Below are 144179 nucleotides of genomic sequence, written 5' to 3'. Positions count from 1 at the left end.
CCGTTCTCATCGCGCACAACGTTATACGAGACCTGCTTGGCCTCGTCATCTACCTCAGCCATCTTGCGTCCAATGAAGCGCTTGACGGAGAAGAAGGTGTTCTCCGGGTTGACGACGGCCTGCCTCTTGGCAATCTGGCCCACTAGCCGTTCTCCTCCCTTGGTGTACGCCACCACCGACGGCGTCGTCCGCTGGCCCTCGGCGTTGGTGATCACCGTCGGCTTACCGCCCTCCATCGCCGCGACGGCGGAGTTGGTGGTGCCCAGGTCGATTCCCACCACCTTCTCGCACGTCACCCGCATCGCCAACCCGCGCGGCCTCCCGCCACGAGCAACCCGCATCTGCAGGGGCATGACCGCCGGCCGCCGCCGGCTCACGAAGAGAGAGCACGACGGGGAGGCGCCAGCCATCGCGCTGACCTGGGAAGTGAAGGTAGCCATGGCGCGGGTTCGTTACGTAAACCCTAACCCTAGTGAAGGATTCAGGCGGCGATGGCCCGGAGGGGATGGAGAGCGAGGGGGGCGGAAGGAGGAGACGTTTCAGAGAGGAAGAGAAGATAAGACGGGGAGAGAGTTTTATACTGTAGAGGTGGGTATAGGTTGCTGACGAGTTCCTTTTTCTTTTATAAGGCGTAACCTGCTTTTCTGCGTTCGCTATGCGAACACGAAGGATAAGGGCCTCGTTTGATTTGCAGGATCTCTAGTTGCACACTTGCAACGCACCTAAATATTTAGGCAATATATTAATTACATGTGTTGCACGTTAATATTTAAACAATATATTAATTACACGTGGATATTAAGTATATTATTGTTTGTGTATTAATTTTATAATTAATGCAATATTTGATATGATATTAATTACATGTTAAACACGTTGAACGCTAGTCATTGGAGCAGTTTAGGTCGTTGGATTCATTAGTTTGATGGATGAGATCAGTTGAATCTGCTCCTTTGAATCTGCTCCTTTGGTAGTCTCCGCCGGTCAATTTTCCTCTCATCAGAGACAGTTTTTTTTCGTCCTCAATCCCACCTCCCACCAGCGCCGAACCAATAAAAAAACAATGCCCACGCGAGGTTCCTACAGGCTCGATTCCCACCTCCCGCACGGCCGATCTAGAAAAAAACCGGGGAAAAAGTCTATAAAAATAGACCTACGAAAATAAACCAACACTAGGGAATTGGTCGCACGTACTCGCACCCCACCCTACCCCACGCCATGCACGATCCCCTCACCGTCGCCCTTCTCCGGACCGCCGCCATCGCCGCTCCGGATTGCCGCCGTCTGGATCGCCACCGCCACCGCCGTCTCTCCGGATTGCTGCCCCAGCCACCGCCGTCGTTGCCGTCTCTCCGGATCGCCGTCCCCGCCGGCGCCGCCGTCTGGATCGCTGTTGCCATATCTCCGGATCGCAGCCACCGCCGACGTCTGGATCGTCGCCGCTGTCACACAGAAGACAGTGCAGGAGCTGCCGCCGCCCGCCCGCCCCCCATCTCCTCCCCTGATCCAACTAAACATCCCGTAAACTGAAAAAGTGGGTCATCGGTTAGGATGTTGCAGCAACTAACAAGGAGGGGCGGACGCGTGAACGAGATGGGAAGACAATTCACTTTGCCCCTCCTCCAAGCACATCAGCGACTCTTCTAGCGTGAATGAGATTCTTATATACCATTGTTGCATCCTGTTGCACACATGCAATTCTATTGTTTTGTGTAAGAGCCATTGACTTTTGTGGAGAAGTTCGCGTCACGGTGGAATTTTGCTGTCAAGGTCGCCATGTCGGCGAGCTCGTTGGCGTCGTACTGCCCCAACAGAAGCGCCATCGGGTCGGCGGCGCGGCTGGGGGCTGCAACCATGGATGGTGGAAATTGTGGGTCCTGCAAAATCTGTACGTGGGTTAGGATAACAGGTTGAGCCATTTGTTCCTCTACAGTCAAACGCTTGATTGGGATGTTCTATCCATGATGGGGTAGGTTTGCACTATTCAATTTCGCAATGTGTCGTTTCTGCCATATAGCTTATATTGTTTTGTACAATAATTAGTCATATTAACTCATTTTCTATAGATCAGATTCATGAAACTTGACCTGTTGAAGAAGTTTCAGTCCAGCTTCACTCACCGCCTTTCATTGTCATCGGTAAGTCTCGTGCTCCTTTTGTCCTAAATATACTCCATCTTTTCCGGTTTATAAGGCTCAATTCAAAAATCTCATCAACCAAGGTAGATGATGAGTGATGGAATATTTTTTGTAGTTTGCAAAAGCACCCAATTAATACTCTTATTTTCCTCAAAAAATTATACTACCTCCGTTTCAGTTTACAAGTCCTACGCGTATACCTAGGTTGTCAATTTTATCACCTTAATATAAACTATATAACACAAAAATTATACGGTTTGAAAATAAAACATCTGAAGTTTGCATTGATATATTTTTGTAATATAAGACTTGTATTAGGTTGGTCAAATTGACGACCTAGGGGCACGTGCACGCCTTGTAAACTAAGAGAGAGGTAGTATTTACGAATGCATTAATTGCAATGCATGCATGCATTGGTCAATTTTCTCTTAATACTTGCATGCAATGATTTAATGCACCTTGAAGTCTGAACATGTGATGGGGAACAACCAAATTGAGCCTTATAAAATGAAAAAACTGAAATTTTGAGATAACCCCTATAAACCGGAAAGGAGGGAGTACCATGCAATAAATTTCTATCAGGCAAAAAATGTCGTGTCTTGACACCTGCCAATATCCCTTTCTCATGTGCGAACCGTACACACTTTTAGTTTATCACCTGCCAATACTTCAAAAATGGATGATCTTCTGTAACAGTTCGGCTGTGGATGAAGTTCAAAAGGATTCAATAGCTATGGCCAGAAAAGATATAAAAAGGAAGTTGTTCAAAGCAGTGCATCACTTCCGATGGCAAAGAACAAATTTGACATTACAAGCCTGATTGAGACTTACAATACACTAACACTTTTAACAAGCTGCGACCACTAATATTATAGTTTAGTACAATCATATTCCTTAAGTATTATAGCCCAGAAAGCCAGATTATAGTCGTCGCCACATTAATCAAATTCTTGTCTTGAGCAATATAGATAGATAAATAACAATAGCAACTATGTTGTTTTTTGCAATTACAATATGATTAATCTGCAAAGACAACCAACATTGCTCAGAACGCCGCATCCCCGGCCTACTCTCTCTTCATCCGTCAATGCTCATGTGCTCCGACCCTCCCCGACACCTCCCAGCAAGCAGCAGAGTCTTTCTTGTTCGAGCTCCACCGAAACACTACTAACCAAGGTTTCTACTCCTTAAAACAATTCTCAATTAATACCAAATAGAAGGTAGGAAGGGCACTTTGTATGAATGACCATCCTTTGGAAAATTTGGCTAAACAACACTTTGTATGACAAAATAAGTAATAAGCAGATTGAGTGCATGCATTGAAGATGGAGACAGGATGACTACATATAGACACATACAAAACATCTAGAGGACATCAGGCATAGTATAGTTAGCTTGCTACTCCCACCCCCGCTATTTCAAATATTCTTGCCATCAGGCAATGGTCATTTAATGTCAGGGAACTGCCATTTCATAGGTGCGTATGGGGAATCAAATTGTGCTATACATGTCAAACACCATCCCAGGAGACTGAATGTGTAGCACATATGATGGGTATACATGTACCTCCAGGTATATGTTCAACTACAAATTTAGCTATACATGTCAAGCACCATCACATGAGACTGAATGTGTTGCAGAACCGATGGAAGGGACCAGTGTTGACGACTATGACCCAGCTGTTATACCCGTAGCGGACGAAGTTGACAAGATTTACCCAAGTAGTCCAAGTTTTAAGGCTGTGCAAATATACAGAGCTTATTTTTATGTGTTTTATGTGATCATTCATACCTAACAGACTTGTGACTTGTAGTTGAACATATTACTCCATCGGAACGGATCATACTTGAACAGGCTGATGGTGATAGCACATATGTTCATCAACCTTCCCATCTGATTTCGGGTGAGTATTCTTTTGCTAAAGGGTTAAGACCATATGCCTACAAATTTGCCTTATTTCGGACCAATGTTTGTTATGTTTACATGATGCAGACAACCCAACGATCTCATTCCTATATAATGGAGATTCGTTGCCGGCTCCCAGTAATCTGACACGAAATTATGCGACAGATGTACCATGAAATTATGCACACGAAATTATTAATGCTTGCTACAGAAGATGAGAACAGTCGGAAAGAATATAAAGTACTAACATTGACAAGGGAGAACATCAGCTTGTGAGAAATAAGGAAGGACAAGAGGTAAGTTCACCATCTCAGGCTTGCAAGTAATGTCATGTTGATATACGAATATCGTTAAATCTTCAGTAGGATCTGATAGTCTTTTAGGCAATAAAGTACGCATGGGCTTCTTCTGACTGCAAATTATCATCTCACAAACCGGAACGCCAACATGAAGACATGTTATTCCCTGAAAAATCAAATCGCGATCAATATATTGTTCACCCAGACAAGCAACAAGATAGCTTATAAAGTTATACTAACCAAGTTCTTTTGAATTATTCTTTTACATTCAGTACACCCTACAACTAATTTCTTCTCATAACCACACAAGTCGGTGAGCCTCTTGGCCAGGTGATCGTCAATAGCGTTATTAGCTATGTCAGTGGGGCAGGGCACCGTCTCATTTTGTATGAGTTCTTCCAGACTCTGAGAAATAAACATATAATAATGGATTTAAAAATCTTGTCAGATATGATGCAGTGTCTAAATCATGAGAAGAAGCAGGGTAATGCAATGCTAAGATACATTAATTGTAGTCACTAACTACTCGTGTTGATTATTTAAATTGAATTTTTTTTACCCTCTTTAATTGGTAGCAAGGAATATTGCCCTTAGTTTGCATGATAAACCACTTGGAGGTGCTTCGGAAAATCTTTTTAGAGCACTGGAGACAACCTTTATCAATAAATAAACATCTTTTTTGTGCTTAGGCATGAAAGAACCATTGCCAATCCTTCTACTGTAACAACACCTGTAGTAGAACCAAATCTAAGAGAAGATGGCTGGACCAACTTGTTTGTAGCATGGTTGTGGGATGCACAAACCGGGAACAGTGGGATTTATGTTAAGCTGACTAGAATTGGTGGAGTAGGTTGGTGATTAATTGGGCTTGGGCAACCAAATTACTCCAAGTTACTCATAGCACCAAGTCCTACTCCAAGAGCTTCATGTGCTAAAATACTGAAGCTTCATGTGCTATAATTTAATTATAATTATTGCAAGCATAAGCTACAAAAAACATAAGGACCAAAAAGTTGCTTCAAGTGGGTACAATTATAAACTCACTCACATAACAAGTTACTTCATGTCATCAAGTCCTACAGTACTACTGAAGGAAATATGCCCTATAGGCAATAATAAAGTTATTATTTATTTCCTTATTTTATGATAATTTTTTATTATTCATGCTAGAATTGTATTAACCGGAAACATAATACATGTGTGAATACATAGACAAACGTAGTGTCACTAGTATGCCTCTACTTGACTAGCTCGTTGAATCAGTGATGGTTATGTTTCCTAACCATAGACATGAGTTGTCATTTGATTAACGGGATCACATCATTAGAGAATGTTGTGATTGACTTGACCCATCAGTTAGCTTAGCACGATGATCGTTTAGTTTGTTGCTATTGCTTTCTTCATGACTTATACATGTTCATATGACTATGAGATTACGCAACTCCCGTTTACCAGAGGAACACTTTGTGTGCTACCAAACGTCACAACGTAACTGGGTGATTATAAAGGTGCTCTGCAAGTGTCTCCGAAGGTACTTGTTGAGTTGGTGTATTTCGAGATTAGGATTTGTCACTCCGATTGTCGGAGAGGTATCTCTGGGCCCACTCGGTAATGCACATCACTATAAGCCTTGCAAGCATTGTAACTAATGAGTTAGTTGCGGGATGATGTATTACGGAATGAGTAAAGAGACTTGCCGGTAACGAGATTGAACTAGGTATTGAGATACCGATGATCGAATCTCGGGCAAGTAACATACCGATGACAAAGGGAACAACTTATGTTGTTATGCGGTTTGACCGATAAAGATCTTCGTAGAATATGTGGGAGCCAATATGAGCATCCAGGTTCTGCTATTGGTTATTGACCGGAGACGTGTCTCGGTCATGTCTACATAGTTCTCGAACCCGTAGGGTCCGCACGCTTAAAATTTTATGACAGTTATATTATGAGTTTATGTGATTTGATGTACCGAAGGTAGTTCGGAGTCCCGGATGAGATCGGGGACATGACGAGGAGTCTCGAAATGGTCGAGACGTAAAGATCGATATATTGGAAAACTATATTCGGACATCGGAAAGGTTCGGAGTGATTCGGGTATTTTTGGAGTACCGGGGAGTTACAGGAATTTACCGGGAGAAGTATTGGGCCTTATTGGGCCATACGGGAATAGAGGAGAGAGGCCAAAAGGAAGGAGGCGCACGCCCCCCCCTCATGGTTCGAATTGGACAAGGGGTGCAGCCCCCTTTTCCTTCTCCCTCTCCCCCTCTTTCCTTCTCTCCTACTCCGGAAAGGAAAGGGGAATCCTACTAGGACTTGGGAGTCCTAGTAGGACTCCCCACACTTGGCGCGCCCCTCTAGGGCCGGCCTCTCCCTCCCTCCTTTATATACAGGGGCAGGGGGCACCTCTAGACACAACAATTGATCTCTTGGATCTCTTAGCCGTGTGCGGTGCCCCCTTCACCATAGTCCACCTCGATAATATCGTAGCGGTGCCTAGGCGAAGCCCCGCGTCGGTAGAACATTGATACGTCTCTAACGTATCTATAATTTTTGATTGCTCTATGCTATATTATTTATTGTTTTGGACATTATTGGGCTTTATTATACACTTTTATATTATTTTTGGGACCAACCTACTAACCGGAGGCCCAGCCCAGAATTGCTGTTTTTTTTGCCTATTTTAGGGTTTCGAAGAAAAGAAATATCAAACGGAGTCCAAACGGAATGAAACCTTCGGGAACATGATTTTCTCACCGAACATGATCTAGGAGACTTGGACCCTATGTCAAGCAACCAACAGGGAGGCCACGAGGTAGGGGGGCGCGCCTACCCCCCCCCCCTAAGCGCGCCCTCCACCCTCGTGGGCCCCCTGTTGCTCCACCGACGTACTTCTTCCTTCTATATATATCTACGTACCCCCAAACGATCAGAGATGGAGCCAAAACCCTAATTCCACCGCCGTAACTTTCTGTATCCACGAGACCCATCTTGGGGCATGTTCTGGAGCTTCGCCGGAGGGGGCATCGATCACGGAGGGCTTCTACATCAACACCATAGCCTCTCCGATGAAGTGTGAGTAGTTTACCTCAGACCTACGGGTCCATAGTTATTAGCTAGATGGCTTCTTCTCTCTTTTTGGATCTCAATACAAAGTTCTCTCCCTCTCTTGTGGAGATCTATTCGATATAATCTTCTTTTGCGGTGTGTTTGTTGAGACCGATGAATTGTGGGTTTATGATCAAGTTTATCTATGAACAATATTTGAATCTTCTCTGAATTCTTTTATGTATGATTGGTTATCTTTGCAAGTCTTTTCGAATTATCAGTTTGGTTTGGCCTACTAGATTGATCTTTCTTGCAATGGAAGAAGTGCTTAGCTTTGGGTTCAATCTTGTGGTGTCCTTTCCCAGCAGTGGCGGAGCCAGGAAAAATTAGGAGCTGGGGCGGACTGTAAGCTAACTAAAAAGGTAGAGAGTTGCAATCGAATAATGGGAATTACAAAGGAATAATGGGAATTACAAAGGAGCTCCTAGGTGCTCCACACCCCTATATAAATATTAAATTTTAAAAATAGCATTTTTTAGAATTTGAGGATATTAAGTCTGGGTGCCCGATCTCCTCCCGTGTGAAGTTTCATGAAAAAAATATCAGGAAGCATATCCGTGGCAAAGGAATATAGTCCAAACTAAAAGCTAACCATATAGTTTTTCCCTATACATAGGGATTTTTTGTCTTTTTTGCCACAGATACATTTCCTGGTATTTTTTATGGAATTTCACCCGAAAGTAGATTGTACACCCAAGGTTTGATATCCCAAAATTCTAGTACTGTTTTCCAAATTTCTCGGTATTTTTTTAAGCTCAATGTTCATATAGGGGGATGGACACCCCGGTGCTACAAATCATCTTCCTCGAATATTTGGTGCATATTATGTAACTATAAGCATTAAACTAGAGAACCATAGATTTCAATCGGAATAAGCTCAATGTTGTTGGCAACATAAACTAAGGTTGGTTCCGGGTATGCAACATTTGAATTCTCAATACTTGATTTAGGAATTAAAAAACTTTCTCGTATGAAATCACAATTAATATGGATCGGAGGATTAAGATTAAAATTCAATTATTTGGAATAATTGAACTAACTAACACTAATTAGGTTAGAGGAATCGAGAAGAAAATACCTAAGCAAAGCGGAGATCGATTTTTCTTCAATGAGCGTGCTTGGAACAATCAATGATGGAATCCCCAATTGCCTACATTACTGCAAGTTACAAATATTAAAAAATCCCCCAAATCCGAGGAGTGAAATCTGATGCCACAAATTGTATGCATCAATCCAGGCTAAGCAGGACCAGTCACCTGAAAAATCGAAGCATCAATCTCTGGGCACGAATGGTTGGGAGGAGGCACCGTTGACTGCCGACCTGCCACCTTTCCTGGGAGGCGCTGCACCAGTTCCTGGCGACTGCCCCTGTGAAACTGCTACTGCCGGGCAACTCGAGCCGTCGCAATAGATCGAGGTGGAGGCGACGAGCACGAAACGGGGAGACGTGGTTTGCCTTGCGACGTGCAACCTTTGGGCCTAGGATTAGGAAGTTTACTTCCTAGATGGGCTTAGAAGTAGACCTAGCAAGGCCCACGGACTATTTGCCCGGGCAGATCACGATAATTAGTACCTGACTAATAGCCTCGATTAGACGTCAGCTTGCCGGTGAGCCCGGGCAGCTGCCCCGGGTCGCCGGGTACTGCCTCCGCCACTGTTTCCCCGTGACAGTAGGGGCAGCAAGGCACATATTGTATTGTTGCCATCGAGGATAACAAGATGGGTTTTTTATCATATTGCATGAATTTATCCCTCTACATCATGTCATCTTGCTTAAGGCGTTATTCTGTTCTTATGAACTTAATACTCTAGATACATGATGGATAGCGGTCGATGTGTGGAGTAATAGTAGTAGATGCAGGCAGGAGTCAGTCTACTTGTCTTGGACGTGATGCCTATATACATGATCATACCTAGATATTCTCATAACTATGCTCAATTCTGTCAATTGCTCAATAGTAATTCGTTCACCCACCGTAAAATATCTATGCTCTTGAGAGAAGCCACTAGTGAAACCTATGCCCCCCGGGTCTATCTTCATCATATTAATCTTCCAATACTTAGTTATTTTCATTGCCTTTTATTTTACTTTGCATCTTTATCATAAAAATACCAAAAAAATTATCTTATCATATCTATCAGATCCCACTCTCGTAAGTGACCGTGTAGGGATTGACAACCCCTTATCGCGTTGATTGCGAGGATTTATTTGTTTTGTGTAGGTGCGAGGGACTCGCGCGTAGCCTCCTACTGGATTGATACATTGGTTCTCAAAAACTGAAGGAAATACTTACGGTACTCTGCTGCATCACCCTTTCCTCTTCAAGGGAAAACCAACGCAAGTGCTCAAGAGGTACCAAGAAGGATTTCTGGCGCCGTTGCTGGGGAGGTCTACGCAAAAATCAACATACCAAGTACCCATCACATACCCTTATCTCCCGCATTACATTATTTGCCATTTGCCTCTCGTTTTCCTCTCCCCCACTTCACCCTTGCCATTTTATTCGCCATCTCTCTATCCTCCCTCTCTTTCTCTATTTTCTTCTTTTTGCCCGCTCCCCGTTTGCTTGTCGTTATGGCGAGTCCTCTATCTTCTTCGTTGTCTCCCGAGAATGAAGTTCTAAATTTTAAGCAAAGGGAGGGAGAAAATCTAAAAGACGCTTGGTATAGAATTTGCAATGCTCAAAATAGATCTACCAGGAAGCAATCTACTTCCGTTCTTCTTCGCAATTTTTATGTAGGCGTTACTCCTTGGCACAGATATATCCTTGATACCATTACCGGAGGGAACTTCTTGGGTAGCCATACTTTTGATTCTTATAATGCTATGATAGATTTGTTTGGCTCACCACCTCTTTTGGTTAATGAAACTATGTTAACTTTGAAGCATGTAATGCAAAAACTTGAAATTATTGAAAATAAAGTTGCTACCGTTGAGTTAATTGAAAATTTCGATAAAAAGATCCACAACCAAATTACCCAATATGTATCTAAAGTAGGAGTAACTTTGAAAAATATTAAAGAGAAGGAACCTATAGTTAATGAAAGAATAAATCATGATTCCACTAGAATCGATAAACTTGAGGGTATCATTACCAACTTGGGAACCGCTTTTTCTTCCGTAAAGAATACTCCAAGTCCTTCAACTAAAATTGCCAAGCTTATGTATGTTCCTAAAAATAAAGGTGAATCCTCTAGCAAAGAAACTGCGGATCTCAAATATATAAGTGTTCACCCTAATCTCTTTTGCTATCATTAAGGAACCATTTGCTGCCAATGATTTTTTCGATCTTGTGCCTAAAAGTTTGATAATCAATAAAAGTAAAGAAATTCCTAAGGACGGTAGATGCCTCATTGAAGAATTACCTACTAAAGATGGCAACACCTAGATCTATCCTTGCTTTTTATGCCTAGCTAGGGGCGTTAAACGATAACGCTTGTTGGGAGGCAACCCAATTTTATTTTTATTCCTTACTTTTTGTTCATGTTTAGTAATAAATAATTTATCTAGCCTCTGTTTTGTTTGTGTTTTTTGTGTTTAATTAGTGTTTGTGCTAAGTAGAACCGTTGGGAAGACTTGGGGAAAGTCTTGTTAATCTTGCTGTAAAAACAGAAACTTTAGCGCTCGCGAGAACTGGTGCCATTTTTATTGGAAAGTGCTATTTAGTTAATTCTTTTTGCAAATGATTAATAGATAAATTCCTCATGTCCAGCAATTTATTATAGAATTTTTGGTGTTCCATATCTTGCGTTAGCTACAGATTACTACAGACTGTTTTGTTTTTGACAGATTCTGTTTTTCGTGTGTTGTTTGCTTATTTTGATGAATCTATGGCTAGTAAAATAGTTTATAAACCATATAGAAGTTGAAATACAGTATGTTTAACACCAATATAAATAAATAATGATTTCATTGCAGTACCTTGAAGTGGTCTTTTATTTTCTTTCGCTAACGGAGCTCACGAGATTTTTTTCTTTAAGTTTTGTGTTGTGAAGTTTTCAAGTTTTGGGTAAAGATTTGATGGATTATGGAACAAGGAGTGGCAAGAGCCTAAGCTTGGGGATGCCCATGCCACCCCCAAGATAATCTAAGGACACCTAAAAGCCAAAGCTTTGGGATGCCCCGGAAGGCATCCCCTCTTTTGTCTACTTCTATCGGTAACTTTACTTGGAGCTATATTTTTATTCACCACATGATATGTGTTTTGCTTGGAGCGTCTTGTATGATTTGAGTCTTTATTTGTTAGTTTACCACAATCATCTTTGCTGTACACACCTTTTGAGAGAGACACACATTATTCAGAAATTATTAGAATACTCTATGTGCTTCACTTATATCTTTTGAGTTATATAGTTTTGCTCTAGTACTTCACTTATATCTTTTAGAGCACGGTGGTGGATTTGTTTTATAGAAACTATTAATCTCTCGTGCTTCACTTAGGTTATTTTGAGAGTCTTAAATAGCATGATAATTTGCTTAAATAATCCTTATATGCTAGGTATATAAAACTAATAATAAAAATTCTTTTATGAGTGTGTTGAATACTATGAGAAGTTTGATGCTTGATAATTGTTTTGAGATATGGAGATGGTGATATTAGAGTCATGCTAGTTGAGTAGTTGTGAATTTGAGAAATAATTGTGTTAAAGTTTGTAATTCACATAGCATGCACGTATGGTGAACCGTTATGTGATGAAGTCGAAGCATGATTTATTTATTAATTGTCTTCCTTATGAGTGGCGGTCAGGGACGAGCGATGGTCTTTTCCTACCAATCTATCCCCCTAGGAGCATGCATGTAATACTTTGCTTTGATAACTTGTAGATTTTTACAATAAGTATGTGAGTTCTTTATGACTAATGTTGAGTCAATGTATTATACGCACTCTCACCTTTCCACCATTGCTAGCCTCTCTAATACCGCGCACCTTTCGCCGGTATCATACACCCACCATATACCTTCCTCAAAATATCCACCATACCTACCTATCATGGCATTTTCATAGCCATTTCGAGATATATTGCCATGTAACTTTCCACCGTTCCGTTTATCATGACACGCTCCATCATTATCATATTGCTTTACATGATTATGTAGTTGACATCGTATTTGTGGCAAAGCCACCATTCATAATTCTTTCATACATGTCACTCATGAGTCACTGCATATCCCGGTACACCACCGGAGGCATTCATATAGAGCCATATATTGTTCTAAGTATCGAGTTCTAATTCTTGAGTTGTAAGAAAATAAAAGTGTGATGATCATGAATATTAGAGCATTGTCCCAGTGAGGAAAGGATGATGGAGACTATGATCCCCCCACAAATTGGGATGAGACTCCGGACGAAAAAAGAGGCCATAAAAAAAGAGAAAAGGCCCAAATAAAAAAATGAGAGAAAAGAGAGAAGGGACAATGCTACTATCTTTTTACCACACTTGGGCTTCAAAGTAGCACCATGATCTTTATAGTAGAGAGTCTCCTTTGTTATCACCTTCATATACTAGTGGAAATTTTTCATTATAGAACTTGGCTTGTATATTCCAATGACGGGCTTCCTCAAAATGCCCTAGGTCTTCGTGAGCAAGCAAGTTGGATGCACACCCACTTAGTTTCTTTTGTTGAGCTTTCATGCATTTATAGCTCTAGTGCATCCATTGCATGGCAATCCCTACTCACTCACATTGATATCTATTGATGGGCATCTTCATAGCCCATTGATACACCTAGTTGATGTGAGATTATCTTCTTCCTTTTTGTCTTCTCCACAACCACCATTCTATTCCATCTATAGTGCTATGTCCATGGCTCACGCTCATGTATTGCGTGAAGATTGAAAAAGTTTGAGAACATTAAAAGTATGAAACAATTGCTTGGCTTGTCATCGGGGTTGTGCATGATTTGAATACTTTCTGTGGTGAAGATGGAGCATCACCAGACTATATGATTTTGTAGGGATAACTTTCTTTGACCATGTTATTTTGAGAAGACATAATTGCTTAGTTTGTATGCTTGAAGTATTATTATTTCTATGTTAATATTAAACTTTTGTCTTGAATCTTTCAGATTTGAATATTCATACCACAATTAAGAAGAATTACATTAAAATTATGCCAAATAGCATTTCACATCAAAAGTTCTGTTTTTATCATTTACCTACTCGAGGACGAGCATGAATTAAGCTTGGTAATGCTTGATACGTCTCCAACGTATCTATAATTTTTGATTGCTCCATGTTATATTATCTACTGTATTGGACATTATTGGGCTTTATTACACACTTTTATATTATTTTTGAGACTAACCTACTAACCGGAGGCCCAGCCCAGAATTGTTGTTTTTTTTGCCTATTTTAAGGTTTCGAAGAAAAGGAATATCAAATGAAGTCCAAACGGAATGAAACCTTCAGGAACGTGATTTTCTCACCGAACATGATCCAGGAGACTTGGACCCTACGTTAAGCAACCAACAGGGAGACCACGAGGTAGGGGGGCGCGCCTACCCCCCAGGCGCACCCTCCACCCTCGTGGGCCCCCTGTTGCTCCACCGACGTACTTCTTCCTCCTATATATATCTACGTACCCCCAAACGATCAGAGACGAAGCCAAAACCCTAATTCCACCGCCGTAACTTTCTGTATCCACGAGATCCCATCTTGGGACCTGTTCCGGAGCTCCGCTGGAGGGGGCATCGATCACGGAGGGCTTCTACATCAACACCATAGCCTCTCCGATGAAGTGTGAGTAGTTTACCTCAGACCTACGAGTCCATAGTTATTAGCTAGATGGCTTCTTCTCTCTTTTTGGATCTCAATACAAAGTTCTCCCCCTCTCTTGTGGAGATCTATTCGATGTAATCTTCTTTTGTGGTGTGTTTGTTGAGACCGATGAATTGTGGGTTTATGATCAAGTTTATCTATGAACAATATTTGAATCTTCTCTGAATTCTTTTATGTATGATTGGTTATCTTTGCAAGTCTCTTCGAATTATCAGTTTGGTTTGACCTACTATATTGATCTTTCTTGCAATGGGAGAAGTGCTTAACTTTGGGTTCAATTTTGCGATGTCCTTTCCCAGTGACAGTAGGGGCAGCAAGGCACGTATTGTATTGTTTCCATCGAGGATAACAAGATGGGGTTTTCATCATATTGCATGAATTTATCCCTCTACATCATGTCATCTTGCTTAAGACGTTACTCTGTTCTTATGAACTTAATACTCTAGATGCATGCTGGATAGCGGTCGATGTGTGGAGTAATAGTAGTAGATGCAGGCAGGAGTCGGTCTACTTGTCTTGGACGTGATGTCTATATACATGATCATACCTAGATATTCTCATAACTATACTCAATTCTGTCAATTGCTCAACAGTAATTCGTTCACCCACTGTAAAATATCTATGCTCTTGAGAGAAGCCACTAGTGAAACCTATGGCCACCGGGTCTATCTTCATCATATTAATCTTCCAATACTTAGTTATTTTCATTGCCTTTTATTTTACTTTGCATCTTTATCATAAAAATACCAAAAATATTATCTTATCATATCTATCAGATCTCACTCTCGTAAGTGACCGTGTAGGGATTGACAAGCCCTTATCGCGTTGGTTGCGATGATTTATTTGTTTTGTGTAGGTGCGAGGGACTCACGCGTAGCCTCCTACTGGATTGATACCTTGGTTCTCAAAAACTGAGAGAAATACTTATGCTACTCTGCTGCATCGCCCTTTCCTCTTCAAGGAAAAACCAACGCAAGTGCTCAAGAGGTAGCAAACATCATCATCGTCACCATGCCGTTGTGCTGACGGAACTCTCCCTCAAAGCTCGGCTGGATCGGAGTTCAAGGGACGTCATCGAGCTGAACGTGTGCTGAACTCGGAGGTGTTGTACATTCGGTACTTAATCGGTCGGATCGTGAAGACGTACGACTACATCAACTGTGTTGTGCAAACGCTTCGGTTTTCGGTCTACGAGGGTACGTGGACACACTCTCCCTTCTCATTGCTATGCATTACCATGATCTTGCGTGTGCGTAGGAATTTTTTTGAAATTACTACGTTCCCCAACAACTACTGCTCCACTTGCTACTCCTGCTTGGAAGAAAACAACAACAAGTAGTCCGACACTACTCCATTTTAAGCACTCCTGAACATTTTGAAACAGATTACTCCTGTTGCGTTTGCTACACTAAAACAACAGCATGTCCTGAACATTTTACTCAATTTTAAGCACTGCTGCTTGGAACAAAACAGTAGCAAGTCCTCCAAACTGAATCACTAAATCACCGAATATAATCCCACAATGTGAGTACTACAGCAGCAGCATCACCTTATGTGAATTTCAGTACTACTACAGCAACAGCATCTCATTAAGATGAAGCATACTCCAACCATGATGATACTAGGGGGCTAATTTCTGTACTACTCCAACCATGGAGTACTTGAGCAAAGATGACTGAAAGAGTACAGAGCAGGAATTGCTGAATTTTAGTACAGAGCAATACCTACTTGAGCAAAGATGACTGAAAGAACCTGATGACATTTATTCCATGGGGTGTACTCAAGAGTGGACGACTGGTACTTGAGCAGTACAGAGCAATACCTACTTCAGCAAAAATGGAGTAATTGTGGAAGAAAGCGAACTGAATTTGAGTACAGAGCAGGACGACAGATACTTGACTTGCAAGATGAAGCATACTCCGCTCGGTCTAGGATGAAGAAGAGACCAAGGCGAAGAGAACCAGCTCGTCGGGGATCTGCTCTGCTCTGCTATATCGAGAGGACCAACTTGTTTTGGTGGTGCCGACCTCCACGCCCCTGCCAGCCACCTGCACGACGCACGGGGTCGGCATCTTCTTCCGCTCGGCGCTGGCGTCCAGCAACGACGACGACATCGTGACACAGCTTGGCGGCGGTGACACCGAGTACATCGAGTCAATCGACGTCCACGCCACTTGCGGGGCCGCTACCACGATAGGCCCCGATGCCGCCCCGCTCGCTGCCTTCTTGGGGCTCTTCTCAGCGCGTAGGTTGACCTAGCGGCCTGCCGATGCTGCGGTAGGGGCAGGAGACGGCGGATCCACCCGCCGGGAAGTAAAAACTGAGATCTTGGAAGGGGCGACGGCGACGGGGCAAACGGAGAGGCAGAGGCGAAGCGTGCGAGGGAGAGGCGGCGGCGGCGAGCTATGACAACTATTTCGGAACGGAGGGAGTAGCAGATTTTCAGCACACGAGCTCACTTTTTTGATAGAAAATTCAAAGAATATAGTGTAGATAATTCAAAAAGAAGATTTGGCATGGAGATACTAGAATGAATCATGTATCATCAAGTTTTTGTTTAAACAAATTACGTTCAGTCCAATTTACAAGAATTTTTGTTGAGGATTTTTCTATACAACCAGAAAGATGTAAAGATTTTCACAAACTTGAAACCTTGACATAATAATGAGTCTAACATCCCTAGAGTCGTATTAGATTCTAGACTTTTTCTTACCATTTGAATATTGTCAACTCACTCATGATGAGAAATATATTCATCTACATTTTGAGCACAAGCTTCTCAACTATGTTTTGTATTGCTACAATTTTTTTAGAGGAATGGTACCCTTATAATGATTTCATTTTTGAGAAAATAAGAATTTAATTTGCGTCTTCCAGGAATTAACACGGGTGCCTGTTTGTTATGTCGTGTGTCACTGTATTAACATATATTATTAGATCTCTCGATTATTTTTTTCCACATCAGTGTGTAATCTAACATTAAGAAAATCGCTAACAAGAATGGAAGACAAAATGTCTTCAAAAGGCACGTGCAAGCTTACTAGGGGTCATTGGCCTGCTCAAGCGTTGGGAGGTTTCTTGGCCTATTGAAGCAGCCGAAGGCGGCCCACGACGGCGTGTGCTTCAAACTGGACGAGAGCGACGTTGTGTGGCCGGCCGACGGTAGCGGTGGGGATGTGAACGGGTGGTCGGCCACGCCGGTGGTTGAGGCAGCGGTGCCCCCGCGGCGCCTCGCTTGGCGCACGCTGTACCGTAGAGCTTCGAGCTGTCGTCGCTCCTTACGGAGGGTGGCGGCGTCGGGGTGCTGCCGTCGCCCTAGCCGTACCTGTGATAAAGGGTCACGGCGCCGCGGCACATCAGGGAAGAGGAAACACATTAGTGAAGGTAAGAAAGGAAGAAGAAGAGGTGGATGGAGGGCGGATCAAGCAAGGGGAGCGGCGTACCGGAGCTGCTGTCGTTGCAGATCGAGTCGCCCCGCTTTGGATCCACCTGCCACCTCGCCGGAGACGAGCACAACCGCAGATCTGACCGGAACGGGACCGGCTCGAGCACCCGCGCCCGGGTCAGGAAGCTCGCTGCGTCCGTCCCCGTCGATCACGCCGCACACAGCTCGTCGAGGCCCCAAGCCCCACCGATTCATGAGACTGATGCGGTGGTCGACGAGCTGAGTCGCGACGTTGCGGGCTCTTCGATGCGCGCGGCGATGCGGTGGGGGCAGGGGAGAGGGCGAGAGGTGGTGAGTGAGTGGGGAAGAGAGGAGAGAGTGCTGGTGATATGGTTGATTTTTTTTAGAATTAGTTTTTTTAGGTGGGGGTATGATAGCTCCAACGTATCTATAACTTTTGATTGCTCCATGCTATATTATCTACTATTTTAGACATTATTGGGCTTTATTTTTCACTTTTATATTATTTTTGGGACTAACCTATCCAGAATTGCTGTTTTTTTGCCTGTTTTAGGGTTTCGAAGAAAAGGAATATCAAACGGAGTCCAAACGGAATGAAACCTTCGGAAACGTGATTTTCTCATGAGATAAGATCCAGGAGACTTGGACCCTCCGTCAAGAAAGTGTAACACCCTCGATGCGACTATAGCTCCCACGTGTCGAGGCACGACTTAGAGACATAATCGCATTGAAGGCATATGTCGCAAGTTAGGCAATCTTCACAACATCCCATGTAATATAACTAATAAAGGGGAGATAACATAGTTGGCTTACACTCGCCACGTCAATCAAGTACATAAATAACATTACATCAACCAAACACTCATGGCCCGACTACGACGCCAAAATAAAAGATAACCCAACAAACGACACGGTCCCAATCACCCCCAACTGGGCACCACTACTGATCATCGGGAAAGAAAACATAGTAACGTTGAGAGTCCTCGTCGAACTCCCACTTGAGCTCATACGCGTCTCCTGGAACGGAATCATCAGGCCCTGCATCTGGTGTAATAGTAATCTGTGAGCCACAGGGACTCAGCAATCTCGCACCCTCGCGATCAAGACTATTTAAGCTTATAGGTAAGGCAAGGTAAATATGTGGAGCTGCAGCAAGCGACTAGCAAATATGGTGGCGAACTTATTCGCAAAAGAGAGCGAGAAGAGGAGGCAAAGCATGAGCGAGAAACTAGAGAGCAACCTGCGCAAACATTACTCCAACACCGTGTCCACTTCCCGGACTCCGCCGAGAAGAGGCCATCACGGTAACACACTCAGTTGATTCATTTTAATTGATTAAGGTTCAAGTTATCTACAACCGGGCATTAACAAATTCCCATCTGCCCATAACCGCGGGCACGGCTTTCGAAAGTTCAATCCCTGCAGGGGAGTCCCAACTTAGCCCATGACAAGCTCTCACGGTCAACGAAGGAATAGACCTCCTCCCAAGATGTTCCGATCAGACTCGGTATCTCGGTTCTTCAAGACACTTCGACAGGTTAAAACAAGACCAGCAACACCCGCCCGAATGTGCCGACAAATCCCGATAGGGAGCTGCACATATCTCTTTCTCAGGGCACACTCAGATTGTCTAAACTTCCGGTAGGCCAGCCCAGAGTTGCCCCTGGTAGCCACCGGCGGCTGACAGGTTTGGACCAACACTCAGAGGAGCACTGGCCCCGGGGGGGGGGGGGGTTAAAATAATGATGACCCTTGAGTCTGCAGAACCCAAGGGAAAGAAAAGGCTAGGTGGCCAATGGTAAAACCAAGGTTGGGCGTTGCTGGAAAAGCTTTAATCAAGGCGAACTATCAAGGGGTTCCCATTATAACCCAACCACGTAAGGAACGCAAAAATCCAGGAACATAACACCGATATGACGGAAACTAGGGCGGCAAGAGTGGAACAAAACACTAGGCGAGAGGCCGAGCCTTCCACCCTTTACCAAATATATAGATGCATTAAGATAACATGGCAATATAATGATATCCCAACAAGTAAATAAAGGTTCCAACAAGGAACGGCCCCCAATCTTCACCTGCAACTAGCAACGCTATAAGAGGGGCTGAGCAAAGCGGTAACATAGCCAATCAACGGTTTGCTAGGACAATGGTGGGTTAGAGGTTTGACATGGCAATTTGGGAGGCTTGAAAGCAAGTGGTAGGCATCGTAGCAATGGCATAGCAAAAGAGCGAGCAAACTAGCATAGGAAAGATAGTACTGATTTCGAGGGTATGATCATCTTGCCTGCACAGTTGTCAGAGTTGACTGGATCCTCAAAAGAAAACTCAATGGGCTCCTCGTTAGCGAACTCGTCTCCCGGCTCTACCCAAACAAGACAAACAAGCAACAAGGATACAATCAACCATGTGCAAACTCAAACAACACAATGCAAAGATGATATGCTATGCGGGATGCGATGCGGGATGCAAAATGCAAGATATGACAGGAAATGCATGAACCTGGCCTCAACTTGGAAATCCAAGTGTGCCACTGGAAAGATGAGATGAAATCGCTTGAAAACGATATAAAGAACGCCGGAATCGGAGTTACGGTTTGGAAATGGCAAGCGATTCAAAAATGACACCGGTCTGCGATTTACAGCAAGTAGCCATCTAAATGCAACGAGATGAACATGCTACAGCACCCAAACATGACAACAAAATACATGGCAGGGATGCATACAAGATGCTTAACAAAAGTCTAGCACTGAGCTACGGCCAATTCATCCATTAACAGGTTCAAACAAGCATGACAAAAATGCATATGGCAAACAGATCTCAGACTTCGTGAAATTAACACTTGTCAGAAATTTCAGATCAGGTAGCCCTCTTCGGAGCAACAAAACCACATGCTACAGGACCTGAACATGGCAAAGTAAAGCATGGCATGGAGCTACTCAAAGAGCTTAACAAAAGTCCCTTAGTGACCTTGAGCCAAAAGGGATCAGAAAATACAATTGCAAGCATGTGAACATAGCAAAAACATAATCAGTTTTCAGACTTAGTGAAAAACTGACACATGCTGAAATATAACTCAAGTAGGCATGTTTACGAGCTCAATGCACTCACTATGATACAAGTCATGGCAAGACAAGCATACATCCATCAAGAAGGAACAAAATGCAAGATATACATGGGAAGAACAATAGCATAGCATGCACGGATCAACTACAACATCACCGGCAAAATTGCAAACAAGTTGACAATCTGCCCAGATTCACGAAGTAGCAAAAGTAGAGCTCGATTGACTCAAGCTAGGGTGCTCCATAATTGCAAAGAAAGACATGGATGGATAGAGCACTACAATATTAACAAAACATTCTTACTGATCATCCTCAAAAGAGGCACGGATCACTAGGAAACAACATGAACATATGGCATCATGAGATAAACAGGTCAAGGACTTGGTGAAATTACTAAGTCCCTGAAAACAGAATTAGCAAGTGCACCACTTTGCAAGCTTGCACTAGTCACCACACACATCACAAAAATACATGCGTTGCACCTCTGGAAAGATGACAAAACCCTTAACAAAACACATGTAGAGCATCATGGCATAGCATGCACACAATAATCATGGCAAAAATGACAAAAACCTAAATGGAATAGCAGATCTGACAATTATCTCAAGTAGCCCTCTTCTAACAGCATTTCGGGCATCAAGATGAACTCAAATGAAAATGACGCAATGGAACGAAATGGTGTACTCTCTGAGATGAACATTTTGATATGCTATATGCATGAATCGGAACTACGGATGCAAAGTTACGGGGTCATGAACATGAGCACTTGGACTGAAAATATCAGGGACTTGGAAAAAAACAACCCTCAGATCTAGGGTTTGACCGGCGCGTGAACCGAGGCGGCGGCGGGCACTGTTCACGGCGGGGATGGAGCTCGCCGGAGCGGGATGACGGCGGCGAGGTGCTCCCGGGCCGGATCTCGCCGGATCCGGCCGGCAGGGAGCCGGAGAGGCGGCGGGGCGGCGGGCGCGGACGCGGCGATGGCGGCGGCCGGAGCTCGGCCTCGGGGCGGCGCGGCGAGCTCGACCGGCGAGGCAGCGGCGCGCGGCGGCCGGCGGGGTCCGGTCGCCGGGGCGGAGACGGGCGCGGGCGGCGGAGATCGGGCGCGGGCGGCGGAGGCCTTTGGGCCGCGGGGGCCGGAGGCGGGCCCGGCGGGCTGGCGGGGAAGTGGGCGCGGTGCGCGGACAGGTGGCGGCTGGCGGTTGGCGGCGGTGACGGGCGGACGTTGTCCGGCTTCCCCGGACACGTCCGGCGGCGACGGAGACGGATTTTTAGGGTTTGAGGACGAGGGGATCCAGATTTTTCGGGGAGGGGGTATAAATAGGCATAGGAGGAGCTAGGAGAGTCCAAATGAGGTGCGGTTTTCGGCCACGCGATCGTGATCGAACACTCTAGATGATGGAGCAGAGTTAGGTGGGTTTTGGGCCAAATTGGAGGGGTGTTGGGCTGCAACACACACGAGGCCTTTTCGGTCCCTCGGTTAACCGTTGGAGTATCAAACGAAGTCCAAATGATACGAAACTTGACAGGCAGTCTACCGGTAGTAAACCAAGGCCGCTTGGCAAGTCTCGGTCCAATCCGGAAATGTTTAATCCCCAGACACGAAAGAAAGCTAGAAAAGACCACCGGAGGAGAACGAAGCGCCGGAATGCAAAACGGACAACGGGGAAAATGCTCAAATGCATGAGACGAACACGTATGCAAATGCAATGCACATGATGACATGATATGAGATGCATGACAACGACAACAACACACGGAGACAAAAAACCCGAACCCGAGGAAATAAATATAACTTAACGCCGGAAATGGCAAGAGTTGGAGTACAAATTGGGAAAGTTACATCCGGGGTGTTACAACACTCCACCACTACGAAAGCATCTCGTCCCGAGATCTAGGACTGAAAGAACGCCGGGTACTCAGAACGGAGGTGATCCTCGCGTTCCCAGGTAGCTTCACGGTCGGAATGGTGTGACCACTTGACTTTGAGAAATTTGATTGACTTGTTGCGAGTCTTGCGTTCAGTCTCTTCAAGAATAGCGACTGGGTGCTCACGATAGGAGAGATCTTCTTGGAGCTCAATGTCCTCGAAGTTGACGGTGCGGTCAGGAGTCTTGAAGCACTTTCGAAGCTGAGAGACATGGAACACGTCATGAACATTTGCAAAGTTTGAAGGAAGCTCGAGTTGATAGGCGAGGTCGCCTCTCTTGCTGACAATCTTGAAAGGTCCCACGTATCTAGGGGCAAGCTTCCCTTTGATACCGAAGCGACGAGTACTTTTCATAGGAGAGACGCGGAGGTAAACATGATCTCCGATCTCGAAAGCCAAATCACGGTGCTTACTATCATAGTAGCTCTTCTGGCGGGATTGGGCTGCTTTGAGGTTATCACGAATGACTTGGCACATTTCCTCTACCTCTGTGATTAAGTCATTACCCAAAAGCTGACGTTCACCGGTTTCGGACCAGTTGAGAGGGGTACGGCACTTCCTGCCATACATAATTTCAAATGGGGCCTTGCCCGAACTTGCTTGAAAACTGTTGTTGTAGGAGAATTCAGCATAAGGAAGACAATCCTCCCATTTCATGCCGAAGGAGATCACACAAGCCCTGAGCATATCTTCAAGAATCTGGTTGACACACTCGACTTGACCGCTAGTTTGAGGATGGAAAGCTGTGCTAAAGCGGATGTTCGTGCCCATGGCCTTCTGAAAAGAATCCCAGAACTTCGAGGTAAAGATGCTACCACGGTCTGAAGAGATCACTTGAGGAATACCGTGCAGAGAGACAATTCGAGAGGTATAGAGTTCCGCCAATTGAGCTGCAGTGATCGACTCTTTGACAGGCAGAAAGTGAGCCACTTTGGTGAGTTTGTCGATGACAACAAATATAGTATCATTGCCACACTTGGACTTTGGGAACCCAGTCACGAAGTCCATTTCAATGTGGTCAAACTTCCATTCTGGAATGGCAAGAGGTTGGAGGAGACCTGCTGGCCTTTGGTGTTCTGCCTTCACTCTTCTGCAGACATCACATTCATTCACGAATTGAGCAATCTCGCGCTTCATTCGAGTCCACCAATAAGCTTGCTTGAGGTCCTGATACATCTTTGTGCTCCCAGGGTGGATGGAGAGGAGAGAATTGTGAGCCCCGTTCATGATCACTTTACGAAGTTCACCTTTGGGTACAACAATACGATCCTCGAAGAAGAGAGTGTCCTTGTCATCAAGGCAGTAGCACTTGTACTTGGACTGACTCTTGGCAATCCCAATCTTCACCTTTTTCACCATAGCATCAAGAAGCTGGGCTTGGCGAATCTGGTCTTCCAAGGTAGGAGAGACTTGAAGGTTGGCGAGGAAACCTTGAGGAACAACTTGCAGGTTAAGTTTGCGGAAAGCTTCACAAAGCTCGGGTTGATAAGGCTTGAGAATCAGACTGTTGCAGTAAGCTTTCCTGCTCAATGCGTCAGCAATCACATTGGCCTTGCCTGGAGTATACTCGATACTCGGATTATACTCTTGAATCATTTCGACCCATCGAGTTTGCCTGAGGTTGAGATTAGGCTAAGTGAAGATGTACTTGAGACTCTTGTGATCAGTGAAAATGTCCACTTTTCTTCCCAATAGAAGATGTCTCCAAGTCAAAAGAGCATGCACAACTGCCGCCAACTCGAGATCATGAGTGGGGTAGTTTTTCTCATTAGGCTTCAAATGGCGGGAGGTATAAGCAACAACTTTCTTCTCTTGCATCAATACCGCGCCAAGACCTTGGAGAGAGGCATCACAAAAGACCTCGTACGGCTTGGATTCATCAGGCAGAGTGAGAACTGGAGCAGTGATCAATTTCTCTTTCAAAGTGTTGAAAGCAATATCACACTCCGTAGACCAAACGTACTTGACGTGCTTCTGGAGAAGATTTGAGAGAGGCTTCGCGATCTTAGAAAAGTTTTCAACGAATCTTCGACAATAGCTTGCGAGGCCGAGGAAGCTGCGGAGTTGCTTCACGTTCTGAGGAGGTTCCCAATTCACAATTGCAGACACCTTCTCAGGATTCACGGCAATGCCCTTGGCAGAGATGATATGACCAAGATAAAGAACCTCATCGAGCCAAAATTCACACTTGGAGAACTTGGCGTAGAACTGATGTTCCCTGAGCTTATCAAGAACCAAACGCAAGTGCTTGGCATGATCTTCCTTGTTCTTGGAGAAAACCAGAATGTCGTCGAGATAGACCAAAACAAAGTCATTGGTGTAGGCGTTGAAGATGAAGTTCATCATGCGAGAGAACGTCGGAGGAGCGTTGACGAGGCCAAAAGACATGACAGTGTATTCATATGAACCAAAGCTTGTCCTGAAAGCCGTCTTGGGAATATCTTGCTCACGGATTCGAATCTGATGATAACCCATACGGATATCAAGCTTGGAGAATACTTGGGCACCTTTGAGTTGTTCGAACAGCTCATTGATGTTGGGAAGTGGGTATTTGTTCTTGATGGTCTTCTTGTTCACTAGACGGTAATCAACACAAAGTCGGTCCGTTCCATCCTTCTTCTTCACAAAAAGAACACCACAACCCCACGGAGAAGAACTAGGCCGGATGAGACCCATTTTCTCTTGAATATCGAGTTGCTTCTTTAGCTCTTTCAACTCTTCAGGTCCGAGCTTGTAAGGACGTTTGCACACAGGTTCCGTGCCAGGCTCAAGATCATTAACGAATTCGACTGGCCGGTGTGGAGGCATTCCTGGAAGCTCTTCTGGAAAGACGTCTTGATATTCGCAAACGACTGGAATTTGAGAGATGGCATCGAGTTCACCCTTCTCATTGAGAGAAAACAGACGGATGGTATTATCCCGAGCGACAAAAACAATTACATCCTCAGACCAATGAGTCACTTGAATTTGCCTGGCTGCACAATCAAGCTGAGCCTTGTGCTTAGAAAGCCAATCCATCCCGAGAATAAGATCAATATCCGAGTTATCAAGGATCATTGGAGAAGCTAGAAACTTGAAATCATCCATCGAGATAGAAATATCCGGAACTTCGTAGTTAGCAAGCAAGCATCTACCCGGAGAGACGACTGCTAATGGCTTATGCATAACTTGAGAGAACCACCCATGCTTAGATGCAAAATGTCTTGAGATAAAGCAATGCGATGCACCCGTGTCAAAAAGAACTTTTGCGGGAACATCATTAACAGGAAGGTTACCCATGATCACATCTGACGAGTCCTTTGCCTGAGCTGCATTCACCATATTGACCTTGGCGTACTTGGGGTTATGCTTGACCACAGCTGTACTTGCCGATCTGACAGGAGAAGGAGGAGGAAGACGCTTCTGGTTGAAACACTTGTTGGCATAGTGACCCTTCTGTTGGCACTTGTTGCACGTGACCTCTGAAAGCGGACGGTGATACGGAGCACTCGATCTTGGAGGTTGAGACAAAGTCTTGTTCTGAAAGCCAGGGTTGGGGGGGTGGGAAGAACCACTGCCACCTTTGCTCTTCTGCTGATACGGCTGACGGAACGGAGGAGGAGGAAGCCAAAACTTCTGCTGCTTGGCCACTTGAGTAGAGGAAGAAGGAGTAACATCTCTGACTCGCTTCTTGGAAGCATCACACCTCAACTGAGCAGCCTCTTGCTTCAGTGCCATGTTGTAGAACTCATCGTATCTCAAGGGCTCGAAGAGAACAAGAGCTAGCTGAATTTCTTCTCTGAGACCACCCCTGAACTGGTATATCATGCTCTTCTCATCAGGGATGTCCTGCTTGGCAAAGCGGGCGAGCTTCTGGAACAACTTGTTGTAGTCATAGATAGACAAAGAGCCTTGCTTCAGATTGCGGAATTCCTCACGCTTGCTTTCAACCACGCTCTGGGGAATATGATGAGCTCGGAAATCTCGACGGAAATCATCCCAAATGATAACACGTCCACCTCTGGAGTCCTTGTACTACTGGAACCATTCTGCAGCTTGGTCTTTGAGTTGGAAGGAAGCGAACTTGACAAAGTCCTCAGGCCCGACATTACTGCACTCGAAATGCTTGCACAGATCCACTAGCCAATCGTCAGCATCGGTTGCTTCAACACAATTGCTGAAAGTCTTTGGCCAGTTAGCAAGGAACTGGTTGAGTGAAGCAAAGTGATTCTGATTGCTGCCTTGATTCCCTTGGTTGCCTTGATTGCGCTCTTGAAGAATTTGCATGATCAACTGTGTGTTTGCATTGGTTGCGGCCATCACAGCTTGCCATGCCTCCGGAGGAGGGGGAGGTGGTGGCGGATCAGGATTCGGAGTCGTGCATGTTGGAGGAGCCATCTTGAAGAGGTTGACCACCATTAGCACATTGATATACAAATATTGAAGCTGAATCCAACAGAATGAAAAATTGCAACATATAGTCTTCACATCCGAACAAAATGAACGAATGCATCCCTCTTGAAATGGTCACATCTCCATAAATTGAGAAGCCACGCAGAATTAAGGTAGAGAAATAAATCAACAAGGTACGGATCAAGAACGAATAATCGGTAAGAAATCCCAATCTCAAACCAATATCCGTGGAAGAAGAACTAGAGCTACTAGAATTCCCACCTATGAAACTCCCAAACCTTTCCGGTTATGCAATCAGGTGTTGGGGATACAGGGGAAGCATAATATCTCACCCAAACTAGCAAATCCTACATCCAGCTGTATCCATCCTTCAACACATAACCAAGAAACCTTCGGAAACCATCTACCTCAACCTTCGAAAAGCATCCGTTATACAAGTTATGGCGATACTCCCGAACTCCCGCCCCAGTACTGGGTGGCGTCGAGGTTATCTCACCAACGAACTGCATAAAAGAGATTTTCGATGTCGGCGTACTAGACTCAGGTATTCCAGAACTGCAACGATAAAATTATGATGACAACACCTCAGAGCTCAACTCCCCGGGACACTTCCACTAAACCCCTGACAGGAGGCACCAAGACAATGTTCTCATCATAAAACCATCGGAACGATTCCAAGATACCCGCGTGATCCTAAATTTTTTTTAGTGAAATTTGAGAAGAGAATAGTCAAAACTCTACGTCAGGATGCCTTACCAGAGCGATGAGGAGACTGGGAAGTAAAAAGAATTCCTAAGCTCTCCGATATATAATTCCTAAAAGACTCAAAACATTTTTCTAGACACAACTCGGCCGCTAAAAACGATCAAGCAATGGGGCTCCTAAGGTCGGGGAAGGCTCTGATTACCAACTTGTAACACCCTCGATGCGACTATAGCTCCCACGTGTCGAGGCACAACTTAGAGACATAATCGCATTGAAGGCATATGTCGCAAGTTAGGCAATCTTCACAACATCCCATGTAATATAACTAATAAAGGGGAGATAACATAGTTGGCTTACACTCGCCACGTCAATCAAGTACATAAATAACATTACATCAACCAAACACTCATGGCCCGACTACGGCTCCAAAATAAAAGATAACCCAACAAGCGACACGGTCCCAATCACCCCCAACTGGGCACCACTACTGATCATCGGGAAAGGAAACATAGTAACGTTGAGAGTCCTCGTCGAACTCCCACTTGAGCTCATATGCGTCTCCTGGAGCGAAATCATCAGGCCCTGCATCTGGTGTAATAGTAATCTGTGAGCCACAGGGACTCAGCAATCTCGCACCCTCGCGATCAAGACTATTTAAGCTTATAGGTAAGGCAAGGTAAATATGTGGAGCTGCAGCAAGCGACTAGTAAATATGGTGGCGAACTTATTCGCAAAAGAGAGCGAGAAGAGGAGGCAAAGCATGAGCGAGAAACTAGAGAGCAACCTGCGCAAACATTACTCCAACACCGTGTCCACTTCCCGGACTCCGCCGAGAAGAGGCCATCACGGTAACACACTCAGTTGATTCATTTTAATTGATTAAGGTTCAAGTTATCTACAACCGGGCATTAACAAATTCCCATCTGCCCATAACCGCGGGCACGGCTTTCGAAAGTTCAATCCCTGCAGGGGAGTCCCAACTTAGCCCATGACAAGCTCTCACGGTCAACGAAGGAATAGACCTCCTCCCAAGATGTTCCGATCAGACTCGGTATCTCGGTTCTTCAAGACACTTCGACAGGTTAAAACAAGACCAGCAACACCGCCCGAATGTGCCGACAAATCCCGATAGGAGCTGCACATATCTCTTTCTCAGGGCACACTCAGATTGTCTAAACTTCCGGTAGGCCAGCCCAGAGTTGCCCCTGGTAGCCACCGGCGGCTGACAGTTTGGACCAACACTCAGAGGAGCACTGGCCCCGGGGGGGGGGGGGGTTAAAATAATGATGACCCTTGAGTCTGCAGAACCCAAGGGAAAGAAAAGGCTAGGTGGCCAATGGTAAAACCAAGGTTGGGCGTTGCTGGAAAAGCTTTAATCAAGGCGAACTATCAAGGGGTTCCCATTATAACCCAACCACGTAAGGAACGCAAAAATCCAGGAACATAACACCGATATGACGGAAACTAGGGCGGCAAGAGTGGAACAAAACACTAGGCGAGAGGCCGAGCCTTCCACCCTTTACCAAATATATAGATGCATTAAGATAACATGGCAATATAATGATATCCCAACAAGTAAATAAAGGTTCCAACAAGGAACGGCCCCCAATCTTCACCTGCAACTAGCAACGCTATAAGAGGGGCTGAGCAAAGCGGTAACATAGCCAATCAACGGTTTGCTAGGACAATGGTGGGTTAGAGGTTTGACATGGCAATTTGGGAGGCTTGAAAGCAAGTGGTAGGCATCGTAGCAATGGCATAGCAAAAGAGCGAGCAAACTAGCATAGGAAAGATAGTACTGATTTCGAGGGTATGATCATCTTGCCTGCACAGTTGTCAGAGTTGACTGGATCCTCAAAAGAAAACTCAATGGGCTCCTCGTTAGCGAACTCGTCTCCCGGCTCTACCCAAACAAGACAAACAAGCAACAAGGATACAATCAACCATGTGCAAACTCAAACAACACAATGCAAAGATGATATGCTATGCGGGATGCGATGCGGGATGCAAAATGCAAGATATGACAGGAATTGCATGAACCTAGCCTCAACTTGGAAATGCAAGTGTGCCACTGGAAAGATGAGATGAAATATCTTGAAAACGATATAAAGAACGCCGGAATCGGAGTTACGGTTTGGAAATGGCAAGCGATTCAAAAATGACACCGGTCTACGATTTACAGCAAGTAGCCATCTAAATGCAACGAGATGAACATGCTACAGCACCCAAACATGACAACAAAATACATGGCAGGGATGCACACAAGATGATTAACAAAATTCTAGCACTGAGTTACGGCAAATTCATCCATTAACAGGGTCAACCAAGCATGGCAAAAATGCATATGACAAACAGATCTCAGACTTTGTGAAATTAACACTTGTCTGGAATTTCAGATCAGGTAGCACTCTTCGGAGCAACAAAACTACATGCTACAGGACCTGATCATGGCAAAGTAAAGCATGACATGGAGCTACTCAAAGAGCTTAACAAAAGTCCCTTAGTGGCATTGAGCCAAAAGGGATCAGAAAATACAATTGCAAGCATGTGAACATAGCAAAAACATAATCAGTTTTCAGACTTAGTGAAAAACTGACACATGCTGAAATATAACTCAAGTAGGCATGTTTACGAGCTCGATGCACTCACTACGGTGCAAGTCATGGCAAGAAAAGCATACATCCATCAAGAAGGCACAAAATGCAAGCTAGACATGGCAAGAACAATAGCATAGCATGCACGGATCAACTACAACATCACCGGCAAAATTGCAAACAAGTTGACAATCTGCCCAGATTCACGAAGTAGCAAAAGTAGAGCTCGATTGACTCAAGCTAGGGTGCTCCATAATTGCAAACAAAGACATGGATGGATATAGCACTACAATATTAACAAAACATCCTTACAGATCATCCTCAAAAGAGGCACGGATCACTAGGAAACAACATGAACATATGGCATCATGACATAAACTGGTCAAGGACTTAGTGAAATTACTAAGTCCCTGAAAACAGAATTAGCAAGTGCACCACTTTGCAAGCTTGCACTAGTCACCACACACATCACAAAAATACATGCGTTGCACCTCTGGAAAGATGACAAAACCCTTAACAAAACACATGTAGAGCATCAGGGCATAGCATGCACATAATAATCATGGCAAAAATGACAAAAACCTAAATGGAATAGCAGATCTGACAATTATCTCAAGTAGCCCTCTTCTAACAGCATTTCGGCATCAAGATGAACTCAAATGAAAATGAAGCAATGGAACGTAATGATGTACTCTCTGAGATGAACATTTTGATATGCTATATTCATGAAACGGAGCTACGGATGCAAAGTTACGGGGTCATGAACATGAGCACTTGGACTGAAAATATCAGGGACTTAGAAAAAAAACAACCCTCAGATCTAGGGTTTGACCGGCGCGCGAACCGAGGCGGCGGCGGGCATTGTTCACGGCGGGGATGGAGCTCGCTGGAGCAGGATGACGGCGGCGAGGTGCTCCCGGGCCGGATCTCGCCGGATCCGGCTGGCGGGGAGCCGGAGAGGCGGCGGCCGCTGCGCGGCGGTGGCGGTTGGTGTTGGCGGGCGCGGACGCGGCGGCGGCGGCGGCCGGAGCTCGGCCTGGGGGCGGCGCGGCGAGCTCGACCGGCGAGGCGGCGGCGCGCGGCGGCCGGCGGGGTCCGGTCGCTGGGGCGTAGACGGGCGCGGGCGGTGGAGATCGGGCGCGGGCGGCGGAGGCCTTTGGGCCGCGGGGGCCGGAGGCGGGCCCGGCGGGCCGGTGGGGAAGTGGGCGCGGGGCGCGGACAGGTGGCGGCTGGCGGTTGGCGGCGGTGACGGGCGGACGTTGTCCGGCTCCCCCGGACACGTCCGGCGGCGACGGAGACGGATTTTTAGGGTTTGAGGACGAGGGGATCCGGATTTTTCGGGGAGGGGGTATAAATAGGCATAGGAGGAGCTAGGAGAGTCCAAATGAGGTGCGGTTTTCGGCCACGCGATTGTGATCGAACACTCTAGATGATGGGGCAGAGTTAGGTGGGTTTTGGGCCAAATTGGAGGGGTGTTGGGCTGCAACACACACGAGGCCTTTTCGGTCCCTCGGTTAACTGTTGGAGTATCAAACGAAGTCCAAATGATACGAAACTTGACAGGCGGTCTACCGGTAGTAAACCAAGGCCGCTTGGCAAGTCTTGGTCCAATCCGGAAATTTTTAATCCCCACACACGAAAGAAAGCTAGAAAAGACCACCGGAGGAGAACGAAGCACCGGAATGCAAAACGGACAACGGGGAAAATGTTCGAATGCATGAGACGAACACGTATGCAAATGCAATGCACATGATGACATGATATGAGATGCATGACAACGACAACAACACATGGAGACAAAGAACCCGATCCCGAGGAAATAAATATAACTTAACGCCGGAAACGGCAAGAGTTGGAGTACAAATTGGGAAAGTTACATCCGGGGTGTTACAGAAAGCCACGAGGTGCTCACGAGGGTAGGGGGCGCCCCCCTAGGGCGCGCCCCCTGCCTCGTGGGCCCCTCGAAGCTCCACCGACGTACTTCTTCCTCCTATATATATCCACGTACCCCCAAACGATCGGGGACGGAGCCAAAAACCTAATTCCACCGCCGCAACTTTCTGTATCCACGAGATCCCATCTTGGGGCCTGTTCCGGAGCTCCGTCGGAGGGGGCATCGATCACGGAGGGCTTCTACATCATCATCCAAGCCCCTCCGATGACGTGTGAGTAGTTTACTTCAAACCTACGGGTCCATAGCTAGTAGCTAGATGGCTTCTTCTCTCTTTTTGGATCTCAATACAATGTTCTCCCCCTCTCTTGTGGAGATCTATTCGATGTAATCTTCTTTTTGCGGTGTGTTTGTTGAGACCGATGAATTGTGGGTTTATGATCCAGTCTATCTATGAATAATATTTGAATCTTCTCTGAATTATTTTATGTATGATTGGTTATCTTTGCAAGTCTCTTCGAATTATCAGTTTGGTTTGGCCTACTAGATTGGTTGTTCTTGCCATGGGAGAAGTGCTTAGCTTTGGGTTCAATCTTGCGGTGTTCTTTCCCAGTGAGAGAAGAGGCAGCAAGGCACGTATTGTATTATTGCCATCGAGGGTAACAAGATGGTTTTTTATCATATTGCATGAAATTATCCCTCTACATCATGTCATCTTGCTTAAGGCGTTACTCTGTTTTTAACTTAATACTCTAGATGCATGCTGGATAGCGGTCGATGAGTGGAGTAATAGTAGTAGATGCAGAATCGTTTCGGTCTACTTGTCTCGGACGTGATGCCTATATACATGATCATACCTAGATATTCTCATTACTATGCTCAATTCTATCAATTGCTCAACAGTAATTTGTTCACCCACCGTAGAATACTTATGCTCTTGAGAGAAGCCACTAGTGAAACCTATGGCCCCCGGGTCTCTTTCTCATCATATCAATCTCCATTACTTTATTATTGCTTTTCTTTTACTTTGCTTTTACTTTATTTACTTTGCATCTTTATACCAAAAATATCAAAAATATTATTTATCATCTCTATCATATCTCACTTTCGTAAGTGACTGTGAAGGGATTGACAACCCCTAAGCGCGTTGGTTGCGTTGAGCTATTGTTTTTGTGTAGGTACGAGGGACTCGAGCATAGCCTCCTACTGGATTAATACCTTGGTTCTCAAAAACTGAGGGAAATACTTACGCTACTTTGCTGCATCATCCCTTCCTCTTCGGGGAAATCCAACGCAGTGCTCAAGAGGTAGCAAGAAGAATTTCTGGCGCCGTTGCCGGGGAGTCTGCGCAAAAGTCAACATACCAAGTACCCATCACAATCCCTATCCCCCGCATTACATTATTTGTCATTTGCCTCTCGTTTTCCTCTCCCCCCAATTCACCCTTGCCGTTTTATTCGCCCTCTCTCTCTATCCTCCCTCTCTTTCTCCGTTTGCTCTTTGTTTGCTCGTGTGTTAGTTTGCTTGCTTGTCGTTATGGCTAGTTCTTTACCTTCTGCCTCTATGTCTGAAATTGGGGATACTATTGTCGATAATAATTTTGATGGTCCTACTAAAGAACCCACTATCTCACATATAAAAAGATTTCGTGTTGGTAGTGACAATATTATTGGAAAAGGAGTTATTCAAGATTTCTTTACTTGTGCCGGTGCTTTACCTTCTATGGGTAGTTCTATTCTTCATAGAACTAGTAGTCTTGCGGACGCTATTGCCATGCTTGTAGTTGAACTTGAGAGGCAATTCATGCACTTGCATCCTTCTATACAAAGGATTTTCCTAGAATTTTCTAATATTGAGCATTCTTCTATTAAGCGTGCCGTTACTATCTTCTTGGCTCATGAGTTTTGATTCATAATTAAAGAGGCCAAAGAAATCTTTGCGCATTATAGGGTGTATGCTTGTCGTACTCCCATAGAGACTATCCTCTTTGATCAAGAAGAAATAATGCATTTTCAATCTCTAGACTATGTTGCTTTCAATGAAAATCTTAGAAAAAGGGTTCCTACCAATGTTTTAGTTGATAGAATTTCTGAACTTAATGATGATTTAGCTATTCGATATAATGAATTGGGATATTCTCTTGAATATAGGCTCACAAAGTTCTGTCAAAAGAATGCTTATAATGATGAATTAGTTGTGCAATATGAAGGACCAAAGGAGGAACCTATACCTCCCAAGGTTGATCTTGGAGACTTTTGTCCCAACAAATTTAGCCCTTTTGATTACTTTTGCTTGCCTCAAAGAAAACTTTCTGCTGAACATAGAGAATATGAAATGAGTTTTAACAATCTATCTTATTATTATGGCAATACCTAGATCTATTCTTGCTTGTTATGCCTAGCTAGGGGCGTTAAACGATAGCGCTTGTTGGGAGGCAACCCAATTTTATTTTTATTCCTTGTTTTTTGCTCCTATTTAGTAATATATAAATTATTTAGCCTCTGTTTTGGTTGTGTTTTTTGTGTTTAATTAGTGTTTGTGCCAAGTAGAACCGTTGGGAAGACTTGGGGAAAGTCTTGTTGAACTTGCTGTAAAAAAGAGAAACTTTAGCGCTTACAAGAACTGCTGTCATTTTTATTTGGAAAGTGATATTTAGTTAATTATTTTTGCAGATGATTAATAGATAAATTCCTCATGTCAAGCAATTTATTTTAGAATTTTTGGGGTTCCAGATCTTGTGCTAGATACAGATTACTACAGACTGTTCTGTTTTTGACAGATTCTGTTTTTCGTGTGTTGTTTGCTTATTTTGATGAATCTATGGCTAGTAAAATAGTTTATAATCCATAGAGAAGTTGGAATACAGTAGGTATAACACCCATATAAATAAATAATGAGTTCATTACAGTACCTTGAAGTGGTCTTTTGTTTTCTTTCGCTAACGGAGCTCACGAGTTTTCTACTTTAAGTTTTGTGTTGTGAAGTTTTCAAGTTTTGGGTAAAGATTTGATGGATTATGGAACAAGAAGTGGCAAGAACCTAAGCTTGGGGATGCCCATGGCACTCCCAAGATAATATAAGGACACCTAAAAACCAAAGCTTGGGGATGCCCCGGAAGGCATCCCCTCTGTCGTCTACTTCTATCGGTAACTTTACTTGGAGCTATATTTTTATTCACCACATGATATGTGTTTTGCTTGGAGCGTCTTTTATGATTTAAGTCTTTGCTTGTTAGTCTACCACAATCATCCTTGCTGTACTGTAACACCCCGTATGTAACCTGCCATATTTGTATTCCAACTCTTGCCATTTCCGGCACTAAGTTATGATATTTCCTCGTTGTCGGGTTTTTGTCTTCATGTGATTTTGTCTTTATCATGCATCTCATATCATGTCATCATGTGCATTGCATTTGCATACGTGTTCGTCTCATGCATCCAAGCATTTTCCCCATTGTCCGTTTTGCATTCCGGCGCTCCTATGTCCTTCGGTGTCCCTTTCTACCTCTTTTCATGTGCGGGTGTTAAACGTTCTCGGATTGGACCAAGACTTGCCAAGCGCCATTGGTTTACTACCGGTAGACCGCCTCTCAAGTTTTGTGCCATTTGGACTTCGTTTGATACTCCAACGGTTAACCGAGGGACCGTAAAGGCCTCGTGTGTGTTGCAGCCCAACACCTCTCCAAAGTGGACCAAAACCCACCTAAACCCCCTCCATCATATCGGTCGTTCGATCACGATCACGTGGCCGCAAACCGTGCTTAATTTGGAGCCTCCTAGCTCCCTCTACCTATAAAAAGGCATCTCCCCGAGAAATTTTTGAATCAAACCCTAGTCTCTCCCTCTCCTCGCGCCGCCGGACACGTCCGTCCGGGTCGGACGCGTCCGCGCCACCGCCACTGACGAATCGCGCTCCGCCACCTCAGCGCCGCCGTCCCGCACCCGCCGTGGCCCGCCAGTCCCGCGTCCGGCCCCCGCGGGCCCAGCGCCGTCGCCCGCTGCCCGGTCGCGCGTGCCACCGCCCGAGGCCGCCGCCTCGCCGAGACCGCCCGGCCGCCGCACCTCTCACCGCCCGGCGCCACCGCCGCCATCGCTGACCACCGCGGCGCCATCGCCGCTCGTCGCCTCGCCGCCACCGCGGCCGGATCCGCCGCGGGAGACGCCGCCTCCGCCGTCCGGTGCCCTCCTCCTCGCCTCCCCCTCGCCGGAGCAAGCTCCTGCCTCGCCGGAGCTCCTTGGTTCGCGCGCCCGCGAAGAACCCTAGATCTGAAAGGGTTGACTTTTTCCTAAGTCCCAGTAATTTTTAGCATTCTTCTTCATGCCATATCTTTGCACCCGTGGCTCCGTTTTGGGCGTGTAGCATATCAAATTGTTCGTTTCGACGAGTACTTCATTTCATCCCATTGCACCATGTTCATTTGAGTTCATCTTGATGCCCTAAATGCTGTTGCAAGAGTGCTATGCAATGTTAGTTTCAGATTCTTAGCAGAGTTTGGACATTTGTCATTTTTGCCATGTTTAATGTGTGCCTCCTATGAACTTGAGCCCTACATGTGTTTTGAAGTATGCCATGCCATCTTTACAGGGGTGTATGCCATGTATTTTTGTGACCTCTATGGTGACTAGCACAAGCCTGCAAAGTAGCCCTCATAATGTTGCTGATTTCAGGGACTTAGAAATCTTCTAAGTCTTTGCTCTGTTAATATTTTTATGCCATGTATTCATGTTGCTGCAGAGTGATCCATGCGTCTTTTGAGCATGTTCAGTAAGGATGTTTTGGAGATAATGTTATGCTCTATCCATCCATGTCTTTTTTTTGCAATTATGGAGCAACCTAGCTTGACTCAATCAAGCTCTACTTTTGCTATAAAATGTTCCTGGCAGAATGTTTACGTGTTAAGCATTTTTGCCGAGGTTGTTGTAGTTGATCCATGCATGCTATGAGGTTGTTCTTGCCATGTTTAGCTTCTATGCCATGTCTACTTGATGGGTGTATGCTTAGTTTGTCATGCAATGTCTTGTGGTGAGTGCATCGAGCTCGTAAACATGCCAACATGAATCTGTTTTGCCATGTTCCAGTTTTATGCTAAGTCTGAATCTGTTAACGAAAGTTGCTATGTTCACCTGGTTGCCATTGTATTTTCTGATCCCTTTTGGCTTATGGTCAGTAAGGGACTTTTGTTGTATGCTTTGAGTAGCTTCATGCGATGCTTTTCTTTGCCATGTTATGTTCCTGTAGCATGTTGTTACTTTGCTCTAAACATTGTTTCCTGATGTGAAATTCCTGACATGTTATTTTCACCATGTCTGTAACCTGATATCTTTTGCACTTTTGCCATGCTTGTTTGAACCTGCTATTGAGTGAATTAGCCGTAGCTCAGTGTTCATCTTTTCTCAAGCATCTTGAGTGGATCCCTGCCATGTGATTTGTTGCTATGTTAGAGTGCAGTACCTTGTTGTTCTTGATGCATTTAGATGGCCTCGTGCTGTTAATCGCAGATCGGTGCCATATTTGTTTTGCTTGTCATTTGCAAACCGTGCATCCGTTTCTGGTGATCTTTATATCGATTTCGACCGAAATCAACTCATCTTTCTAGTGGCACTCTTGGTTTTCCAAGTTGAGGCCAGGTTCAATCTCTCCTTTTTGAAGCATGCATATGCATTGCATTTCACATCCCGCATATCATGCCATGTTTTGCATCGTGTTGCTTGTGCATTGCACCGTGGTTGATTATGTCTCCCTTTGCTTGTGTTCTTGCTTTGGGTAGAGCCGGGAGACGAGTACGTGATCGAGGAACCCGTTGAGTACGCTTACGAGGATCAAGTTAACATCATCTCGGAGAACTTTGTAGGCAAGATGACCATACCCTCGAAATCACTTCTATCTTTGCTTGCTAGATGCTCGCTCTATTGCTATGCCTATGCTACGATACCTACCACTTGCTTATCATGCCTCCCATATTGCCATGTCAAACCTCTAACCCACCTTGTCCTAGCAAACCGTTGTTTGGCTATGTTACCACTTTGCTCAGCCCCTCTTATAGCGTTGTTAGTTGCAGGTGAAGATTGGAGTTTGTTCCTTATTGGAACATGTTTATTGTTGGGATATCATTATTATATCTTGTCTACTTTAAATGCATCTATATACTTGGTAAAGGGTGGAAGGCTCGGCCTTATGCCTGGTGTTTTGTTCCACTCTTGCCGCCCTAGTTTCCGTCATACCGGTGTTATGTTCCTTGATTTTTGTGTTCCTTAAATGGTTGGGTTATAATGGGAACCCCTTGACAGTTCGCCTTGAATAAAACTCCTCCAGCAAGGCCCAACCTTGGTTTTACCATTTTCCACCTAGCCCTTTTTCCCTTGGGTTTCGCAGACTCAAGGGTCATCTTTATTTTAACCCCCCTCCGGGCCAGTGCTCCTCTGAGTGTTGGTCCGAAATGGGCAGCCTGCGGGGCCACCTCGGGGCAACTTGAGGGTTGGTTTTACTCGTAGCTTGTACTATCCAGTGTGCCCTGAGAACGAGATATGTGCAGCTCCTATCGGGATTTGTCGGCACATTCGGGCGGCTTTGCTGGTTTAGTTTTACCATTGTTGAGATGTCTTGTAACCGGGATTCCGAGTCTGATCGGGTTGTCTTGGGAGAAGGAATATCCTTCGTTGACCGTGAGAGCTTGTGATGGGCTAAGTTGGGACACCCCCGCAGGGATTTGAACTTTCGAAAGCCATGCCCGCGGTTATGGGCAGATGGGAATTTGTTAATGTCCGGTTGTAGAAAACCTGAATCTAACTTAATTAAAATGAATCAACAGAATTTGTGGCCGTGATGGTCTCTTTTTGGCGGAGTCCGGGAAGAGAACACGGTCTCGTGTTATGCTTGAGCGTAGGTTGTTGTAGGATCACTTCTTGATCATAGTTTCTCGACCGTGCCTTGCCTTCTCTTCTCGCTCTCATTTGCGTATGTTAGCCAACATATATGCTAGTGCTTGCTGCAACTCCACCTCATACCTTTTACCTACCTATAAGCTTAAATAGTCTTGATCGCGAGGGTGTGAGATTGCTGAGTCCCCGTGACTCACAGATTACTTCAAAACCAGATGCAGGGACCGATGATACCACTCCAGGAGATTCGACTAAGCTCAAGTGGGAGTTCGATGAGGACTCAGGACGATACTACATTTCCTTTCTAGACGATCAGTAGTGGAGCCCAGTTGGGTCGATCGGGAACATTATGCATTTGGGGTTGTCTTTATTTTGGTTCTGTAGTCAGACCTTGATTGTATCTGGATGAATGTAATGATATTTATGCTATTGTGTGACGTGGTGAGTGTAAGACAACTATGTACCTCTTTTCCTTATTCATTACATGGGTTGTGTGAAGATTACCCCACTTGCGACATTGCTTACAATGCGGTTATGCCTGTAAGTCGTGCTTCGACACGTGGGAGATATAGTCGCATCGTGGGCGTTACAAGTTGGTATTCAGAGCCTTCCCCGACTTAGGAGCCCCTGCTTGATCGAATCGCTGGCGTTGTTGAGTCTAGAAAAATGTTTTGAGTCATTTAGGATTATATATATTGGAGAGTAGGATTATTTTTACTCCTCAGTCCCTTCGTCGCTCTGGTGAGGCATCCTGACGTAGAGTTTTGTCTCTTCTCTTCTCAAATTTCACTATTTTTTTTAGGATCACGCAGGTATCTTGGAATCATTCCGATGGTTTTGTGACGAGAACATTGTTCTTGGTTCCTCTTGACATTTAGGGGTTGTGGCAGTGTCCCGGGGAGTTGAGCTCCGAGGTGTTGTCGTCACAATTTTATCGTTGCAATTCTGGAATACCTGAGTTTCGCCGACATCGAAAATATCTTTTATGCATTTGTTGGTGAGATAACCTCGACGCCACCCAGTACTGGGGTGGGAGTTCGGGAGTATTGCCATAACTCGTATAACGGATGCTTTTCGAAGGTTGAGGTAAATGATTTCCGAAGGTTTCTTGGTTATGTGTTGAAGGATGGATACAACTGGATGTAGGATTTGCTAGCTTTGGGTGAGATATTATGCTTCCCCTGTATCCCCAACACCTGATTGCATAACTGGGAGAATTTCGGAAGTTTCATAGGTGGGAATTCATGTAGCTCTAGTATTTCTTCCGCAAATATTTGGTTTGTGATTGGGTAATCCTCACCAAGTATTTGTTCTTCTCCGCACCTTGTTGTTTTATTCTTCTACCTCTATCTAAGTGGCTTCTCAATTTATGGAAGTGTGACCATTTCAATTGGAATTCATTCGTTCATTTTGTTCGAATGTTAAGACTATATGTTGCAATTTCAATCCATTTGATTCAGCGTGAATATATTTCTGTCAAGATGCTAACGAATGTCACCCTCTTCAGGATGGCTCCTCCAACGCGTCAGAATCCTGATCCGCCACCACCACCTCCACCTCCGGAGGCATGGCAAGCTGTGATGGCCGCTACCAATGCAAACACGCAGATGCTTATGCAACTCTTGCAAGAGCGCAACCAAGGAAATCTAGGCCATGGCAACTTTCAGAATCAGTTTGCTACACTCAACCAGTTCCTCGCAAACCAGCCAAAGACCTTCAGTAACTGTGTCGAAGCAACAGACGCTGATGATTGGCTCGTGGATATCTGCAAGCATTTCGAGTGCAGCAACGTCAGGGCTGAGGACTTTGTCAAGTTTTCTTCGTTCCAACTCAAAGACCAAGCTGCTGAGTGGTATCAACAATACAAAGATTCGAGAGGAGGTCATGTGATTACCTGGGATGAATTCCGTCAAGACTTCAAAGCTCACCTCATTCCTCAGAGTGTTGTTGAGAGTAAGCGTGAGGAGTTCTGCAATCTGAAGCAAGGCAGCTTTTCTGTTTACCAGTACAACATCATGTTCCAGAAGCTCGCTCGTTTCGCTAAGCAAGACGTCCCTGACGAGAAGAGCATGATTTATCAGTTCAGAGGTGGCCTCAGAGAAGATCTCCAACTAGCTCTCGTGCTTTTTGAGCCAAAGAAGTATGATGAGTTTTACAACATGGCGCTGAAACAAGAGATTGCTCAGCTCAAGTGCGATGCTTCCAAGAAACGAGTCAGGGATGCAACTCCTTCTTCCTCAACTCAAGTGGCAACTAAGCAGCAAAAGTATTGGTTGCCTCCTCCTCCTCCGTTCCGTCAGCCTTATCAGGAGAAGAGCAAAGGTGGCAATGGATCTTCCCACCCACCCAACCCAGGCTTTCAGAACAAGACTTCATCTCATGCTCCAAGATCAAGTGCTTCGTATCACCGTCCGCTCTCGGAGGTCACATGCAACAAGTGTCAGCAGAAGGGTCACTATGCAAACAAATGCTTCAATCAGAGGCGTCTTCCTCCTCCTCCTCCTCCTGTGAGATCTGCCAGTACCGCAGTGGTCAAGCATAATCCCAAGCACGCCAAGGTCAACTTGTTGAACGCAGCTCAGGCAGAGTACTCGTCAGATGTGATCATGGGTAACCTTCCTGTTAACGATATTCCTGAAAAAATCCTTTTTGATACTAGTGCATCGCATTGTTTCATGTCAAAGCCATTTTTTGCCAAGAATGAATTCGCTTCTTCTCATTTGGGCAAATCAATGGATATCGTTTCTCCGGGTAAACGGTTGAGTGCCAGTTTGGTGGTTCCAGATGTTTCGATCACGTTGGGCGACTATAAGTTTCTGTCTTCTCCAATGGTCCTTGGTAACTCAGATATTGATCTTATTCTCGGAATGGACTGGCTTTCTAAGCACAAGGCTCAGCTTGATTGTGCTGCCAGGCAGATTCAATTGACACATTCGTCTGAGGATGTAATCATCTTTGCTGCTCGTGATAATACAATTCGTTTGTTTTCTCTCAATGAGAAGGGCGAGCTGGATGCCATCTCTCAGATTCCAGTCGTTTGCGAATATCAAGACGTCTTTCCCGAAGAGCTTCCAGGAATGCCTCCGCACCGGTCAGTTGAATTCGTCATGATCTTGAGCCTGGCACGGAACCTGTTTGCAAACGTCCTTACAAGCTTGGACCTGAAGAGTTGAAGGAGCTGAAGAAACAACTCGATATTCAAGAGCGTATGGGTCTCATCCGACCTAGTTCTTCTCCTTGGGGTTGTGGTGTTCTTTTCGTCAAGAAGAAGGATGGAACGGACCGACTTTGTGTCAATTACCGTCCATTGAACAAGAAGACCATAAAGAACAAGTACCCACTTCCCAACATCAATGAGCTTTTTGAATAACTCAAAGGTGCTCAAGTATTCTCCAAGCTTGACCTCCGTATGGGCTATCATCAGATTCGCATTTGTGAAGAAGATATCCCCAAGACAACATTCAGAACAAGCTATGGTTCATATGAATACACTGTTCTGAATGTTGCATAGTATTGGTGGACTCGAGTATTGGTGGACTCAAATGAAGCGCGAGATTGCTCAGTTCATGAATGAATGTGATGTCTACAGAAGAGTGAAAGCAGAACACCAACGACCAGCTGGTCTCCTCCAACCTCTTGCCATTCCAGAATGGAAGTTTGACCATATTGAGATGGACTTCGTGACTGGATTTCCAAAGTCCAAGCGTGGCAATGATGCTATCTTTGTTGTCATCGACAAGCTCACTAAAGTGGCTCATTTTCTTCCTATCAAAGAATCTATCACAGCAGCTCAGTTGGCAGAGCTATATACCTCCAGGATTGTCTCTCTGCACAGCATTCCGCAGTTGATATCTTCAGATCGTGGTAGCATCTTTACCTCTAAGTTCTGGTATTCTTTTCAGAAGGACATGGGCACCAACATTCGCTTCAGCACAACTTTTCATCCTCAAACTAGTGGCCAAGTCAAGCGAGTAAATCAGATTCTTGAAGATATGCTTTGGGCATGTGTCATTTCTTTCGGTATGAAGTGGGAAGATTGTCTTCCATATGCCGAGTTCTCCTACAACAACAGCTTCCAAGCGAGTTCGGGCAAGGCCCCATTCGAGATTCTCTATGGCAGGAAGTGCCGTACTACTCTTAACTGGTCAGAGACGGGTGAGCGCCAACTTCTTGGAAATGACTTGATCACAAAGCCTGAAGAAATGTGCAAAGTCATTCGTGAAAATCTCAAAGCCACGCAATCGTGCCAGAAGAGTTACTATGATAGCAAGCATCGTGACTTGGCTTTCGAGATCGGAGATCATGTCTACCTCCACGTCTCTCCAATGAAAGGTACTCGTCGCTTCGGTATCAAAGGGAAACTTGCCCCTAGATACGTGGGTCCTTTCAAGATCATTGGCAAAAGAGGCGATCTCACCTATCAACTTGAGCTTCCATGCAACTTTGGAAATGTGCATGACGTGTTTCATGTGTCTCAGCTTTGCAAGTGTTTCAAGACTCCTGACCGCACTGTCAACTTCGAAGAGATTGATCTCCAAGAAGACCTGTCTTATCATGAGCACCCCGTTGCTATTCTTGAAGAAATTGAGCGCAAGACTCGCAACAAGTCTATCAAATTCCTGAAAGTAAAGTGGTGACATCATTCCGACCGTGAAGCCACCTGGGAACGTGAGGACCACCTCCGTTCTGAATACCCAGAGTTTTTCCAGTCCTAGATCTCGGGACGAGATCCTTTCGTAGTGGTGGAGTGTTGTAACACCCCGTATGTATTGTAACACCCCGTATGTAACTTGCCATATTTGTATTCCAACTCTTGCCATTTTCCGGCACTAAGTTATGATATTTCCTCGTTGTCGGGTTTTTGTCTTCGTGTGCTTTTGTCTTTGTCATGCATCTCATATCATGTCATCATGTGCATCGCATTTGCATACGTGTTCATCTCATGCATCCGGGCATTTTCCCCGTTGTCCGTTTTGCATTCAGGCGCTCCTATGTCCTCCAGTGTCCCTTTCTACCTCTTTTCGTGTGCAGGTGTTAAACGTTCTCGGATTGGACCGAGACTTGCCAAGAGGCCTTGGTTTACTACCGGTAGACCGCCTATCAAGTTTCATGCCATTTGGACTTCGTTTGATACTCCAACGGTTAACCGAGGGACCGTAAAGGCCTCGTGTGTGTGTTGCAGCCCAACACCTCTCCAAAGTGGCCCAAAACCCACCTAAACCCCCTCCATCATCTCGGTCGTTCGATCACGATCGCGTGGCCGCAAACCGTGCTCAATTTGGAGCCTCCTAGCTCCCTCTACCTATAAAAAGGCATCTCCCCTGAAATTTTCGGATCAAACCCTAGTCTCTCCCTTTCCTCGCGCCGCCGGACACGTCCGTCCGGGTCGGACGCGTCCGTGCTGCCGCCACCGACGAATCGCGCGCCGCCACCTCAGCGCCGCCATCCCACACCCGCCGCGTTCCGTCAGGCCCGCGTCCGGCCCCCGCGGGCCCAGCGCCGCCGCCCGCCGCCCAGTCGCGCGCGCCACCGCCCGAGGCCGCCGCCTCGCCGAGACCGCCCGGCCGCCGTGCCTCTCACCGCCCGGCACCGCCGCCGCCATCACCGACCACCGCGGCGCCATCGCCGCTCGCCGCCTCGCCGCCACCGCGGCCGGATCCGCCACGGGAGACGCCGCCTCCGCCGTCCAGGGCCCTCCTCCGGCCTCCTCCTCGCCCCCCCCTCGCCGGAGCAAGCTCCTGCCTCGCCGGAGCTCCTCGGTTCGCGCGCCCGCAAAGAACCCTAGATCTGAGAGGGTTGACTTTTTCCTAAGTCCCAGTAATTTTTAGCATTCTTCTTCATGCCATATCTTTGCACCCGTGGCTCCGTTTTGGGCGTGTAGCATATCAAATTGTTCGTCTCGACGAGTACTTCATTTCATCCCATTGCACCATGTTCATTTGAGTTCATCTTGATGCCCTAAATGCTGTTGCAAGAGTGCTATGCAATGTTAGTTTCAGATTCTTAGCAGAGTTTGGACATTTGTCATTTTTGCCATGTTTAATGTGTGCCTCCTATGAACTTGAGCCCTACATGTGTTTTGAAGTATGCCATGCCATCTTTACAGGGGTGTATGCCATGTATTTTTGTGACCTCTGTGGTGACTAGCACAAGCCTGCGAAGTAGCCCTCGTAATGTTGCTGATTTCAGGGACTTAGAAATCTTCTAAGTCTTTGCTCTGTTAATATTTTTATGCCATGTATTCATGTTGCTGCAGAGTGATCCATGCGTCTTTTGAGCATGTTCAGTAAGGATGTTTTGGAGATAATGTTATGATTTATCCATCCATGTCTCCTTTTGCAATTATGGAGCAGCCTAGCTTGACTCAATTGAGCTCTACTTTTGCTATAAAATGTTCCTGGCAGAATGTTTACGTGTTAAGCATTTTTGCCGAGGTTGTTGTAGTTGATCCATGCATGCTATGAGGTTGTTCTTGCCATGTTTAGCTTCTATGCCATGTCTACTTGCTGGGTGTATGCTTAGTTTGTCATGCAATGTCTTGTGGAGAGTGCATCGAGCTCGTAAACATGCCTACATGAATCTATTTTGCCATGTTCCAGTTTTCTGCTAAGTCTGAATCTGTTAACGAAAGTTGCTATGTTCACCTGGTTGCCATTGTATTTTCTGATCCCTTTTGGCTTATGGTCAGTAAGGGACTTTTGTTGTATGCTTTGAGTAGCTTCATGCCATGCTTTGCTTTGCCATGTTATGTTCCTGTAGCATGTTGTTACTTTGCTCTAAACATTGTTTCCTGATGTTAAATTCCTGACATGTTATTTTCACTAAGTCTGTAACCTGATATCTTTTGCACTTTTGCCATGCTTGTTTGAACCTGCTATTGAGTGAATTAGCCATAGCTCAGTGTTCATCTTTTGTCAAGCATCTTGAGTGGATCCCTGCCATGTGCTTTGTTGCTATGTTAGCGTGCAGTACCTTGTTGTTCTTGATGCATTTAGATGGCCTCGTGCTGTTAATCGCAGATCGGTGCCATATTTGTTTTGCTTGTCATTTGCAAACTGTGCATCCGTTTCCAGTGATCTTTATATCGATTTCGACCGAAATCAACTCATCTTTCCAATGGCACTCTTGGTTTTCCAAGTTGAGGCCAGGTTCAATCTCTCCTTTCTAAAGCATGCATATGCATTTCATTTCACATCCCGCATATCATGCCATGTTTTGCATCATGTTGCTTGTGCATTGCACCGTGGTTGATTGTGTATCCCTTTGCTTGTGTTCTTGCTTTGGGTAGAGCCGGGAGACGAGTACGTGATTGAGGAACCCGTTGAGTACGCTTACGGATCAAGCTTACGTCAACTCGGAGAACTTTGCAGGCAAGATGACCATACCCTCGAAATCACTTCTATCTTTGCTTGCTAGTTGCTCGCTCTATTGCTATGCCTATGCTACGATACCTACCACTTGCTTATCATGCCTCCCATATTGCCATGTCAAGCCTCTAACCCACCTTGTCCTAGCAAACCGTTGTTTGGCTATGTTACCGCTTTGCTCAGCCCCTCTTATAGCGTTGCTAGTTGCAGGTGAAGATTGAGTTTGTTCCTTGTTGGAACATGTTTATTGTTGGGATATCATTATTATATCTGTCTATTTAATGCATCTATATACTTGGTAAAGGGTGGAAGGCTCGGCCTTATGCCTGGTGTTTTGTTCCACTCTTGCCGCCCTAGTTTCCGTCATACCGGTGTTATGTTCCTTGATTTTGCGTTCCTTACACGGTTGGGTTATAATGGGAACCCCTTGACAGTTCGCCTTGAATAAAACTCCTCCAGCAAGGCCCATTGGTTTTACCATTTGCCACCTAGCCTTTTTCCCTTGGGTTCCGACTCAAGGGTCATCTTTATTTTAACCCCCCGGGCCAGTGCTCCTCTGAGTGTTGGTCCAAAATGGGCAGCCTGCGGGGCCACCTCGGGGCAACTCGAGGGTTGGTTTTACTCGTAGCTTGACCTATCCGGTGTGCCCTGAGAACGAGATATGTGCAGCTCCTATCGGGATTTGTCGGCACATTCGGGCGGCTTTGCTGTTTTTTTACCATTGTCGAGATGTCTTGTAACCGGGATTCCGAGTCTGATCGGATTGTCTTGGGAGAAGGAATATCCTTCGTTGACCGTGAGAGCTTGTGATGGGCTAAGTTGGGACACCCCTGCAGGGATTTGAACTTTCGAAAGCCGTGCCCGCGGTTATGGGCAGATGGGAATTTGTTAATGTCCGGTTGTAGAAAACCTGAATCTAACTTAATTAAAATGAATCAACAGACTGTGTGGCTGTGATGGTCTCTTTTCGGCGGAGTCTGGGAAGAGAACACGGTCTCATGTTATGCTTGAACGTAGGTTGTTGTTCTAGGATCATTTCTTGATCATAGTTTCTCGACCGTGCCTTGCCTTCTCTTCTCGCTCTCATTTGCGTATGTTAGCCACCATATATGCTAGTGCTTGTTGCAGTTCCAACTCATACCTTTTACCTACCTATAAGCTTAAATAGTCTTTATCGCCAGGGTGTGAGATTGCTGAGTCCCCGTGACTCACAGATTACTTCAAAACCAGATGCAGGGACCGATGATACCGCTCCAGGAGATTCGACTGAGCTCAAGTGGGGGTTCGATGAGGACTCAGGACGATACTACATTTCCTTTCCAGATGATCAGTAGTGGAGCCCAGTTGGGTCGATCGGGAACATTATGCATTTGGGGTTGTCTTTATTTTGGTTCCGTAGTCGGACCTTGATTGTATCTGGATGAATGTAATGATATTTATGCTATTGTGTGACGTGGAGAGTGTAAGCCAACTATGTACCTCTTTTCCTTATTCATTACATGGGTTGTGTGAAGATTACCCCACTAGCGACATTGCTTACAATGCGGTTATGCCTCTAAGTCGTCCTTCGACACGTGGGAGATGTAGCCGCATCGTGGGCGTTACATGTACACACGTTTTGAGAGAGCCATACATGATTTGGAATTTGATAGAATACTCTATGTGCTTCACTTATATCTTTTGAGCTCTATAGTTTTACTCTATGTGCTTCACTTATATCTTTTGAGTTTTATAGTTTTGCTCTAGTGCTTCACTTATATCTTTTAGAGCATGGTGGTGGATTTGTTTTATAGAAACTATTGATCTCTCATGCTTCACTTAGATTATATTGAGAGTCTTAATAGCATGGTAATTTGCTTAAAATCCTAATATGCTTGGTATGCAAGATTAATAATGAAACTTTCTTATGAGTGTGTTGAATACTAAGAAAAGTTTGATGCTTGATGATTGTTTTGAGATATGGAGGTAATAATATCAAAGTCGTGCTAGTTGAGTAGTTGTGAAATTGAGAAATACTTGTGTTGAGGTTTGCAAGTCCCGTAGCATGCACGTATGGTAAACGTTATGCAACAAATTCGAAACATGAGGTGTTATTTGATTGTCGTCCTTATGAGTGGTGGTCGGGGACGAGCGATGGTCTTTTCCTACCAATCTATCCCCCTAGGAGCATGCGCGTAGTGCCAAGGTTTTTGATGACTTGTAGATTTTTGCAATAAGTATGTGAGTTCTTTATGACTAATGTTGAGTCCATGGATTATACGCACTCTCACCCTTCCATCCTTGCTAGCCTCTTCGGTACCGTGCATTGCCCTTTCTCACATTGAGAGTTGGCGCAAACTTCGCCGGTGCATCCAAACCCCGTAATATGATACGCTCTTTCACACATAAACCTCCTCATATCTTCCACAAAACAGCCACCATACCTACCTATTATGGCATTTCCATAGCCATTCCGAGATATATTGCCATGTAACTTTCCATCATTCCGTTCATCATGACACATTCATCATTGTCATATTGCTTAGCATGATAATGTAGTTGACATAGTATTTGTGGCAAATCCACCGTTCATAATTCTTTCATACATGTCACTCTTGGTTCATTGCATATCCCAGTACACCGCCGGAGGCATTCACATAGAGTCATCTTTGTTCTAGTATCGAGTTGTAATCATTGAGTTGTAAATAAATAGAAGTGTGATGATCATCATTATTAGAGCATTGTCCCAAGTGAGGTATAAAAAAAGAAGGGCCATAAAAAGAGAAGGCCAAAAAAAGAGAAAGGCCATAAAAAAGGAGAAGGCCCAAAAAAATGAGAGAAAAAGAGAGAAGGGACAATGTTACTATCCTTTTACCACACTTGTGCTTCAAAATAGCACCATGATCTTCATAGTAGAGAGTCTCTCATGTTATTACTTTCCTATACTAGTGGGAATTTTTTATTATAGAACTTGGCTTGTATATTCCAACAATGGGCCTCCTCAAGTGCCCTAGGTCTTCGTGAGCAAGCAAGTTGGATGCACACCCACTAGTTTCTTTTGTTGAGCCTTCATACATTTATAGCTCTAGTGCATCCATTGCGTGCCAATCCATACTCCTTGCATTAACATCAATCGGTGGGCATCTCCATAGCCCATTGATTAGCCTCGTTGATGTGAGATTTCCTCCTTTTTGTCTTCTCCACATAACCCCCCTCATTATATTCTATTCCACCCATAGTGCTATGTCCATGGCTCGCGCTCATATATTGCGTGAAAGTTTATAGGTTTGAGATTACTAAAGTATGAAACAATTGCTTGGCTTGTCATCGGGGTTGTGCATGATGATAGCATTCTTGTGTGACGAAAATGAAACATGACTAAACCATATGATTTTGTAGGGATGAACTTTCTTTGGCCATGTTATTTTGAGAAGACATAATTGCTTAGGTAGTATGCTTGAAGTATTATCATTTTTATGTCAATATGAACTTTTGTCTTGAATCTTTAGGATATGAATATTAATACCACAATTAAGAAGAATTACATTAAAAATATGCCAAGTAGCACTTCGCATCAAAAATTCTGTTTTTATCATTTACCTACTCGAGGACGAGCAGGAATTAAGCTTGGGGATGCTTGATACGTATCCAACGTATCTATAATTTTTGATTGCTCCATGCTATACTATCTACTGTTTTAGACATTATTGGGCTTTATTTTCCACTTTTATATTATTTTTGGGACTAACCTATTAACCGGAGGCCCAGCCCAAGAATTGCTGTTTTTTTGCCTGTTTTAGGGTTTCGAAGAAAAGGAATATCAAACGGAGTCCAAACGGAATGAAACCTTCGGAAACGTGATTTTCTCATCAGATAAGATCCAGGAGACTTGGACCCTCCGTCAAGAAAGCCACGAGGTGCTCACGAGGGTAGGGGGCGCGCCCCCTGCCTCGTGGGCCCCTTGAAGCTCCACCGACGTACTTCTTCCTCCTATATATATCCACATACCCCCAAACGGTCGGGGATGGAGCCAAAAACCTAATTCCACCGCCGCAACTTTTTGTATCCACGAGATCCCATCTTGGGGCCTGTTCTGGAGCTCCGCCGGAGGGAGCATCGATCACGGAGGGCTTCTACATCATCATCCAAGCCCCTCCGATGAAGTGTGAGTAGTTTACTTCAGACCTACGGGTCCATAGCTAGTAGCTAGATGGCTTCTTCTCTCTTTTTGGATCTCAATACAATGTTCTCCCCCTCTCTTGTGGAGATCTATTCGATGTAATCTTCTTTTTGCGGTGTGTTTGTTGAGACCGATGAATTGTGGGTTTATGATCCAGTCTATCTATGAATAATATTTGAATCTTCTCTGAATTCTTTTATGTATGATTGGTTATCTTTGCAAGTCTCTTCGAATTATCAGTTTGGTTTGGCCTACTAGATTGGTTGTTCTTGCCATGGGGAAGTGCTTAGCTTTGGGTTCAATCTTGCGGTGTCCTTTCCCAGTGATAGAAGGGGCAGCAAGGCACGTATTGTATTGTTGCCATCGAGGATAACAAGATGGGTTTTTTATCATATTGCATGAAATTATCCCTCTACATCATGTCATCTTGCTTAAGGCGTTACTCAGTTTTTAACTTAATACTCTAGATGCATGCTGGATATCAGTCGATGAGTGGAGTAATAGTAGTAGATGCAGAATCGTTTCGGTCTACTTGTCTCGGACGTGATGCCTATATACATGATCATACCTAGATATTCTCATAACTATGCTCAATTCTGTGAATTGCAGAACAGTAATTTGTTCACCCACCGTAGAATACTTATGCTCTTGAGAGAAGCCACTAGTGAAACCTATGGCCCCCGAGTCTCTTTCTCATCATATCAATCTCCATTGCCTCCCTCCAAAGACGAGGCAAGCCTCGACGATGACGAATTCGTCGTGCCAGAGGATCCCGTCGAACAAGAGCGCTTCAAGCGCCGGCTTATAGCCATGACAAATAGCCTTAAGAAAAAGCAGCAGCAGCTTCAAGCTGATCAAGATTTGCTAGCTGACAGATGGACTGAGGTCCTGGCGGCCGAGGAATATAAATTTGAACGCCCCTCCAAGAGTTACCCAAAGTGCAGGTTGCTACCTCGACTGGAGGATGAAGCACCAAAACCTACATCCCCGGCGTATGACGCGGCTGATAGGCCACCTCGTGGTCGTGACAGAGAGGCATTCCAGCCAAAAGCTCAGCCCGCACCCCGACGCCATTCAAATAAAAAGGCATGGGGAAATACGCCAGACCTGCGAGACGTATTGGAGGACAAAGCAAAACACGCAAGATCGATCTACGGATCAAGAGGGCACACCACTATGCGAGACGATAACCGTCACGCCGGATACAATAAAAGTAAATCCGACCGGGCCGAACACAGCGAACAAGACTCATTTGAGCTGCGTTGCGATATAGCCCAGTACTGAGGCGCCGCACACCCCCTATGCTTCACAGACGAAGTAATGGATCACCAGATCCCAGAGGGTTTCAAACCCGTAAATATAGAATCATACGACAACACAACAGATCCTGTGGTATGGATTGAGGATTTCCTCCTGCACATCCACATGGCCCGCGGTGATGACCTACACGCCATCAAATACCTCCCACTCAAACTCAAACGACCAGCTCAGCATTGGCTCAACAGCTTGCCAGCAGAGTCCATTGGCTGTTGGGAAGATCTGGAAGCCGCATTCCTCGACAACTTCCAGGGCACTTATGTGCGACCACCAGATGCCGATGACTTGAGCCACATAGTTCAGCAACCAGAGGAATCTGCCAGGCAATTATGGACACGGTTCCTAACAAAGAAAAATCAAATCGTCGACTGTCCGGGTGTAGAGGCCCTAGCAGCTTTTAAGCACAACATCCGCGATGAATGGCTCGCCCGGCACCTTGGCCAGGAAAAGCCAAAATCTATGGCAGCCCTCACGACACTCATGACCCTCTTTTGTGCGGGAGAGGACAACTGGCTGGCTCGCAACAATAACATATCAAAGAACTATAGTACTTCAAATACCAAGAACAACAACGACAGGTCACGTCGCAACAAACATAAGTGCCGCATTAACGGCGACAATACCAAGGATACGTCAGTCAATGCCAGATTCAAAGGCTCTAAACCCGGTCAGCGGAAAAAGCCATTCAAAAGAAGCACACCGGGCCCGTCCAGTTTGGACCGTACACTCGATCGCTCATGTCAAATACACGGCACCCCCGACAAGCCAGCCAAACACACCAACAGGGATTGTTGGGTGTTCAAGGAGGCCAGCAAGTTAAATGCTGAAAACAAAGATAAGGGTTCACATAGCGATGACGAGGAGGAGCCCCGACAGCCGAACACCGGAGGATAGAAGAGGTTCCCCCCACAAGTGCGGATGGTAAACATGATATACGCAACCCACATCCCCAAGACGTAGCGGAAGCGTGCGCTAAGGGATGTATATGCGTTGGAGCCAGTCGCCCCAAAGTTCAACCCATGGTCCTCTTGTCCGATCACCTTCGATCGCAGGGACCACCCCACTAGTATCCGTCATGGCGGATTCGCCGCACTGGTCCTAGACCCAATAATTGACGGATTCCACCTCACTCGAGTCCTTATGGATGGCGACAGTAACCTGAACTTGCTCTACCAGGACACAGTGTGCAAAATGGGTATAGACCCCTCAAGGATCAAACCCACAAAAATGACCTTTAAAGGCGTCATACCAGGTGCAGAGGCCCACTGCACAGGCTCAGTCACACTAGAAGTGGTCTTCGGATCCCCGGATAACTTCTGAAGCGAAGAGCTAATCTTCGATATAGTCTCGTTCTGCAGTGGCTATCATGCACTGCTCGGGCGCACCGCGTTTGCAAGATTCAATGCGGTACCGCATTATTCATACCTCAAGCTCAAGATGCCAAGACCTCGGGGGGTCATCACAGTTAATGGAAACACAGAGCGCTCTCTCCACACGGAGGAGCACACTGCGGCCCTCGCAGCAGAAGCACAAAGCAGCCTCTTAAGGCAACCCACTAGTTCAGCGATTAAGGACCCGGACACCTTCAAGCGCGCCCGGAGTAATCGGCAACAGGACCGCCTAACACGTCCCGAGCTCGCATAGCAATGTGGCCCCCACCCCGGTCCCAGCCAAACGGCGAAATCCGTGCCACGCGTACATAATTACGCATTAAAAATACCATGGGCACAGGTGGGAGGGGGCACGACTACGGCACGCCCCAAGACACGGCTTAACCTCACTAGGGGCTTCCCGCTTTGTTACTTTTTCTCTTTCAGGACTTTAATCTCTGGAAACCCTGTCCGGCAGCATGATTGCCGAACACATGATGCAGCAACCAAGGAGGCAGAAAGCTACGTCACACCACGAAACTCCCAGGTGGATTACGATTACGAGTGAAATACTTGCTTTAATACTATTCCTCATCTCGCCCTTGGAGGGGACATGTCAAATAGTCCTACTTTTTGCTTATCGCACTACTTGTATCATTTTGCTTTAACACACCTTTTTGAATAAACAATGCATAGCACTAAGACTATTATTGCATTCTTCTTTTATATATATATATATATGTTCATTCATGACATCTAGCACCCGTACACTCTGGTACGGCCAATACGCCAGGGCCTTAAACATACCCCATAATACGGCGTTAGAAGTCCGAACACTTTCGACAGTGCGGCACCCCGAACTTATAGCATTATATGCATCAGCTCCGAATCATGTCTTGGGTCAATAGTTGGGTTTGCCCGGCTCCCATGTTTTGGTACCTTACATTCCGTTATATCGGCTAAGGTAGCACTGGGAGAACTACTGCGATTGTGCCCCGGTTCTACTGGGCTAAGCACCTCAGTAGAGAAAGCTAAAACTGACTGTCATGATAAGGCGAGAGACTGGTCGCTGTTCGAGAGGTTTCGAGTCCCTAAAGACTTATGCCACTTAGAGCGAGGAGTCGGCTCTGTCCGGCTTAAGGCGTGTATAGCGCCCCGAATTCGGCCTTCCGAATACTAGGGGCTTCGCCGAAATTTAAAATTATAGAATTCTATGGCTAAGTGAGAGTGATAAAGCATTATAGTCCGATTGCCTTGTTCGTTGTGCTGAGCACCTCCCTCGAAGGACCCAAAAATGGGAACAAGAGTGCTCAGGTTTATCCCGAACACCCCAGCACTCGTGGCATGGGGGCAGAAGCCGACGACTAGTCATCTCTCAGATTTGATAAACAGCCGAACATAAGGTAATATTTTAAATTCAAACAAGTGTTGCATAGCGCATATGAACAAGTTTTCATCATACAAGATCGCACGAGCAAGTTCATTCAAATATTACATCTTTTGCACACTCGTCCGCTACAAGACGGACACCCTTCATGACACCTTCATAATACATCTCGGGGTGGCGATGCTCCTTGCCCTGCGGCGGCCCCTCCTTCACCAGCTTCACGACGTCCATCTTGGCCCAGTGCACCTTCGCACGGGCGAAAGCCTGGCGAGCACCTTCGATGCAGACGGACCGCTTGATGACTTCCAGCCGTGGGCAGGCATCCACAAGCCGCCTCACCAGGCCGAAGTAGCTGTTGGGAAGGGCGTCGCTAGGCCACATCCGGACTATAAAGCCCTTCATGGCCTGTTCGGCCGCCTTGTGTAGCTCGACCAGTTGCTTTAGCTGGTCGCTCATAGGCACCGGGTGTTCGGTCCCAGTATACTGGGCCCAGAACAACTTCTCTGTCGAGCTTCCCTCCTCGGCCCAGTAAAATTTCATGGCATCTGACACGCTGTGGGGAAAATCTGCGAATGCTCCTGGAGAGCTCCGAACTTGGGTAAGTAACAAGTAATTTACTTTCACATGCTTGCTCTGCATATTGAATGCCTTACCCGCTGCTATCTTCTTCATCGCATCAATCTCCTGGAGGTCCTTTTGGGCTTCGGCCTTGGCAGTCTTTGCGCTCTTGAGGGCCGCGGCAAGCTCGGACTCTCGTGTCTTCGAGTCAAGCTCCAATGCCTCATGCTTTGTCACGAGAGCCTGGAGCTCTTGCTGCACCTCGCCCACCTGTGCCTCCTGGCTTTCCCGCTCGGTGCGCTCCTTGGCCTCTTTGTTTTCGGCCTCGGACAACGCTTGCTTCAGGGTCACCACTTCGGTCGTGGCCCCTGGTACATTCATGATGATCCTGTCATTTTTCAATCGCATCTTTTATATATATATATATATCTACAGACTAGGTATTACTTACCTTTGTTCTCCTCGAGCTGCCTCTTAGCAAGGCCGAGCTCTCTCTCGGACCCCTCGAGGTCCTGCTTCAGTGCGGCGACCTCTGCAGTCAGTACGGCAGAGGTCAGCAGCGAAGCCTGCATATGCATACAGACATACTAGTATTAGACTCCTGCAGATATTATTTGATCCTCTATTCGGCTTTTCTTTGTGAACACCAAGCAGAGCATGAGGGGCTACTGTCTATGCGGTAATATTTTTCCTATATTTTAAACACTTACCTCAAAGCCTGTTAGAAGGCTGGCATAGGCTTCAGTTAGTCCGCTCTTGGCGGACTGAACCTTCTTGATCACCGCACTCATAATAGTGCGGTGCTCTTCATCGATGGAAGCGCCGCGAAGTGCTCCCAGCAGGTTGTCCGGTGCCTCTGGATGGACAGAGGTCACCAGCACGGGCGTCTTGCCCCTTTTGGAAGGAGGCCGCCTGCCCGAATCCGGAACCACTGGAGGTTCCGGCGCGGTGTTCGGCTGAGGGCCGAACTCGGAGCCCTCGGGAGCCTTACTCCCTCTGCTCCCGCAGTCTGGAAGGTCGCCTTGAGGCGCCTCCGAGACTGTCTCCCCTTGACCCGGCGCCTCTTGAGACAATACCTCGGCATTGTCCGTAGGGCAGGGGGAGGTGGCGGTCGGAAGTGGATCGCTATCCATATCCGACGAGTCCAAGGAGCCGTCCGACGAGGATACATCGATACGGGCTCGGGGCGGTCTGCATAATCATAATTCGGCGTTAGGAGAGGCAGTGCGACAAAGGTATGCTATGAGTTACTCTGGTATCCAAATACTTACGACTTCGCCAGGGGCTTGGCCCTGAGCAGCCACTCGTCTTCGCCTTCAGCGGCGGTGGTGGAGTAGTCCGGAAGGAGAGTCCTTCCCTTCTTGGACCCTTCGCCCCCCGGTCGGGGCGGCCTTCTTTTTCTTGTATCCCCCGGCTGGAGGGGGAGCATCTTCTTCTTCCTCCTCGTCTTTGTGGGAGGAGTGCGTCACAGAGTCATCGGACGATGAGTCCGATACCACCTAGCGCCGGGAACTCTTTCGGGTTCCCTTGGCCTTCTTCTTGGTCTTCTCCGGCAGCTTGTAAGGAGCCGAAGTTAGCATCTCCATTAGGAGAGCGTCCGCAGTGTCTTTGGGCAGAGGGGCCGGACAGTCGATCTCCTCCGATGCCTTCACCCAGTCCTGTCAAAGGTATGGGAGCTCAGACCCCGCATGTGGTTAAGCTATGGGACATGAACATCCTACCAGATGTACAGAACTTACCGGATTCACAGGGCGCTTCGTGCTTAGCCCGCGGTCCTCGGTAAGAGAAGGCGGGACCTCAGCGCCCTTGAACAGCACCCTCCAGACGTCCTTGTGCGTTGTGTCGAAGAGCTCGCTCAAAGTCTGGTGCTGGGCTGGGTCGAACTCCCACAAGTTGAAATCCCGTTGTTGACACGGGAGGATCCGGCGGAAGAGCATGACCTGGACTATGTTGACAAGCTTAAGCTTCTTGCTTGCCATATTCCGGATACATTTCTGGAGTCCGTCCAGCTCCACCGATGAACCCCAGGACAGGCCCTTCTCTTTTCAGGAGGTGAGCCACGTGGGGATTCTGGATCGAAACTCGGGGGGCCGCCACCCAGTTGGCGTCACGCGGCTCGGTGATGTAGAACCATGCCGATTGCCACCCCTTTATGGTCTCCATGAAGGAGCCTTCGAGCCATATAACATTGGGCATCTTGCCCACCATGGCTCCGCCGCATTCCGCTTGTTGACCACCCACCACCTTTGGCTTGATATTGAAGGTCTTCAGCCACAGACCGAAGTGGGGCCGGATGCGGAGGGAAGCCTCGCACACGACGATGAACGCCGGGATGTTGATGATGAAATTCAGGGCCCGATCATGAAAATCCAGACCGTAGTAGAACATAAGACCGCGGACGAATGGATGGAGGGGAAACCCCAGTCCGTGGAGGAAGTGGTGGAGGAAAACTACACTCTCGTGAGGTTCTGGGGTAGGGACGATCTGCCCCGCAGCGGGCAGCCGATGCACGATATCCGCGGCTAGGTATCCGGCTCCGCGCAGCTTTTTGATGTGTCCCTCCATGACGGAGGAAGCCATCCACTTGCCTCCTGCTCCGAACATGTTTGGAGAAGGTTGAGGAGAAGGATGTGGACTTGGGCGTCGGAGCTCGAGTGCGCAAGAATGGATGAGCAAGGAGGAAGAAGGCGTGGGTAGGAAAAGGTTAAACCTCATCCCTTTATAAGGGCAGCCGAAACTATGCGCCCCCACTAGCCTGGTAAAACTTGCTTATCCCCCAAGCGCCGTAATTGATGGCGCGGTTGGGTTACCCACACCCATATTGATGAGAATCCCGTAATAAGGGGGACACGATCTCTGCTTTGACAAGACGTGTCAAGAAACTGCCTCGCGTTATGTTTGGGGCTGGTTAAAGAAAAACGGTTCGAATAATCACCGAGCCATGGCATGATGTCATGTGGCCAAAACGTGTCAGCAGATTAGATTTGTGGAAATATTATTCTCTCTATGGTGGTATGTGGAACTTATTTTGCAGGGTCGGACACTATCCTTTTATTCAAACTCTTCTGTGGTGTATCCGGAGGAGGAACCCGCCTTGCAATGCCGAAGACAACACTACGCGCCGGACTCATCGTCATTGAAGCCTGGTTTAGGGGCTACTGAGGGAGTCCTAGATTAGGGGGTCTCCGGACAGCCGGACTGTTGGACTATGAAGATACAATATTGAAAACTTCGTCTCGTGTCCGGATGGGACTCTACTTGGCGTGGAAGGCAAGCTAGGCAATACGGATATGTATATCTCCTCCTTTGTAACCGACCTTGTGTAACCCTAGCCCCCTCTGGTGTCTATATAAACCGGAGGGTTTTAGTCCATAGGACAACATACAATCATACCATAGGCTATCTTCTAGGGTTTAGCCTTTCCGATCTCGTGGTAGATCAACTCTTGTAATACTCATATCATCAAGAATAAATCAAGCAGGACGTAGGGTTTTACCTCCATCAAGAGGGCCCGAACCTGGGTAAAACATCGTGTCCCCTGCCTCCTATTACCATCCGCCTTAGACGCACAGTTCGGGACCCCCTACCCGAGATCCGCCGGTTTTGACACCGACAGGCCCACTATGGGCACAGGCCTACCAGAAAAATATGAAAGCTTATGTTGATTTAGGCCCATATATTTTTAGTGGGCTACATGCCAATTTCGGCCCGTAATCATTTTTAGCCCAATTAGAATGGGCCCGACGAATGTTGGCATGTTGGGCTCCTACGAAGCTTTCGGCCGAATACATTACTAAGATAAACCTACACTATACCAAAATAGCGTCGTAATTACTGCATCCCGAGGCAGCATCATAAATGTTGTATCACAACAAAATAAATTCCATCCATACAACAAAAGGCCTGTTGGCATAAAGTTTACAGTCCTTCCAGATAAAAGCACCATCAGATGTATAGAAGCACAGATCATTTGACCTGAGTGCTAATGTTTCAGGCTATAGAATCTGATGGAGCAGCACGATCTCCACCTTTTTTCCGCCATTGCTCTTGAACAACGAAGCGAATGTCTGATAGTCTGGTTTCAAAACCATTCATATCTTGACGACATTTCTCAACCACTATTCTTGTTTCCGAAACAACGTCCATTAGGGATTGGACTTGTGTCTGGAGCACAGATATATCACTCTGTCTAGCAGGAAGATTTTGTTCAGTAGGCGATTTGGACGAGGTTACCTTAACAACCAACCCAGAATTACGCAGGAAGGTGCTTTTTGCAGTGTTAGTGGAGAGATACTAACGCACTACAGCAAGAGGTGACATTGTACCTATAGTAGCCTCGTCACCTTAAGGTGGTTGTGGCTGTTCAATCATTTGTTCCATAGCTTCCTGAAAGTTTGAACTTGTAGATTAGTGTACCAGATAGGTTACTAATGAGACAAAAACAAACAAAGTAGGTTAAACGTTTATACATAACTTATTTTAGTGAACTACTGTAATACATTAGCATGTATTGTAGTGCCAACTACATAATAAAATCACTTTCGGAACATATGTCCATGTAGCATGCCTACTATATTGTCTATTTCCTCACATTCGTTGTCATCTAAGGATAAAGAGACATGGTTTAAAGTAGGATGAACATAGTATGACATCATTCATATCATGGGCAAACAAATATAAAACAAACATGCTATTTTATCATTATGTGCGCACGTGAACATAACAACTAGATTACAGATCAAGACCAAAACAATATGCTTCATCTCTTTTAAACCATGTAAGGTGAAATGATATGTTAAGACAACTGTGAATAAAAGTGAACAGAGTAACTGACATTGGCTGCAAACCAAGTAGTTAAATGAACACATCACAATACCAATCAGTTCAAGGCAGGAGGAGTAAGGACTTACAACAGCGCTTGAACTAGTGTGCTCATGCCCTTCATCTTGCTGGTGTGGCAATCCTTGAATATTTGCACTGCATTCGGTTCAGGTTCTTTTTGGTTCGCACGGGATTTCCTCTGTATTTGGAACAAGTCAATATAGATACGATAATATGGCACAAAAAAGAAGGAAGTAGCAGCTATTAACAAGAGCCTCGCAGTGTGCAATATAGCTACGAGATCCTGTGGTCTGTTGGAATTTCACTTTAGAACGGTTGGTTTTGTTCTTCAAATAGTTAGCCTAGAAGAAGATACACTTGTAAGGCACATACATAAATACAAGTTCAATATGTGGTCTGATCAAATACATATAGCCTACCTGATACTTTGGATCAGACCAGTGTTTAACGAGGGCTGTCCAGTCTTCATCTGTAATATATTCCACTGCAGATGTTTGGGCGATTTCATTGTTAGCCTTGCCTTCAAAGTGAGATTTTCTAAGGTGGTACCGATACTGTCGTAGAGCAGACTGAAAAACATGAGTGCATGCTTGTCTAGTTGCATCATCTTTCGGATCCAACTTGAACCTCATCTGTTGAAAAAAGAATGTGAGTCTTATTAGGAGGAATCTAGAAAGTATGGGACAGAGCAAGACAATATTACTAATTGCGATGAATAACATTACTTACAGATAAATGGTCAAGGAAGGTGTTAAACTGGGTATTATCTTTCTCATTCCTGTACTGGATCCACGTTGGGAGGATACGTGCATGACACCTAACGACAATGGCTGCCTCTGATACTAACTTGGTTGACTCTGTAGCATCACGTGGCCTTTTTAAACCTGCCTCAAAATGGATCTCCATTCTTCCTCCTTTAGATTTTGTTAATCTGTCAAGCATTATCCCTGATGTCTGTTTCCGCTTGCGCCGTGGTGCTAGTTCAACAACGAATATGGAAAGTGTTAGTGTACATCAAACTGTCAGAGTACACATAAAGGAGCATGCAACTGCAACTTGACTCGGTCAGGTACCGTCTTGGTGTTGATGCTCATGAGGTTCATCTGATCTTGCCAAGTCCTGTTGTGTCAGCAGTGCTTCGGAAGTAGTGTTAGGTGTGAAGGCAGCTTGGGAACTGGCCAGTTCCGGAGCAAACGAACGAGTAACTGGTTGAGATGCTAGTACAGTTGAAGCGGATGTTGCAGCTGGTGGAGCAGGTGATACTGTGTTTGTAGATTTAGCCGGTGGACTTGGACCTTCTACTGCACTATAAGTACCAGCAGAATCTCGACGACAGAACCTTTTCCGTTTCACCCGACGAGTAACAACACTCCCTACTATATTATTTTCCTTGCTCTTTTTTGACTTTGCCATGTCAAGCTGTACCCACAACACAAAAGAATAAAATCACTCTTCAGAACTCATTGATGCATGATACAGACAAGCAATACTTTGATGTAAGACAACCGTATGAGGATGGAATATGTAAGAAAAACAGGACGGCATGACATATTGATAGCTACGTTGTGCAAACTAAGCAGAAGGATTTTCAAGAAAATAGAAGTAATGCAAGCTAAACACCATATGAAAGATGCAACCAATATTACTCTGCCAAGTTAAAAGTGTCTTCTCATAAGTGGCAATTCGAAAAATTAGAAGAAGTACAACGTAGAAATCAATGCAAGATGCAACCACTATCAAACTACCATGTTAAAAGCGTCCAATCATGAGTGACTGATGCGGGATACACAACAACAGTACTTTGATGTAAGAACATGGTATGATAGATAGATGCAGTGTATTCTAGACACAGAAAGCAATGTCATATGCACATGTATAATGTATAAACTCAGCAGGTGCAATTTAATCAAAATAGAAGAAATACAGTCTAGACAACATATGCAACATGAAACCAATTATCACACTGTCAACTTAGAGCAAGCACCCGCGATGGTGGAGTACGGGAGATGAAATCATCATGTAGACTTGGGACTTCAACTTCATTAGCAGTAGCAGTGGCAAATCTAGAGAGTCTCTGTTTACGTCGGTGCGGAGGACCACCAACATCCCCTAACTTACTCTTTTCCTTCCTATTTTCTGACATTGCCTTATGAAGTCAAAACCACAAGAAGATGAATAAAATTAGCTCTGCATAACTGGTTGATGCATGATACAGACGAACACTACTTTGATGTAAGGCAACCGCAGGATAGGAGGATGGAATATATACAAAAAAGACAACGTTTCATATTCACACGTACGATAGGAGGATGGAATATGTAGGAAAAAATAGTAAGCGGAAGGCATTTCAACAAAATTAGAAGAAATGAAAGCTAGGCACCATATGAACATGCAACCAATATCACTCTATTAGGTAAAAAGTGTCTCGTCGTAAGTGCCATTTCAAGAAATTAAAGCAGTACAAGCTAGAAGACAATGCAAGATGCAACCTACATCACAGTCCCAAGTTAAATGTGTCTTATGGGTAAGTGATCGTTGCAGGTATAAGTTGTAAGCTACGTAGATGCAATTCAACATAATCAGAAGCAATACAAACTAGACATCATACGGAAAACGCAACCCCGTATAACAGTTCCAAGTAAGAGCAAGCACCTGTGATGGTGGAGTAGGGGAGATGTGCTCATCATGTACACGTATGTTCTAGAAACAGGAACACGTGTCATATTCATAGGCATTATGTGTAAAGTAAGCAGATGCAATTCAAGTTGGAAGCAATACAAGCTAGACATCATACGCAACATGCAACCATATATAATAGTGTCAAGTTAGAGCAAGCAACTGTGATGGTGGAGCAGGGGAGATGTGCTCATCATCTACACAGCTAAGTTGACTGTCCAGCCTTGTGTTGTCTTGCGAATCTTGTTGGGAGGATGGCGGAGTTGAATCTGTAGAGACCCCCTATTTGAGTTGCTCTGAAGGACCACCATCATCCACTGACGGACTAATTTCCTTCAGCTGTAATGATTTTGCATTGTGAAGTCAATCCGACAAGAAAAAGGAATAAAATTCGCTCTTCAGAACTCACTCATGCATGATACAGACGAACACTACTCGGATGAAAGGCAAACACATGATGCGAGGATGGAATATGTATGAAAAAAAGGATGGTGTGACATATTCACACCTATGATGTGGTAACTAAGCAGAAGGCATTTCAACAAATTAGAAGCACTGCAAGCTAGACACCATATGAAAGATGCAACCAATATCACTCTGCCAAGTTCAAACTGTATGGCGTTTCAACAAATTAGAAGCAGTACATGCTAGAAATCATATGCAAGACACAACCAATATCACAGTGGCGACTTAAAGGTGCCTTATCATAAGATATAGTATGTACCAAAATTAGGAAAGCGTGTCATATTCACATGTATCATGTGTAAGCTAAGAAGATGCAGTTTAAACTAATTAGGAGCAATACGAGCTAGACACCATATGCAACATGTGTTGGAAATATGCCCTAGAGGCAATAATAAAATGGTTATTATTATATTTCTTTGTTCATGATAATTTTCTCTTGTTCATGCTATAATTGTGTTATTCGGAAATCGTAATACATGTGTGAATACATAGACCACAACACGTCCCTAGTGAGCCTCTAGTTGACTAGCTCGTTGATCAAAAGATAGTCATGCTTTCCTGACTATGGACATTGGATGTCATTGATAACGGGATCACATTATTAGGAGAATGATGTGATGAACAAGACCCAATCCTAAGCATAGCTCAAAAATCATGTAGTTCGTTTGCTATAGCTTTTCCGAATGTCAAGTATCATTTCCTTAGACCATGAGATTGTGCAACTCCCGGATACCGTAGGAGTGCTTTGGGTGTGCCAAACGTCACAACGTAACTGGGTGACAATAAAGGTACACTATGGGTATCTCCGAAAGTGTCTGTTGGGTTGGCACGAATCGAGACTGGGATTTGTCACTCCGTATGACGGAGAGGTATATCTGGGCCCACTCGGTAATGCATCATCATAATGAGCTCAATGTGACCAAGTGGTTGATCACGGGATCATGCATCACAGTACGAGTAAAATGACTTGCCGGTAACGAGATTGAACAAGCTATTGGGATACCGATGATCGAGTCTCGGGCAAGTAACGTACCGATTGACAAAGGGAATTGTATACGAGATTGATTGAATCCTCGACATCGTGGTTCATCCGATGAGATCATCGAGGAGCATGTGGGAGCCAACATGGGTATCCAGATCCCGCTGTTGGTTATTGACCGGAGAGTCGTCTCGGTCATGTCTGCGTGTCTCCCGAACCCGTAGGGTCTACACACTTAAGGTTCGGTGACGCTAGGGTTGTTGAGATATTAGTATACGGTAACCAGAAAGTTGTTCGGAGTCCCGGATGAGATCCCGGACGTCACGAGGAGTTCCAGAATGGTCCGGAGGTGAAGATTTATATATAGGAAGTCAAGTTTCGGCCATCGGGAAAGTTTCGGGGGTAATCGGTATTGTACCGGGACCACCGGAAGGGTCCCGGGGGTCCACCGGGTGGGGACACCTATCCTGGAGGGCCCCATGGGCTGAAGTGGGAGGGGAACCATCCCCTAGTGGGCTGGTGCGCCCCCCCATGGGCCTCCCCATGCGCCTAGGGTTGGAAACCCTAGGGGTGGGGGGCGCCCCACTTGGCTTGGGGGCACTCCACCCCCTTGGCCGCCGCCCCCCTTGGAGATTGCATCTCCTAGGGCCGGCGCCCCCCTAGGGGTCCTATATATAGTGGGGGGGGGAGGGAGGGAAGCCGCACCCTAGCCCCTGGCGCCTCCCTCTCCCTCCCGTGACACTCCTCCCTCTCCTTGAGCTTGGCGAAGCCCTGCCGAGATAACCGTTGCTTCCACCACCACGCCGTCGTGCTGCTGGATCTTCATCAACCTCTCCTTCCCCCTTGTTGGATCAAGTTGGAGGAGACGTCTTCCCAACCGTACGTGTGTTTAACGCGGAGGTGCCATCCGTTCGGCGCTAGGTCATCGGTGATTTGGATCACGGCGAGTATGACTCCATCAACCCCGTTGTCTTGAACGCTTCCGCGCACGATCTACACGGGTATGTAGATGAACTCCCCTCTCCCTCATTGCTAGATGACTCCATAGATTGATCTTGGTGATGCGTAGAAAATTTTAAAATTCTGCTACGTTCCCCAACAGTGGCATCATGAGCTAGGTCTATGCGTAGTTTCTATGCACGAGTAGAACACAAAGCAGTTGTGGGCGTCGATATTGTCAATTTACTTGCAGTTACTAGTCTTATCTTGATTCGGCGGCATCGTGGGATGAAGCGGCCCGGACCGACCTTACATGTACGCTTACGTGAGACTGGTTCCATCGATTGACATGCACTAGTTGCATAAGGTGGCTGGCGGGTGTCTGTCTCTCCCACTTTAGTCAGATTGGATTCGATGAAAAGGGTCCTTATGAAGGGTAAATAGAAATTGGCATATCACGTTGTGGTTTTGGCGTAGGTAAGAAACGTTCTTGCTAGAAACCTATAGCAGCCATGTAAAAACTTGCAACAACAGTTAGAGGACGTCTAACTTGTTTTTGCAGCATGTGCCGTGTGATGTGATATGGCCAAAAGGATGTGATGAATGATATATGTGATGTATGAGATTGATCATGTTCTTGTAATAGGAATCACGACTTGCATGTCGATGAGTATGACAACCGGCAAGAGCCATAGGAGTTGTCTTAATTTATTTATGACCTGCGTGTCAACATAAACGTCATGTAATTACTTTACTTTATTGCTAAAGCGTTAGCCATAGTAGTAGAAGTAATAGATGACGAGACAACTTCAAGAAGACATGATGATGGAGATCATGGTGTCATGCCAGTGACAATGATGATCATGGAGCCCCGAAGATGGAGATCAAAAGGAGCAAATGATATTGGCCATATCATGTCACTATTTGATTGCATGTGATGTTTATCATGTTTTACATCTTATTTGCTTAGAACGACGGTAGCTTAAATAAGATGATCCCTCCTAATAATTTCAAGAAAGTGTTCCCCCTAACTGTGCACTGTTGCGAAGGTTCGTTGTTTCGAAGCACCACGTGATGATCGGGTGTGATAGATTCTAACGTTCGAATACAACGGGTGTAAGCCAGATTTACACATGCAATACACTTAGGTTGACTTGACGAGCCTAGCATGTACAGACATGGCCTCGGAACACGGAAGACCGAAAGGTCAAGCATGAGTCGTATAGAAGGTACGATCAACATGAAGATGTTCACCGATGTTGACTAGTCCGTCTCACGTGATGATCGGGCATGGCCTAGTTGACTCGGATCATGTTTCACTTACATGACTAGAGGAATGTCTATCTGAGTGGGATTTCAATGAATAATTTGATTATATGAACTTAATTATCATGAACTTAGTCTAAAATCTTTACACTATGTCTTGTAGATCAAATGGCCCACGCTAATGTTGCCCTCAACTTCAACGCGTCCCTAGAGAAAACCAAGCTGAAAGATGATGGTAGCAACTATACGGACTGGGTCCGGAACCTGAGGATCATCCTCATAGCTGCCAAGAAAGATTATGTCCTAGAAGCACCGCTAGGTGATGCACCCATCCCAGAGAACCAAGACGTTATGAACGCTTGGCAGTCACGTGATGATGATTACTCCCTCGTTCAGTGCGGCATGCATTATAGCTTAGAACCGGGGCTCCAAAAGCGTTTTGAGTGACACGGAGCATATGAGATGTTCGAAGAGCTGAAAATGGTTTTCCAAGCTCATGCCCGGGTCGAGAGATATGAAGTCTCCGACAAGTTCTTCAGTTGTAAGATGGAGGAAAATAGTTCTGTCAGTGAGCACATACTCAAAATGTCTGGGTTGCATAACCGCTTGACTCAGCTGGGAGTTAATCTCCCGGATGACGCGGTCATTGACATAATCCTTCATTCGCTTCCACCTAGCTACAAGAGCTTTGTGATGAACTTCAATATGCAGGGGATGGAAAAGACCATTCCTGAGGTATATTCAATGCTGAAATCAGTGGAGGTGGAAATCAAAAAGGAACATCAAGTGTTGATGGTGAATAAAACCACTAAGTTCAAGAAAGGCAAGGGTAAGAAGAACTTCAAGAAGGACGACAAGGGGGTTGCCGCGCCCGGTAAGCAAGCTGCCAGGAAGAAGTCAAAGAATGGACCCAAGCGTGAGACTGAGTGTTTTTATTGCAAGGGAAGTGGTCACTGGAAGCGGAACTGCCCGAAATACTTAGCGGACAAGAAGGAAAGCAACCCTAAAGGTATATGTGATATACATGTAATTGATGTGTACCTTACCAGTACTCGTAGTAGCTCCTGGGTATTTGATACCGGTGCGGTTGCTCACATTTGTAACTCAAAGCAGGAGCTGCGGAATAAGCGGAGACTGGCGAAGGACGAGGTGACGATGCGCGTCGGGAATGGTTCCAAGGTCGATGTGATCGCCGTCGGCACGCTACCTCTACATTTACCTACGAGATTAGTTTTAAACCTCAATAATTGTTATTTAGTGCCAGCTTTGATCATGAACATTGTATCAGGATCTCGTTTAATTCGAGATGGCTACTCATTTAAATCCGAGAATAATGGTTGTTCTATTTATATGAGAGATATGTTTTATGGTCATGCCCCGCTAGTGAATGGTTTATTCTTAATGAATCTCGAGCGTAATGTTACACATATTCATAGTGTGAATACCAAAAGATGTAAGGTTGATAATGATAGTCCCACATACTTGTGGCACTGCCGCCTTGGTCACATAGGTGTCAAACGCATGAAGAAGCTCCATGCAGATGGAATTTTGGAGTCTCTAGGTTAAGAATCATTTGACACCTGCGAACCATGCCTCATGGGTAAAATGATCAAGACTCCGTTCTCAAGAACAATGGAGCGAGCAACCAACTTATTGGAAATCATACATACTGATGTGTGCGGTCCAATGAGTGTTGAGGCTCGCGGTGGCTATCGTTATGTTCTCACCCTCACTGATGACTTGAGTAGATATGGGTATGTCTACTTAATGAAACACAAGTCTGAGACCTTTGAAAAGTTCAAGGAATTTCAGAGTGAGGTTGAGAATCAACGTGACAGGAAAATCAAGTTCTTGCAATCAGATCGTGGGGGAGAATACTTGAGTCACGAATTTGGCACGCACTTAAGAAAATGTGGAATAGTTTCACAACTCACGCCGCCTGGAACACCTCAGCGTAATGGTGTGTCCGGACGTCGTAATCGCACTCTATTGGATATGGTGCGATCTATGATGTCTCTTACCGATCTACCGCTGTCATTTTGGGGCTATGCTTTAGAGACTGCCGCATTCACTTTAAATAGGGCTCCATTGAAATCCGTTGAGACGAAACCGTATGAATTATGGTTTGGGAAGAAAACTAAGCTGTCGTATCTAAAAGTTTGGGGATGTGATGCTTATGTCAAGAAACTTCAACCTGAAAAGCTTGAACCAAAATCGAAAAAATGCGTCTTCATAGGATACCCTAAAGAAACTATTGGGTATTGTCGGCGTTCTGGGAACGGGGGTCCCCAGACTTGCCTGCCTGCGGCCTGCGGCGTGGCTCAAAGGGGGGCCCAGCACGGCCCATCTTCACCAACACAGAACCAAGACCCTCGCGATGGGCCAAGCCTCGCGGGGCGGACGACGCGGAGCTTCCTCAGGCACAGCCTCATCAGGCTGGCTCGCGAGGAGGCAGAGAGATCAAGGCGGGGTACCTCATGAGGTTCCCGTGACGCAAGCCATGACGACCAAGGGTGCCAGGCGGGTGCCATCCCGCGCAGTGTCCTCCTTTCCCCTCTTGTGCAAAGGGGGCAAGCGCAGCCGCGGAGTACCGAGGCATCAGGCAAAGGTTGCCGTTTCGGTGCAACAAGACCAAGATCAGGAGGACTGCAAGACGGAGGTCATCGTGGAGCCCAAGACGGCGTCACCACCAGAGCTTTGTGCAGGCGAAGACTACTTTTGTCAGGATAGCTGGTACTAGCTGCCCCCCTTCCAATTAGCCCGCCATTGTTGGTTCCCTTCCCGCTCGATATTTGGGAAGAGGACCAGGGCCTCTATAAATAGGACCAGCCACCCACAAGAGAGAAGAGAGAGGTTGAGGGAGGTCGAGATCAACAACCGAGAAGAGAGAGAGAGAGAAGGGTGACTGAACTCCTCCCAGTAGTTCATCGCCCCAGCCAAGAACTGACCCTCGCGAGGCCGTTCTTCCTTGTATTGTTCATCATCATCAGCCCAAGAGGAAATCTACCACACCACACACTGGAGTAGGGTATTACACCACAACGGTGGCACGAACCAGTATAAACCCTGTGTCTCTTGTGTTGTTCTTTCCATAGCTTAGATCTTAGCGAGGAGGAGGGGTGCAGGTAGGTAGGAGGCGAAATCTCCGTGCGCACCCCAGTGTTCAAACCTCAAGGGTCTGCCGGAACCCGTAATCCAACATGTGGCGCGCCAGGTAGGGGTGCGCCGGAATCCACCTTCTACCGCTTCATGTCCTGTCGCGTCGTCATCACCATGTCCGGCGACCAGGCGGGCAACCCAGATCCATGGGCGGCGTGGCCCGCCCGTGCAGAGCCGCTCGCCTCGGGCGACCCCGTGCCCCAGGCAGCTCGCGGTCCGTAGGGCGCTCCGAGATGCGGGCGACGCGGACATGCTTCGACAGCTCTCACACCGCGGCAGGCGCGGTCGGCAGCAAGGGCCTCCAATCATGCCGCGACCACGACACCGTACACCCGCCGGGAGCAGGCGAACTCGAGGGCCGCGCTCATGGTGGCCCGAGAGCTGCTATAGTGCAGGCTGCTGGAGGGCGGCCGTGATGTGCTGCTGGAGCGGGTGGCAGAGCTCCTGGGCTTCGCCGCCTCGGGGGCTCACCCCTTCTACACCTAGCTCCCATCTCAAGCCCAGGGCGGCCCGCGCGGGGGCTCCGCGCGCGCCCGCGGGCTCCAAGGCTACTCCAACGCCAGCGAAGCTGTCAGCACGGGACCAGCGGCGGCGCTGCCCCCGCTCCCGGTCCACGAAGAAGGACTCGACGCGACCCGCGGCCCCAGTGGACAGCCGCGCTACCCCCCACGGTGGGCGCGTCAAGCAGAGCTGCGTGGCTCGCGGAGCACCACGGCACGGCCTTCGGGATGACGACACCAGAAGAATACGTGCCCCTCATGATGGACCAAGGACACCCTCACGAGGGCGAACAAGACTCGCTCCTCAGCCCAAGCTGGGGGGACGAGGCGCCAGAAGCTGAGCCCTTCCAGGAGTCCCGGGACGGTCCCACTGGGCACGCTGGAGGCAACGATTATCGGGTACCGCTAATTCTTCAAGAGAAGGCATACGCTAACCATGGATCGCAGGAGGTGCAGGTCGCCACAGCGAGCAGCTGCCCCGCTCCCACAGTCTCCTACCCCTCGGGAGGAGGGCGCAGGGGGCTGCAGGAGAGGGGCCGAGATCCGACATCACCACCGCGGCGTTCGGAGTAAGGTGTTCTCAGGAGGTAGGCCCTCCGCTGGGGAGGTGCCTCAGGGCCTGCCCCTGGCGGAGGACCCGTGGTCGTCGGGGGAACCGCTGGCGACCGCTCTACCCCATCGGTGGCGTCCTGGTTTCCGGTCGTCGTTGATGGCACTAGAGTGTGGCGCAAGGCGGGGCCCTCGTCTGGCGATATGAAGCAAGGCCGGTACCTGTGAAGAAGGCCCAGTGCCTGTGAAGCTCGCCGCCCCGTGACACTCTCACGTAATAATGAGTGGGGCTGTACACGCCCTGGAGTCTCAGGGGTGCCGGCCTTAGGCCCTGGGGCTCCCTCCCACGCCCAGTGGCAGCACTTAGCTCCGCGCTTGTGAGAAGACGTCCAAGACTAGATTAGGTTCCGGACGCGGCCTTTTGTCTGCTTTCATTGCTTTTCCCTTTGGTTGTCGCTTTCCCTCGCTGGATTCAAGTTGGATTCGAATTTGAGATTTGCGTGTGTTCGGGGAAAGGGGTGCTTAGTCTCGTTCGAGAGATTTCTCGCGTTTTGGTTACCACTTCGCCTCAGCTGCCTCCCCTCGTGAGCCCCTCGCGAGCCGGGTCAGGCCTAGCTTGCGTGCAGCCCAGACTGCCGCCGCCGCGTCCTCTCAGGAGGGTGTTTTACTACAGATCCTACGGATTCAATCAGGGGACACTCAGGACACCACAGCCTCCCACGGGCTACCTCAGGGCCAGCACGGGACCAAGGTAAACTAGCCGACCAGCGCGTCGCTTAAGCCAACCACTTGGCGCGGGCGCATGGGCAATGTAGCGTCTACTGATACGATGAACACAAGTTTTACATGAGGGGCTCCCCCTCCAAAATGCTCTCACAGCCATCAGGCTAAAACCTGAGTTCTATTCATGCAGGGTAAGGAAGCAGGAACGATGCACAATCAGTCGGATAAATCCCCCAATGCGTCCTCAGGAGCACCACCCGAGCCGTTGCTGGCGTCACTGAACTCGCCATCGCTGTCCGCGTCGCCGCCAGCGGCGTTAGGGCCGTTCACCACGCCGCCCTCGTCGGCAGCCACGATCACGCCGTCGTTGTCCGAAGCGAAGGCCCTGATAAGAGCATCCACATTGTCTTCCACCCAGTGCGCCAGATCGTCTCGGACGGCCTGGGGGGCTGGGGCGATGGCGGCGTCGAAATTGAAGTGGGGATCCATGTTCCGGAGATGGCTGAAGACACGAGAAAAGGCGCGCCCGAGCAGGGCGCGGCTCCTCTCCTCCACCAACCTGGCAGCCCTGACCGACCGCGCCTCCAGCTGCGTCACCACGTCAGTGAAGAACTAAAGATTGCCGGCGTAGTTGACTGCGTGCGGCTCGCCAACAGCCGCCTCGCAGATGTTGCCCAAGGCTGCGTTGGCTCTCTCCCGGAGCGTGGTGAGCATGGGGCCGTGCTCGTGCTCCAGGATCCGCCGCTGACGTATCTCGTCCGCATTCTGGCGCGCGATGACCTCAGCCTCCTCCACCCGCTGGCGGAGAAGGAGCACCTCGGCCTGGGAGTTGGTTAACTCACCTTGCGCCACCTCAAGGGCGGCCTGGAAAGCATCGGCCCGCCGCGTCGCCTCCTCCAGCTTGGCCCTCAAGGCAGCAGTCCTGCCTTCAGCCTCGGCCCGGATCAACCCCAGCTTCTCTTCGAACTCGTGCTCGAGGTTCAAATGCGCCATCGCCACCCGACGTCCGACCTCCTCCAGGACACGGGCTTCCTGTGCAGCGACATCATCCTCTGCCTGCGTCACCAAGCGCTCCCTCGTCTCCAGACGCTCGTACTCGCGGGTACGTTCGGCGGCTTCCAGCGTCAGCGCCTCCTCCCACTTCTGGAGCTCTGCTGAGTCGCCAGAGGCCACCTTCGTCGACGCGAGGGCTGCCTCACGCAGCTCCACCTGCTCCTCCAGTGAGTGGCACCAGGCCAGGAGGTCCCGAGCCCGCTCCTCCACCGCCTTTCGCTGCCGGTCGGCTTCCCGGGCCTCCTCAGCGGCCCAAGATCGGGCCTCCCGAGAGGCCTCCAGCGACGCCTTGGCCTCTGCGTCGTCAAGATCGCGCTCACGGCGCGCAAGGGCGATGGCGCCCTCCAGCTCGCGCCTCTCTGCAGCCAGGCGCAGGCCCTCGGCCTCAAGGTGCGCGTCTTCATCAGCAAGCTCCTCACCAAGTAGGCTTACCGCGTCAGCCGCCCTTCGAAGGAATCCTTGGTGGAGAGCGCGATGCTCCCGAGCGCGCTCGAGCATGTCTTCCACACCATCATCTGCCCAAGCAAGCATCGGGGGCCACGAATCAGCCCTCCCCCTCCGGGCTGGGGGCTAGGGGCTGGCACCCTCGCGACGGCCAGGCATGTCGCACCAGAAGCCCAGCCTGGAGCCAGCCCGTCCCTAGGTGAAGAGCGTAGGGAGCGCCTCAGCCAATCGCAGTCCACGACCAGGCGAGAAGCCCACGACAGGCTGGCTATGCCACGAGAAGGCCTACGGAAGAGGATCGCAAGGTGCGCAGGGCCACGATGCGCCTCGGGACGGTCCGCCTCTTCAATCGCCCTCACCACAAGGGCTCTGCTGCTCGGGGCGCTTGAGGACGATGGAGGGGGCGAAGCCAAGGGGGACGGCACCTCAGCCGTCTCCGCAAGCTCGGCTGGAAGGGGCCTGCGAAGCAAGGGTCAGTAAAAGCAACAGAAGGATCGAGAGCTGGGAAAGGAGAAGGCTTACTCATCAGTGGTGAAGTACTTCCTACGCTTCAGCAGGAGACAAGGGTAATCGTCGCCCAGGGCCTCCCTTCTCTTCCGGAGGGCCTCAAAGTCCACACGGAAGCGGACCAAGAGTTGGGCACAGGGATCAACCTGCAACGAAGACGGAGCATCAAGGCGATCTACGTCAGGGGCGCCTGCCTGATGCGTGCTGCCAATCGCCTCGCCAAGAGAAGCAGCTGGAGCCTCAGGGACCTCAGTCGCAGGCGCTGAGGGTAGCTGCTCATCACCCTCAGCCTCAACGGCACGAGCCCCAAGAGCTGCTCCCTCATGAGCATCGCTCGGCGCTGTCACCCCGCCGGGAGCCCCCTCGGCCTCTGGCGCCTCATGCCTCCCTGCTCTGCCGCTTGAGGAAGAGTCGCCATGGCCGACTGGAAGGGCAGTCACCATCACTGGGTTCTCGCGAGGTCCCTGGAGGCCGGCGGGGCGTGGCCCCCACTCATCAAAGATAGGCATCTGCTTCACAAAATCACCCCTGCTCTGGCAGAGGTACAACAAGGCCCCTCCCTGCTGGATGCTGCCAGGGTTGGGGTCCCCAGTCAGGGTCAAGAGCGCTGTCCTCAGCACTTCAGGCGTCAGGTCCTCTTCCTGGAGCCTCATACAATCATCGCGCCCGCTGAAGGCCCACATCCGGCGAGAGTGGCGTTGGAGAGGAGCAACGCGGCGTAGCAGGAACTCCTTCACCACCTTGGGCGCTCTCACGCCAAGCGACCTCAAGAACGCGAAGCGGTGCCAAACGAAGACGAGCTGGGGGCTCTCAAGCGTCTCCTGGCCCCAGCCCGAATTGGGGACAGCAGGCGAAGTTGGCTCCGATAGCAGGGGGTTGGGCACCCCTCCATCCACATACAGCCACCGCTCGCGGAACCCAGCCACGGGCAGAGGGAGCTTGAAGTCAATCCCAGAGGCCGCTGTCTCAGACGCGGCAACGAAGCTCACGCACGCCCAGCATTGGGTAGGGTTGACAAGGCGCAGCAAGGCAACCGAAGGAAGGATGCCCATCATAGCCTCGCAAACAAAGGCGAAGACCGAAAGGAGGGTGATGATTCAGGACCCAGATGCATCATGTGGATCTGATAGTGGGAAAGCACGGCATTGAAGAAATCAGAAAAGGGAGGAACCAGACCCGCCCACAGGGCGTCGGCGAAATACGGGACCTCGGTGACTATCTTGTCGATGGAGAAGTGGGACGCGGGCTAGGCCATCGTCCTCCCGCATTCGTTGAAGATAGTGGCCAGAGCCGAGCTGACCTTGCCCAAGCCCTCGGCGGGGGCCGCCAATGGCGGCGGGCAAGGCGGAGGCACGGGTTTCTTCCCTCTTCCCTTCTTCGTCGGAGCCATGGCGATGGGAAGGGGGGGGGAGTTCGAGATTGGGTTGAAAACAGAAACTGGAGTTCAAGCGGAGGAAGGACAGAGGGCGCTCGAGCGACAGAAAGGGGAGCGGCTGTGTATAACTACGAGTCCGCCTAGCATGGCGCAAAATAAGGGGGGCGTGGGGGAACAGTGCCGCCCACGTCCAATCAACCGCCTCGCGGCGCCCAAGGCCGCAGGCTGTTAGGGCCCGCGGCGCTTCGCCCTTGCCCTTCCGCCTCCCTGCACGGCCAAGTCCGGGCGCGCCTTGGGCCCGGGGGCTACTGTCGGCGTTCTGGGAACGGGGGTCCCCAGACTTGCCTGCCTGCGGCCTGCGGCGTGGCTCAAAGGGGGGACCAGCACGGCCCATCTTCACCAACACAGACCCAAGACCCTCGCAAGGGGCCAAGCCTCGCGGGGCGGACGATGCGGAGCTTCCTCAGGCACGGCCTCATCAGGCTGGCTCGCGAGGAGGCGGAGAGATCAAGGCGGGGTACCTCACGAGGTGCCCGTGACGCAAGCCATGACGACCAAGGGCGCCAGGCGGGTGCCTGCCCGCGCAGTGTCCTCCTTTCCCCTTTTGTGCAAAGGGGGCAAGCGCAGCCGCGGAGTACCGAGGCATCAGGCAAAGGTTGCCATTTCGGTGCAACAAGACCAAGACCAGGAGGACTGCAAGACGGAGGTCATCGTGGAGTCCAAGACGGCGTCACCACCAAAGCTTTGTGCAGGCGAAGACTACTTTTGTCAGGATAGCTGGTACTAGCTGTTCCCCTTCAAATTAGCCCGCCTTGTTGGCTCCCTTCCCGCTCGATATTTGGGAAGAAGACCAGGGCCTCTATAAATAGGACCAGCCACCCACAAGAGAGAAGAGAGAGGTTGAGGGAGGTCGAGATCAACAACCGAGAAGAGAGAGAGAGAGAAGGGTGACTGAACTCCTCCCAGCAGTTCATCGCCCCAGCCAAGAACAGACCCTCGCGAGGCCGTTCTTCCTTGTATTGTTCATCATCATCAGCCCAAGAGGCAATCTACCACACCACACACTGGAGTAGGGTATTACACCACAACGGTGGCCCGAACCAGTATAAACCCCGTGTCTCTTGTGTTGTTCTTTCCATAGCTTAGATCTTAGCGAGGTGGAGGGGTGCAGGTAGGTAGGAGGCGAAATCTCCGCGCGCACCCCAGTGTTCGAACCTCAAGGGTCTGCCGGAACCCGTAATCCGACAGGTATACCTTCTACCTCAGATCCGAAGGAAAGATCTTTGTTGCCAAGAATGGGTCCTTTCTAGAGAAAGAGTTTCTCTCGAAAGAAATAAGTGGGAGGAAAGTAGAACTTGATGAAGTATTGCCTCTTGAACCGGTAAGTGACACAGCTCAAGAAAATGTTCCTGAGGTGCCAGTACCGACTAGAGAGGAAGTTGATGATGATGATCATGAAACTTCAGATCAAGTTGCTACTGAACTTCGTAGGTCCACGAGGACACGTTCCGCACCAGAATGGTACGGCAACCCTGTCTTGGAAATCATGTTGTTAGACAACGGTGAACCTTCGAACTATGAAGAAGCGATGGCGGGCCCGGATTCTGACAAATGGCTGGAAGCCATGAAATCCGAGATAGGATCCATGTATGAAAACGAAGTATGGACTTTGATTGACTTGCCCGTTGAACGGCGAGCCATAGAAAATAAATGGATCTTTAAGAAGAAGACAGACGCGGATGGTAATGTGACCATCTATAAAGCTCGGCTTGTCGCTAAGGGTTATCGAAAAGTTCAAGGGGTTGACTATGATGAGACTTTCTCACCTGTAGCGAAGCTGAAGTCCGTCCGAATCATGTTAGCAATTGCTTAATGGATGTCAAAACGGCATTGTCGCTAAGGGTTATCGAAAAGTTCAAGGGGTTGACTATGATTATGAGATATGGCAAATGGATGTCAAAACGGCATTCCTTAATGGTTTCCTTAAGGAAGAATTGTATATGATGCAGCCGGAAGGTTTTGTCGATCCTAAGAATGCTGACAAGGTGTGCAAGCTCCAACGCTCGATTTATGGGCTGATGCAAGCATCTCGGAGTTGGAACATTCGTTTTGATGAGATGATCAAAGCGTTTGGGTTTACGCAGACTTATGGAGAAGCCTGCATTTACAAGAAAGTGAGTGGGAGCTCTGTACCATTTCTCATATTGTATGTGGATGACATACTGTTGATGGGAAATGATATAGAATTCTTGGAAAGCATAAAGGCCTACTTGAACAAGTGTTTATCAATGAAGGACCTTGGAGAAGCTGCTTATATATTAGGCATCAAGATCTGTAGAGATAGATCGAGACGCCTCATTGGTCTTTCACAAAGTACGTACCTTGAAAAGATATTGAAGAAGTTCAAAATGGATCAGTCAAAGAAGGGGTTCTTGCCTGTATTGCAAGGTACGAGATTGAGCTCTGCTCAATGCCTGACCATGGCAGAAGATAGAGAAAAGATGAGTGTCGTCTCCTATGCCTCTGCCATAGGGTCTATCATGTATGCTATGCTGTGTACCAGACTTGATATAAACCTTGCCGTAAGTTTGGTAGGAAGGTACCAAAGTAATCCCGGCTTGGAACACTGGACAGCGGTCAAGAATATCCTGAAGTACCTGAAAAGCACTAAGGATATGTTTCTCGTTTACGAAGGTGGCGAAGAGCTCGTCGTAAAGGGTTACGTCGATGCTAGCTTCGACACAGATCCGGATGACTCTAAGTCACAAACCGGATACGTGTATATTTTGAATGGTGGGGCAGTAAGCTGGTGCAGTTGCAAGCAAAGCGTTGTGGCGGGATCTACATGTGAAGCGGAGTACATGGCAGCCTCGGAGGCAGCACAAGAAGCAGTCTGGGTGAAGGAGTTCATTACCGACCTAGGAGTCATACCCAATGCGTCGGGCCCGATGACTCTCTTCTGTGACAACACTAGAGCTATTGCCCTTGCCAAGGAGCCCAGGTTTCACAGGAAGACCAGGCATATCAAGCGTCGCTTCAACTCCATTCGTGAAAGTGTTCAAAATGGAGACATAGAGATTTGTAAAGTACATACGGACCTGAATGTGGCAGATCCGTTGACTAAACCTCTCCCTAGAGCAAAACATGATCAACACCAGAACTGCATGGGTGTTTGATTCATCACAATGTAACTAGACTATTGACTCTAGTGCAAGTGGGAGACTGTTGGAAATATGCCCTAGAGGCAATAATAAAATGGTTATTATTATATTTCTTTGTTCATGATAATTGTCTATTGTTCATGCTATAATTGTGTTATCCGAAAATCGTAATACATGTGTGAATACATAGACCACAACACGTCCCTAGTGAGCCTCTAGTACTAGCTCGTTGATCAAAAGATAGTCATGGTTTCCTGACTATGGACATTGGATGTCATTGATAACGGGATCACATCATTAGGAGAATGATGTGATGGACAAGACCCAATCCTAAGCTTAGCTCAAAGATCGTGTAGTTCGTTTGCAGTAGCTTTTCTGAGTGTCAAGTATCATTTCCTTAGACCATGAGATTGTGAAACTCCCGGATACCGTAGGAGTACCTTGGGTGTGCCAAACGTCACAACATAACTGGGTGACTATAAAGGTACATTACAGGTATCTCCGAAAGTGTCTGTTGGGTTGGCACGAATCGAGACTGGGATTTGTCACTCCGTATGACGGAGAGGTATCTCTGGGCCCACTCGGTAATGCATCATCATAATGAGCTCAATGTGATCAAGTGGCTGATCACGGGATCATGCATTACGGTATGAGTAAAGTGACTTGCCGGTAACGAGACTGAACAAGGTATTGGGATACCGACGATCGAGTCTCGGGCAAGTAACGTACCGATTGACAAAGGGAATTGTATACAGATTGATTGAATCCTCGACATCGTGGTTCATCCAATGAGATCATCATGGAGCATGTGGGAGCCAACATGGGTATCCATATCCCTCTGTTGGTTATTGACCGGAGAGGCTTCTCAGTCATGTCGGTATGTCTCCCGAACCCGTAGGGTCTACACACTTAAGGTTCGGTGACGCTAGGGTTGTAGAGATATTAGCACACGGTAACCCGAAAGTTGTTCGGAGTCCCGGATGAGATCCCGGACGTCACGAGGAGTTCCGGAATGGTCCGGAGGTAAAGATTTATATATAGGAAGTCAAGTTTCGGCCATCGGGAAAGTTTCGGGGGTAATCGCGTATTGTACCGGGACCACCGGAAGGGTCCCGGGGGTCCACCGGGTGGGGCCACCTATCCCGGAGGGCCCCATGGGCTGAAGTGGGAGGGGAACCAGCCCCTAGTGGGCTGGTGCGCCCCCTTGGGCCTCCTGCGCCTAGGGTTGGAAACCCTAGGGGTGGGGGGCGCCACCCTTGCCTTGGGGGGCAAGGCACCCCCTTGGCTGCCGCCACCCCAAGGGTCCCTATATATATTGGGCGGGGGGAGGGAGGGCTTCCGTACCCAAGCCCCTGGCCTCTCCCTCTCCCTCCCGTGACACTCCTCCATCTCCCTGCACTTGGCGAAGCCCTGCCGAGATCACCGTTGCTTCCACCACCACGCCGTCGTGCTACTGGATCTTCATCAACCTCTCCTTCCTCCTTGATGGATCAAGTTGGAGGAGATGTCTTCCCAACCGTACGTGTGTTGAACGCGGAGGTGCTGTCCGTTCGGCACTTGGTCATCGGTGATTTGGATCACGACGAGTACGACTCCATCAACCCCGTTCTCTTGAACGCTTCCGCGCGCAATCTACAAGGGTATGTAGATGCACTCCTCTCTCCCTCGTTGCTAGATGACTCCATAGATTGATCTTGGTGATGCGTAGAAAATTTTAAAATTCTGCTACGTTCCCCAACACTATAAAGCTCGGCTTGTCGCTAAGTGTTATCGACAAGTTCAAGGGGTTGACTACGATGAGACTTTCTCACTCGTAGCGAAGCTGAAGTCTGTCCGAATCATGTTAGCAATTGCCGCATTCTATGATTATGAGATATGGCAAATGGACGTCAAAATGGCATTCCTTAATGGTTTCCTTAAGGAAGAATTGTATATGATGCAGCCGGAAGGTTTTGTCGATCCTAAGAATGCTGACAAGGTGTGCAAGCTCCAATGCTCGATCTATGGGCTGGTGCAAGCATCTCGGAGTTGGAACATTCGTTTTGATGAGATGATCAAAGCGTTTGGGTTTACGCAGACTTATGGAGAAGCCTTCATTTACAAGAAAGTGAGTGGGAGCTCTGTAGCATTTCTGATATTGTATGTGGATGACATACTGTTGATGGGAAATGATATAGAATTCTTGGAAAGCATAAAGGCCTATTTGAACATGTGTTTTTCAATGAAGGATCTTGGAGAAGCTGCTTACATATTAGGCATCAAGTTCTATAGAGATAGATCGAGACGCCTCATTGGTCTTTCACAGAGTACGTACCTTGACAAGATATTGAAGAAGTTCAATATGGATCAGTCAAAGAAGGGGTTCTTGCCTGTATTGCAAGGTACGAGATTGAGCACGGCTCAATGCCCGACCACGGTAGAAGATAGAGAAAAGATGAGTGTCTTCGCCTATGCCTCGGCCATAGGGTCTATCATGTATGCTATGCCGTGTACCAGACCTGATGTAAACCTTGTCGTAAGTTTGGTAGGAAGGTACCAAAGTAATCCCGGCTTGGAACACTGGACAACGGTCAAGAATATCCTGAAGTACCTGAAGAGGACTAAGGATATGTTTCTCGTTTATGGAGGTGACGAAGAGCTCGTCGTAAGGGGTTACGTCGATGCTAGCTTCGACACAGATCTGGATGACTCTAAGTCACAAACCGGATACGCGTATATTTTGAATGGTGGGGCAGTCAGCTGGTGCAGTTGCAAGTAAAGCGTTGTGGCGGGATCTACATGTGAAGCGGAGTACATGGCAGCCTCGGAGGCAGCACAAGAAGCAGTCTGGGTGAAGGAGTTCATTACCGACCTAGGAGTCATACCCAATGCGTCGGGCCCGATGACTCTCTTCTGTGACAACACTAGAGCTATTGCCCTTGCCAAGGAGCCCAGGTTTCACAGGAAGACCAGGCATATCAAGCGTCACTTCAACTCCATTCGTGAAAGTGTTCAAAATGGAGACATAGATATTTGTAAAGTACACATGGACCTGAATGTGGCAGATCCGTTGACTAAACCTCTCCCTAGAGCAAAACATGATCAACACCAGAACTGCATGGGTGTTCGATTCATCACAATGTAACTAGACTATTGACTCTAGTGCAAGTGGGAGACTATTGGAAATATGCCCTAGATGCAATAATAAAATGGTTATTATTATATTTCTTTGTTCATGATAATTGTCTATTGTTCATGCTATAATTGTGTTATTCGAAAATCGTAATACATGTGTGAATACATAGACCACAACATGTCCCTAGTGAGCCTCTAGTTGACTAGCTCGTTGATCAAAAGATAGTCATGGTTTCCTGACTATGGACATTGGATGTCATTGATAACGGGATCACATCATTAGGAGAATGATGTGATGGACAAGACCCAATCCTAAGCATAGCTCAAAGATCATGTAGTTCGTTTGCTATAGCTTTTTCGAATGTCAAGTATCATTTCCTTAGACCATGAGATTGTGCATCTCCCGGATACCGTAGGAGTGCTTTGGGTGTGCCAAACGTCACAACGTAACTGTGTGACTATAAAGGTACACTACGGGTATCTCCGAAAGTGTCTGTTGGGTTGGCACGAATCGAGACTGGGATTTGTCACTCCGTATGACGGAGAGGTATCTCTGGGCCCACTCGGTAATGCATGATCATAATGAGCTCAATGTGACCAAGTGGTTGATCATGGGATCATGCATTACGGTATGTGTAAAGTGACTTGCCGGTAACGAGATTGAACAAGGTATTGGGATACCGACGATCAAGTCTCGGGCAAGTAATGTACTGATTGACAAAGGGAATTGTTTACGGGATTGATTGAATCCTCAACATCGTGGTTCATCCGATGAGATCATCGAGGAGCATGTGGGAGCCAACATGGGTATCCAGATCCCGTTGTTGGTTATTGACCGGAGAGTCGTCTCGGTCATGTCTGCGTGTCTCCCGAACCCGTAGGGTCTACATACTTAAGGTTCGGTGATGCTAGGGTTGTTGAGATATTAGTATACAGTAATCCGAAAGTTGTTCGGAGTCCCGGATGAGATCCCGTACGTCACGAGGAGTTCCGGAATGGTCCGGAGGTGAAGATTTATATATAGGAAGTCAAGTTTTGGCCATCGGGAAAGTTTTGGGGGTAATCGGTATTGTATCGGGACCACCGGAAGGGTCCCGGGGGTCCACCGGGTGGGGACACCTATCCCGGAGGGCCCCATGGGCTGAAGTGGGAGGGAAACCAGCCCCTAGTGGGCTGGTGCACCCCCCATGGGCCTCCCCCTGCGCCTAGGGTTGGAAACCCTAGGGGAGGGGGGCGCCCCACTTGGCTTGGGGGGCACTCCACCCCCTTGGCCACTGCCCCCCTTGGAGATTGCATCTCCTAGGGCCGGCGCCCCCTAGGGGTCCTATATATAGTGGGGGGGAGGGAGGGCAGCCACACCCTAGCCCCTGGCGCCTCCCTGTCCCTCCCGTGACACTCCTCCCTCTCCCTGAGCTTGGCGAAGCCCTGTTGAGATCACCGTTGCTTCCACCAGCACGCCGTCGTGCTGCTTGATCTTCATCAACCTCTCCTTCCCCCTTGCTGGATCAAGTTGGAGGAGACATCTTCCCAACCGTACGTGTGTTGAACGCGGAGGTGCCGTCCGTTCGGCGCTAGGTCATCGGTGATTTGGATCACGACGAGTACGACTCCATCAACCCCGTTCTCCTGAACGCTTCCGCGCCTGATCTACAAGGGTATGTAGATGCACTCCCCTCTCCCTCGTTGCTAGATGACTCCATAGATTGATCTTGGTGATGCGTAGAAAATTTTAAAACTCTGCTACGTTCCCCAACAACATGCAACCAGATATCACACTGCCAAGTTAGAGCAAGCACCTTGGATGGTGGAGTAGGGGAGCGGAGACTTGGACCTTGTAATGCACTATCAGTACAAGGAGAATCAGTACAGATGCTCCATTTACGTTGCTGCAGAGGACCACCATCATCGCCTTTCTTACTCTTTTCCTTCCTCTTTCTTGATTTTGCCTTGTCAAGTCAAACCCACAAGAAAAAGGAATAAAATTTACTCTTCATAACTCATTGATGCATGATACTGACGAACACTACTTTCATGTAAGACGAACACTACATATCACACTGCCAAGTAAGAGCAAGCACCTGTGATGGTGGTGTGGGGGAATTGCGGTGATCAACTAGAGAGCTACGTTGACTATCTTCATTTAGCCTTGCTCTTTCTTGAGAATCATGTGGGGAGGATGACCCTGCACTCTTTAAACGAGTATGGCGTCTCACAAAAACCCACCCGGGTGACTGTCTCATCATAAGTGATTGACGAGGGATACAAAAGAGCATTAGTTTGATGTACGAACATGGTTAATAGACATATGTAGTATGTATCAAAAACAGGAAGGCATGTCATTATCAAAGGTATAATGTGTAAAGTAAGCAGATGCAATTTAACCAAATTGGAAGCAATACAAGCTAGACACCATATGCAACATGCAACCACATTTGACAGCGCGAAGTTAAAGCAAGCACCTGGGATGGTTGTGTGTGGCAATTGAGATCATCAACTGCAGAGCTACGTTTACTGTCTCTAACTGCTGACACTGCACCCGTTAGAGCGCTGGAACGCTTAGTGCTTATCTTCGGATTACACTGGAGCGACTTCTGTCTTTTCTTTTCTGCATTCATCAACACTACGTCAGAGTCTGAAATACCCATGCATAAAAAAAATAGTGTGAGTATGGGTGAAGTGTGTGCACAATTAGTACAGTGTAAAGGTAGCAGATAGCAGGTCGGTGAGAAATAAATGACGAGAGACATATGATAGCTCTATAACATGCATGGCACACTAAATTACTATAGGATTCTATGAAAATAACAGTCGACTGAAAGCAAATAGGCCAGTCCATTTTTTCTACACCGTCCGATGTACAAAGAACGGGCAGATCGCCTTCATCTACCTCCAGCGAGTCAGTGTTGACGATCTTCCTCGAAACGCCAGCGACCACTGGCCCAGTATTCCTCCCCTGCCTGCGCCCTCCCCTCGACCTCACCGCACCGCCGTGCTTGGCATCGCCCCCCGGCCATCCATTCAAGCCCTGCCGACCTCCAGATCGGGCGCCAGAAGCTCCTGCGCCCCACACCCCTATGATAGACACCGATGCGCCGCTTCCCCGGGGAACAGGCGGACTAGGTGCTCCGCGCGCCTAAGCGGGTGCTGCTTCTTTTAATTGCGGTTCGACTGACCCTGAATTGAAATCCAGGCGGGCTACTAACCTCTAGCAAAGGTGAAATAGTAAAAGGGAGGAAACCTTGTGCATTTAGTATCACGAAGAAGATGCAGTAAGAAGCGCTCAACTAGTTTCTTTCGTGGGATGAATACGGTGTGAGCGGAGACGTAACATTTGCACGAATAAGGGAAGAGGAGTACCTCTTTCTGCTGGCAGTGCTGTGTCCTCCTTCTGTTTTTCCGACGATCTTCTTGTTGTTCGCTGGAAACCAGTAGTTGTGGAGGACGGTGCAGCCTTGGACGAACCGATGGCCAAGTTGTTGAGTGTGGTGCGGTGGCCGTCTGTCGGTGGCGGGGATGAAGATCCGAGGCGGCGAACGACGGCGTAGTGGGAACAGCTCCGGTGCGGTGGACAGTTGCGATAGTGGAGCCGCAGCAGTGAGGCGCAGGACAACGTGGTTCTGGTACGGCGCACGTCGGCTTCGGCGTCGTGGAGGCAGCTCTGCCTCGGCTTCAGCTGCTAAGTCCTTGAGGGCGTTGCGGTTGCGGTTGCGTTGGACGACGACGTCAGGGTATCGGCTCCGGCGTGATGGAGGAGGGCGGCGGTGGATTGGCCGCTATGGGGTGGAGGACGGAGGAGGCTAGGGTTTTGCGGCTGGTGGAGAGGGCGTTTTCACGCCCATGGAGTATGAATGGGGAAACGGAGGGAGGCGGGGAACTAAGGGGGAACAATGTCTCGGTTTGAGACGCGCTTTTTTGAAATTTGGGGAAAGTTACAAACTTTCCCGCCATCTAAAATTTCGGACATATTGCGGGTTGGGGGTAGGACAGTCATGTCAGGTGTCCCAAATGTGGGCGGGATAGATTTTGGCCGAGCGCATGGGTAGGCGCCCACGGCGTATGAATGCTTCTCTGACGTCTTGGTGAAGTTACAAACCTACCCCGGTTTAGACCTTTGGACATCGGGCCGATAGGCTACACAGGCCAGAGTCAGGACAATAATTTCCTACCACCAAAACATTAGTCTCGCGCGGTTTCGGGTGACCAGAGACCTATTTGGCGCTTCGTTCAATATTTGGGAGCAGAAGCATTAACGTTTTCGGTTCTCTTGAATTGAACTTTCAGGATTTGTCAAACTTCACAAATCTTTACTCTTGAAAATCCTAAAGCTACGATTATTTTGGAATGGAGGGGGTACATTTGAATATACATTGTACACGAGTATATGTTAAAAAATATGCAACTTACCTCAGTTCATGCATGGTTCCAGATATAATCTCCTTGGTTGCAAAAAAAAAGTTAGATATGCGTATGAATATATATAGCATGTTCAAACTCACAACAAAGATTGATGCCCCCTTTTACATCTGATTTACAAATGCCATTATCTCGGGTTCAAATAGATGAATGCACTTCCTATGAATTCGAATCTTTGAAACCCCCTTTATGTTGAATTCGACATGTATTCTATTTCGTAGCTAGCAATTTGGAATGTATCCATGCAAGTGACAAATGTATAAAGTGCTTCACACTAACAACATGGAGTGCACTAATTAATGTTTATATATGAATTGCAAAAGCATCCGTTGCCTGTATTTCAAACCGCTCTCACTCTATGGATCGATAATATGAAATAAACACATGCACATGCTAGAATTCAATTGCAGTTGAAGAAAGAGCCTACTCCTGGTACTGTATATTAGTGATAGGGGTGTGTACAAAGTTCACGTGAATACCAGGCATTGTGCGTGTGTGTATACTATCGACGAACTAGCCCCCAAGCTTGTATAACATACTAAGGGCCTAGGGTTACAAATCATATATAGTCGGCTTATCACCAGTGGGGATAGAGTCCTCCGCGACTCTGGTAGCTTCGTGTTGTACACCGAGTCCTCCACATGGGTCTTCGTATAACACGTCTCGGTCCAACCTATATGTGGCGCAGGATGGAACCGACCCATGAGTCTTCATGTTGACCCACCACAACTAGAAATGATGTGCCCACCACACCACACATGCAATCGGCCACTAAGAAAATAAGCATATACAATAGTACAACAGTATCTAGCTCATGATACGTCTCCATATTTTGTTGATGACACTGACGGACTTTGCATTTGATGCGTGCTCGATATTTTGTTGACGACACTTACGGTCATTGTATTTGAAGCGAAAGCATGATATGGTCACTGGACTTCAGAATAAGCTCATCATGGTCACCACATACATTTTGTCATGCTAACCAACATGTGGTTGGATGGTTAGAGGACAGTGGTTTCTCGAGCCCACCAAGGTTAAAGTCCCGGTGCTCGCATTTATCTTGTGTTAATTTCAGTATTTTCCGTCGATGTACGTTCAGTGGGAGGAGACGTTCCACTCGACTACGAGGCACCTATGGTGACTTTGTAAAATCTCAAGATCATATATGCTGGCCCACTCTCTTGAAGGTGCTCATAGGGGTAGGGTTCGCGTGTGTGCGCTTATAGCGGTGAGTGCTTGCGCGTATATATGAGCCCTTGTGTCTGTACCGTGTTAAACAAATACATATCATGATTATACGGTCACTGGCTCACCCGTACAACTCTGTATTTTGTTGATGACACAATCAATTGACTAGTCAAATGTTCCACGCGGCGCAACTAGTGTTGCACCATCGGGGCGCGTAACCGTGGGGCCCACCTGTCAGCCCGTATATGAAAGAGAGAAATGGTAGTTTGAGTCTGTACCGTGTTAATAAAATAGGAGTACATTTTAGGGTGATCATACGGTCACTGGCTCACCATACAGCTCCGTAATTTGTTGATAACACGATCAATTGACCAGTCAAACGGTCCACATTCAGCAGCGCACATTACCATAGGGCCCACCCGTCAGCGCGTATATGAAGGACAGAAATGGTAATAAATTAGTGGTCGGTGGGTATTCGAAGTCGTGAGACCTCTGGTTGGCAGTCACCGACAGTTGGGGGGCATTCATTGGGCAGTGGGGTGGGGATCCTCGGAGAAAAAGCTCAGCGGGGGGGGGCTAGAGGGATGGCTGGTGCGGCGGTAGACCGGCGGTGGGGAGTGGTTTTGGGGAGGGCGGGCCGGCCGCGGGTGGCGGGGGCTGGCGGTTCGGCCGGTGGTGGCTGGCGGCTCAGGGGGGGTGGAGTTTGATGATAAACTGGAGGCCCTTGATTTCGTATCCAATGACTGGAAAATCTAATGACCAGAGATGAAAAAGTCAGTCGACTAACGTGTAGCCTCACCCCGCACGTACACATGCACACACGCAAGACACGCGCGCATGTAGGCATGCAACACTGACACGTACACACGCACGCATGCTGGCATGCAACACTGACATGTACACATGCACTCACGAACACACGCACGTACACACCCATGCATGCAACACTGAAACGTACCCTTGCACGCACGCAACACTCGCACGCCTGCATGCACACAACACACGACGCAAGACACACGTTCAACCTATACGTGCATGCACCCTTTGTTAAGGACATGGATTGTTACGGGTATTAATCAATCTTATCTGTGATAAGCAGAACATTGATGTTTGCAGCTGTCTTTATGAATCACAACGTATCGAACAGGGTGTCAACATAGTAGGCTTATCTACATGAAAAAAGATGACGTCACACTCAATGAACAATCATCGGTTTATGAAATGCCCGCTTCTGACCGCCCTGGCCCACCAAAGGTTCCTCTGCTGTGCGCTGCCTGCGTTGGGTCACTGACATGCATGCCATGCACCCAAAGAGCCCACATGTCAATGGAAGAACGACACGGTGTCCTAGGTCAGAGTCGAGGGCGCCACTCGCGGCACGCCCGGCTGAACACACCTCCGTGCCGCATTCAAACGCCTCCATGAAACCCGCCCGTGTGGAAGCTGAGAAACCCACTCTGGACACACATTCGTTCATGACCGGGCCGGCGTTAAACGCAACGCCGGCTGAGCTCCTCCCGTCCGCCATCTATTTAATCTCCTATTTAAATGAGGCCAAACGCCGGCCAAGAATCGCACACCTTCGCCGCTCCCCTATATCCTCCACCATTTTGTCCACTCTTACAATGGCTTACGAAGAGTAGTTATTCCGCATCCAAGCCGGTTGGGTAGCCCACCGGATACGAGCTATGCAGCTCGCTGATCCACCTCCCTCCCCTCGCCCGACAGAGCCAGTTGCCGCCCGAAGCCGGCGCGCGGTTCAGCAACTCGCCACTCCAGGCCAGCTCGACGAGGAGCGGCGCACGGGCGTTGTTGCTGCCGTCCACGCCGCCGCCTCGTACCGCGTCTCCCGTTTCTGTGGCCGAGACTCCCATGCCGGCGGCCGCGCCATGCAAGAAGCGACAGAAGCCGGGTGCGCGGAGAGCGACGAGTCAGTGGCCAGCGCCTCCGCGTCCGCCGCCATCATCGAGGAGAAGTAGAACACGGGAGGCCGCCGCTGCTTGGGTCCCATGAAGGCCACCGCAGAGGCGACGCCGGCATACACATCAGGTGTCTTGCCGGATCCTTTTTTTGCGAGGACCTTCGTCGACCCCGCATGGGCTCCACGGAAGAGGGGAATGTTAGGATGAACTCGAGCCGATGCCGGCCATGGCGAAGTAGTGGCCAGTGATGAACTCGAACCGGTGTCGACCACCATCATCTTTGGCACCAGCCAATGATATCAGTTGGGCAGTGGGGAAGCGAGCTGTCCTTTGCGATGAAGCATATACCTCCGGGGCTCCCGGCAGCCCGGTGATCGTGCTGCCGGACATGAGGAACACAAATCGATCGGCGGGTGACCATTTAGGCCAGGTATTATATACCCATGCTGTCCAGAACTAGCACCGCATAGTTCATTTGAATGTAATTAAATCCGTCATGTTTGTACAAAAATCCGGTATTTTATATGATTTCTGTCGTTGTTTATATGAAATATCAGTTTGTCTACATGTTTGCGTGAATTTCGTCCGGTTGGTTGAGTTGCTGTCATAATGTGTGTGACTACGGTTGGATGGCGTAATTTGCGGGTCGCCGGTCGGTCTGCGGGCGGCTCGAGCGGCGTTGTGGGATAAAAAAACACAGCTCATGCGAGCTCGTCTCCAACGTGCGCAATGGAGGATGCATGACAGCATGAGCACCCGAGCCATTCCTCGTTCATCGGTGGCAAAGGCACCGGTGGAAAAAAGGGTCGCCAATATTTTGGCTACCCCGGGCAAGATCCAAACAGCCCCTCCCAATAGATTCAAATCCCTCGTTCGCCGTGGAATTTTTCCATGCGTTGTTTTCATGGACTAGCAAGATGCACGTGCATTGCACGGAACATCAAGATGCATTTTTTTACAAACTCCCGCATGCATGCAAGGGATAATTAATGTTCTCCTTTGCTAGTACCACGAGGCAAACACCATTAATATTGCATCGATTAGTGTTAGTGGCCTTGTATATCTACAAATTGTAATTTTTATAGTGGCCCCTTGTATATAAAAATGGAGGGAGAAAGATGAGAGATAAGGTGAGGAGGAGTGGGGCGTGGTGGTGACTGGTGGTCGGACTGGGCGGAGGCATGGGGATGGACGGCGCATTGTGTCTAGGTTTGTATCTCTCTCACACACACCCACGTAGGTGGGGGACGTGCACGAAGAGAAGAGGTGCACGCACGGGGCACGTACTTCCGTCTCTTTCCCAACCACACCCGTGCGGGTACACGGTGGAGCTCATTTTTGTATGAAAAGGCAGCCCACGTGGTAATTTGGCACGTGTACTGGTTGTCCACTTGGTGGAGGGAGGATCGTCTACCACGGGTGAACAAACAAATTGCGACTTGACGCGTTATGTTAAATTAAAAAAAGAGGCAAACCATGTGGGGCCTACCTTCGAGGCAAGGCTCTATACACTGGAGTACTTTTGATGTGTCCCGTCAACTCGCAGAACAAGGAGAAGCTTGCTTAGTACGCCGTCTCCCCCGCCCACGGGCGCGGTGGCTCGCAGGATGAGGTGAAGCTTGCTTACTACGCCTTACGCCCGCTCCCTCACCCACGCGCGCGGTGGCTCGCAGCACGAGGAGAAAATTTTACTACTCCCTCCGTTTACTCCTTGTCCCTACTACGTACTTTCGTTAGTACTCCCTCCATTTACTTATACAAGGCCACTATAAAAAAATACATTTTGCATCTATACAAGGCCACAAATAGTAATCGAGACAAAAGTTACTACTCCCTCCTTTCAAGTTTATGGCTCAATTTCAAAATCTCTCCAACCAAGGTAGACGGTGAGTGGTCGAATTAATTTCGTAGTTTGCACAAGTAATTAGTACGCTCGTTTTTCTCAAGAAGTTATGTTTACCGAGGCATTAATTAGAATGAATGCATGAATGACCACTAAATTTCCATGAACATGTACATGCATTGGTTAGTTTCCTCTTGACACTGCTTGCGTCGGGTGATCTAACGCACCTCAAAATCCAACATGTAATGGTACTACTACTAGTATAGTAGAATTGAGACTTATCAAACGGAAAAACGAATTTTTTTAGATGAGCCCTATAAACCCTAGTGGGTACGTACTCCGTAAAAACAGATTTCTCCAAAACTAAGTCGCTCCCTTTCATGAATTCTGTAGTATACTCCTCCGTCGATGCTCCCTTTCATGAATTATGTACTTCCTGTCACCGACATGTGGGACATATAGCAACCGGGTCGACGTGTCAAGCACCAAATAACAGTGCAGAATAGCAGGGGGACGCACCCCACTCGTACCGGCCCAGTAGTAGTAATGAGCAATGAGACGTCAAATCACAATGCCGCACTTTCCCAGACGGACGAAGCATCCATTATTTCACACTTCGGTTCGCCATCATCTCAAACCACGTACTAGTATTGCTTCTGCCTCAAGAGGAACACGTGCATCGCCTTGGTACATCATGACACGTGGGACCGCATGACAGGCCATGCTCCCCCGCTGATCGCTCGGTAAAATCACCTCATTTTTACTATACTTCTTCCGTATCGGTTGTTGGGGATCATAGCACAAATTTAAAATTTTCTACGCATCACCAAGATCAATCTATGGAGTCATCTAGCAATGAGAGGGAGAGGAGTGCATCTACATACCCTTGTATATCATGAGCGGAAGCGTTCAAGAGAACGGGGTTGATGGAGTCGTACTCGTCGTGATCCAAATCACCGATGACCGAGCGCCCAACGGACGGCACCTCCGTGTTCAACACACGTACGGTTGGGAGAGAGGTCTCCTCCTTCTTGATCCAGCAAGGGAAGGAGAGGTTGATGGAGATCCAGCAGCACGACGGCGTGGTGGTGGAAGTAGCGGGATCCCAGCAGGGCTTCACCAAGCGCAAGCGGGGAGGAAGAGGTGTCACGGGAGGGAGGGAGGCGCCAGGGACTTGGGTGCGGCTGCCCCCCCCCCCCGCCACTGTATATAGGGGGCCTAGGGGGGTGCCGCCCCCTAGAGATCCCATCTAAAGGGAGGGGCGACGGCCTAGGGGGTGGCTTGGCCCCCAAGCCAAGTGGAGGCGCCCCCACCCCCTTAGGGTTTCCAACCCTAGGCGCAAGGGAGGCCCAAGGGGGCGGCACCAGCCCACCAAGGGATGGTTCCCTTCCCACTTTAGCCCATGGGGCCCTCCGGGATAGGTGGCCCCACCCGGTGGACCCCCGGGACCCTTCCGGTGGTCCTGGTACAATACCGGTGACCCCCGAAACTTTCCTGGTAGCTGAAACTAGACTTCCTATATACAAATCTTTACCTCCGGACCATTCCGGAACTCCTCGTGATGTCCGGGATCTCATCCAGGACTCCGAACAACTTTCGGGTTACCGCATACTAATATCTCTACAACCCTAGCGTCACCGAACCTTAAGTGTGTAGACCCTACGGGTTCGGGAACCATGCAGACATGACCGAGACAACTCTCTGGCCAATAACCAACAGCGGGATCTGGATACCCATGTTGGCTCCCACATGTTCCATGATGATCTCATCGGAAGAACCATGATGTTGAGGATTCAATCAATCCCGTATTCAATTCCCTTTGTCAATCGGTACGTTACTTGCCCGAGATTCGATCGTCGGTATCCCAATACCTCGTTCAATCTTGTTACCGGCAAGTCACTTTACTCGTTTCGTAACACATCATCCCGTGACCAACCCTTAGTCACATTGAGCTCATTACGATGATGTCTTACCGAGTGGGCCCAGAGATACCTCTCTGTCAGACAGAGTGACAAATCCCAGTCTCGATTCATGCCAACCCAACAGACACTTTCAGAGATACCTGTAGTGCACCTTTATAGCCACCCAGTTATGTTGTGACGTTTGGTACACCCAAAGCATTCCTACGGTATCCGGGAGTTGCACAATCTCATGGTCTAAGGAAAGCATACTTGACATTAGAAAAGCTCTAGCAGACTAACTACACGATCTTGTGCTATGCTTAGGATTGGGTCTTGTCCATCACATCATTCTCCTAATGATGTGATCCCGTTATCAATGACATCTAATGTCCATAGTCAGGAAACCATGACTATATGTTGATCAACGAGCTAGTCAACTAGAGGCTCACTAGGGACATGTTGTGGTCTATGTATTCACACTTGTATTACGATTTCTGGATAACACAATTATAGCATGAACAATGGACAATTAACATGAACAAGGAAATATAATAATAACCACTTTATTATTGCCTCTAGGGCATATTTCCAACAGTCTCCCACTTGCACTAGATTCAATAATCTAGTTACATTGTGATGAATCGAACACCCATAGAGTTCTAGTTTTGATCATGTTTTGCTCGAGGAAGAGGTTTAGTCAACGGATCTGCGACATTTAGGTCTGTATGCACTTTACAAATATCTATGTCTCCATTTTGAACATTTTCACGAATGGAGTTGAAGCGACGCTTGGTATGCCTGGTCTTCCTGTGAAACCCGGGCTCCTTGGCAAGGGCAATAGCTCCAGTGTTGTCACAGAAGAGAGTCATCGGGCCCGACGCATTGGGAATAACTCCTAGGTCGGTAATGAACTCCTTCACCCAGATTGCTTCTTGTGCTGCCTCCGAGGCTGCCATGTACTCCACTTCACATGTAGATCCCGCCACGACGCTTTGCTTGCAACTGCACCAGCTGACTGCCCCACCATTCAAAATATACACGTATCCGGTTTGTGACTTAGAGTCATCCAGATCTGTGTCGAAGCTAGCATCGACGTAACCCTTTACGACGAGCTCTTCATCACCTCCATAGACGAGAAACACATCCTTAGTTCTTTTCAGGTATTTCAGAATATTCTTGACTGCTGTCCAGTGTTCCATGCCGGGATTACTTTGGTACCTTCCTACCAAACTTACGGCAAGGTTTACATCAGGTCTGGTACACAGCATGGCATACATGATAGACCCTATGGCCGAGGCATAGGGGACGACACTCATCTTTTCTCTATCTTCTGCCGTGGTCGGGCATTGAGCCATGCTCAATCTCATACCTTGCAATACAGGCAAGAACCCCTTCTTGGATTGATCCATATTGAACATCTTCAATATCTTGTCAAGGTACGTACTCTGTGAAAGACCAATGAGGCGTCTCGATCTATCTCTATAGATCTTGATGCCTAATATATAAGCAGCTTCTCCAAGGTCCTTCATTGAAAAACACTTGTTCAAGTAGGCCTTTATGCTTCCAAGAATTCTATATCATTTCCCATCAATGGTATGTCATCCACATATAATATGAGAAATGCTACAGAGCTCCCACTCACTTTCTTGTAAACACAGGCTTCTCCATAAGTCTGCGTAAACCCAAACGCTTTGATCATCTCATCAAATCGAATGTTCGAACTCCGAGATGCTTGCACCAGCCCATAGATTGAGCGTTGGAGCTTGCACACCTTGTCAGCATTCTTAGGATCGACAAAACCTTCCGGCTGCATCATATACAATTCTTCCTTAAGGAAACTATTACGGAATGCCGTTTTGACGTCCATTTGCCATATCTCATAATCATAAAATGCGGCAATTGCTAACATGATTCGGACGGACTTCAGCTTCGCTACGGGTGAGAAAGTCTCATCGTAGTCAACCCCTTGAACTTGTTGATAACCCCTAGCGACAAGCCGAGCTTTATAGATGGTCACATTACCATCCGCGTCTGTCTTCTTCTTAAAGATCCATTTATTTTCTATGGCTCGCCGATCAACGGGCAAGTCAGTCAAAGTCCATACTTCGTTTTCATACATGGATCCTATCTCGGATTTCATGGCTTCCAGCCATTTGTCGGAATCTGGGCCCGCCATCGCTTCTTCATAGTTCGAAGGTTCACCATTGTCTAACAACATGATTTCCAGGACAGGGTTGCTGTACCACTCTGGTGCGGAACGTGTCCTTGTGGACCTTCAAAGTTCAGTAGCAACTTGATTTGAAGTTTCATGATCATCATCATTAACTTCCTCCCTAGTCGGTGCAGGCACCTCAGGAACACATTCTTGAGCTGCGCCACTCTCCGGTTCAAGAAGCAATACTTCATCAAGTTCTACTTTCCTCCCACTAACTTCTTTCGAGAGAAACTCTTTCTCTAGAAAGGACCCATTCTTGGCAACAAAGGTCTTGCCTTCGGATCTAAGGTAGAAGGTATACCCAATAGTTTCTTTAGGGTATCCTATGAAGACGCATTTTTTCGATTTGGGTTCAAGCTTTTCAGGTTGAAGTTTCTTGACATAAGCATCGCATCCCCAAACTTTCCGAAATGACAGCTTAGGTTTCTTGCCAAACCACAATTCATATGGTGTCGTCTCAACGGATTTCGATGGAGCCCTATTTAAAGTGAATGCGGCAGTCTCTATAGCATAACCCCAAAATGATAGCGGTAGATCGGTAAGAGACATCATAGATCGTACCATATCCAATAGGGTGCGATTACGATGTTCGGACACACCATTACGCTGCGGTGTTCCAGGCGGCGTGAGTTGTGAAACTGTTCCACATTTCCTTAAGTGTGTGCCAAATTCATGACTCAAATATTCTCCCCCATGATCTGATCGTAAGAAATTGATTTTCCTGTCACGTTGATTCTCAACCTCACTCTGAAATTCCTTGAACTTTTCAAAGGTCTCATACTTGTGTTTCATTAAGTAGACATACCCATATCTACTCAAGTCATCAGTGAGGGTGAGAACATAACGATAGCCACCGCGAGCCTCAACACTCATTGGACCGTACACATCAGTATGTATGATTTCCTATAAGTTGGTTGCTCGCTCCATTGTTGCAGAGAACGGAGTCTTGGTCATTTTTCCCATGAGGCATGGTTCGCACGTGTCAAATGATTCATAATCAAGAGACTCCAAAAGTCCATCTGCATGGAGTTTCTTCATGCATTTGACACCAATGTGACCAAGGCGGCAGTGCCACAAGTATGTGGGACTATCATTATCAACCTTACATCTTTTGGCATTCACACTATGAATATGTGTAACATCACGTTCGAGATCAAATAAGAATAAACCATTGACCAGCGAGGCATGACCATAAAGCATGTCTCTCATATAAATAGAACAACCATTATTCTCAGATTTAAATGAGTAGCCATCTCGCATTAAACGAGATCCAGATACAATGTTCATGCTCAAAGCTGGAACTAAATAACAATTATTGAGGTTTAAAACTAATCCCGTAGGTAAATGCAGAGGTAGCATGCCGACGGCGATCACATCAACCTTGGAACCATTCCCGACACGCATCGTCACCTCGTCCTTCGCCAGTCTCTGTTTATTTCGCAGTTCCTGTTTTGAGTTACAAATATGAGCAACTGCACCGGTATCAAATACCCAGGAGCTACTACGAGCGCTGGTTAGGTACACATCAATAACATGTATATCACATATACCTTTGGTATTGCCGGCCTTCTTATCCGCTAAGTACTTGGGGCAGTTCCGCTTCCAGTGACCGTTTCCCTTGCAATAAAAGCACTCAGTCTCAGGCTTGGGTCCATTCTTTGGCTTCTTCCTGGCAGCTTGCTTACCGGGCGCAGCAACTCCCTTGCCGTCCTTCCTGAAGTTCTTTTTACCCTTGCCTTTCTTGAACTTAGTGGTTTTATTCACCATCAACACTTGATGTTCCTTTTTGATTTCCACCTCCGCTGATTTCAGCATTGAATATACCTCAGGAATGGTCTTTTCCATCCCCTACATATTGAAGTTCATCACAAAGCTCTTGTAGCTAGGTGGGAGCGACTGAAGGATTCTGTCAACGACCGCATCATCCGGGAGATTAACTCCCAGCTGAGACAAGCGGTTGTGCAACCCAGACATTTTGAGTATGTGTTCGCCGACGGAACTATTTTCCTCCATCTTACAACTGTAGAACTTGTCGGAGACTTCATATCTCTCGACCCGGGCATGAGCTTGGAAAACCATTTTCAGCTCTTGGAACATCACATATGCTCCGTGTTGCTCAAAACGCTTTTGGAGCCCCGGCTCTAACCTGTAAAGCATGCCGCACTGAACTAGGGAGTAATCATCACTACGCGTCTGCCAAGCGTTCATAACGTCTTGTTCTACTGGGAAAACAGGTGCTTCAGTGATAACCCACAAGTATAGGGGATCAATTGTAGCCTCTTTCGATAAGTAAGAGTGTTGAACCCAACGAGGAGCTAAAGGTAGAACAAATATTCCCTCAAGTTATATCGACCACCGATACAACTCTACGCATGCTTGACGTTCGCTTTACCTAGAACAAGTATGAAACTAGAAGTACTTTGTTGGTGTTTTTGGGTAAGCTTGCAAGAAAGTAAAGAACACGAAAATAAAAGCTAGGGGCTGTTTAGATAAAGACACAACTAAATTAGTTTTAGTAGAGAGCTTTTGTCAACAAGAAAGTTATTTGTCCCTAGGCAATCGATAACTAGACCGGTAATCATTATTGCAATTTTATTTGAGGGAGAGGCATAAGCTAACATACTTTCTCTACTTGGATCATATGCACTTATGATTGGAACTCTAGAAAGCATCCGCAACTACTAAAGATTCATTAAGGTAAAACCCAACCATAGCATTAAAGTATCAAGTCCCCTTTATCCCATACGCAAACAACCTACTTACTCGGGTCTGTGCTTCTGTCACTCACGCCACCCACCATAAGAAAATCATAAACATATTGCAAACCCTACAGCGGGAATCCCTCACGCTTGCGCGACACGGAGAGCACCATAGGACAGCACCAATAATAAAACATACAACTCAAACCAATCATGATCATCAAATAGCCATTAGGACAAAACAGATCTACTCAAACATCATAGGATAGCCATACATCATTGGGAAATAATATATAGCGTTGAGCACCATGTTTAAGTAGAGATTACAGCGGGTAAGAGAGAGGTTACACCGCTGCATAGAGGGGGGAAGAGTTGGTGATGGTGGCGGTGAAGTTATTGGTGAAGATTGCGGTGATGATGATGACCCCCGGTGGCACTCCGGCGCCACCGGAAGCGAGGGGGAGAGAGCCCCCTACTTCTTCTTCTTCCTTGACCTTCTCCCTAGATGGGAGAAGGGTTTACCCTCTGGTCCTTGGCTCCCATGGCGTGGGAGGGGTGAGAGCCCCTCTGAGATTGGATCTATCTCTCTGTTTCTCTCTGGTTATGCGTTCTCTTCTGGCTCTGTTTCACCGTTTCGTGTATATATGGAGATCCGTAACTCCGATTGGCCTGAAACCTTCACCGTGATTTTTTTTCTGAATATTAGCTTTCTTGCGGCAAAAGAAGAGCGTCAACTGCCTTACAGTGGGCTCACGAGGGTAGGGGGCGCGCCCTAAGGGGGGGGGGCGCCCCCTGCCTCGTGACCACCTCGGGCACTGGTTCGCGTTGATTTTCCTTCCGAATTTTCCATATTTTCCAAAATAAGCTCCGTCCGTTTTTATCCCGTTTGGACTCCGTTTGATATGGATATTCTGCGAAACCAAAAACATGCAACAGACATGAACTGGCACTGGGCACTGGATCAATATGTTAGTCCCAAAAATAATATAAAAAGTTGCCAAAAAGTATATGAAAGTTGAATAATATTGGCATGGAACAATCAAAAATTATAGATACGACGGAGACGTATCAGCATCCCCAAGCTTAATTCCTGCTCGTCCTCGATAGGTAAATGATAAAAAAGATAATTTTTGATGTGGAATGCTACCTAGCATAATCTTGATCATATGTCTAATCATGGCATGAATATTAAGACACAAGTGATTCAAAGCAATAGTCTATCCTTTGACATAAAAATAATAATACTTCAAGCATACCAACCAAGCAATTATGTCTTATTGAAATAACATAGCCAAAGAAAGCTCATCCCTACAAAATCATATAGTCTGGCTATGCTCCATCATCACCACACAAAATATTCACATCATGCACAACCCCGATGACAAGCCAAGCAATTGTTTCATACTTTTGACGTTCTCAAACCTTTTCAACTTTCACGCAATACATGAGCGTGATCCATGGACATAGCACTATAGGTGGAATAGAATATGATGATGGGGGTTATGTGGAGAAGACAAAAGGGAGAAAGTCTCACATCAACTAGGCGTATTAATGGGCTGTGAAGATGCCCATTAATAGATATCAATGTGAGGAGTAGGGATTGCCATGCAACGGATGCACTAAGAGCTATAAGTTTATGAAAGCTCAAACTGGAAACTAAGTGGGTGTGCATCCAACTTGCTTTCTCATGAAGACCTCGGGCATTTGAGGAAGCCCATCATCGGAATATACAAGCCAAGTTCTATAATGAAAATTCCCACTAGTATATGAAAGTGATAACTCAAGAGACTCTCTATATGAAGAACATGGTGCTACTTTGAAGCACAAATGTGGTAAAAGGATAGTAACATTGCCCCTTCTCTCTTTTTCTCTCATTTTTTTCTTTTTTTTTCTTTTTTTTTAGGCTTCTTTGGCCTCTCTCTCTCCTTTTTTGGGGGGCTTCTTTGGCCACTTTTATTTTGATAACCTCACATGGGACAATGTTCTAATAATGATGATCATCACACTTTTATTTACTTACAACTCAATATTACAACTCGATATCTAGAACAAAGATATGACTTCATATGAATGCCTCCGGCGGTGTACCGGGATGTGCAACGATCTAGCATAGCAATGACATCAAAAAAACGACAAGCCATGAAAACATCATGCTAGCTATCTTACGATCATGCAAAGCAATATGCCAATAAATGCTCAAGTCATGTATATGATGATGATGGATGTTGCATGGCAATATATCTCGGAATGGCTATGGAAATGCCATGATAGGTAGGTATGGTGGATGTTTTGAGGAAGGTATATGGTGGGTTTATGGTACCGGCGAAAGTTGCGCAGTACTAGAGAGGCTAGCAATGGTGGGAGGGTGAGAGTGCGTATAATCCATGGACTCAACATTAGTCATAAAGAACTCACATACTTATTGCAAAAATCTATTAGTCATCGAAACAAAGTACTACGCGCATGCTCCTAGGGGGATAGATTGGTAGGAAAAGACCATCGCTCGTCCCCGACCGCCACTCATAAGGAAGACAATCAATAAATTAATCATGCTCCGACTTTGTTACATAACGGTTCACCATACGTGCATGCTACGGGAATCACAAACCTCAACACAAGTATTTCTAAAATCCACAACTACCCACTAGCATGACTCTAATATCACCATCTTTATATCGCAAAACTATTGCAAGGAATCAAACATATCATATTCAGTGATCTACAAGTTTTATGTAGGATTTTATGACTAACCATGGGAATGACCAATTCCTGTCATCTCTCTAAAGAGATATAAGTGAAGCAAGAGAGTTTAACTCTTTATACAAAAGATATGCCCACATTCTAACAAATATAAGTGAAGCAAAAGAGCATTCTACAAATGGCGGTTGTCTATGTAAAGAGAAACAGGCAATCCAAACTTCAAATGATATAAGTGAAGCACATGAAGCATTCTATAAAGCCATACTCAAAAGATATAAGTGAATTGCAAAGAGCATTCTATAAATCAAACAAGGACTATCTCATACCAGCATGGTGCATAAAAGAAAAATGAAAACTAAATGCAAAAGACGCTCCAAGATTGCACATATCGCATGAACGAAACGAATCCGAAAACATACCGATACTTGTTGAAGAAAGAGGGGATGCCTTCCCAGCATCCCCAAGCTTAGACACTTGAGTCTCCTTGAATATTTACTTGGGGTGCCTCGGGCATCCCCAAGCTTGAGCTCTTGCCTCTCTTCCTTCTTCTCACATCGAGACCTTCTCGATCATCGAACACTTCATCCACACAAAACTTCAACAGAAAACTCGGTAAGATCCGTTAGTATAATGAAGCAAATCACTACTCTAAGTACTGTTGCAAACCAATTCATATTTTTTTGCATTGTGTCTACTGTAATATAACTTTTTAATGGCTTAATACATTAATATGAATCGATAGTTTCATCAAAACAAGCAAACTATGCATCAAAAACAGAATCTTTCTAAAACAGAACAGTCTGTAATAATTTGAACATTCACCATAGTTCTGATACTTGAAAAATTCTGCCAAAATTAGGAAAACTAAACAATTTGTACAGAAAGACAGTGCAAAAATAATCAGAACCATTTGACGTTCCAGTAAAACATTAAAATTCACGCACTACAGCCAAAGTTTCTGTCCTGCACCGCACAAACCAACAAGCATCGTAAACATCCTAAAGGAAAACCTCGGCACATTATTTTTATAATACAATGCAATTGTACAAGGGGATAATTATTTTTGTTGAAAAGTTTCCTTTTTGAAAAAAATTTGGGTTCCCCTCTTTATTTTTGTTGTTTTTAAACTATATAAAAGCACTCAACAGAAATAAATGACTCTCTAAAACTTCTGGGTCGTCTCCCTGGCAGCGCTTTGTTTAAAGCCATTAAGCTAGGCATGTAGTGCTCAAGTAGTGAATCCACCCGGATCCCAAGGTATATCAAAGCCAATTTGAATCAACAATGATTTGTAATTTAGTGGTGAGCACAAGGTAACATATATCATGTAATGACGAAGTCTAACTCTCTTCCTATGCATCGGCATGTCATAAAAGAACAATTCATGCACACAAAGTAAAGGCCAATGCATAGTATAAACAGTTTCTTGCAATTTTATCATGTTGGAAAAATAGAGAGGTAGAGATATAGTTCCTCTCTCATAATAATTGCAAGTAGGAGCAGCAATCACATGCATATTATACTCATCAAAATCATCATGTATAGTAGTAAAAGGCAACCCATCAATATAATCCTTAATAAGTGCAAACTTCTCCGATATAGTGTAGTTGGGAGAATTCAAAAAGATAATAGGACTATCATGCATGGGTGCAATAGCAACAACTTCATGTTTAACATAAGGAACTATAGCAAGTTCATCTCCATAAGAATCATTCATATTGGCATCTTGGCCACAAGCATAGCAAGCATCATAAAAAAGGGATATTTCAAGAGAATCAAAGGGATCATAACAGTCATCATAGCAATCATCCTTCGGTAAGAACGAAGGGGAATTAAACAATGTACGAGTTGAAGAGTTACTCTCATTAGAAGGTGGGCACGGGTGATCAATCCGCTCTTCCTCCTTTTGTTCTTCGCTCTCCTCCTCATCTCTTTCATCCAATGAGCTCACAGTTTCATCAATTTCTTCTTCCATAGACTCCTGCAAAATATTAGTCTCTTCTTGGACAGCGGAGTATTCCTCAATATATTGTTTAACATAGGTATTAGAAGCATAATTCTCATAACAATATTCAAGTATAGAAAAAATTTCATATTTGTAAAGAGTAGCATCATACTTTTCAATCAAAGAAGCAATTTCAAAAGCACCCTTAAAAGCAACAAATTCTTCAATTTGTTGAACATCATAGTAATTATAAACACCCTTAGCATATGAAGATAAGATTCCATTATCAATAAACTCACATTGGTAGGGAAGGTGTTTCTTAGGGTTTTCAGAACAACAAGTAAAATCATAATAATAACATAAATTCCAAGCATAGCATTGCATAGTATTAATTTGATGCTGCAAAAGTTTCCCTTTTTGAGATATTCGGTGTCGCACATAACAAGCATGCTCGTCTAAAGATTTGCCCTCAACTAGGCTAGTTGGGGTTTTAGCATGAGCACATAGTGATCGAAGATGATCCAAGTAATAAGCTTCAGCAGTGTGATAGATTTTGAGTGGTTCTTCAACCATTGTTCAGTAGGTACAACTAATTTTTTTGGTATTTTGCGTTTCCTACCCATAACTAAAGATAGAAAACAACTAAGAACAGCAAAATAAAAATTACTTAGTGATAAAGCAAACATCACACACGAGAATATTCACCCCACGCTATTGCTCCCCGGCAACGGCGCCAGAAAAAGGTCTTGATAACCCACAAGTATAGGGGATCAATTGTAGCCTCTTTTGATAAGTAAGAGTGTCGAAACCAACGAGGAGCTAAAGGTAGAACAAATATTCCCTCAAGTTCTATCGACCACCTATACAACTCTACGCACGCTTGGCGTTCGCTTTACCTAGAAAAAGTATGAAACTAGAAGTACTTTGTAGGTGCTTTTGGGTAAGCTTGCAAGAAAGTAAAGAACAAGAAAATAAAAGCTAGGGGCTGTTTAGATAAAGACACAACTAAATTAGTTTTAGTAGAGATCTTTTGTCAACAAGAAAGTTATTTGTCCCTAGGCAATCGATAACTAGACCGGTAATCATTATTGCAATTTTATTTGAGGGGGAGGCATAAGCTAACATACTTTCTCTACTTGGATCATATGCACTTACGATTGGAACTCTAGCAAGCATCCACAACTACTAAAGATTCATTAAGGTAATACCCAACCATAGCATTAAAGTATCAAGTGTGGGGACCCCGACTCATAAGTCGAGATCACCGAATGCACGTGTACAGTGATCCTAGAGATCAATGCTCACTGAACACACAAAAGCTGAATAACAAGAGTCTTACATCCATACATACCGTTCTACACAAGTAGGACCATTATGGTCAAGTCTTGAATGTATCATCGCAGCGGAAATCTTCAATAACAACTTGGACCCATGCCATCTGCCTTAACCCTACAGGCATTCTGACTGGGAAGCGTCCTAGCTCGCATGTTCATCGCCAAAGTATTCTTCATTATATCTTGTTCTTTCATGCCTGGCCAATAAAATAACCAGTGGCAAGCCAATGAGTACTTTGAATGTACTCGCAAGCAACCCAAGGGTGATAACAGAATAATTATGCAAGGCACTACTGCTAATTTGGCATTTTTGCGGAAAGCTAGTTTTTCTCATGCAAGTATGATCAACATTTATCAAGGATATGAATGCGTCTGCAACAAGTATCAGGAGGTTACAGACATCAACATCGAGAGAGAGAGTTATGAACAACTCATGCTCAAGCTCATCGTGACTTCCTCACGAATCACGTCAATAGATTTACCAAACCATGTTGTTTGTCAGAAACATATGGACGTAGTCTAAGCAGCACCACCCAACTGTCCTTTACCGTGGACACGGCTATTCGAATAGTTTTACACTCTGCAGAGGTTGCACACTTTACCCACAAGATCTGGGGAACTTCCGTGTCATCCACGACCCGCGATACCTCAAGTACCCGGGGTAAGCACCCGATCACTATCTTTCCCTAGACGATACTAACATAGAGTCCACTCGATTGGTAGTAACCCCCGTGCCCAACATTTCACAACTTAAAATTGTGGTGCCTCGCTCCCATATTCATCATATACCACTGGCATGGGGTACCAACGGTGTGTCCGGTGCCCCATAAAAATGTTCTTGGCCGCCCTACCTGGCACGACTCCGTCCCGAGAGAGAGAGCACCAACTCTCCCCCGTCACTAGTAATGCGGGCTCCAAGCTAGTATCGGCCTAGGTAATCAATAATGCCCTTTCCCATACAAGGGTAGAGTGGTTGCGCATGTAAGGTTTGGACAGTCGACAAATCTTAAATCTAATCCGTCTCTGTAAACAACACTTTTATCGAGCCTCGGTACACTACCTCTCCACCAAGTAGTGACCTAGTTCATCATCATCTCCCAGGGGCATTAGTGGCACCCACTGGGCTTTTTTTTGCAAGTATGTCAAAGCACACTTGTTTCTTTCCATGCATAACCCTGACCACTTTGCGTAGCCATTTACTATAGCATATTTCTACAACCCACCAACACAACTCTAAGCAAGGGTAGAGTCATGAACAATGCAAGTATCAATGGAGTTGCAACGGAGGCAAGCCTAGCAAGGTTGCCATTCAAGGTATATCATGTACTCAGTGAAGCAATGAAAATGCCATCATGATGTAAAATGGTTCATCATGGTCAAAGGGCTGCTTGCCTGTTTTAAAAAAGTCTTCGAGGTCTTCAAATATCTCTGGCCCAACTCCAAGCATTTCGTCTACTTCGTCAACTATCGTTGAAAGCAACCATAATAAGCAACATAACAAAGCAGGAAATAAAAGTGCTCTAAAAATATTAATTTGACTTTTCTAGGACATCTCTGGTTATATGAAAAATAACCAGAGTGGTTTCATTAGAATTGGGTCAGTGGATATTTCTAAACATTTTGATATGATGGAATCAAGGGGTTTATGGGTTTGCAAGAAGTGTATAGAAATATTTTTTTGAAAAATGAGCAAAGGCACCCATTTAACAAACCATGCTTTTAGAAGCATCTAGGAGTTGGTTTCACTGGATTTGGAGTTCAAATGAATATTCTATGGATTTGCAAAGTTGACAAACATGAAGAAATGGCTCATTATTTTGTGGGGTACAGAAAGTATTAAGAAAAATGTTCATAAACTAAGTTATGAACTTAGAAACATCTAGGAATTTGAATCATGGCATTTGGATCAAATTTGAGCTCTCTGTGATTTTCTAAAGTTCATCACAGAAATGGAAAATGGGATTTTGATAAATATTTCCGAGGAGAAATTTTCTGGAAAAATCTGCAAATAGCACCATGTGATAGATCATGATTTGTGGATCCCCTAGAAATTTGAATCATCAAATTTGGATATCATTTGAATTATTTGTGGATTTTACAAGTTTACAGAAAAAAGAAAAAGAAAAAGATTTTTACCCAAACGGGCTGGACCTTGGCGGTAACAACGTGCATTGGGCGAGGCTTAACAGCAGGGCGCCACTGGGCCGACCCAGCAGCTCAGCCGCTCGCACTAGGGGGGGGGGGGTGACGTCGGAGGCGGCTCCGTGGAATACGCCTTCGTGCGGGAGAGGCGAAATTTCCACTGTCCGTCTCCACTTAAACAGGCGGGGCCCACCCACCGGGTCGCTAACGAGTGGGCCCGGGGCTCAGGCCGTCTCCTACCTCCCGCTCGAACAGAGCAGAGGCAGGGGAGGCAAGGACGAGCGGTGCCGGCACTCTCCCGATCAACACAGGCCACCTCCGGCGGCGCTCGGCACACCGGAGGACTCAGCGCACCGCGGCGCACCCGTACATGTGTTGCACGCCCATGGGGAAGCCCGGGAAGAGGAGGGCTTCGGGTGCGGCGGACCGGGGCTGACGGCGGGCTCGGCAAGGCGAGGAAGGCACGGGGAGGAGGGAATGGAGCACGGGGGGAGTTGGCGGTGGTGATGAGAGGGTGTGGGTGTGTTCATGGGGACGAGAGAGGGGTCGAGGCCCACGAATTTAAGCGGTGGCCGGCGGCTCGGCTCCGGCCATGGACGAGGTTGGAAGGCACGAGGAGGGGAGTGGGTTGGTCCAGGGGATGCACGGGAGGGTGAGAGGGCCAAAGGAGTAGAGATGGGGCTCGGGGGTGGCCTTAAGTAGCTGACCCACGGCTCACCATGGACGCGGCGCACGGGTGGCCGCGGCAACGGCTGGGGAGGCCAGGAGAGAGGGCGAGGACTTGTCTGCGGCGTTAGTGGGGGTGGAGTAGGGCGCCAGGAAGAGATAGGAGGAGCGGGTCGAGCTCCGGGTGGAGCCACGAGCTCGCACGGCATTGGCGGGCTCGGGCGGCTCTGGGCACGCGCGTCATGGGCAAGACAGAGGGGGAAAGGAGGGGGCTAGCGCCGTGGCGTGTTGCGGACGTCGAGGCACCTCGACTGGCGCAAGGGGGAGGCTTGAGGTGGTCGGGGGACGCGGCATCAACGGTCGCCTGCTCTGCCTCACGCTCCAGAGCGCGTCTTTGGCCGGCATCCGCGGCTTTTCCGCGTGCACTCGCGCCTCCACTTGTGTCCAGTGGCTGCAGGAAGAATAAACAAGGGGGAGGAGGCCTTGGATGCTCTGGGACCTGGCAGGAGTGAGAGAGAGGTGAGAAAATGGGAGAAATGCAGCTGTCCAGAGAAGAAAAATGGGGTTCTCCCCCCCTTCATCATTGCTTCCTCGGGCAGCAAAGCACACAAGCGCTAGAGGGGGACTAGGAGGGGTCGTGGTAGAAAGTTGAGCCTACGGAGATTAGTGGAAGAGGCCAAAAATGGTATTTTTGTAAAGTGGTAGAAGGTGTTTGATGCTGGTTTGGGCAACTAGATGGTTTCCATTTGCCATGAGACTCCACAGGGTGGAATGACACATATAATTAGGGCCTTCCACCAATTTTGAGCTTATTTGGACAAAGTTGCCAATGCAACTTTTGTAAACCCTAGAAATTAGCAGAAATGGACTTTTCAAGATTTAGTCATGCAAATCTATTCTCCTTGATGCACCACTTAGTGTAGTGTCATCATTTGAGGCTCTGGACATGTCCACAAAAGTTGAGATCAAAAGGACACACTTGGCAATATAGAGTTGTTCAAACTTGGATCTGGACAGAGAGGGTTTTGGGGCACTTTTGTGAACCATAGTTATTTTGATTGATATGAAACTTTGCAAGATCATCACATTATGAATATGTTACTTGCTAGAATTTTCCTGGATTTATTTGAAAATATTTCTTATAGAAATATTTCAAATATTTGAAATGAGCTGAAATGGTTCTGGAGGGTTTTGTCCAATATTTTGATCATGACCATGTGTTTAAACTCATATATATGGACAATATATGTCCACTGAGCTTCCCTGATTTTTCTCAAATATTTTTGAAGTTTTAAAATAATTTTAACCTATTAAATACCATCTCTGGCCTAAAGAAAAAGCCTTTAAATAAAATAGGAAAATAACTTTCAAAATTATATTTTTGTGGTTTCTGGGTGTCCTATATCTAATATGAATCAAACATATTTTTGGAAAGATTTTTACTGCCCTTAATTAAGTACTTGCAGCGCAAACCTCAATTCAGGGGTTTTTGGAAAACTAATTTTTGAAAATACTATTTGGCCAAATTATTTTTGTAAGAAAATACTATATTGTTCTATACACATGGTATGATCATTGGGAAAAGGTTTTGGATCAAGGAGGAGTATAAGAGTTGGAGGATTTATTTGATTTTTAGAGCACTTGCAAACAATAGTCAAACATTCAATCAAAGCTAAGACAAAACACTCAAAAGTTTTTGTCAAACCACATTTTATCATGATTTATTAGCTTAAGTGTTGTGGCATGAAAATCAGTGTGTGACATCAAGTCCCCTTTATCCCATACGCAAACAACCTACTTACTCGGGTCTGTGCTTCTGTCACTCACGCCACCCACCATAAGCAAATCATGAACATATTGCAAACCCTACATCGGGAATCCCTCATGCTTGCACGACACGGAGAGCACCATAGGACATCACCAATAATAAAACATACAACTCAAACCAATCACGATCATCAAATAGCCATTAGGACAAAACAAATCTACTCAAACATCATAGGATAGCCATACATCATTGGGAAATAATATATAGCGTTGAGCACCATGTTTAAGTATAGATTACAGCGGGTAAGAGAGAGGTTACACCGCTGCATAGAGGGGGGAAGAGTTGGTGATGGTGGCGGTGAAGTTATTGGTGAAGATTGCGGTGATGATGATGACCCCCGGTGGCACTCCGGCGCCACCGGAAGCGAGGGGGAGAGAGCCCCCCCCCCTATTCTTCTTCCTTGACCTTCTCCCTAGATCGGAGAAGGATTTCCCCTCTGGTCCTTGGCTCCCATGGCGTGGGAGGGGCGAGAGCCCCTCCGATATTGGATCTATCTCTCTGTTTCTCTCTGCTTATGCATTCTCTTCTGGCTCTGTTTCACAGTTTCGTGTATATATGGAGATCCGTAACTCTGATTGGCCTAAAACCTTCGCCGTGATTTTTTTCTGAATATTAGCTTTCTTGCGGCAAAAGAAGAGCGTCAACCGCCTTACGGTGGGCTCACGAGGGTAGGGGCGCGCCCTAAGGGGGGCACCCCCCTACCTTGTGACCACCTCGGGCACTGGTTCGCATTGATTTTCCTTCCAAATTTTCCATATTTTCCAAAAATAATATCCGTCCGTTTTTATCACGTTTGAACTCCGTTTGATATGGATATTCTGCGAAACCAAAAACATGCAACAGACAGGAACTGGCACTGGGCACTGGATCAATATGTTAGTCCCAAAAATAATATAAAAAGTTGCCAAAAAGTATATGAAAGTTGAATAATATTGGCATGGAACAATCAAGAATTATAGATACGATGGAGACGTATCATTCACCTAGCGGTGTATCTAGGACATATGCTTTCCTGGCAGCTATGAGGATAATCCTCATGTTACGGACCCAGTCCGTGTAGTTGCTGCCATCGTCTTTCAGCTTGGTTTTCTCTAGGAATGCGTTGAAGTTGAGGGCAACATTAGCGTGGGCCATTTGATCTACAATACATATTGCAAAGATTTTTAGACTATTTTCATGATAATTAAGTTCATCTAATCAAATTATTTAATGAACTCCCACTCAGATAGACATCCCTCTAGTCATCTAAGTGATACATGATCCGATTCAACTAGGCCGTGTCCGATCATCACGTGAGACGGACTAGTCATCATCGGTGAACATCTTCATGTTGATCGTATCTTCTATACGACTCATGTTCGACCTTTCGGTCTTTCATGTTCCGAGGCCATGTCTGTACATGCTAGGCTCGTCAAGTCAATCTAAGTGTATTGCGTGTGTAAATCTGGCTTACACCCGTTGTATGCGAATGTTAGAACCTATCACACCCGATCATCACATGGTGCTTCGGAACAACGGACCTTAGCAACGGTGCACAGTTAGGGGGAACACTTTCTTGAAATTATTGCGAGGGATCATCTTATTTATTCTACCGTCGTTCTAAGCAAATAAGATGTAAAACATGATAAACATCACATGCAATCAAATAGTGACATGATATGGTCAATATCATTTTGCTCCTTTTGATCTCCATCTTCAGGGCGCCATGATCATCATCGTCACCGGCATGACACCATGACTTCCATCATCATGATCTCCATCATCGTGTCTTCATGAAGTTGTATCGCCAACTATTACTTCTACTACTATGGCTAACGGTTAGCAATAAAGTAAAGTAATTACATGACATTTATGTTGACACACAGGTCATAAATAAATTAAGACAACTCCTATGGCTCCTGCCGGTTGTCATACTCATCGACATGCAAGTCGTGATTCCTATTACAAGAACATGATCAATCTCATACATCACATATATCATTCATCACATCCTTTTGGCCATATCACATCACATGACACATGCTGCAAAAACAAGTTAGACGTCCTCTAATTGTTGTTGCAAGTTTTACGTGGCTGCTATAGGTTTCTAGCAAGAACGTTTCTTACCTACGCCAAAAACCACAACATGATATGCCAATTTCTATTTACCCTTCATAAGGAACCTTTTCATCGAATCCGATCCGACTAAAGTGGGAGAGACAGACACCCGCTAGCCACCTTATGCAACTAGTGCATGTCAGTCGGTGGAACTATTCTCCCTTAAGCGTACGTGTAAGGTCGGTCCGGGCCGCTTCATCCCACGATGCCGCCGAATCAAGATAAGACTAGTAACGACAAGTAAATTGACAAAATCAACGCCCACAACAATTTGTGTTCTACTCGTGCATAGAAACTACGCATAGACCTAGCTCATGATGCTACTGTTGGGGATCGTAGTACAAATCTAAAATTTTCTACGCATCACCAAGATCAATCTATGGAGTCATCTAGCAACGAGAGGGAGAGGAGTGCATCTACATACCCTTGTAGATCGCGAGCGGAAGCGTTCAAGAGAACAGGGTTGATGGAGTCGTACTCGTCGTGATCCAAATCATCGACGACCGAGCGCCGAACGGACGGCACCTCCGTGTTCAACACACGTATGGTTGGGAGAGACGTCTCCTCCTTCTTGATCCAGAAAGGGAAGGAGAGGTTGATGGAGATCCAACAGCACGACGGCGTGGTGGTGGAAGTAGCGGGATCCCGGCAGGGCTTCGCCAAGCGCAAGCGGGGAGGAAGAGGTGTCACGGGAGGGAGGGAGGCGCCAGGGACTTGGGTGCGGCTGCCCTCCCTCCCCTCCACTATATATAGGGGGCCTAGGGGGGCGCCGGCCCCTAGAGATCCCATCTAATGGGAGGGGCGGCGGCCTAGGGGGTGGCTTGGCCCCCAAGCCAAGTGGAGGCGCCCCCACCCCCTTAGGGTTTCCACCCCTAGGCGCAAGGGAGGCCCAAGGGGGGCGCACCAGCCCACCAGGGGCTGGTTCCCTTCCCACTTCAGCCCATGGGGCCCTCCGGAATAGGTGGCCCCACCTGGTGGACCCCCGAGACCCTTTCGGTGGTCCCGGTACAATACCGGTGACCCCCGAAACTTTCCCGGTAGCCGAAACTGGACTTCCAATATACAAATCTTTACCTCCGGACCATTCCGGAACTCCTCGTGACGTCCGGGATCTCATCCGGGACTCCGAACAACTTTCGGGTTACCGCATACTAATATCTCTACAACCCTAGTGTCACCGAACCTTAAGTGCGTAGACCCTACGGGTTCGGGAACCATGCAGACATGACCGAGACAACTCTCAGGCCAATAACCAACAGCGGGATCTAGATACCCATGTTGGCTCCCACATGCTCCACGATGATCTCATCAGATGAACCACGATGTCGAGGATTCAATCAATCCCGTATTCAATTCCCTTTGTCAATCGGTACGTTACTTGCCCGAGATTCGATCATTGGTATCCCAATACCTCGTTCAATCTCGTTACCGGCAAGTCACTTTACTCATTTCGTAACACATCATCCCGTGACCAAGCCTTAGTTACATTGATCTCATTACGATGATGTCTTACCGAGTGGGCCCAGAGATACCTCTCCGTCATACGGAGTGACAAATCCTAGTCTCGATTCATGCCAACCCAACAGACACTTTCGGAGATACCTGTAGTGCACCTTTATAGCCACCCAGTTACGTTGTGACATTTGGTACACCCAAAGCATTCCTACAGTATCTGAGAGGTGCACAATCTCATGGTCTAAGGAAAGGATACTTGACATTAGAAAAGCTCTAGCAGACGAACTACACGATCTTGTGCTATGCTTAGGATTGGGTCTTGTCCATCACATCATTATCCTAATGATGTGATCCGGTTATCAATGACATCTAATGTCCATAGTCAGGAAACCATGGCTATCTGTTGATCAACGAGCTAGTCAACTAGAGGCTCACTAGGGACATGGTGTGGTCTATGTATTCACACATGTAGTACGATTTCCGGATAACACAATTATAGCATGAACAATGGACAATTAACATGAACAAGGAAATATAATAATAACCATTTTATTATTGCCTCTAGGGCATATTTCTAACATCGGTTTACTACATGGCATGCACGTCGTTCTAGGTTGAGAATTTAACTGGCTATATATGTGATGAACAGTACTCTAGCCTTTTAAAAAATGTATACTTTTGTACAGTAGTACTATTGGTGGATTGTGCCATGGAGCAAAAATTGAAATTAAAAAAAGGTGGTACATATAGAGAGCGCTCGTCGCCAAATTTTGCATATAGTACTATTAAAAAAGCTAGTGCGTGCTTAATTAGGATGCTAAATTCTTTTAAAGTAATACTAGTAGTATGTACATACTGAAGAGTTAAAGTAACGAGAAGAAACATAACATAGTTCTGCTGGGGGCTCAGCACAACACACCCCTCAAATTAAACTAAGCACACCTGAAATTAAACTATGCAACTAATCCGGTAGACACTGCATTAGAAGTTTAGAACCACAATGAGCAACGACACTGCCACCTTACTCGGAGTCCTCGTCCACGTCCTCGACTTCGTCCTTATCCCTATTCCTCTTGGCTGACACTTCTTTGCTTGAACCGCACACTTGGCTGTTGCTCTTCATCCAACCCTTGTAGATATTGAAACAAAGGTAGCCATCCATTGTAGCGTAGTGGATGTGGTCTATATCTAGTACATTTCGCTTCCATGCATGACGATGAAGCATGTATGGAGGTTTCTCCAGTTTACCGTACGAAGGATGAACCATGGCTCATGCCAGGGTCAGCATTGAAGGCTGACGAGAGGGCACCAGCCGATTCTTCTGGAGGTCGAAGGGGTTGCCTACAACGAGGCCTATCCGACCCAGGACTTCTTCATCGTTCGTAAAGTCTACAGTAACGAATTTCACTATTTTGTCCTTGAGGAAGTTCTTAAAATCCTGGCACTCAACGTCGGCATGGCATATGTGGTAGACCAAGCAAACGTTATGTACGCAAACCTGGATCACGGCGGGCTTCTTCCTCTCTTCGTCCTTTAGATCCTTCTCTCGTCCCAGGATTGTGGTGTACTCAACATCTAGCCCAGCGACCCACTCATCATCTGAGTTTTCAAACATGCGTCTGAAGCAAGAAAGGCATCCTTTCACCGTCGCGGAAGAACGGGTGTAGATGACGTCAAACTCATCGTCGGTGATGGTCATAACCTTGTACTCACCGCCGATCGTGGAGATTTGGGACGCCATGGATTTTGGTGGAGGGTTAGGATTAGTGGAACTGTCGTAATGTGAATGGATGGGACGACTAGGAGCAAACCGCCGTAGTATTGAAGGACGTGCGGGGACGAGTAGGAGCGAACTGCCAGCGTGCGAACGGCAGGGTAGTGGCTTTCCATTCTCCCATGATACGGGCTTCCGAGAGCCCTTGGATCTGAGATCGAACGGTTGCATGGCGTGATTCTAGACCTATGGGTGAATATCCTATCCTGGAGGGTTATTCTGCAAATTTTCAGCAACTTAGCATGCGACCGTTTGATCTCAGATCCAAGGGCTGCCGGCAGCCCGTATCATGGTCGCGCCTACCACGACCGTCGCGTAGCTCGCGCGGTCGCGCCCTTGGAGATTTAACACGGTGCGTTAGGCTATCTGATGTTGGCATGTCATACATAGTCATCACTTAGTCACTCATACTACAACAAGGTTGGCTATAAGTGTATTTTTTACTTCTCTCTATCTCTTTCTTCGTACTCAAGGAAGAAACGGTGCTAAGCGCGTGTATTTATTGCATTTGCCAAGGAGTGACCTCTTCCAATGAAATGGTGTTGCTAAGTTTGCTTCATTTAATTAGCTATAGACTCAAAATTGTCTTTTCACCTAGGTACACACGCTTAGCACCGTTTCTTCCTTGGATCACCAAACTATTCTCTCTCTTCTTGATTAACTTGCCACATCAGACTTTATGCCTATGTGGCAAGCTTAAGCACATGTAGGAGCAAGTAAAAGTAAGTACAATAGTGCGCTTTACTTGGAATTTTTGCATATGTGGAGGAAAGAGAGGCAATGAAAAAGTGGAGAAGTGGGCTCTCATGAAAGATCCAACCTCCACTACATGGTGGAGCATTGGGAGAGGCACCTGTATGGAGGTGGTCAGGAATCTGGGAGACTCACGCCGGTCGTAGCGCTGCAGTTAAAATGATAATGGCAAGTCAAATCATGGGGCCCCACCTGTCTAGCAGTAACTCGCTGTCAAATCACATAGCCCTACGTTTGCAGCAGCCTACTCCCTCGTCTTCTCGCGTCTCTGTTGAACCGACTAGGCGGAACTGCCCCGCCGCCTACCGCGCAGGAAAAGCCCCACCCTCGACTTTTAAATACAACTACATCCGCTTAAGAATCCAATGATATACTTTTTGTGACATAGTAACTCAAATTTAGTTAGTCAAATGGATGACCTAGAACTACGTGCAGGCCCTATAAACCGAGACGTCTAAAAATAAAAAAACCGAGACGGAGAGGGTAGTTCAGCACGTATCTTTTTAGATCAATATAGTCGGGATTCACGAAGGAGAAAAACCAAGTGGTAGGCTGCTCCTGTCGTGTTGGCGTAGCAACAAGCAGGGTCAGTCCACACACGAAATGGCGACACACTTAACATGACCCCTTTGGCCGACATGTGGCTCATCCAATGTCTTGTTCCACGTGCGATGCACCAAATTACAGTTCGGAGCAGCGGTTGGAATTGGAGGCACCCCGGTCGTAGCGCCACAGTAGTAGAAAATGAGCGACGAGGGGTCAAATCACAAAGCCCCACCTTTCTCGCATTAAGCTGGATGGACGAAGCAACCATCATTTCACTCTAGGGCGCAAGAGCATAAAGAAAAGAGAAAACAATGATGCGTGCGGCAGCTACCTAGGGCACCCTAGGGTAGGGGTCTCCACTACAGATCCTTTTTTTTGAAAGCGCCTCCACTACAAATCGGTTTCTCCCTCGTCCTCTTGAAGAAAACCGATGATGAGTGCGGCGGTAGGGTTTGTAGGAGTACTATGGCATGCAGGGCCACGTCGTAGTAAACGGGTTCGAGCCGACGCCTTAAATATGTGTGGGCCACTTGGTTTTACGGGAACGAGGCATCATTTTGGGTTCGGGGACCAGTGGAGATATAGTACGTACAAAAAATTGTGGACGTAGGTTCGACCGAAAGGCAATGATGCATGGGCCCTGCATTTTGATATACCCGGGGCCGCGTGAAATTTGCTACTCTACTCAAAACTAGTAAGGTACACATGTATCGAACACATGAGATTTCGAAACCAAATTATGAAGTTAGTGCAAAGTTGGGTCATCTATTTTGGAACGAAGGGAGTAAATCATAAAGTAAAAACAAATAATGGCAATTCATTTAGAAAAAATAATCAATTATGATACAGAAGATTATAGAACAAAGGAGAAGTGCTTGTGTTTTGAGGTTTGTGCATTATGCTTAAGTTCAACCATGGAGTCTTCTAAATTGTACATGTGGCAGATCTTGTGGAATGTTGGCGATATCCAATGGCCAGTAGTGCTCGGATTTTCCTATCTCTACACTGTCGTGTTTGCTTCATCCAACGACCATCTTTCAAAGTTATTGGCACACTATATAGTTCTTGTGCCATAGTTGCATGTTTTGGAAAAAAGCTACTAGTGGGTTGTACTATCTATTTAGGAATAGAAGATGTATACATGGAAGTTGTAGGGAAAGAGATGACATGGAGCATCTCAATTCCTATGAGTAGGGATTGGAAAAGAGATGTCATTTGGTTCACATCATAGGAACTTTTCTATTGAATCTAGAGATGACATGTTTCTCAATTCCTATGAGGAGGGATTAGAAAAGATATGTAATTTGGTTCATATCATAGGAACTTTTCTATTGAATATAAGCTAATGTTTATTTTCCTTTGAAATTAAGGGAGTATAGGAATCCATTCATATGAACCAAGTGGCTCTAAAGCTATAGAAATGATATCATGTTTATTTCCTTTGAAATGTGGAGTATATGAATCTATTCCTATGAACCAATTGGCTCTAAAGGAAAAAATCCTATAAAAATCATATCATATAGAGTTCCTATGATATTCCTCGACACTAAAGGATGCTTGAAATTGCTGCGGGTGATACGATGGTCTTTCTTTGTAGACTCCTCACCCAACTTTATAGTTACCTCTCGAAGATGAATGAAATGATATATACATGGTATTCTACATGTGCAATTTGGTACATGAAAACTCGGTAAAAGTTTGCGAGGTACGAATTTTCAATAAAGTTATATGCACTGCATTTCGGAACGGAGGGAGCATACGGCAGTTGCTAACACTCACGTGGAAGATTTGTGTGTAGGAGGAGTGGCTGTTATGTTAAATGACATGGCAAAACTGACACAGTTGGATGCCGATCTAACGGTCCTTACGGCGTTCGTCAGGAAAAGGCTTGTGGCGAATGTTTGTCGGATAATGATTTACAGACACATGCATTGCATTGATACGTGCCCCCTCTCTCTCACGCACACGCACCCTCATGAGTCACGACTCTCCCGAGTCCTCTCGCAGACTCGCACGTTGCACCCACTGTCTATCTGTAGGTAGACGTCACGCACATATGTGCTCTTCACACCCTACCCTCAGAACTTCTAAAAAACAAAAGACGGTGTGCACATTTTATTTTAGCTCACACGTCACACACTTGTACTATTACTCTTGTGGCGAACGTTCTTTGGGCATAGTATATTGTACTCTCACGAAGAGAAGTGGTGCACGCACGCACTAGTTCTCTCACACCCACTCGCGGGTACACGTAGGAGCACATTTTTTGAAGCTGGTACAGCAAAATCACTCCACTATATATAAAAGCAGGAGCCTTAGTGCTTGCTTTACTAGGGTTCCTCTCGTTCACTCTCTCATGCTCTCCAGATCTAAGCAACACATAGGTGGCCACACTCTCTCTCAGCTCACGGCTGGTCACAAATCCGGCCAGACAACCTCGACCGGGGTAGGGGTGTAGGTGCATCGTTCATGTTGTCGTCGGCAGTGAGGGAGGAGACCAACGGCTGCCAGCGCATCCCGATCGGCGGCCGTGCCGTTCTCTCCGAGAGAACGCCGGCTCGGGAGGGCCTCCGACCCCTTCTTCCTCCCTGCGGTATTGTGGCCAAGATGCAGCCTCCCGACGTCGTCTTTGCGACATGCCGACGACCCTCAGGTATATATTCCTTTGAAACCTTCCTTGCTCTACTGCCCCAGCTCCCTTCGTGTGGATCCTTTTCTACTTCTATCCGCTGTTCCAAAGCCACCTAGACTTCTACTATTATTAGAAGTAAAGCTATTTCATACAGTCGACTCAAAGCGTTGGTTCAAACAGGGAAGAAAGTGGGAAAGCTGTAGCATGAATCTAGGACTTGGTTCTAAGAGGAAACGGGGGAAAGTAGTAATATCTGTCACTGTTTAAATAACCGTATTTCTTATTTGCGCAAACAGGGATGTCTGTCTCCATATCGTTTCGGGATGTATGTCTCCGTATCGTTTCTATCCGCGTAATCAAAAGCACACACCTCAGTTTTAGTACAACTGCGCAAAATGAGATGGCTATCCCTCGCTGCCGTCGTCTAACCTCCCGTCTTCAAGGTATCCCTACATTGGTAGTAACTAAGGTAGAATGACCAACGCAATCTAAAAGAAGCTGATTCATACGTTTTACTTCATGATTGCAGTGCAGGGACGAGCAAAAACAACTGCATCCTAGTCCGGAATGCACTTTCTACCAGTTCATCCATGGACCAAGGACTAGCTGGCATGGCTGCATGGCGGTTTTTTGGACAGGTGCACGGACAAGAGGCATTGTGGTCTGCTTATTTCTACAAATAGCGGTGCTTAAATTTAGTGGAATGCACAAGCATTTCAGCTGGCCAGTACACTGCATGGTTCAGTTCAGCATTCCAGCTGAGACCGCAATTATAATTGGTTATTCTGGAATGAGAGAACCTAACCCTGAATGGTGGCAACAAGAAAACACCAGAGTGAACTCCAGGAAATTTAAGCCTGCCGGGAGGCCCTTTGCTTAGAGAGAAGCCTTGCTTGTTTTTTTCCTGATTTGTAAACCTTCTCACAACTTTGTCTTTTGCTGTGAACTAGTGTATGTTTATTATGTTCTATGAATCATTGAGATGTATAAAATTGCTTAACTTATGTTTTTCAAGTTTTTTATGAAGACGAGTTTAATGTGAGTGTTCCACATGAGCGCTGGACTAGCGTGTGAACGTTTGGAATTTATTACATTGTGGCCTCAATTAACTGCATGAACCACTGTAACAAGATACATAGTTGCTTATATGCCAGACAGCAGATTGTTGATTGTTAGCTGGTCGATAGCCTAGTGTTGAAGCGAGCTGAGCCAATGTGCCGTGTTTTGCACAACTGCTTACAAGTGGGGTAGCACCAACAGTGTTTACAAGTACTTATGTATACGTTGGCGCACGGTTCTCGAACGAGTGCTCTATTTCAACAAAACACACACTGCTCGTATGATAAACCGTGACAACTTCTGTCTTACCATGCCATATTCATGAAAAAACTAGTGAGGACACATCTGTTTCGACAACAATTACGATGGTTCTCACATGATTCACGGGCACACAAAAGTAGCAGCAGTTCCCATAGACGGATTCAAACAGAGTACTAGCCCCGGAGGGGTCGATAACAGGCAAGGTTCGAATAATTAGACACAATCCAAACTACTATTAAACACTAGCTGGGGCAACTATTTCATGCCTCGATCTAATTTGGGCTGGACACAAGATGGACCTTGTCATGAACATCATCGAGGACGTCCCGCAGCAGCTCAATCCTGTGAACCTTCATGAAGACAACCTTGTGGCCTTGCCACTGATAAACTTGTTTGTGGAGGCATGGCATGTCATCTTCCTGCGTAAGCTTGACAAGAACAGTATTCCTCACAAACGAAGGAGTAGCTTTGAACTTCTTGTGCTTCAGTACACCCTGGACAACACACCTGAAAACAATGAGGCTGGAATACAACTCTTCATTGTTATAACCACAAATGGCTTCCAGGATCCAACAGCCGCCTGACAACAGTGAGGCTGGAATACAACTCTTCATTGTTATAACCGCAAATGGCTTCCAAGATCCAACAGCCTAAGAACTCTGTTTTCCTGGTGCGTACATTCAGGTCATCCGCCTCATAGCGAGTGACATGTACAACCACACAATCCTTGTCTGCACTAGGGCTCTAATTGAAACAGAAACAAATTCTGAATTACTTTTCAGTATAAGAAACACAAGTTATTTAAACCACTACATATACCATGTCATCGAAGCTAATAAAATTTTGCATTATTAATCACCACATACTTCCTTTTCTAAAAAAATCACCACATACTTAGATGAAAAACCACAATCGAGATCGGCAAAGAAGGAAATCACCGTGGGCAGCTCAGCGGGGGGGGGGGACACATCCTCGACGGGGGAAAACTGCTCCTGCAGTGCCACGGGGGCTGTAACCTCAAACGGGGCATTGACCATCTCAGTATCTGGGGTCGCCTCGGTGGTTGCCTCCATCTTCTTGGAGCTCTCTGTCTCGTGGGGATCAGCCTCCCGCGTCTGCTCCAATATCGGCAGATCTTTGCCTGGTTCTCCATGGTCCATCATGAAACTGACGAATACTAGGAGACCACTGAAAGGAAAACACAATCGCAATGACAATGAAACAAAAAAGAGAGTGAGGATCGGTTACTGCTTTGCAAAAGTTCTTTTTTTTCCTCTGAACGAAAATATACCAACATCACGGATCCGCTTACCTTCCCTTCATTCGGAGAGAAGAACAGTGGCAGATGCAAGTGTTGCCTTTCTTGAAGACGGTGAGGGAGAAGGGGATTCAGCGAAGAGTGAAATGATGGTTGCTTCATCCATCAAACTTAGACTGCGGGGAGGTGGGGTTTTGTGATACGATGGATCGCTACTGCCACGCTACGACCGGGGTGACTCTCCGCCTGCATACCGCCTTCTAATTTGGTGGATGGCATTTGGGCCCGCGCTCTGCATGGCCCGCATGTCGGTGAACAAAAGTATAACATCATTCAGTAGAGGGAGACGTTTCAATGACCTAGGAGGAGCCAGAAGCGGTAGAGTGTCTCCACTGTACTAGTAGTAATTATTTTTCTGGGTAGCTGTAGAGTGTCTCCACTGTAATAGTAGTAATTGTTTCTCGGGTCCCGAGACAAAACAGCCCTTCCACACTAGTAAATAGTAAAATAAATTCAAAAGCCCATATATTTACTGAATGAGAGGCGCTACCCACACCCAGCACACCGCCCCCCAAAAACCTGGGTGCTCTTCTTCCTCCTCGCTCCCACCCACCTCACGTCAGCTCCACTCGTACCCCCAAATTCCTCACCTCACTCCTACAGGAAACCCCAGCTCCCCTTCTTCCTCACTCCCACAGAAAACCCCCCAGCTCCCCTTCTTCTTTGCTCGCACTACAACTTGGCTCGTCATTCATTACTCTGCTCAAATCTGTGAGCGCGACGCGATGCCCTCGAGGAAAATGGAGTCGGCTAACCCCAGTGCCGAGAAGATGAGGCTCCCGCCAGTGGCGACGCCTGTTGTAGATCCTGCACCCGACAGCACGGGGAGAAGAAGCGACCCTGCCCCCACCGGATCCCAGGAACCCGTAGAATCTCGGGTGGAGCGCATCAGCGATCTCCCGGATGCCATCCTTGGGGAGATCATCTCGCTTCTCCCCACCAAGGATTGCTGCCGCACCCAAGTCCTGTCAATTCGGTGGCGCCCTCTATGGCGCGCCATTCCCCTTAATCTCGACTGTCATCAGTTATCTCTCTTCAATGATTTTGAAATCCCCAGAGCCATCATCTCCTCCCACCAGGGCTCCGTTCAAAGCCTCTGCATCCCGTCATGCTACCTGAGCAAGCATACCATGCCCTGCACGGTGGACGCCTGGCTAGAATCCCCTGAATTCACAGAACTACAGCTGCTTGAGTTCTACTATTCCCCTGGAAATCACATACCACATACCGAACGCCATGAACTTGTGCCCTCAGCACCGATGTCCATCTCGGGGTTTTCGTCCTCTCTCCACACCGCCACCTTTGCGCAGTGCTACCTACCAGACAATCTGGTACTAAACCTTCGGCTCCCATTTCTCAAGAAACTTTCACTTGTGCGGGTTCGTATATCGGAGGCCTCATTGCACAGCATCATCCACTCCAGTTGCCCTGCGCTGGAGTGCTTGGTGCTTGTTTTCACAGTTAGAATCGGTTGTCTCCAAATAAAGTCGCCTAACCTTGTAAGAATTGGAATTTCTTTTGACGGAAGGTAGCTCATCATCCAAGATGCCCCTTCACTTCAAAGGTTGATCCTTGATTCTAGTTATTCACCGTTGCAAATAACCGTCCTCTTTGCGCCTAAACTAGAGACCTTGGGTGTAATACATGATCTCTGTGCTCATTTCAATATGGTGTTTGGCTCCACAGTTCTTCAGGTACTTTATATTATCATCTACACTTGTAACCATAAGCTGCATTTTAAATTTCTGCGCACAATTTATATATCATCTTGGAGTACGCATTTTGTACTAATATTATGTTCTATGCTCAATGAAGAGTTTCTCCATGGATGGCCTATCAATGGTGTTGGATTCTGTCAAGATCTTATATATCCAAATGAATAGTTTTGATCTGAACAAGATTATTGGCTTGCTGCAATGCTTTCCATGTCTGGAGAAGTTGTATATAAAGGTGATAATTTCACGCACATTGGAAGCCCGCATATAGTGTACTAGAATTAACCGTTCAGCTGTTGCTCTTTTGACACTCTTCTATTAGACCTTAATTGTTTTCAATCTTCATGTCTATTTAGGCAACAGGACGGGGTAAGAAAGTTATAACCAATCGGTGGATTCGTAAGCATCGGGATTTTCTCACTTCTCATGAGATTCGATTGAAGACAATAACGCTAGAATGATATGTAGCCAACCGTGCAAACACAAGATTTGTCACATTCTTCCTGCTGAATGCGAGGTTACTATTGTCCATCAGGCTTAAGTTTATCAGCAGCATGGTTTTGACGGATGGGTATGTCAAAGAGCAAAAAAAGGAGTTTCAGGTGGGCAAAAGAGCTTCTGAACGTGCCGGGCTTCTATTTACAGCATATTGTGGTCATAATCCAGTAAATTTTACGACCCAGGATGTTCATTCTATGGACCTGACCGATCCATTTGACTGTGACTGCCGAAAACAGTGCCGGAGTTAGATGTTTTTGCCCTTTTCAATCTGTTTTTTGTAAACCTGATGAACAATTAACCCTCGTGCTTTTGTACAGTTTGTAAGCCGGAGTTAGATGTTCCTGCCCTTTTCAACTCGGCTGTGACTGTCATATTTTCTTTGAAACAAGGCAAATGGCTTGCCATTCATTTAGTTTAGAGTGAAATATTGTAACAAATCCAAACCAAGGGAAATAACATCACTCTCGCCGGCTGCTTGAGCTCACTGTGCATTACAGAAGCCAAGTGATTAGCCCCCACCAGCACCCACAAACTTATTTTGAACTAGCACATCAAATGGGCTGTAAATTTTCATAGGAAAGGCTGCATGACCGTGACAGATTTGGATTCTGACATTTGGGACCCGTGAGGAAATAGCCTATCCAAGGTGGTGTCGACTTACTAGCCAGTCAACAAACGATTCTGCCTACCAGCCGTTGGATTGACATCCAACATCTGTCGTGTATCTTCTATCTCTTGTCTTCTTCTTCCTCCAATCGCCCAAACCAAACCACCCCGTCGGCTCCGCCTGCTCCCGCCTACCATGGCTGGTTGCGCCTCCGCCGCCCTACCGTACGTACCCTCCAACGTTGGCCAGTCCCTCCCTCTATTCCCCCACACGTCCTGTTATTCTCCGGTGACGTCAGCCCCAACACGCACCCGCGCCCGAACCAGTCAACCCTCGTACTCCCCTCCGCCTGCGACTGGACTGGCGCATCTTCAACGGCTCCTGTTCGTTCCGTCCGAGGCCTCGCCGTCGTCCTCCGCCTTGCGGCCTTGGTTCGCTCGCCGTGCGCGGTGCGCCGCCCTCTTGCGTTGTCAACGTCGTCAACAATCGAGAGGAACAAGGAGATGATTGTACGTGGAGAGGATGGCAGTAGGGACCCACCAGTGTCATGGAAGTATGCAAGCAAGTGCCTCTATAGTACAAGCCCAAAAATATGGTTCCTCCTAATGGTTGGACATCTAGGGCTCACGCCATTTTCAACGTAGTCAATAAACGAGAGAATTACACTACGAGCGGCTGACACCAGGGACCCAGCAAGTCGCGCAGTTTTTTTTGAGGAACAAGCAGTTGTTATTTATACTAGTTTTAGCGACGAATCAGGGTAACAATGGGGCTGTGCGGGGGCTATGGCCCGTCTAGCCAGGGTTTTATTTATGTTTACCACATCATGAGCCCAGTTGTGTTTTTTTCTTGCTGAAAATGGCTAGCTCAATTCTATTTTTTAAAGAAATACCCAAACAAGGCCTACTTGCTTTATTGGCCCTGCTGGGCTGCAAATCTTTCAAGACGAGGAGAGTTTCATTTGGTTTGCCCAGAAACGGGCTGTACATTTTTAAAACACATCAAACTTGGAATTAGTTTCAATTTTTTTTCATTACAAGATCTTAAATTCCATTGATTTTTATGCGTGGACAATTATCTGGATTTTATATTTATATAAATTATTTTTCAAAATAGTTTGAACGTGAATCGATATTTCTAGATTAAAAACAGTTGACCGCACCGAAATATGCTAAATTTCATATACTTTTTAACCGTGGCCAAAATATGGGGTGTGATGCTAACAAAAAGAAGATGGGCTCCAAAAAAATTCTTAAGAATTAACAAATGGGCTGTACATTATTAGAAATAATAGCAGATGGGATGTATGCTGTTTTCCACAGATTTGAGGCTGACTTGTGCGCCTACTACAGGTTGACGCGTATGCTTTCACAAAAACATGTTGACGCACACACAACGCCCTGTCAACTTAGTCAACACACGAGAGCAGTGACTGTTGGATGTCCATCCAACGGCTGTCGTGCTTCTTCAATCTCTGCTCTTCATGCTCAAGCCGCTCAAACAAGCGCCGGCGGGACTGCCTGCTCCCTCCTCCCGTGGCCGGCTATGCTGCCGCGCAGGCCTCACGGCCCCATCGTACTCCCATCGCTGGCCTAGCCATCCCTCTACTCACCCACACATGCTATTATTCTCCGGCGACGGCAGACGAACTAGTAAACCCTCGTACTCCTCCGCGTGGGAAACAACTGCCGACTATTCCCTGGCTCTGTGTCGTTCCCTTCCTAGGCCTCGCCGTCGTCCACCACCCTGGTGCTCTCGGCACGGCCTGGTCAACATGGTCAATGAACGACATCCATCGGAAGTGGACTGTACATAGAGAGGCTGACAGCTGGGTCCACGGCCGCATGCAAGGAAATGCCTCCTTATTACGCGCAAAATAATGATTCCTCCACCTGACAGCTATGACCCACAGGAAGTGCCTCTGTATTTCGCGAAAAAACGTTCCCCCCGCTGATAGGTCGGACCCACCAGCTATATCTTCGCACGCAAGGAAGTGCCTCCTTATTATGCCCAAAAAAATGAATACCCCCCTGCTAGCTGGGACCCACCATATTGTTGGGCTGACTTGTGGGCCTACTAAGTTGACAGGGACGGAGAGCTTTGTCAACTTAGTCAATACTCCAGTGACCGTATGATGTCCATCCAACGGCCATAGTGCTTCTTCAACCTCTGGTCTTCTTGCTCCAGCCGCCCAAAGCAGCGCTGGTCGTGCCGCCTGCTCCTGCCTCCCGTGGCCGACTATGCTACCGCGGAGGCCTCACCGCCCCCATACTACTCCCACCATTGGCCAGGCCATCCCTCCACTCACCCACACCCCTCTGTTATTCTGCGGCGACGGCAGCCTCACACCATAGCCGAACCAGTGAACGCTCGTACTCCTCTCCGCGTGGGCATCCACTGCCGCGTCTTGCACGGCTCCATGTCGTCCCCTTCCTAGGCCTCGCCGTCGTCCACCGCCGTGGTGCTCTCGGCGCGACATGGTCAATGCGTTGAACGACCGACTTCCATCGGAAGAGTACTGTACGTGGAGAGGCTGATAGCTAGGTCCACGGCAGCCGCAAGGAAGTGCCTCCTTATTACACGGAAAATAATTATTCCTCCACCTGACAGTGGGGACCCACCGGACGGGCCACCAGTATTTTGCGAAAAAATCGTTTCCCCTGACTGCTGGGACCCACCGGACGGGCCACCGTATTTCGCGAAAAAACGTTCCCCCCGCTGTCAACTCAGACCCACCGGAAGTGCCTCCTTATTACGCACAAAAAAATGAATACTCCCCCGGCTAGCTAGGACCCACCTTGCTGGGAGGCTGACTTGTGGGCCTACTAAGTTGACGGGGACGAAGGGCTTTGTCAACTTAGTCAATATGAACGATTCTAGCTCCAGTGACCGTACGATGTCCATCCAACGGTCGTAGTGCTTCTTCAACCTCTGGTCTTCTTGCTCCAGCCGCCCAAGCCAGCGCTGGTCGTGCCGCATGCTCCTGCCTCCTGTGGCCGGTTGTGCTGCCGCAGAGGCCTCACCGCCCCCTACTATTCCCACCGCTGGCCAGGCCCTGCGGCGACGGCAGCCTCACACACGGGCTTCCACTGCCGCGTCGTCCCCTTCCTAGGCCTCACCGTCGTCCACCGCGGTGGTGCTCTCCGCGTGGCGTGGTCAACATGGTCAAGGAACGACTTGCATCGAAACAGTACTATACGTGGAGAGGCTGACAGCTGGGTCCACGGCCACAGCCCAGTTTTTTTGTGATTTGCCAAGTAAATCGCTTTGTCAGGCCCGTTGGGCTGCAAATCTTTCAAGACAAGGAGAGCTTTCATTCGGCTGGCCGAGAAAATGGCCCATCAGTAATGAGAAATGGGTTGTACATTTTTAAAACACATCAAACCGATAATTAGTTTCAAATATCTTTTTTTTCATTTCAAGATTTTAAATTACATTAATTTTTATGCGTGGAGAATTTGTTGGATTTTATATTGATATACATTTATTTTTAAAATCAGTTTGAATGTGAGTCGAAACTTCGGGATTAAAAACAGTTCGGACCGCACCGAAATATGCAAAATTTCGTATAATTTTTTAACCGTTGCCACAATATGGGCTGTAATGCTAACAAAAAGAATATGGGCTCCAAAAAAACCTTAAGAATTAGCAAATGGGTTGTAAATTATTAGAAATAATGGCAGATGGGTTGTATGCTGTTTTCCACAGATTTGAGGCTTTCCTAAAAAAAAGGTTGACGCACAAGCACTGACTGTTGGATGTCCATGCAACGGCCGTCGTGCTTCTTCAATCTCTGCTCTTCCTGCTCCAGCCGCTCAAACAAGCGCCGGCGGGACTGCCTGCTCCCTCCTCCTCACGGTCGGCTGTGCTGCCGCGCAGGCCTCACCGCCCAACCGTACTCCCATCGCTGGCCTAGCCATCCCACTACTCACCCACACCTGCTGTTATTCTCCAGCGACGGCAGACGAACCAGCAAACCCTCATACAGTCGTACTCTCCTCCGCGTGGGAAACAACTACCGAGTCTTCCCTGCCTCTGTGTCGTCCCCTTCCTAGGCCTCGCCGTCGTCCACCACCCTGGTGCTCTCGGCGCGGCGTGGTCAACGTGGCCAAGAAACGACTTCCATCGGACGTGGACGGTACGTGGAGAGGCTGACAGCTGGGTCCACGGCCGCAGCAAGGAAGTGCCTCCTTATTACGCGGAAAATAATGATTCCCCCACCTGATAGCTGGGACCCACCAGACAGGCCACTGTATTTCATGAAAAAACATTTCCCCCTGACTGCTGGGACCCACCAGCTACATGTTCGCACACAAGGAAGTGCGTCCGGGCAAAAAAATGATTCGCCCCCTGACTGCTGGGACCGACCAGCTACATCTTCGCAGGAAAGGAAGTGCTTGACAGTCGGGACCCACCTGGTCGAAGCGTACGTAGCATTGTCATTCTGGTCGCGAAGGTGTACGCACATACTGGTCGATGTAGAGGCGCGCACGTGTCGTAGTAGAGGCGCACACGTGTCGTAGTAGAGGCACGCACGTAGCATGTACACGTACGTACAACGGCCAGGGTGCAAGAAAGAAAATACAGCCACGTATGTGTACATACGGGCGGGGTCTCGAATGCCTACTCGCGCATACGTACGGCCAGGGCTCGTGTACATGGCTACATGGAATGGAGAAACAGCGTCGTCGTCGTGTTCATGGGGAGGCAACGGAATGTGTTCTGTTCATGGGGAGGCAACGGAACGCGTGGGAGCCAACCGGCTGGGTCAGAATAGAATGTGTGGTTGTTTTCATCGGGAGGGCTGGGACGGAACAGGCGATGGAAACGAGGCCTGGCGTACCGCACAACGGAGGAAACGGACCTCCTATGTTCGGAACGGGGTCCTATTGATTGGGAGGGGTCTGGCGTACCGCAAAACGGAGGAAACGGACCTCCTATGGTCGAAACGGGGGTCCTGTTCATCGGGAGGGGTGTGGCGTACCGCAAAACGGACGAAACGGACCTCCTACGGTCGAAACGGGGGTCCTATTCATCGGGAGGGTGTGGCGTACCGCAAAATGGAGGAAACAGACTTGTGTTGGAGCGCTACGATCGAAACGGGGGTCCTGTTCATCGGGAGGGGTGTGGCGTACCGTAAAACGGGACTCCACGGGATACTGTTCATCTCCACCGTCGACCCCCTCCAGCCTCCACGAGCTACTGTTCATCCACCGTCGACCTCCTCCAGCCTCCACCTGCGACTGTTCATCCACGGGCTCCTGTTCATCCAGCCTCCACCGCGCTACTCCACCGGCTACTGTTCAACCAGCCCTCTCCACGGGCTCCTGTTCAACCACCCCTCCACGGGCTACTGTTCATCCTGCCCTCCACTGTCTACTATTCATCCTGCCCTCCACAGGGTGGTCCTATTCATCCAGCCCTCCACGGGGTCCTGTTCATCCAACCCCAACCGGCTCGATCGATCGGGGTCCTGTTCATCCAGAGGCAACACCACGGGGTCCTGTTCATCCACCCCCATCAGGAACTGTTCATCCAACGCCCCCCCGCAACACTCATTGTTCATCCAGAGGCAGCATCGAGCGGCCTCAGTTAGCAGCAGTAGCGAAGGAATCGCTCGATCGGGTTCAGTTAACAACCATCGATCGATCGCTCGGGTTCAGTAACGCGTAGCCTGCAGTGCAATCGCTCGGGTTCAATTAGAGCCCAACGCCTCGCTCGGGTTCAGTTAGAGCCAACGCCTCGCACACATGCGCGTACGTGTACGAGAGAAACGCGCATCGCTCGGCTCCCGACCTCCCACCGTAACCGGAAACTCCCCGAAATTTTCCTCGCCCTCGCTTCTACCACAGTTTTTTCCGTCATGGACGGTCCAAAGAATGTCATGCAGCTGCATCTCTGGCCCGCCCAGGAAGAAAAGCCCATTTTCTGTCATGATTTTTTGTCATAGAAGTAGGAGCCCACCACATCTATGATGATACCGGGTTTTTTCATAATTATCGTCATAGAAGTGTCATATGTATGACACAAAAAAAATTCGTTCGGCCCAAAATGTCACGGATGCGTCTTTTTTTGTAGTGTTTATTATTGCTTTGCTTTTACTTTATTTACTTTGCATCTTTATACCAAAAATACCAAAAATATTATTTATCATCTCTATCAGATCTCACTTTCGTAAGTGACCGTGAAGGGATTGACAACCCCTAAGCGCGTTGGTTGTGTTGAGCTATTGTTTTTGTGTAGGTACGAGGGACTTGAGCGTAGCCCCCTACTGGATTGATACCTTGGTTCTCAAAAACTGAGGGAAATACTTACGCTACTTTGCTGCATCATCCCTTCCTTTTTGGGGAAATCCAACGCAGTGCTCAAGAGGTAGCAGGGTAAGCTTGGGTGCTGGTTGGGCCATGGTGGATAGCTAATTTGGACCTTTGATGGCAATTTTTTCTCAACGAAAAAACATAGATATTTAAAGTACATATATACCTCACAAAAACAATATAAGTGTATATATATATTAAACATGGTTCATAAAATAAATATTTTTTATACTTATTACATATATTGAGGGTATCACAAAAACATTTGAGAGAGAAAAACGAATATACTTGGTTTATGTTGGTTTGCTTGCATGTTTTTATCTTTTGTTGGACAACTTTCCATAGCCTATATAATAAATAAGTTAAAATGATTTAAGCAATTTCATTTGACTACTTATGTATTCCCTGAATTGTTGTGTCAGTAAAATGATTTAAGCAACATAATTTCTAATAATATTAAAAAGGTTTTTCTCTTTTACAAAGAAAATAGTTGTGTTAGTTTCACTTTTATTTTTATTATATATTATATATGATTATATGATGCAGTAGAAAATATTATTTATATTTCATCATAGATATAAAGTGATGGGTTCCGGCATACGCACTGATGTAACAATGACAGACCGCACTGAAACACCACGAGAAGAGGTGCATATGGCTAACCTTTGTTTGTATGTATATTATACATGATAATACAAAAGGTGTATTTTTTATATATTATTGTTTTTTCAGAATATAGGAGACATAGATATGGACTTTAGAGATGCACAAAAAGAATCCATTGAGGATTCCGAAGCGACGTCGCTGAAAGGGGCCGGAAATTGACCGAGTTTTTTACAACATAATGATGTGGAAGCGGCGATATCTCATAACAAACCAAAAAAGAATGCCAATTTAAATGTTATCGCACAAGGTATTTTTTCAATATTATTATTATTATTTTCTTTGTGCATACTTAACATGGAGCAGCCTATGGACAATGATTGCTTCAACACTGATGTGCGTATACTGGCATGTAACAAGGGAGTATTGTTCACAGACCCTCCTATACACTACATGGATCTAAGATTTTGTGCAAGTTATCGTAATCTTCATTCTATGTGTCATTAGTACCAACATGTGTACTTAGTCCATGATGGTAGACACGAGGTCAGAAGTTTTGTGAGAAGGAAAGCTATCCAGATATTCGCAACATTATTTGATAGCTGGCCTGGGATGGACAACGACATCTCATCGTGCAACATGGTAAGTAAAGTATTTTGTCTATTGTTATCATGGTTTATTGTTGTTTCTAATAGCCCCACTTGTAGATTTATCTTCCCTATGCATCCATCGGCCGATACATCTTGTATGTCAGCAACAAAGAGGCACGTCGTCTATATATTATGGACCCTATTCAAACATCACAATCGCCAAAGGATAAAATTTTGAGGCATGCACTGAAATTAAAAAGTTTTGCAAGGGATTTCAAAGAAGCACTCGAAATAAAAAGCTGCCTGGTTGGAATTCCGATATATCTAAATGGCAATGTTTATTTCCGTTTGGTATTCCAACGAGTATAGACGGGTACTGAATTCATAATAAAAACATTTATTTTTGTTATCACTATACTCTTTATATTATTAATTTAAAAAATTGCAGGAATGTGTCTGGCTATTTTGTTTTTTATTTTATGTTCTCGTGGAAGGGTAAAGGATTGGTCAAGCCGGTTTGCGCGGTGAGTATTGTCCATTACATGTTTTAAGACCTTCGGTGTGAAATTTTCATACTAACTACATATATTGTTTGTGCAGGATGGGTAGGAGTTAAGAAAGCAGTTTTTATTATACTTGCTAAAACATCGTGGGAATGAAGGTAAAGGCAACTTCCTGATATTGTGAAAGAATTTATTAAGCGCATCATCTAGATATTAATAGTTTTGTAATAGATGTTTAGTTGGAACATCGCTCAATTTGTTACATGGACATGTCGTTAATTTTACTTTTTTGTTATCAATTTACATTGCAAAAATAGACTTCAATTATTAAATAATTGTGTCTATGTTATATTGTTTGTACGTGTGCAATTTAACATGTAACTCTTGCAAACTATTTCAAGAGCCCGTGGCAACGCACGGGCATTCTACTAGTAGATATAGATAATTGTGTCTATGTTATATTGTTTGTACGTGTGCAATTTAACATGTAACTCTTGCAAACTATTTCAAGAGCCCGTGGCAACGTGATACGTCTCCAACGTATCTATAATTTTTGATTGTTCCATGCTATTATATTATCTGTTTTGGATGTTTATGGGCTTTATTATACACTTTTATATGATTTTTTGGACTAACCTATTAACCCATAGCCCAGTGACAGTTTCTGTTTTTTCCTTGTTTTAGGGTTTCGAAGAAAAGGAGTATCAAACGGAGTCCAAATGGAATGAAACCTTCGGAAAAGTTATTTTTGGAAAGAAAGCAATATAGGAGACTTGGAGTGCATGTTAGGGGATCAACGAGGAAGCCGCGAGGCAGGGGGGCGCGCCCTCCACCCTCGTGGGCCCCTCGTGGCTCTCCTGACATATTTCTTCTGCCTATATATATATATATATCCATATACCCTAAAACGATCGGAGAACACAATAGATCAGGAGTTTCGCGCTAGAAGCCTCCGTAGCCACCAAAAACCATTCTAGACCCGTTCCGGCACCCCGCCGGAGGGGGGATCCTTCTCCGGTGGCCATCTTCATCATCCCGGTGCTCTCCATGACGAGGCGGGTGTAGTTCTCCCTCGGGGCTGAGGGTATGTACCAGTAGCTATGTGTTTGATCTCTCTCTCTCTCTCATGTTCTTGATTTGGCACGATCTTGATGTATCGCGAGCTTTGCTATTATAGTTGGATCTTATGTTTCTTCTCCCCATCTACTCTCTTGTAATGGATTGAGTTTTCCCTTTGAAGTTATCTTATCGGATTGAGTCTTTAGAGATTTGAGAACACTTGATGTATGTCTTGCCGTGCGTATCTGTGGTGACAATGGGATATCACGTGATTCACTTGATGTATGTTTTGGTGATCAACTCGCGGGTTCCGCCCATGAACCTATGCATAGGGGTTGGCACATGTTTTCGTCGTGATTCTCCGGTAGAAACTTTGGGGCACTGAGGTTCTATGTGTTGATTGAATAGATGAATCTGAGATTGTGTGATGCATATCGTATAATCATACCCGCGGATACTTGAGGTGACATTGGAGTATCTAGGTGACATTAGGGTTTTGGTTGATTTGCGTCTTAAGGTGTTATTCTAGTACGAACTCTAGGGCTGTTTGTGACACTTATAGGAATAGCCCAACGGATTGATTGGAAAGAATAACTTTGAGGTGTTTTCATACCATACCATAATCTCTTCGTTCGTTCTCCGCTATTAGTGACTTTGGAGTGACTCTTTGTTGCATGTTGAGGGATAGTTATATGATCCAGTTATGTTATTATTGTTGAGAGAACTTGCACTAGTGAAAGTATGAACCCTAGGCCTTGTTTCAACACATTGCAATACCGTTTACGCTCACTTTTATCATTAGTTACCTAGCTGTTTTTATATTTTCAGATTACAAAAACTATTATCTACTATCCATATTGCACTTGTATCACCATCTCTTCGCCGAACTAGTGCACCTATACAATTTACCATTGTATTGGGTGTGTTGGGGACACAAGAGACTCTTTGTTATTTGGTTGCAGGGTTGCTTGAGAGAGACCATCTTCATCCTACGCCTCCTACGGATTGATAAACCTTAGGTCATCCACTTGAGAGAAATTTGCTACTGTCCTACAAACCTCTGCACTTGGAGGCCCAACAACGTCTACAAGAAGAAGGTTGTGTAGTAGACATTAAGCTCTTTTCTGGCACCGTTGCCGGGGAGGTTAGTTCTTGAAGGTATATCTTTAGACCTGCAATTGAGTCTTTTAGTTTCTTGTTTTATCACTAGTTTAGTTTATAAAAGAAAACTACACAAAAAAAGGAATTGAGTTTACCTCATACGCTTCATCTTTTTAATATCTTTCGTGAGTATGATGGAAAGGAAAATTGTGCCAAAGTGTTAGAAGAAGTATGCATTAAAATGTTTGGCACTAAATCTTTGAATGATGAGCATGATTGCAATGTTGTTAGTATGAACTCCTTGAATATCCATGGTCCTAATGATGATTGCACTAGTTATGATGAAAATGTCTCCTATAAACATGTAATTTTTTGTGGAGTGCATTGGGTTTGTAAGTACACACCAAATAGGGAGGATAGATATTGCAAGAGGCATAAGTACTTAGAAACTAAATTGTTGCAAGAAAGGCTAGATGATTGTGCTGAAAATTTAAATTTTCTTGGCCGTACTTGTGGACTTTGCAATGAACAGGGTCATTTAGCTATCCGATGCAAATTGTTTCATGATCTAATCGTGTCCAAAAATTGTGATGACTTGATTTCCCTTGCACATTATAATGAACTCAGTTTTCTTATGGGTTACGAAGAAATGAAACGTATAACTAAGCATCTTCCAGAATTTGCCCGTTATAAACTTCTTGGTTTTGATCTAGAGGAAATTTATATGTATTATGCGGTGAATTGCATTAAAAATCCTTGTATTGCCAATTACATAAACAAAAGAAAACCAATAGAAGATGAAGATAATACTAATGAAAGGGAAGAGACTTCCCAATACCCTCCTATTATTTCTTATGATGAATCAGGTAACGAGGAGGAGCCTCCTATTCAACCAATCTCATTAATAAGGAGCTCCAAAAAGAGGATTGAACCCACACATGATGTGGTGAAGAAGAAGAAGAAAAGAAAAAGGAAGAGAGGTAAAAAGATATCTCCCCCAAATAATGATGCTCCTATTACTATTGTGCCTCATGAAAATATAATTGTGGAAGATAATAATACTTCTTATGATCTTGAAAATCTTTTTGGCACTTGCTTGAAAGAATATGATAATTGCTATACTATTGGTGCTATCCATACTATTAATGAGGAGAGTGATTATGCTAATGATATGAAAAGGCCCAAGCTTGGGAATGCTATGTTTGATGAAGATGATGTTTTTGAGAATATATTTGCTGCAATTAATGTTTGTCCCAAGCTTGGGGATGCTACGTTTAATGAAGATGATATTTTTAGTCTCCCAAGTTTTGATATGCAAATTTATAATGATGATAGCATGCCTCCTACTTACGATGATTATTGTGATCATACTTATGCTGTAAAAAGTAGTGATTATATTTATAAAACTTGTCATGATTATGATTACCCCTTTTCTGAACATTACTTTTTTTAATATGGAAACAATTTATAGTATTCGAGTCTCTTATGATACTCCCACTATTCCGAATGAGAAGAATTTTGCTTATGTGGAGAGTAATAAAAATTCTATGCTTGTAGATCAATAAAATAATGCTTTAGGTGCTGGTTATATTGTTGAATTCATTCATGATGCTACTGAAAATTATTATTAGGGAGGAATATATGCTTGTAGTAATTGCAATAATATCAAGTTTCCTCTCTATGTGCTTAAAGTTATGAAGTTATGCTTGTTTTGCCCTCCTATGCTAGTTGATTATTGTTCCCATAAGTTGTTTGCTCACAAAATACCTATGCATAGGAAGTGGGTTAGACTTAAATGTTCTAGTCATATTCTTCAAGATGCTCTCTTTATGTTATAATTCTTATCCTTTATGTGAGCATCGTTGAAATCATCATGCCTAGGTAGGGGCGTTAAACGATAGCGCTTGTTGGGAGGCAACCCAACTTTGTTTTTGTTCCTTTCTTTTTCCTCCTGTTTAGTAATAAATAATTTATCTAGACTCTGTTATGATTGATTTTTTATGTTTTAATTAGTGTTTGTGCCAAGTAGAACCGTTGGGAAGACTTGGGGAAAGTCTTTGCGATCATGCTGTAAAAAACAAAAACTTTAGCGCTCACAAAAATTGCTGCCAGTTTTTATTGGAGAGTGCTATTTAGTTAATTATTTTCGAATATGATTAATAGATAAATTCCTCACGTCCAGAAATTTATTTTAGAACTTTTGGGGTTCCAGAAGTTTGCGTTAGTTACAGATTACTATAGATTGTTCTGTTTTTGACAGATTCTATTTTTCGTGTGTTGTTTGCTTATTTTGATGAATCTATGGCTAGTAAAAGAGTTTATAAACCATAGAGAAGTTGGAATACAGTAGGTTTAACACCAATATAAATAAAGAATGAGTTCATTACAGTACCTTGAAGTGGTGTTTTGTTTTCTTTCGCTAACGGAGCTTACGAGTTTTCTGTTAAGTTTTGTGTTGTGAAGTTTTCAAATTTTGGGTAAAGATTCGATGGACTATGGAATAAAGAGTGTCAAGAGCCTAAGCTTGGGGATGCACAAGGCAACCCAAGGTAATATTCAAGGACAACCAAAAGCCTAAGCTTGGGGATGCCCCGGAAGGCATCCCCTCTTTCGTCTTCGTTCATCGGTAACTTTACTTGGAGCTATATTTTTATTTACCACATGATATGTGTTTTGCTTGGAGCGTCATTTCATTTTATTTAGTTTTGCTTGCTGTTTGAATTAAATATCAAGATATTAAATTCTTAAATGTTAGAGAGTCTTCATATAGTTGCATGATTATTCGACTACTCATTGACTTTCACTTATATCTTTCGGAGTAGTTTGTCATTTGCTCTAGTGCTTCACTTATATTTTTTAGAGCACGGTGGTAGTTTTATTTTATAGAAATAGATGAAATCTCATGCTTCACTTATATTATTTTGAGAGTCCTAAACAGCATGGTAATTTGCTTTGGTTATGAATTTAGTCCTAATATGATGGGCATCCAAGAGGGATATAATAAAAACTTTCATATAAAGTGCGTTGAATACTATGAGAAGTTTGATACTTGATAATTGTTTTGAGATATGAAGATAATGATATTAGAGTTATGCTAGTGAGTAGTTGTGAATTTGAGAGATACTTATGTTAAAGTTTGTGATTCCCGTGGCATGCATGTATGGTGAACCATTATGTGATGAAGTCGGAGCATGATTTATTTATTGATTGTCTTCCTTATGAGTGGCGGTCGGGGACGAGCGATGGTCTTTTCCTACCAATCTATCCCCCTAGGAGCATGCACGTAGTACTTTGTTTCGATAACTAATAGATTTTTGCAATAAGTATGTGAGTTCTTTATGACTAATGTTGAGTCCATGGATTATACGCACTCTCAACCTTCCACCATTGCTAGCCTCTCTAATATCGCGCACCTTTCGCCGGTATCATAAACCCACCATATACCTTCCTCAAAACAGCCACCATACCTACCTATTATGGCATTTCCATAGTCATTCCGAGATATATTGCCATGCAACTTTCCACTGCTCCGTTTATTATGACACGCTCCATCATTGTCATATTGCTATGCATGATCATGTAGTTGACATTGTATTTGTGGCAAAGCCACCGTTCATAATTCTTTCATACATGTCACTCATGAGTCATTGCACATTCCGGTACACCGCCGGAGGCATTCATATAGAGTCATATTTTGTTGTAAGAATCGAGTTGTAATTCTTGAGTTCTAAGTAGATAAAAGTGTGATGATCATCATTATTAGAGCATTATCCCAGTGAGGAAAGGATGATGGAGACTATGATTCCCCCATAAGTCGGGATGAGACCCCGAACGAAAAAGAAAAAAAGAAAAAAAAAGAGGCCATAAAAAAAGAGAAAAGGCCCAAATAAAAAAATAAAAAAATAAAAAAATAAAAAAATGAGAGGAAAAGAGAGAAGGGGCAATGCTACTATCCTTTTACCACACTTGTTCTTCAAAGTAGCACCATGATCTTCATGATAGAGATTCTCCTATGTTGTCACTTTCATATACTAGTGGGAATCTTTCATTATAGAACTTGGCTTGTATATTCCAATGATGGGCTTCCTCAAAATGCCCTAGGTCTTCGTGAGCAAGCGAGTTGGATGCACGCCCACTACATTCTTTTGTTAAGCTTTCATACACTTATAGCTCTAGTGCATCCGTTGCATGGCAATCCCTACTCACTCACATTGATATCTATTGATGGGCATCTCCATAGCCCGTTGATATGCCTAGTTGATGTGATACTATCTTCTCCTTTTTGTCTTCTCCACAACCACCATTCTATTCCACCTAGAGTGCTATGTCCATGGTTCACGATCATGTATTGCGTGAAGATTGAAAAAGTTTGAGAACATAAAAAGTATGAAACAATTGCTTGGCTTGTCATCGGGGTTGTGCATGATTTAAATTCTTTGTGTGGTGAAGATGGAGCATAGCCAGACTATATGATTTTGTAGGGATAGCTTTCTTTGGCCATGTTATTTTGAGAAGACATGATTACTTTGTTAGTATGCTTGAAGTATTATTATTTTTATGTCAATATTAAACTTTTGTCTTGAATCTTATGGATCTGAACATTCATGCCAAAATGAATAGAATTACTTAGAGAAATATGTTAGCTAGAATTCTTCCACATCAAAAATTCGGTTTTTATCATTTACCTACTCGAGGACGAGCATGAATTAAGCTTGGGGATCCTGATACGTCTCCAACGTATCTATAACTTTTTATTGTTCCATGCTATTGTATTATCAACTTTGGATGTTTATGGGCTTTATTATGCACTTTTATATTATTTTTGGGACTAACCTATTAACCCAGAGCCCAGTGCCAGTTTCTGTTTTTTTTCTTGTTTTAGAATATCACAGAAAAGGAAAACCAAACGGAGTCCAATTGACCTGAAACTTCACGGAACTTATTTTTGGATCAGAAGAATCCCAGAAGACTTGGAGTGCACGTCAGGGGATCTATGAGGAGGCCACGAGGCAGGGGGGTGCACCCACCCCCCTGGGCGCACCCTCCACCCTCATTTACCTACTCGAGGACGAGCAGGAATTAAGCTTGGGGATGCCGATACGTCTCCAACGTATCTATAATTTTTGATTGTTCCATGCTATTATATTATCTATTTTGGATGTTTATGGGCTTTATTATACACTTTTATATGATTTTTGGGACTAACCTATTAACCTAGAGCCTAGTGCCAGTTTCTATTTTTCCTTGTTTAGGGTTTCGAAGAAAAGGAATATCAAACGGAGTCCAAACGGAATGAAACCTTCGGAAAAGTTATTTTTGGAAAGAAAGCAATACAGGAGACTTAGAGTGCACATCAGGGGATCAACGAGGAAGTCGCGAGGCAGGGGGCGCGCCCTCCACCCTCGTGGGCCCCTCGAGTCTCCCCTGACGTATTTCTTCCGCCTATATATATATATATATCCATATACCCTAAAACGATCGGGGAACACAATAGATCGGGAGTTTCTCTGCCAGAAGCCTCCGTAGCCACCAAAAACCATTGTAGACCCATTCCGGCACCCTGCCGGAGGGGGATCCTTCTCCGGTGGCCATCTTCATCATCCCGGTGCTCTCCATGACAAGGAGGGAGTAGTTCTCCCTCGGGGCTGAGGGTATGTAGCAGTAGCTATGTGTTTGATCTCTCTCTCTCTCTCGTGTGTTCTTGATTTGGCACGATCTTGATGTATCGCGAGCTTTGCTATTATAGTTGGATCTTATGTTTCTTCTCCCCGTCTACTCTCTTGTAATGGATTGAGTTTTCCCTTTGAAGTTATCTTATCGGATTGAGTCTTTAGAGATTTGAGAACACTTGATGTATGTCTTGCCGTGCGTATCTGTGGTGACAATGGGATATCATGTGATTCACTTGATGTATGTTTTGGTGATCAACTTGTGGGTTCCGCCCATGAACCTATGCATAGGGGTTGGCACATGTTTTCGTCGTGATTCTCCGGTAGAAACTTTGGGGCACTCTTTGAGGTTCAGGGTTAGGGTTTAGGGTTTAGGGTTTAGGGTTAGGGTTTAGGGTTTAGGGTTTAGGGTTTAGGACATAAAAAGGGATAGATGCCACAGGGACGGAACCACGCGGCCTGGGAATGATGTAGCCCGAGGGGCACTCCCAGCTAAATGAACTTGGAAAATGTCACCTGGTTATGTTGACAAAGGAGAGTTGGGGCAGCTGAAGGTGCGCAGCGAAGGGGTTGCTCCTCACGAGCCACCGGGGCCCTGAGCCTCAGGAGGCTCTGGGGGACCAGGTGGTTCCGTGAGGACCATCCCCATCTCCATCAGGACGGTGTGGTGCCTGGCCTCCTGAGCCGCTAGGATGCACCGCAAGTTGCGCTTGTAGGCGGACGACACGCTCGGCAGGCTGAAGGGCATGCGAATGTAGCTGTGCGGTGGGCCCTCGCAGCGTCCCATGCGTGAAGGCCAGAAAAGCTCCTGAGAAGTGGCCCTGTTGAGCCCTGGGACGTCGATGCAGACGTGCAGCCCGGCATCCTCGCCTGGATGGGAAGTTGCGCCTCATGAGCGGCGGTCGCCGCGCATGGCCCTTGCATCGTGCAATTCCTGGGTGGTCTTGGTGATGAACTCCTGAACGTTGGGCGATCCTTGCCCTGTGCCCTCCTGAGGGAAACATGCCGTGAAGCACGCCTCCAAGTGGTGCCCAAGCACCTCCCTCATGATGTGGGCAAGGTTTGAGGCCTTCCAGAAGAAAGCCCCGAGCCCTGCCCGAGAAGGGCGCCGGGCGCGCCTTCCTATGCGATGGAGGGAGGCACCCCGGGAGCGGGCGCTGATCCTGACGAGGCTCCGGCTGTGACGCCACCCTCCTGAGGTCCTGCACGGTGCAACTGCTTCTTCTTCTTGGGAATGACTTCAGGAGGGCCCTCGCCCTTGTTGCCGGGGTCGTCGATTGTTGCGGCTTGGAAGGCACGCTCGAGGGAGCACACCGCATCTCTGTCTTCACATGGGACCATGATGATCCCGCCGCTTCCCGGCATCTTGAGGACATTGTAGCCATGATGGGTCACCGCCACGAACTTGGCCAGGGCTGGATACCCGAGGATGACATTGTACGGCAGACGGATATGCGCGACGTCAAAGTCGATGAGCTTGTTGCAGTAGTTCTTGCGTTCCCCGAAGGTGACAGGGAGGCGGATCTGCCCTATCGGTGTGGTGGAACCGTCGGTCACTCCTGAGAAAGTCTTGGTAGGCTGAAGCTGGTCATATGGCACTTGGAGGTTGTCGAAGGTGTCAACGGACAGGACGTTGAGCCTTGCGCCGCCGTTGATGAGGGTCTTGGTTACTTGCATGTTGCTGATGACTGGGGAGCAAAGCATCGAGAGGGCGCCAGCGATAGCTGCGCACTTGAGCTGATCTACCGAGTTGAACGTGATGGGGCACTTGGACCATCTGAGCGGGCGTGTGGCTTCGAGCTTGGGGAGGACTACATTCACTTCATGAGCAAACTACTTGAAGATACGCTGCGAGGCTAGGGCCTGGGCTCCGCCCAAGACGCAGGCGATAGCACGCGGCTCCTGGAAGCCCCCAGCCCCCTCGTCTTGATGGTGTTCGTCATTCCTTCATGGCGGTGGCAGCAACAGAGGGAGTCTGGCGTTTCCTTGAGGACGATCCTCACGAGGCTGATCCCTCCAGGCGCCCTCGCGAGGCTGATCCTGCCAGCGGTCCTCACGAGGCTGGTCGTACCACTCCTGGCGCGGGCCATGGTCGTCCCAGCATCCGCCACCATGTCCTCCTCCTCGGCCGTAGCGCCGATCGCCGCGCTCGGGGCGTCGACCGGAGCGTCCTTCGCGAATGGCTCTGAGATCTTGACAGCCGCTGGTGTTGTGGGTATTAAGGTTGTGGAAGGCGCAAAACGGGCGGCTGCTCTTGGATGACTCTGGTTGGTCTCTGCCACGCTTAGTGTCTGGTTCTGCTGCGAGCACGACTGCTCCCTTGCGCTTCACGTCCTTGGCCTTGGCTTTCTTCTCCGCCGGGTCTGCGGCTGGGAGCTCGAGGAGGGAGAGGCGCCCCTCCTCAGCTCTTGTGCACTTGGTCGCCAGGTTGAACAACTCCAAGGACGTGCATAGCTCCTCGTGGATAGCGAGCTCTTCCTTCATCTTGACGTCGCATACACCATCAGAGAACGCAGAGATGATGGCCTCGTCTGTCACCTTGGGGATCTTGAGGCGGATGTTGTTGAAGCGCTGGATGTACTTCTAGACGGTCTCTCCCGGTTGCTACCTAACGCGGCGCAGGTCACCCGCAGCTGGCGGGCGGTCGCGAGTGCCCTGGAAGTTGGCGACGAAGCGGTCGCGCATCTTGTCCCAGGAGGAGATCGAGCCCGGTGGCAGGTTCAGGAGCCAGGAGCGGGCGCCATCCTTGAGAGCCATGGGAAACCAGTTATCCATGACTTTCTCATAGCCGTTGGCCACTTCGATGCTCAGCTCGTAGAGCTTCAAGAACTCCGCGGGGTTGGGGGTGCCGTTGTAGCGAGGAGGCAGATCCATGTTGAACTTGCCCGACCAGGCGACGCAACGCAGCTCGGGGGTGAAAGCGCGGCAGCCGGCTGTGGTCATCGGGGCCTGCCTTGGGGGTGGAGCTTGGTCTTGATGGGGTCCATGCCCTACCGCTATAGGTGCCGCGCGGTCTTGGCGCAGCAGCCGGTCCTGGTGTGGTGGCGCGAGGAGCGGCGGAGCATTTTCTTGCGGTCGAGGGACTTCTTGACAGCTTCTTTCTTCACGCGCGGGCACGGGATGCGGTGGGTCGCGTCGTGGAGCCGGGCGCCTTGGCGCCGTCTTGGGGCAGAGGTGGTGGAGGCGCTCCATGAGCTACATTGCGCGTAGCTGGCAGAGGGCGAGGCAGAGAGAGGGACGATGCAGGGGAGCCCCCTGCGGCGCGGACAAGCTCGGTGATGCGGTCGAGCCAGTCCTCGTAGAGGTCGTCGACCGGTCGGTAGCGCAGGATCTCGTGCGCCATGAGGAGCGTGGCCCGTGCGTCTATGGGAGGGCGACGTGTATGGGAAGAAGAACAGGCCGGGGTCAGCGATGGAGTGGTGGTGCGGCCATCCCGCCGCACCGAGAGGTGCAGCGAGGATGCTTGCCGCTTGTTCCCCGCCGGGCCGGTGGCGGCGTTGGCGGCAGGCGATGGGGAACGACGAGGTGGCCCGCCGATGCAAGCTGTATGAGCGACGTGGGCGGCGAGGGCAGCCCGACGCTCAGCACGAGCGCGGCGCGCGTCTGCCATGGAGACAACGGAGCAACGAGACGCGGAGCGATGGAAGGAAGCTTCGGCGCACCCCTACCTGGCGCACCAAATGTTGGATCGCGGGTTTCGGCAAAATCCTCGAGGTTCGAACACTGGGGCGCGCGTGAAGGTTTTCTCCCTATCGATCCACGCCCTAGCTCGTTAAGATCTCGCGGATGAACTCGTCGAACTCACAAGACAAAGATACAAGATTTATACTGGTTCGGGCCACCGTTGTGGTGTAATACCATACTCCAGTGTGGTGGTGGTGGATTTCCTCTTGGGCTGATGATGAACATTACAAGGGGAAGAACAGCCTCCTGAGGTTGAGGTGTTCTTGTGCTGGGCGAGCTTGTGTGGGTGAGATGCCTCTGAGTGAGTTCTCCTTTTTTTCTCCGTCCGAATGAGTCTTCTCCCTACTGTGGTGGCTAGCTCTACTTATATAGGCTCTGGTCCTCTCCCCGAATATTGAGCGGGAAGGGAGCCAACAACGGCCAATTTGAAAAGGGACAACTAGTATAGCTTATCCTGACAAAAGTAGTCTTCGCCTGCAAAAGGCTCTGGTGGTGACGCCGTCTTGGGCTCCACGGTGACCTCCGTCTTGCTGTCCTCCTAGTCTTGGTCTCGTTGCACCGATATGGAAACCTTTGCTTGATGCCTCAGTACTCTGCGCATGCGCTTGCCCCCTTGGCACCAAAGAGGAAACAAGGACGCTGTGCGCGCTGGCGCCCGCCTGGTCTCGATCGTCATGGCTCACATCACGAGGACCTTGCGAGGTTTGCCTCGGCTTGATCTCTCTGCACCTCGTGAGCCTTCCTGGCGAGGCCGCTCCTGAGGAGGTCTTGTTTCATCCGCCTCGCGAGGCTTATCCCCTCGCGATGGTCTTGAATACCTCACCGATGAAGATGGGTCGTATAGACCTGCTAGCTCAGCCATGCCGTGGGCCGCAGGCAGGCAAGTCTGGGGACCCCCATTCCCAGAACGCGACATCATGCAGAGTGGATCTTCTCCTCAAGTGGCTGTCACGTGCTAGGAGGCAGCCACCTAGTCACTTGGGGGCTCGACACCACACTGATAAGTGACTTGAGTCACTGTGCGGTGGAGTGGTGGAGCCTTGGCGGAGACGACCCGCCCTTGGCATCCCCGACAAGCTTGCCGGGGGTGTCTTGAGACTTGTCTTCTGGGTGGCCTCGACCTTGCCAGGCTCGCCTGCCCGGCAAGGGAGGTTTTTCCTTAGTGATGCCTTGTTCTCTTGGCTAGTCTTGGTCTTCTTGATCTGCCCTTTGATTTCTCAAAGACCTATCCATTCTACTTGGCCTTGTCTTGGGTGTTGAGTGTTGCCGAACCGGAGGTTAGCCGTCCGTGCACAAGTCAGGGGGAGACATACACCCCTATTTGTGTACCCCGACAATGTAGACATGACCGAGACGCTTCTCTGGTCAGTAACCAATAGCGGGACTTTTATGACCATATTGGTTCCTACATATTCTACGAAGATCTTTATCGGTCGAACCTTATGACAACATATGTAATTCCCTTTGTCCATCGGTATGTTACTTTCCTGAGATTCGATCATCGGTATCTTCATACCTAGTTCAATCTCGTTATCGGCAAGTCTCTTTACTCATTCCGTAATACATCACCTTGCAACTAACTCATTAGTCACTTTGCTTGCAAGGCTTATTATGATGTGTATTACCGAGAGGGCCGAGAGATACCTCTCCGATACTCGGAGTGACAAATCCTAATATCGATATATGCCAACTCAGCAAACACTTTCGGAGATACATGTAGAGCATCTTTATGATCACCCAATTACGTTGTGACATTTGATACCACACAAGGTATTCCTCCGGTATCCGGGAGTTGCATAATCTCATAGTCGAAGGAGCATGTATTTGACATTAAGAAAGCAATAACAATAAACTGAATGATCAATATGCTAAGCTAACGGATGGGTCTTGTCCATCACATCATTCTCCTAATGATGTGATCCCGTTATCAAACGACAAAACATGTTTATGGTTAGGAAACCATGACCATCTTTGATCAACGAGCTAGTCTAGTAGAGGTTTACTATGGACACGGTATTTGTTTATGTATATTCACACATGTATTTAAGTTTCCAATCAATACAATTCTAGCATGAATAATAAACCTTTATCATGAATAAGGAAATATAAAATAACAACTTTATTATTGCCTCTAGGGCA

General features: G+C 46.7%; 1 protein-coding gene across 1 annotated transcript in view; it reads right to left on the bottom strand.

Moving 5' to 3' along the window:
- Positions 1-587, bottom strand: part of LOC125555868 (stromal 70 kDa heat shock-related protein, chloroplastic-like) — a 702-nt gene extending 115 nt beyond the window's left edge. The window contains exon 1 of the mRNA XM_048718684.1: positions 1-587. This exon is cut by the window's left edge and continues 115 nt beyond it. Within this exon, the coding sequence (XP_048574641.1) occupies positions 1-440 (440 nt within the window). The 5' untranslated portion in view covers positions 441-587.
- Between the last annotated feature and the right edge of the window lie 143592 nt (positions 588-144179).

The sequence above is a fragment of the Triticum urartu genome, chromosome 5, assembly GCF_003073215.2.
Source record: "Triticum urartu cultivar G1812 chromosome 5, Tu2.1, whole genome shotgun sequence".
Lineage (NCBI taxonomy): Eukaryota > Viridiplantae > Streptophyta > Magnoliopsida > Poales > Poaceae > Triticum > Triticum urartu.
This window is presented reverse-complemented; position numbering and strand designations above follow the sequence as displayed.